Source organism: Bactrocera oleae, chromosome 2 (assembly GCF_042242935.1).
Source record: "Bactrocera oleae isolate idBacOlea1 chromosome 2, idBacOlea1, whole genome shotgun sequence".
Classification (NCBI taxonomy): Eukaryota; Metazoa; Arthropoda; class Insecta; order Diptera; family Tephritidae; genus Bactrocera; species Bactrocera oleae.
In genome coordinates, this window is record NC_091536.1 from 14,524,157 (window position 1) to 14,638,115 (window position 113,959).

The 113,959-nt window shown below is 33.2% G+C and overlaps 13 protein-coding genes, 1 long non-coding RNA gene, 6 other non-coding genes and 1 pseudogene across 28 annotated transcripts; 9 read left to right on the forward strand and 12 right to left on the reverse strand.

Moving 5' to 3' along the window:
* Nucleotides 1-13,982: 13,982 nt before the first annotated feature.
* LOC106619754 (enolase-phosphatase E1) lies at nucleotides 13,983-60,821 on the forward strand. Of its 2 annotated transcripts, none has more exons than XM_036378082.2 (7): nucleotides 13,983-14,275; nucleotides 46,413-46,473; nucleotides 46,570-50,979; nucleotides 52,698-52,817; nucleotides 58,972-59,229; nucleotides 59,305-59,496; nucleotides 59,561-60,821. In XM_036378082.2, exons 1-7 carry the CDS (start codon nucleotides 14,079-14,081, stop codon nucleotides 59,633-59,635), a joined length of 5,313 nt encoding a protein of 1,770 aa, XP_036233975.2. In that variant the 5' UTR covers nucleotides 13,983-14,078; the 3' UTR covers nucleotides 59,636-60,821. The 2 variants fall into 2 exon arrangements, with proteins under 2 accessions (XP_036233975.2, XP_036233976.2); XM_036378083.2 differs by lacking the exon at nucleotides 13,983-14,275 and adding an exon at nucleotides 25,713-26,630.
* On the reverse strand, nucleotides 30,301-30,372 carry TRNAP-UGG (transfer RNA proline (anticodon UGG)). The gene has a single exon. It is a non-coding gene; the product is annotated as a tRNA-Pro (tRNA).
* TRNAP-UGG (transfer RNA proline (anticodon UGG)) lies at nucleotides 34,485-34,556 on the reverse strand. The gene has a single exon. It is a non-coding gene; the product is annotated as a tRNA-Pro (tRNA).
* On the forward strand, nucleotides 36,024-36,096 carry TRNAA-AGC (transfer RNA alanine (anticodon AGC)). The gene has a single exon. It is a non-coding gene; the product is annotated as a tRNA-Ala (tRNA).
* Nucleotides 36,845-36,917, reverse strand: TRNAA-AGC (transfer RNA alanine (anticodon AGC)). The gene has a single exon. It is a non-coding gene; the product is annotated as a tRNA-Ala (tRNA).
* TRNAA-AGC (transfer RNA alanine (anticodon AGC)) lies at nucleotides 41,141-41,213 on the reverse strand. The gene has a single exon. It is a non-coding gene; the product is annotated as a tRNA-Ala (tRNA).
* Nucleotides 42,080-42,152, reverse strand: TRNAA-AGC (transfer RNA alanine (anticodon AGC)). Its single transcript has one exon. It is a non-coding gene; the product is annotated as a tRNA-Ala (tRNA).
* LOC118683773 (uncharacterized) lies at nucleotides 51,693-52,387 on the reverse strand (annotated as a pseudogene).
* Nucleotides 60,822-60,947: 126 nt separating the features above from the next.
* LOC106620135 (transmembrane protein 192) lies at nucleotides 60,948-63,008 on the reverse strand. The gene is made up of 6 exons (XM_014238534.3): nucleotides 62,733-63,008; nucleotides 62,523-62,662; nucleotides 62,124-62,256; nucleotides 61,742-62,018; nucleotides 61,538-61,662; nucleotides 60,948-61,473 (listed from the first exon to the last, which is right to left on the reverse strand). The coding sequence occupies exons 1-6, from the start codon at nucleotides 62,766-62,768 to the stop codon at nucleotides 61,375-61,377; spliced, it is 810 nt and encodes a 269-aa protein (XP_014094009.2). The 5' UTR covers nucleotides 62,769-63,008; the 3' UTR covers nucleotides 60,948-61,374.
* Nucleotides 63,009-63,336: 328 nt separating this feature from the next.
* Nucleotides 63,337-75,365, forward strand: Mps1 (Monopolar spindle 1). Of its 2 annotated transcripts, none has more exons than XM_036378089.2 (8): nucleotides 63,337-63,517; nucleotides 63,577-63,681; nucleotides 63,733-64,825; nucleotides 64,881-64,987; nucleotides 65,069-65,229; nucleotides 65,292-65,506; nucleotides 65,580-65,756; nucleotides 75,193-75,365. In XM_036378089.2, the coding sequence occupies exons 1-8, from the start codon at nucleotides 63,438-63,440 to the stop codon at nucleotides 75,214-75,216; spliced, it is 1,962 nt and encodes a 653-aa protein (XP_036233982.2). In that variant the 5' UTR covers nucleotides 63,337-63,437; the 3' UTR covers nucleotides 75,217-75,365. The 2 variants fall into 2 exon arrangements, with proteins under 2 accessions (XP_036233982.2, XP_014094022.3); XM_014238547.3 differs by lacking the exon at nucleotides 75,193-75,365 and adding an exon at nucleotides 66,408-66,792 and having other exon boundaries at nucleotides 63,339-63,517.
* Nucleotides 72,075-86,083, reverse strand: alt (aluminum tubes). Of its 3 annotated transcripts, none has more exons than XM_014238543.3 (6): nucleotides 85,935-86,083; nucleotides 77,096-79,163; nucleotides 76,018-76,119; nucleotides 75,415-75,891; nucleotides 74,129-74,245; nucleotides 72,075-74,052 (listed from the first exon to the last, which is right to left on the reverse strand). In XM_014238543.3, exons 2-6 carry the CDS (start codon nucleotides 79,139-79,141, stop codon nucleotides 74,044-74,046), a joined length of 2,751 nt encoding a protein of 916 aa, XP_014094018.2. In that variant the 5' UTR covers nucleotides 79,142-79,163; nucleotides 85,935-86,083; the 3' UTR covers nucleotides 72,075-74,043. The 3 variants fall into 3 exon arrangements, with proteins under 3 accessions (XP_014094018.2, XP_036233977.2, XP_014094021.2); XM_036378084.2 differs by lacking the exon at nucleotides 85,935-86,083 and adding an exon at nucleotides 85,640-85,657; XM_014238546.3 differs by lacking the exon at nucleotides 76,018-76,119.
* Nucleotides 86,084-86,376: 293 nt separating this feature from the next.
* LOC106620130 (RAB6A-GEF complex partner protein 2) lies at nucleotides 86,377-88,036 on the forward strand. Its single transcript, XM_014238529.3, has 4 exons — nucleotides 86,377-86,584; nucleotides 86,643-86,857; nucleotides 86,931-87,202; nucleotides 87,262-88,036. Exons 1-4 carry the CDS (start codon nucleotides 86,478-86,480, stop codon nucleotides 87,925-87,927), a joined length of 1,260 nt encoding a protein of 419 aa, XP_014094004.3. The 5' UTR covers nucleotides 86,377-86,477; the 3' UTR covers nucleotides 87,928-88,036.
* On the reverse strand, nucleotides 87,914-89,105 carry LOC106620131 (RNA transcription, translation and transport factor protein). Its single transcript, XM_014238530.3, has 3 exons — nucleotides 88,942-89,105; nucleotides 88,557-88,883; nucleotides 87,914-88,492 (listed from the first exon to the last, which is right to left on the reverse strand). The coding sequence occupies exons 1-3, from the start codon at nucleotides 89,000-89,002 to the stop codon at nucleotides 88,140-88,142; spliced, it is 741 nt and encodes a 246-aa protein (XP_014094005.1). The 5' UTR covers nucleotides 89,003-89,105; the 3' UTR covers nucleotides 87,914-88,139.
* Nucleotides 89,106-89,806: 701 nt separating this feature from the next.
* LOC106620138 (RRP15-like protein) lies at nucleotides 89,807-91,010 on the forward strand. Its single transcript, XM_014238539.3, has 2 exons — nucleotides 89,807-89,941; nucleotides 90,005-91,010. Exons 1-2 carry the CDS (start codon nucleotides 89,902-89,904, stop codon nucleotides 90,769-90,771), a joined length of 807 nt encoding a protein of 268 aa, XP_014094014.2. The 5' UTR covers nucleotides 89,807-89,901; the 3' UTR covers nucleotides 90,772-91,010.
* A 450-nt stretch (nucleotides 91,011-91,460) lies between these two features.
* LOC106620129 (zinc finger protein 892) lies at nucleotides 91,461-95,532 on the forward strand. The gene is made up of 3 exons (XM_014238528.3): nucleotides 91,461-91,751; nucleotides 91,804-92,346; nucleotides 92,395-95,532. Exons 1-3 carry the CDS (start codon nucleotides 91,590-91,592, stop codon nucleotides 93,385-93,387), a joined length of 1,698 nt encoding a protein of 565 aa, XP_014094003.3. The 5' UTR covers nucleotides 91,461-91,589; the 3' UTR covers nucleotides 93,388-95,532.
* On the reverse strand, nucleotides 93,853-95,759 carry VhaPPA1-1 (Vacuolar H[+] ATPase PPA1 subunit 1). Its single transcript, XM_014238540.3, has 2 exons — nucleotides 95,627-95,759; nucleotides 93,853-95,532 (listed from the first exon to the last, which is right to left on the reverse strand). Exon 2 carries the CDS (start codon nucleotides 95,507-95,509, stop codon nucleotides 94,871-94,873), a length of 639 nt encoding a protein of 212 aa, XP_014094015.1. The 5' UTR covers nucleotides 95,510-95,532; nucleotides 95,627-95,759; the 3' UTR covers nucleotides 93,853-94,870.
* A 274-nt stretch (nucleotides 95,760-96,033) lies between these two features.
* LOC118683772 (uncharacterized) lies at nucleotides 96,034-97,069 on the forward strand. The gene is made up of 3 exons (XR_004979650.2): nucleotides 96,034-96,236; nucleotides 96,304-96,354; nucleotides 96,446-97,069. It is a non-coding gene; the product is annotated as an uncharacterized lncRNA (long non-coding RNA).
* Nucleotides 96,722-97,662, reverse strand: RpS25 (ribosomal protein S25). 2 transcript variants are annotated; one of them, XM_036378100.2, is made up of 3 exons: nucleotides 97,507-97,662; nucleotides 96,945-97,221; nucleotides 96,722-96,883 (listed from the first exon to the last, which is right to left on the reverse strand). In XM_036378100.2, exons 1-3 carry the CDS (start codon nucleotides 97,507-97,509, stop codon nucleotides 96,810-96,812), a joined length of 354 nt encoding a protein of 117 aa, XP_036233993.1. In that variant the 5' UTR covers nucleotides 97,510-97,662; the 3' UTR covers nucleotides 96,722-96,809. The 2 variants fall into 2 exon arrangements, with proteins under 2 accessions (XP_036233993.1, XP_014094016.1); XM_014238541.3 differs by lacking the exon at nucleotides 97,507-97,662 and adding an exon at nucleotides 97,411-97,440.
* A 569-nt stretch (nucleotides 97,663-98,231) lies between these two features.
* ZnT86D (zinc transporter 86D) lies at nucleotides 98,232-103,288 on the forward strand. 4 transcript variants are annotated; one of them, XR_011396400.1, is made up of 6 exons: nucleotides 98,233-98,522; nucleotides 98,601-98,823; nucleotides 99,310-99,741; nucleotides 99,804-101,648; nucleotides 101,726-101,933; nucleotides 101,989-103,288. XR_011396400.1 is itself a non-coding variant. In XM_014238531.3 (4 exons), exons 2-4 carry the CDS (start codon nucleotides 98,643-98,645, stop codon nucleotides 100,307-100,309), a joined length of 1,119 nt encoding a protein of 372 aa, XP_014094006.2. In that variant the 5' UTR covers nucleotides 98,233-98,522; nucleotides 98,601-98,642; the 3' UTR covers nucleotides 100,310-103,288. The 4 variants fall into 4 exon arrangements, 1 of the variants encoding a protein (XP_014094006.2); XR_011396401.1 differs by having other exon boundaries at nucleotides 98,232-98,522; nucleotides 98,584-98,823; nucleotides 101,726-103,288; XR_011396399.1 differs by having other exon boundaries at nucleotides 101,726-103,288.
* On the reverse strand, nucleotides 102,148-103,300 carry Tctp (translationally controlled tumor protein). The gene has a single exon (XM_014238548.3). It carries the CDS (start codon nucleotides 103,170-103,172, stop codon nucleotides 102,654-102,656), a length of 519 nt encoding a protein of 172 aa, XP_014094023.1. The 5' UTR covers nucleotides 103,173-103,300; the 3' UTR covers nucleotides 102,148-102,653.
* A 1,987-nt stretch (nucleotides 103,301-105,287) lies between these two features.
* On the forward strand, nucleotides 105,288-106,210 carry SdhC (Succinate dehydrogenase, subunit C). Its single transcript, XM_014238533.3, has 2 exons — nucleotides 105,288-105,443; nucleotides 105,502-106,210. Coding segments are annotated over exons 1-2 (525 nt in total). The 5' UTR covers nucleotides 105,288-105,441; the 3' UTR covers nucleotides 106,025-106,210.
* The last annotated feature ends 7,749 nt before the right edge of the window (nucleotides 106,211-113,959 follow it).

The window sequence follows — 113,959 nt, forward strand, 5'->3', positions numbered from 1 at the left end:
CTACTCGAAACTACATACGTTAATGTGGCATACAACGGTCGTGCAACATAAAGGTGTACCCTCGCTTTGAGCAATCGTCATAAGCTTGAGTTTTTCTCTTGTTTTTTATTTTTATTTTTTTATTTGGTTTTTTGTTTTTTTGCTTCAATATTTCATTGTCCAGCTTTCGTCATATGTCGTCAGTTTTTTCCTCAATTTGGTTGTGGGCGTAGAAATGTAAAATTGTTGGCAAATATTGAATTTGCAACATACTCGTTAAAAGGACAATAAAAAAGGATCACTTTATCAACATTTACTTCGGTAATCAGTGACATACCAACTGCATGTGCACTTATACATACACATATGTATATATCTGCACATAGCTATGTATATTCAGAAATGCTTCTTTGTACTTTTAGATAATCAAATATTATGAGAAATTAAATGGCGTTGTTATTACTTTTTTAAATATTTTTATGCAAAATTGAGTACGTTCAGGATAATAGATAGTTCGTACTCACATGTCACGAAACTTATTTATAATACTTCTAAAGCTTTGACTAAAAGCAATATTCGTATATACTAGAGTGGGTCAAAAGAAATCTCTTATTTTTCACTTTAAAATCTGAAAAATTGGTTCGTAGAAACTTCAAACAACTTTTTACAAGCATCAGCTCTAAATATTAATACAAAAATCCTCCGCTTGTAACACCCAGAAGAAAGCGCCGAGGACCGTATAAAATGTATACAGATATAAATAATCGAGCTGAGTCAATTTTGCCATGTCCGTCTGTCTGTATATACGCGAAGTAGTCCTTCAGTTTTCAGATATCGATCTAAAACTTTGCTCACGCTCGTTTCTCCTCAAGAAGCTACTCGTAACCACCGATAACGGACCACTATAGCATACATTTTCCATACAAACTGAGCAATCGGAATCAAGTTCTTGTGTGGGCAACTTTTTTATTTGAAGAGATATTTTCACGGAATTAGGCATGGACTATTTTCAAAAGTAACGGTACAATCTAAGTAGAAATTAGATCGGACCACTATATCATAAAGCTTCTATACAAACTGATCGATCAAAATCTGATCCGGGTATGGAAAATTTTTTTGTTTGACAATAGATCTTTCACTAGGTTATTATCCAAAATAACGGTACAATTACCGTAGACATGGTTCGGACCGAACTATTAAAACATATAGGTGCAAAACAAATTGACCGATCAAAATATTTGTATTGTGAAGGGTATTAAAGCTTCGGTGCAACTTAAATTCAAATCTCAGAAATTATTATTTACAAAGAAAAGTATCTCATCTTATATATTTGAACCAAATTGAATGCTTTACTAAAATTCTCATACACATTTTTCGTAAACCTCACCGTGCATAATTTATGACGTCACCTAAAATCTCAGTTATTAATACCTTCGAAATGTTTCCCAATCGATTTTTGTGACATCAACTTTGATTATGAGCGAAAATTGGTGGTGAGATAATGAATCTCTTGCATAAGCGTGTATCTTAAGTTATAATAATATTATTTTTGATCTCAACTTAGTATATTAAGTGTGTTATTAACTACACCATAACTCATGAGTTTAAATCTAATACAACGCAAATTTGAACTTAGAGCAAAATATGCTTAAAGAGAGTACCTCTTAAAATTCTAGTTCAAAACTGCGAAAATCTATCTAAAATAACGAAGATAATCACAGACTTTCACCATTTAGGCAGAAAAAATCAGTCAAACGACTATATTAATTTGTAATAAATTACATAAAAAACTTTCTTAAAAAATAAAAAAAATGGTTTTGGTCAAAAGAGAACTTCAGAAACCAAACTGACTATAAACACCATAAACCCTGTCTAAAATAATGACAGTCTAATTTTATTAAACCCATATATCATTTTCCACACACATCGTGTAGAACGAAATTTGTTGTATGCATGTGTGTGTGTGTGTAAGTCGTTAAAAACAATTTCTTGCTCGTAAACAATGAACAATCAGGAAAATAGAATAGCTAGAGAGCTTGAAGAGCACGAGAGCTAAGGATTGTGCCTATTTAAGGCGTAAAAATGCCTTGCCCTTAAGCCCCTACCTAAAAAATACGAACTTTCCTCCATCACCTAAATTTATATGCCTTTTTATGGCTGACGTAATACCGTTATACATATCTCAACTTAATAGTTAAGTTGCTCATATTTCTATTTTTATGACAACGTTTAGAATTTGCTATTTGTTTTGTTAGAGCACAGCTGCCACCGCTGTACCCGCTCCAGCCGACACTCAGCTCTATTGGACAATCGAACTTCTGTTTCAGTTGTTTGCTATTTTGTTTTTGTAGTAGCCATTCCATTTTCCATACAATCGATGTAGGTTTTGGTATTGCCTGCAACGTAATTTTGCTTACCGTATTGACATTTGATCTTTATGTTCTCATAAGTTGACAGCAAGGCTTGTGTTACTCTCTGCTTTTACGTTTCTCTTGTCACTCTTGTTACTATTGTGTATGTTTTCAATGGTTTCTTCGCTTCGTTTGGCTTTGTTTGCCTTGCGGCATCTTTTTATGACTGGAGTGTGTTTGTCTTTTGGCTTTTTATGCTTTCAACAATAAAAAATCAAACTTTTCCTTCAATGTCACAGACACACTGTGTGTTATGTAGGTATGTGTTTTGTTGGTATATCCTTTATGGACACAAAAAATATGAGGTCATCTATTACTGACTTTCAAGCGACACTCATAAGACGCCAAATGTTTCTTAAGTCCTTTTGGTAAACACAACGAAATATACGCAGCAATCGTTTAGCAGACATAATTTTTTGGTGTCTCTACGAATTTGTTGTTGCTTTTTATTGTAATACTCTTATGTACATATGTCAATATAATTATGAATGGTTTGTTTGCTGAAATGGGGAATTTAAGATTATAGAAAAGCTTTCGCAAATTTCTTAAAACCTCTTTTAGAAGTATGTAAATATGCGGAAAAGTTCAATGAAATATTGTGTAATAAAAAATTTGGAGGTAAACAAAGGTAGCGTTAAGTTTCATATTAATAGAACATCAAAAGTCAACCATCAATATCAACAAAATATCTCACATATTGAAAGTGAACCAGAAGGGCGGAAAACACTGCATTGAGTATATTGCGGCTAGGAGAGGATCTAGACTCTCCTCACCAACTTAGGACATTACAAAATATGATCGAGAAAATGTTTCCTCGCAATTTTTTGACTCACATATATGGTATTAATTTACAGTTATCTAGTATAACGAAAATCATTGTAGATAAAATATTTAGTATATATAGGTTGGGGTTATTCATGTATCGATTTCACTGGTTTTCGGCACAAGACAATACAACGAAGATCATTGGCTCACTTAATTTTGTAAAATTATCCTATATACGGACTGATATATATGTTATAATGCCAATAAGAGCGACCTATTTTTAGAAACAGACAATATTTTTATCAGAAATATATGAAGAAAATGATCGAACAGAACAGAATATGAACGGGTAGACAGTAGATTGCCAGGCATCGACCAGTCCAGCCATTGTTATAATTTCTAGTTTTACATATTGTACATTTCATTTGTATTTGTATTTCATCACAAATTAGAATAAAATTCAAGACCTTATTCACGTCTACAAATCGATATTTGGAAGCTCGAAATCTACATACATTAGTGAATGCTAAGCTTTATTCCGATATCTTCATTTAAATTCGCTTTATCTAATGTGGCCTGATTTCCCCTCCCTTGACCCACAGCTTGATCCTCTTGTAGAAGAAACATTAGCGAGATAAAGCTAGCAGTCGAAAAAAATTCTAACTAAGAAACAAACGCAGCCGGTCGTGATTGTAGTCTGAATTCGCTAATTTTTAAATTGTAACATATTCTTACTGTAATCAAATTTGCATTTCTTTCTCACTATTTCGAATTGTAAAGAAAGGGGCAAAACTTAGAGCAAAATATTTAACGCATTTACACATTTCTACCATAAGTACAAAAGGTGCCGGAAATACATACATAACAATCAAAGTAAAGCCTTTGAAAATTATGAATATGAAGTGAAATGACCAAAAACGACAGCGAAGACTAGAGAAAGGACAAGAAAATGAACTTGTCGCTTAATTAAAGTTAAGCCGCCGACGAGCTACGAAAAAGCTTGGTCACCTTTTTGCCAACAATAATAAGTACAATTTTAACAAGAAGTTATAATAACTAGATGAAAAAGAAAGAGCGTAAAATCACGTAGAAAATTAGATGGCATAATATGCTCCGAAAGTGAAGAGGACTGAGAGATAGCCTGCTGGATTTTATTCGTACTCATATTGTACGCATAGATGACCAAGTTTAATTACAATTTTATTGTTAACAAAATTATGCAAATGTTTCATTGTATACCGCAGTAATGTGGCTAACGAAATTAACATTAAATTTTGCTAGTTAGAAAAACAAAACAGCAAGAACAAGCAGAAAAAGCACAGCGTGTAGAAAGTACATTTACCATCATCTCTCCTACCGCGTGTAGAACGACCGCTTGAAACCTGTGAACCAAGAGGGAAAGTTGTTTTTGCGGCTGTCTATTTAGGTCCTCTGGCATGAGAAAATCTTAATTTAACAATTTATTTTCAAATTATACCAACATCTTAACGACATTATTAACTTTGGTTGGCTCATACCAAATGAGAGGCTGAAAGTTACCTTGAGAGCTTGTAAGCTGTGGGCGTACGAACGTGTTGTGGTTAAACAAAAACAAGTTTTGAGGTTGTTGTTTATGTGATTTGTACGAAGAAATGCCAACAATTAAGAATTTATAGTACATATGATGCAAGAGGGCAGTTAGATAAATCAGCAACATAAAATACAACTCTGCTTAAAAACAAAATCTATGAATTAATGATTGGAAAATGAAATTTAGATATTGCTTGAAAGAAAGCGTAGTGAAATTTATTTAAAACTTCCGTTGCGACTGTTCCTCTTTTATAAGAATAAACTAAAAGCATTTTGATTATCATTCGCTTAGCCATCCAGCAAACCCGTTTCATATCGATGTTTATCGTCTTATCTTGATCTAGCTTCAGAACTTATAACGTTTCGAAGTATAATTTTCAACATGACTTTAGTTTTCCAAGTAATCTGCCGATCGTCAATATTTCACGAGACTTATACCAACCTAACCTGGTACAGAAAAACTGCCAGCTGTATTTTTCTTTATATTTAAAAACTAAGAAGTTACTTCATCTCCATTGCGAAGCTACACAGAACTAATTACTTACAGTATGTTATATATATATATATTTGGAATTTTAAAACCTTCAAGATCACTGATCTATCAAACTACACTCTTTTTTGAAAAGCTGAGCATAGTACTATCACACGAAAGAAAGAAAAGTGTCACTGATTTCGGACAACTGGCAAGTCCCTACGCCGCGATAACAAGCAACAAAACGCAGCACGTACAACCAACTAAATTATTCATAATGCAAAATGTTAGTTTGTTTGCATGTTTATTTGTTTAGTTGCCGCTACAAAAGACAAATGTCCCTCATAACTTGAAAATGGCAGCATGTTTTTGGGTCTGACTTGTCAGTCTGCAGGCGTAGCCACTATACGACTGCCTTTGCTATGTAAAAACTAATTACTAAATTGTCCCTTTACGGTCAACTATCGAAAAGATTATATATGTACATATGTACATGTATGTATGTGTGTATTTATACGCTAACATATGTACAAATGTGTGGAAATTTGTCTATATATCTTTGCATGTCTGCAGTTGTCTCAAGGCATTATCAACTCGCAAATATACACCTAAGCAATGCTATTAATACATGCCCTCACACATTTACAAACAAATATATTAATAAACGTATGCTTGCGACCCGCATATGTTATGCTTAATAGTTTCATAAGCTCCATTTAAGATTCGCTGACACATGTTTCAAGGAGTCAAGTGGTAATTGCCACAAGCGGCCCTTCACATGTCCCCTTTTCTGCTTTATCCTCCAGCGCCATGCAGCAGTTGTAGTTAAGCTAATTTAGTGGAATGTGTGACATGGCTGGAATAAATTAAATCAATGCTATCATGAGCGCTTAAACTATTATTAAGTACTGTCCTTACCCTTGACGCTTTAGTAGAGCGGCTACCTTTTGACAACTTTGCGTAGTTTAGCTTAGATCTCATTTTCTGTGTGGGTACATTTCTGTCTTGCTTTTGATGAGGCGCTATATAAACATACATATATGTATATACATATGTATGTATGTGTAAAAAATTAAATATTTACGTTGACATAAATTGATATCAGCAGGTTAATGTCTTCATTAAGGACAAAAGTAGCAATTTTCTTGAGTTAAAATTATTATAACAACAAAAACAACACGTTCATATGGGCTTGAGAAATTAGTTTTAAAAATATGTATGTAGGCACATACAAAGACAATTAATGAAACAGGTTTGAAAATGAGCATTAGCAGTATGGGCTTGTTTAGATCAAAGAACCAAAATGAACCGGAACCGCAAAAATTATTATATTCGATATGTGGAAACAGGAGAAGATATATAGATCGATTCGCTAATTTTAAGAAGTTATAAAAGGTCACATCTCTAATATAGAATATAATAAGCTATGTACCCATATTTTTCTTAAAACATGAGTAATTTATTAGAAAATAAGGTTCTATGTGAACTTTAAGCATTTGTAAAGATTACCGTTATATCGAAAGAGGTGTGACGATTGCTGAATTTCGCTCAATTTCTTACAGAAATATAAGCTGAGTATACGCAATGTATGAGTTTGGCTGAAATCTCTCAAATATTCCTTTTCGTATAGTATATAGTATATACAAGTATTTATATTTTAGGGTTTTAAATTTAGAAAGAATTACAAATATATTCCAAATCCAAAACCTATAGAAATTCTGAAGGCTGTGAAAAAAATGTGCTAAATCGTGCTAAAAAAAATTTACCTAGTTCGAAATTAGAAAGCTTCGACAAATCTTTCTCAAAATGAGCTCCTGTTATTTTTATAAAAAACAATTTGCTTTGTTCCTTTGCGTATTTTACCAAACATTTATTTTATCAGTAACATTAAAAAAACAAATGATCGTATACGAGTACTTCGACGAGCAGATATGAATTTAGGGACTTTTGTATTTTTAATCATATCCTTACACCAATCACACTAGTTTCTTTTTGTGTGTTCTTTAAATGTATGGAACACATTATAGCCCACAAGATGGCCTTACAATATCTTATTGAGGCTCGCCATGGCAATGTCTTTTCTCGCGGTTTATGATTTACCATCTTTTTGATACAAATCCCGTCTACCAACAACATTTTTTTACACAACCTTTAACCCTGAAGTTTAATATAAACTTCATTTCCAATTTTTCTCTTCTAAATATTCTAAATCCTGAGCTGTCTATGTTTAATGCTGCACTAGAAAGGTTACTCAATCTACCACCAATCGACATGCAGTGCGGCAAAATCAACTGCAAGATTGGCGGTGTTAGATGAGTTCTCCATAAGGACCAAAGCAAAGCTCAGTAAGCACAGGGTTGATGGATAAAATAGAGCAGGTGGAAGTCTTTGCGGTCAGGAAAGTGGCTGATATAACTAACAACGCAAACTGCAAATAAGGTAATAATCTCACAGCACATTACATAAGAGAATGTCCTTAGAAGCAGTAAGGCAGTAGTTGTAGTGGCTGCCGGAATGCGGCTGCATATATACTGGGTTCCAGGCCCTAAAGGAATTCGGGTAAACGAAAAGCTGTTGAGATTGCCAAAAGTGCCATCCATTTGGTTACCGAACCCGTACAGGGTATACAGAAGTCACGATATATAATGAAATTTCCGAAAAGGCTGACAGACAGATCATTGGAAGATGGAATGCCTTAAGGACATGCAGGATCGCCAAGATTATGTACAAAGGGCCCGAAGGAAAACATGCATGCTTTTTTACTCACATGGTCTCCATAGGACTGCAGGATGATTGTTGACCAAACGGAAGGTCACAATCTACTCACATCACATGCGAGCAGGATGGGCATAAGTAAGTGCAGGGAAATAGGCATGAGATAGACGTTTTTGTCTTAGATATATATGAGCTTCACAATTCAAGGTACTAGATGAAGTATCAAAATTAGATATCCATTTGATCTTAAAGTTCGCAAAAATCGTTGACGTCCTGTATGACGAATACTTCAGTTCAAATTTAACTGAATCGCCATCTGACATTACTGAGGTCCAGAAGGTATATGTATGGGGGGATAGCCGGACAGTATAACCTATTCTAACCTAACATATGTTCAATGATGTAGACTAATAATATAGGCCACCAAGTGCAGACAAGAATAATGATATCTAGAAGTACTTAAATTTTTGTAAGTCTATTAAATTTTCCACACAGTTTCTCATGTAGAACGCTGAAGTTATGAGCAAACCTAGTGTTACTTAGTCAAGTCAGACATCATAATCTTATTAAGTGCGGATAATCTTAGCATTAATCCGCCGATAGACGACTCAATTCAATTTTTTCCTTACTTGAAGTTTTTGAACAGTATTTTGGTAATTTTAGTACATACTTTTTAATAATTGTTAAAACTTTTAAAGACCCAACACAATGAATCATTCATTTTTCATTCTTACGACTTTTCGTTAGTGCGAGTATATGTCTTATTTACGTTCATATTCAGTTGGCAATTTCAATTAATAACAAATCAGGCATTAAAATTGAATTAGCTGTAAATTCGAGTGGCAAATAACTTTACCACAAACTTGCAGAATAAGCAAATGCCAAAACTCAAATCGTACAATGTCTTAGAAATTACAACTCCAACTACAACAGAGAAGAAATGAACAAGTTAAAAGTGCAAACGACGGCAGCCACATTGTTTAGCAATTTTGACGCTAATTTCCGAATTATGGCCAAAGGCATTTAGTGCGTTCCACGCAACACACATACCTATATACACACAAATGCACACAAGCGCATATCCACCCAACAAGATGCATAAACAAACAGAAACGGTTGTGATATTTTGCCAAAAAGGATATACAAAAGGCTTAATTATAAGAAAACACAGGCAATCGGGAGTAAGTCGAAGCTGGTAGGAGACAAACTACTGAGTGGGCGCCAAGAAAACAGCCAAATGAGTGAATGTTGAGATGATGAGGATGGCGCCCACGCCGACAGCCAACATTTAACGAAGGAAACTTAAAGTTTCTATATAAGAAGCCAATGAGAATCCGAGTGGAAGTTTGTTATTTTGGATTGGAGTGGAAAATTATAATGCACGTGACTAGTTTGCTATTATTTTTTAGATATTTTGTATATGACAATTGAAAGAATAATGTCTAAAAATAGAAATAAGTCTGGATATCGAAAGTATGCAAGGGTATTTTTTGTTATTTTCTTAATATCTTGTGTAATTACAACCCAGGTCCAGGTCGCTACTATCTCTTGAAAGCGTATAGCCGAATTTCGACCCAGCTTTGAGAGTTAGATAGTTTTTGAAATACATGCAAAACTAATAAAACGGTAAATTTGGTCACTTGCATCGCATCATATCTAAAGATAAAGGAGGACTTCATACATATAGCACTGCTGTTATAAGAGCTCTTCTTCATCAATTTGTTTAATATTGTGGAAAAGAAATCCACCACCAATTCTACAAATATCCAAAATAAATTAACAAACGCTTTTATCAAATCGATAAAAATATATATTTAGGACGTTCATGACAAAACAATGCGTGTGTCTATAGATATGGCAGTTACAAAAGTACCATGAATCCAGAACTATTCTAACTCAACCATCGATTATAACATATTTTGAAAATGAAATACCACTATAAATGAATTTTAAATGTTTTTTTTACTAGAATTAAATATAAATCGATTAGTTTTTTTAATGTTACGAAAATTACCAAAATCCTGCGTTTAGCCATTTTTAAGGCCTCATAAGTCGAAATTGATTCTGCAAAATTAAAATGAGGACAAAGAAAAGAAAGCACTGGCCTTATTTGCGTGAAATACCACAAAAAAGTGAAAATGTTTTTGAAGTCATTAGCTTTTAGGTTAGGTTAGGTTAAACTAGACTGGTAGGCAAATGAGCCACGAAATTTTCCTTGATGGTCAAGTTATTATTTCCAGAAAGAAAAGCTCCTCCTGCAGTCCCGATATATTTTGCTCTGATCACATAAAGGAAAATAAGGTAAATCAATAGGATAGAACAAACTTAGCGGAGGTTCCAAAAGAGGAAATTTGCAGTTTAGTCTTGGTTTTTAATTGATTAAAGTCATTTTTATTAACAGTTAAGTTTATTCATAAAGTAGAAAAAAATTCTCGGAAGGATCACAGCCAAAGTATATCATAAATAATATTTTTACCAGCTCTCTGAAGACACTATGCGTTACTCCATCCTGGAAACCGAATTACGCGAATTCTCTGTGCATATTTTGGCAAGCCACGCGCTCATCAGTCGTGCCATGATATGTCAATCTTTGCTTGGGGTAAAAGTGGCTAGGAAACAAAAGGATTGTGTGTAGTTTATGCGCTGGAATTGAGACATTTAACCTACGCCACTATAATTCAAACCGTCGTTTATGGCATTTAGGCGTTGAATCGCGCGGATGACGTGTTGCGAGGTTAAAAACGTGGGGTTACGATAAGAAAACATGATTTTACGACAGGAACAATGGCAAGCGACAACAAGCATTTAAGTGAGAATGTGTGTATGTAGATTGGCTGTTCAGGTTTCCATGCGAGGACGTACAAACGCGTCGATGTTATATACTATGTATTTTATGCTCATAACAGAGCGCTATTATTCCGGCGGCATAAATGGGTAGCCAAATTGGTTCATTGCAACGCAAAGCAGATGAGGAAGAGCAAAACTTGCGCATAAACGACAGAACAAGTTGGTGTTATGAATAATTAAATATTTTACTGAAATGCAGCCGTGATTTTAACGATATGATTACGCGCAAGGCTGTGGGAAAGAAGGAGATTGAGCGTTTGTTGTTTGTAGTTGAAACCAAAATTTGCCAATATTGAAAATAAAATGTAGTAAAATAGAATTGAATATTTCCAGCAACAAGCAACTTATATCTAAGTGTTAACTTTTCTACTTTAAACTTAATATTACTATTTGTTTAACACACACTGCAACTTCAATTGCTTTTTGTTTCAATAATTTCAATTTTCCTGCGATTAACAAGGACTGATAAAGCGCTTTACTACTTAGGCAATGCAAGCACTATCTGATACGATGGTCGTTCAATTGTTGTTAGTTCAACGAAACAATGATAATCACAAGGTATTAAAACGCCTACAAAACGCTAATCCTACTCAACAGCACGCACGGGTGTGCTTACTAACTCTTTTTACCTTAATCCCCAGTGACTAGCTAAAAACAAAGTGATTAACTAAGTTTGTATGCACTGACTAATGTATTACCATTACGTTAAGACCATTCCCCAACTCCAAAGTGCAACGTTTAAAATTTTCCGTAAATTAACGTTTTATGGCGGGAGGCATTTAAACTAAAAAATTTCACTTTTTTGAAGTTTAAATGAACTTTTCTTTTGTTTGCACCGCCAAAGGCTGATAATGTTAATGAAAATAATTACGTTTGGGTCGCAATTGTGGCCACAGCAGTTAACCAGCCAAGTGGAAATTTCAGACGATTGGATTTGGTTAGCCATTACCTTCATTACAAAAACATTACATGCTTAGACAAAACATAAACGACGTTTTCTCCAGGGTAAACTCCAAAACTACTGAACGGATTTTAGTAAAATTTAGCACACTGTATCTAGTTTGATCCAACATAAAAGATAGAAAAGATAGGATAGTTTTTATTTCAATTATGCTAGAAGTAAAACAATTCATCATTAAAAAATATATGTACTTGTATATACATATGTATCGACATTTTAGCATGTGTTCAAAATTCAAATTATTATTACAATATAATTTTCAGTAAAATGGCAAATAAAAAATCCATTATTTTCTCCATTCACAAATATTTGTATGTATCATATTCAAAATTAAACCTCAAGTACAATAACTTGAATTTTTACACCGTCAATAACATTTTAACCTTTACTCGTATATTATATTTGAAATATTTATTATACATAATAGCATTTAACCATGAAAACAAAAAACATAGCATATTAAATACTATTCCTAAAGTACATTTCTGGTTACAGAACTTTTACTCAGTCATTACTCTTCGGCCCGGTGTAAGAATTTATTATGCAAAATCCTAACAATTAAACCCAGCGTGCGTGTTTATTGCACAATGCAACCGTCCCAAATGCTCGTTTTAAGATTATACATATTTGCATATACATATATGTATGTCTATATACATAGTATGTATGTATGTACATATCTACTATCCTATAGTACAGCATCTCTTTTGTTGTGTCTCTGCTTTTTATGCACGCAATTAATTTACGCAATTGTCTTATTCGTTTTTTTTTTATTTATTCCTTCTTATAATAATTTAAAAATGTCAATATTTGCACTCTGTCTTCGGGTTTACTCTACTAAAAAAATACAATATTCTTTCATTCACTCATGCACAAACAATTTTTTATTGTTTTCTTTTAGTTATCTCGGCGCCTGCTGTACATTTTTCGCTTTTTCGCGTTTCATTACGGCTTTGTTTCAGCAACATTTTCTGCACCTTTACCACACAAATAGCATCACAAACTCACATACCTAGATATGTGCAAGCGCATAGCGTCAAAACTTTTGATGAAAGTCATTGCGCCATTTGTTTAGTCTGTTATTGTGCTTTTGTACCAACCTGCTGATGCATATAATTATGGAAATTTAAAATGTACGCAGCAGCAGTTGGTGCCGCGCAAACACACTGTTGCTGCATTTGCTTTGCGACGGCAGCGTTGTTGTTCAGACAACCACCGGTTGTGATTTTCCATCACATTTGTAATGGAATGCGCCAGATATGTGTTCTTATTGCTGTAGTTGTAACATCAATACAAAGTTACATTTCTTTTCAGAGGATATCAGCAACAACTTGTCTTTGGAAATGTTTATGTACTTGTATATTGGTATGCGTGGGTTAAGAAAAAATATACAGCTTTAGTTGCAAGTACATAATTACATTCACTGGTAGATTTTGGGTAATATAAGCATATTCATATCTCAAACCATATTTGCAGTTTATTATGATAGTTTCGATCCTCACTTACCTTACAATACTTCTTCCGATTTCCGGTTCAATTCATTTCCTTAAAATTATGCCCGCATATTTCTGCACACCCAGCCAAAAACATTCAATAGAATTTACAAATAAATCAATACACTTTCACACTTTTTTCTACACTCGCGTTTAGCTTAACACTTAATCGAGACCTTTACGTTATACTATTCTTATAAAACCACATATTAGTGCGCAAAAAAGCAATTTATAGTTGTAATAAAATTCGCCTAAAAACTGAAATTTTTACCGCGTCTTTGCCGTTTCCAATACAATTTTTATTATCCATCGCCATTCAAACTGTTCCAGTTTTCTTCCGCAGTAACACTTGTGTTGCCACTATAGTTCGTTCGCTCAATTATAATATCATTTTTTTATATAGTAAGCGCTGCATCCACTACTATATAACATAATTTTAATATTTTAGGGCTAATATATAATTTAAGTTACCTCTATTTTTTTCCTTATTGAATTTATATGTATACGCTGTCTAAGGATACAAAAACTACGTTTCATTGAAATATGTTTGAGTGTGGCATCACTTGTGTACCAACAGCTGTGGACTAACATCACATAGCTGAAGTGAAATGTTCGTAATCTTTGTATTTGCAAAATAACACAGTTTATTAACTTTAAATAAATAATATCTTGAATTTAAACAAATGACACATATAAAATATAAGTATTCCATGAAAAGTTTATCAAAGTGCTTGTGTTGTGCAAACTGTAAATAATGCCAATTGAGCGCTGAGTCAAATTAACAAGTTGGCCTATAAGAGAAAACAATTACAAATAAGTTTAATGATAAAGTGTTTTGGTTAATTAAATAGCTTATAGTTGTTAAAATGGATACGCCGAAATTGCAACCCATAACAAATAAAGCAAAACATAATTCCGGCAATGCAAATAATAGTGCACAGAGTAATGAAGGCTCTACCGGCAACAATTATGGAGGTAGCGCGCGCTTTAATAACAACAGCGGTGGGAATGGCGCTAACGTCAGTGGGAATGATGTATCTAATCATTCATATGCTTCCAGCGAGTAAGTAGTTAAATTTATTGTTATTCTGACTACATATTTCGAATTAAATGATTATTGTTTTAAAGACCTTTAGCAGCTGTTTGCATTTGACTAATTAGATATTTGGCGATATGCATTATACCAGAGAATGTAAATGAATTTTTTTATATTTACATTCTCTGATTATACTCATTTGATGTTTGTAGTCACAATAGACACTTCATATGAAATATACGTTGTTGAGAGTAAATGAATTGTTGATAGTCATAATAACTTATTGCATATTAGAATAACAGAAATTGGTCGAAACTAAGCATAAGGTTTATATTCCTTTCTTATATTTTAAGAATTTGTGTTTATTTTTAATATTTTTTATTGATTTGTTAATCTGGCGAAATTTTTATACCCCGAACAGCGTATATTAAGATAGTCATAAAGTTTGTAGCACCCAGAAGAAAACCGTATAAAAAATATATATTAATGATCAGCATCGTCTGTATATACGCGAACTAGCCTGTCCCTCAGATTTTGAGATATCGATCTAAAGTCTTGTACACGTCCTCTTTTCCACAAAAAGCTGCTCATTTGTTGGTACAACCGATATCGGAACACTATAGCATATAGCTGGCATACAAACTGAACGATCAAAATCAAGTTCTTGTAGAGAAAACTTTTTTATTTAACAAGATATATATTAATGAAATTTTTCTTGTATGGTAACTTTTTTATTTGTGAAGGGTATTATAGCTTAACTTTTGTTTTGTTCAACATTTTATTAATTTGTTGAACTGGCGAACATTTTTTTTCCCCTATAATATAGAAACAAACGAATTAAAATGTATATAAAGCACCCGATATGTTTGTATGGGGTGGTCATAGGCTTAAAGAAGCGTAGGATTTCTTTCACAGGATTGAGAATCTCTCTAGTGAAGTGAGGATTTTCCCGAAATTTATCTACATAAGTACTAAACTATACATGTAAACTAAAAGATCTGGTAAAAATTTAATTTTTATAACAAAATTATATCACTCTATACAGTTTTTTTCTAATTAAAATAAATTGGTTTTAAAACAAATATATATAAATAAAAAATGTATGTGTCGCTTATTTAGCAGCTTTCCAGCTTCCTTCATTAAACGACGAAAACATGCAAAGTATTAATATAATCGGAAACCATCAACGCTAGAGGGAGGCAACGAGGCCCATATCACTTAAACAAAGCCAAAGGACTTGCGATGCGACCCAAACAAATTATACAAGTATTTTATTTTTAGACTTTTTCACAAGCTGCGATGTCTGGTGGCAGCCGAATTCCTATTTATCACAACTCCATAATACTGCTTGGTGTCACCATAATAACATAACTGATATTAAAAGCATGCGAGGATATTTTTACTTTTTTTCGTATTCACCAGCTTCTCTGCTTTCGCATATATCCTTGTTGTTGCGCCAAAAATGCTACCTCAACAATTTTTTTAAGTGGCTGTTGAGATTTCCTCAGCCCATGCACAACACTTGCGTACTAGTGCCTTTCCATCTCCATTTCATATTTTTTTACGGAAAATTTTAACAGCACATAAAATATAGCTTGAATATTTGCTTTTATGCGCTCATAAGTAGGCGAATTGTTGTTGTTTTTGTGTGTGTGTTTTATTATAATTTTTTTTTGTATCCACATGTGTTGCCCATCATATGTAACGCCAGTCATAACGATGAATTTTTCGTTTGGAACCACCATGTTATAGCTTTTCAATGTAGCAGCTGTTGTAAAAGAAATATTGTATATTGAAAATGGCTAAAACGTGTCGATTTGTTTCCAAACCAAATGATTTGTAATAGTCACAGCAGTATATGTGTAAGGATATTAACTGTTGGCCGCCTTCGAATGTAATATGTATGAGTGTGTACATGTTTACATGCATTGTATGTATGTACGCAAATTTTACAGAATTTGAAAAATTGTAACTCAACCTCCTCACATTCCTTCGTGAACTGAATCATAGAAGACATTTAGCTTTAGGCAACTTAATTCATCTTGCTAACACAACAAGCTTCAAATTTCCCGCAATACTGGCGATTAAGACAAAACCACAATTAACTACGGCTGTAAAAAATGTTAAGAGCACAAGCAAAAAAATACAAAATATCAATGTGTAACAGGAAAACATGCCAACGTTGTTTGTCTGTGTCTAAAATGCCAATTTTTTTTAAAATTTTTTTTTTTTGTTTTTTGAAAACTAACAGATTGCAAGCATCTTGACCGCAGGATAAATGTCTGAAGCCTCACTACTACTTCAAATCGTAGATTTTGCATGAGTTGCTCAACTCAATTTTCCAGCAAATGAGCGCCATATGCTGTAGACTGAGTTCAAATGGAGATGGGCTAATGTAAAGTAAGTTGTCCACTCTGCAGTAACTCTTTTTTTTACATCAACATATCTATTATTAGTCCTCAATTTTTCCATTTTGCGATTTCTTACATATACACAGTGTGTGGACAATTGATTGTAATACGAAACTCAAGCAAATTCAAAAAAAAAACTCTCAAACTCCAAGTTATGCAAATCTCAAAGTTGTGGTTCATCAGCTAACACATAGTACGGATGAGTGCGAGTGCTATGCTCATCATTTCATACATTCTTTCTACGCCACTCTTATACTCTTATGGAAAACTTGCACACACATGCACATGCTAGCCTATTGGCCTTCGACTCAAGTGTCCTTTACGACTTTCAGCTATGGTATGACGTTGGCTACTACATTTTTTCACACATACCAACATTACAATGTTTACTTAGCCAGTCAATGTGAAAGGCACGATTTTTCACGGCGGTAGAAATACCTTCACATGCGGCTTGTGGGAATTCAATTTACACGCCTGTTTTTTTTTTTAACAAATCCTCATCGCCTTACCACTTTATGAGTTCAACGAAACCAGACTTTTATCGATAATTGCTAAAACAATTTCAATATGCATGTCCGCTGTTTTTTTTTCAATGCCACTGTACAAGGAAAACAAAGTCGGCAAAAATTTTTCCAACGGTAACAAAAGGTAATTTATTAAAATTCCTGAGTGCTTCACATATACATAGTATTCATGAAAAAAAAGTGTAGTAAATAGAAAAAACACATTCCTGAAATTAACGCAATTAATTTTGCATGTTAAAAAATTAGAACGCTCACCGTTGTTGAAAAAAGGCCAACCCACATCAAACCAGAAAAACTCCAAAGAAATTAATAATAAACAAATGACGTTGAAAATCTAAAGAATAATGCTTACATATATAAAGAAGAACAAAAACGTAACAAATAATTTGAAACGGCTGTTTTAGACATATAGCATATACATATATCCACACATACATACATGTCTTATGGCATTCATCGTTGGCCCGCATACCTGTTAAAAGTTTGCAATATTTTTAAGTTATTTGCACAGCAGTGGTCACTCAAAAGGTCATTTTGTTTATTATTACCTCATTTATTATCGCGCTCAGTTTTTTTTTAATTTTATACCCTCCTTGTGTTTCACTGACGTCTGTATTTAAACAACTTCATCTGCCTCTTAGCTTTCATTTGCACCTTTTGCGCATATTTCAAGAAAACTTCCTTACCATCATCCCCCTTACACAAAATTTGGTAGGAAAACTCTAAAGTAACAATACCAATTTAAGAGCTGCATAAGTGGGTCGCTGCAAATTTTTTCGGTTTGAAGAAATTTGGTAAATAATATTTTTTTTATCTTAATTTTTCTTTGTTTAAATATTCTATAAAACAAAAATAGATGAACATGAGCTCATGCCAAATTGTATTCATTCTATAATCTTAAAGGACACCGCCTCAAAATGCAATAACAAAATCTATCTGTGCAGAAATTCTCGCGCCATTCTAAAGTTTCTATAATAAAATACAAATTTTTGTTATATCAGCAAAAGAGTATTTCTCAAAAATTTTATTGAGGTGATAACCAGTTATAACTTCAGGCTGGGTTTTGTTACGTATACGCCGCCATTGAAATTCAAAAAGAATCGAAAACTAATCTTAAATCTGACTAAAAACTGCAGTAAAATGTTGATAAAAATATTATGTGCAATCGTTTTAGCTTAAGGTAACTTGCACTTTTTTAATTCTTTTTTGGGAATATTTTATTTGGTAAAAATAAATTTCAATCAGTCTCATTTTGTAATATATTATTACTAGTATTTCAGAGTATACAAAAGAAAACTCTTTGTCATTTTTTTTATTTGGAATTTGTTGTTTGCTGAAGTGAGCGTCTAAAAAAAATGAGGTGATTTGGTCGCTTGAGAACATCTGAAATAGAAAAATCAAAAAGAATATTGTTCTGCGAGCTTTTAATTCTGGATTCATTAACTCATTCATTGGATGAATGGTTTAAACAATTTCGTTGAAAAATAAAATAATGGTTGACTTCGAAAAAAGTGATATTTTTTTAAGTAGATATCGGGCTGTAAAATGGAAAGTTAGCGATAAAAAAATCGTAGTTCCTACAAGAGCTATTGATAGGTAGAATAACTTATTAAAATTTCAGCCCAATCGGTTAGAAAGAAAGTTTTTTGTTATCCGGGCTGTACGTAAGAACGTTGTTTCGAGATAAACGCGTTAAAAGTTTCAACAACAAATTAAATATGTTATATTTATTATTATAGACAAAGCATACTACATACCAATCGTCTATCCCTGGAGTCCAAACTAAGTTACGAGTTTACTACCTTACATATAAACCACATACCTCCCTTACATATAAAAAAGCCACTTCGACATTCGAAACCCCAATGAACATGTTGAAATGTCTTAACACTAATGTAGAACCTCTATTTATCACCTTATAGCCGTCTATTTTCAAGACGTTTAATGATTGAACATATTCTACGCAAACATACTGCGATAAAAAACAATATTTTAGTAACTGCTTAACCCACCTTCGTATATGCGTACATAGCTCCCCAACAGCAATATTTTATAAATGGCCACTAAAGTATTAAGGTGTGAATGAAAATTAACACATAAATTTTCAGCCTCCTCAGTATAATAGCCTCAAACGTTGCCCCCTACTACCTCCTTACACCCTTGTATCCCAACTGCTTGCTATAGCATATAGCCCAGGGCTGTTTAGATGCTATGGACCATTTTCTTATTTTACCTTTGCATTTTTCGTGTGCATTTTGTGTATTCTAATGCCTGTCTTTTTTCATTTTTGGACTTTAGAGGTTTTGTCGTTTCCGTGCGACTAGCTGCTGTCAAAGTTTTTCAATAGCCTTTGTGTGCATGTTACGTTTGTTTGCGCATTTTTTTTTTTTTTTTTGTTAGCCGGACTACGAATTGAAGCCAATTGACGCCTTTGCTACGTGATGTCCTTCCACTTGCGGCTACTACTGTTACTGATACTGACATTTTTATTATGTTTCATCGAATTGTATCGTTGATTATGTTACAAACGGCTATTCTACGCGCTGGCTTCTTCGCTTCATATTGCACCCCTCTAATCGCCTACACACTCGTGTATTAGACTGACAACAACATCTTGTGTGGATGTGAGTATTCTATATGCCAGCCAGAGTGTTTGTGCGGCGGTTGGTAAAATCATGTTTAATTTATTTTCTCAAACGTACTCGCTGCAAATTAAAAATAAACAAAACTTGTTTGCATTATTCCACAACGCCAACATACAAACATACATACATACTATTTACTGGCCACAAATGCGCTTGTGTGTGTTTTAGCCATTTACCAATGCTTGCCGCTGGCACGGGAACGCTCTGCGTCAGCACGGCGCTGCAAGTTAATGAAAAATCGCGGATATCCTTTTTCTTTAATTATGATTTTAAATTAAAATATTCAAAACCAAATGCTGCGCTGAAATTCAAATTTGTATTTATATTCTACGCCAATGGCCAGACGACATTTATTTATACTACTTTCTTAAGGCCGGCGTTAAGCAAATGCAGAAATGAAATCAACTTCCTTTCGAGTATGACAATAAGATGCGCGCCGCTTCCGCTTCTACTAAGTAAAAGAAAAGAATACGGAAATAAATAAACGTCACGACTTTTCCACCAAAAAAAATATATATATTAAAAAAAATCAAATATCCAATTGCTAGCCGCCTGCAATTTACTGTCAGCGCATAACTCATCCTCGCTCACAGTATATCCAAAAGTAATCCTCAACCAACGCCAAGCCTTCAGCAGCAACAGTCGGTGAAGGAAAATTCAAGACGACAGCAGGAAGACACCATTTTGAATAACAAAATTATCAGCTGTGCAAACTTTCACCTTAAGTTGCAGAGCAAAGAAATAAAAAGTGAGGTAAAAAATGTACACCCCTCCAAAAGGAGCAGGCGCAAAAAAAGAGTCGAAAGAAAACTTATCCACACGCCGGTGTGTGCGGCGCATGAAAAAATAAGGCCAAACCATACATACATATGCACGTAGCTACATTCTTCAGTTTTAGCCCGCGTCAGTTGAGGCTTCTAAATTCATTTGGGATGGCATTATTAACACTCGACTAAATATGCATTTCTTATGTCAACTCGCCGAAGTTGAAGGAAAACAACAAAAGAAGCACCGAGTATTGCACAATTTATTGGTTTTGGTAGCAAAGAAAGCGTGTGACGGCGGTGGTAAATTTGCGGCCTAAAGGTATTGTGCTGCAAAATATTTTAGCGAAGCATTATATTTCCTTGTAAAAAAAAAAGAATTTAGCTAAAATTTTGTAATTTTCAAGCCGACCAGACCAGTTTCCGGAAATTGTAAATAAAACGAAAATTTTATAATCTTCATCAATATTTATTTTGTCGCCTTCAAAATATGCTCCCTCTGAAGCGATACACATATGCCACCTCTTTTTCCAATCATCGAAACATGCATTGTAGGCACAGGATAGCCTTCAGTTCCCTCTGCGAATTTTCTTTTACGGCCTCAATCGAGTCGAAACGGGTTCCACGGAGTGATAAGTTGAGTTTTAGAAACAAAAAAAAAATCGCATGGGGCCAAATCCGGATGATCGAAGTTATTGAACGAGTTTTTGGTCATAAAATCGTTGTTGTTGTTGTAGCGGCAGAATGCTGCCGAGTTGACAGTCCTTGGCCGGAATAAATCCGGGTCCGTTCCGGTTACGTAGACCCGACTGTCGTGGGAACGAGTCATAAAATCGTTGCACACGATGGTCTTTTTGCAAAAAATTCAGCTTTTTTGGAACAAGCCGAGCGTCTCATGCCCAAATTATCAGTCAAAACCAAACGAGCTGCTTCACGGCCGATGTTTAGCTTACGTGGTATCTCTCTAACACTCGCATAGCGATGTTTGAGCACGATTTCCTTCACTTTTTTGATGTTATCGTCGGTGGTGGACGTCGAAGGAACGAGGCATGTCTTCGACGGTTTCTCGACCATTCTTAAAGGCTTTGTACCAATCATAGACTTTGGTTTTCGATAGAATAAATTCACCATAAGCCTTTTCTAACATTCGCAACGATTCCGCACAAGAAATTTGGTTCGAAAGACCAAATTTAATGCGAATTCTTTGTTCAATATTTTTTTTCTATTATAAAAATTGCCAAACACTACTGAGATCGACTGATTTCAACAGCTGCTGCAAACAAACTGGTTGACAGATCACGCTCATTTTTGACATAGTAATTAAGGACAGTGCTACCAACTTAACAAAAGAAAGTGCTGAAGAATATTTAAAGTGGGCAGTTTAAATGACAATTTCCGGAAACTGTCTGGTTACAATGTATCTTAATAACATGGCTGGAATTGCTAAATTCGCACACATCCGAAGTAAGTAGCAACTCCGCTTACTATACTATCTCTTAGTTGATAATACCAGTATATTTTATTATACCAGTTGTTTGTTCGATACGTAAATTTCAGAAATTTGCAGATTTGAGATCTTTATGCGCGAATTATTACTTGTTGAGTAAACTAAATAAATAAGTTGTTTAAAATAAGGATAGATTTCTAAATTTGCTTTCTACTGGTGAAATTATCAAACATTAGCAGTGATTAAAAGTTATATATATTCAGTCCTGCCATAAATTCTGTTACAAAAATGAAACGAAATGGCCACCTTTTTGCTTTTACACAATTCCTAAAACGATTCGACCATTGATCAATATCAAGCAGCACACACAGTTTCTATTGGTATTGAAGACGCTGTTCGAACCAAAGATTTCTTGAGACTCTCGAAATTTTTGTGGGGTATTCGACACGTCATATTCTCCAACTCTGACCACAAACTGTAGTCCAATGAATTCAAAACTGGACTTCCAGCCGGCGACTTCATCTCCAGCTATAAAACCAGGAATATTGCTTTTAAGCTACTGCTTATAGACTTGTGTGCTACAGCGGAATCTTGCTGGAAAATCAAATGCTCTCCATCGAATAGAGTATTGCTTAACTGCTTTACCACGCCTTTAAAACATCCTGCTGGTACACTTTTGCCCCACTTTTAATCTCTTTTTTTACTGAAGTAAGGAAATGTAACCCCTTTACAGGGGACTCCCCACCAAACCATTACAGCAGGTGGATGATTGGTGGGCGTTGAACACTTTGAAAAAAAAATTTTTGTTTTCGATTTTGTCGTTTTGCTTATTAAACTTTTTCGGTTGACACTTGTGTGTGACCCCTTGTAGTGATTTACGTTTTGACTTGAGTAAGAGTGCATCGAAAAAATAATTTCAAGGAAAATTTTGTACTTTCAAGTGTGGCTAGTGCGAAAGTAATAGTATTTAATTAGTGCTGAAAATTTGGAATCTTCATCGTTATTACAATTTATTTTGATGGAAATGTTGATACAAATTTTACAAATTTCAATTTTATGAAATAAAACTTAAATGGTCCCTTGAGGAACCATCGGATGCTCATCAATACCCACGTACGTAAATTTATTGCATAAAATGTGGCATATCTCTTCGTTTATCATCACAGCAAAATATTTTCTAGGTTTTCATACTCACTAATGTATCTTTTATCAGTTACTAATCGTTTTAATCCAATTTCAATAAAATATGGATTTTTGTGAAAATATATACTTAAAATGTATTTCTGATGAGCAGCTAGTGGCTTCTCAAAGGACCAACCAATAAACAACCTGTAAAATTTAAAAGAATAATTTTTAATAAAAGTCATAGAACAAATGTTATAATAAAATATTTTAAATAAATCAGTCAAAGTTATCAGACTTTTAAGGGTTAAGAAAGGAGCATAAAATAAGATAAGTAAGAAGAGTTTCGCTTTTATAACAAATTGCCCATATAACATAAGTTTTTATCGTTTCTTTTAGAGCCACAATTTACCGATCCGCATTTTCACAAGAATATTTTCTTCAGCGATGCAGCTCACTTTTGCTTGAATGGGTACGTTCATAAAAAAAATTATCGCATTTGTAGGGATGATAATATCCAAGCTATTGAGGGAATCATTGGTCCATACTTCTTTAAAAGTGAAGCCGACCATAATGTTTCTGTCGATGAGGACCGCTATAAAGCCATAATTAATGATTTCTTTGTGTCAGAATTGGAGGATGTTGATGTGGACGACCTTTGGTTCCAACAAGACGGCCCTACATACCATACAGCCAACGAAACAATCAATTTATTGAAGGAAACTTTTGGTGAGCGCTTTATCTCGCATCCTGGACCTGTGGCATAGCCGCCAAGATCATGCGATTTAACACCGCTGAACTATTTGTCGTGAAGTTATGTGAAGTCGCTTGTCTACGCAGATAACATAATGACAAATCCTTATCTTTATACTTCTTGAAAGCCATATCTCTAAAACACAGTCCTTAAAATTTTTTTTCTTTAGCTTAAGCTTTTTTTCATCTTGCTAACATCAAACTACTTTCTACAAGGCTTGCTCTCTTATACACTAAAAGAGATACTGATATATAGTTTCTATATCTTAAGAGTTCGTCATTTTTATACACATTTTTACAAATACAAATAGTTTTCGCAAATATAGAGGCCATAATTATATAGAGTCTCCTTAAATAGTATGCTCATTACAACAAGTTGAAAAGAACAAAATGAGCCAAAATGGCCTCTTAATTTGAAATAATCGAAAAACATGCAAATCATCAAAGCTTTAAATTTATTTCTATCTTGAATAAAATTCGAAACTTGAGACGATCTTTGTGTAGTAAGAAGGTAGTGAGAAGGACTCCTACCTACTTAGCTTTTACGAAAAACAACAAATGAAATTTAATTAAAATAAAGGGAAAATGTACCACTTTCACAAAATAGTAATAATAATTAAATAAAAATTAAGAGGATGCCCTATTTTATTGCTTCATCAAAAAAACGCTGTTTAAATACTTAAGAAGTTCCTATCTGCAGGTTTAGCCGTTGATTGCTGTTGTAAAACTTTTGTAAAAACTATATCAAATATTAGTAATGTACATTACACCTTCTAATATGGCAATCCAGTTACTATGCCAATTCGCAGTAATATTCTATAGCATACAGTAAAATTGAAATGTCAAAACAAAAAAAAAATATAAGTAATTTGAATTTTACTATCATTTACGAATTTATGCCACACAAGAACGAAAGATTGCGAATTTTTAATCTGCGTGTCCGCTTCTCCACAATATTCAACTCCAACTGAAACGAAATTTGCTTCGCGACAATTTCCTTCGGTAGAATTCGTCAATTGCAGTGCTCAAGGACATGCGCAGTAAATCATTTCCAACAACTTTCATTCATAACGTTTTTGGCGCGTTCTATAACTTTGCGACTTTTGCACGTTGCGCTCTTCTAGGGTTAGGGCTTCGGCTCTCTCGAAACGTGTTTAGCACGTGCTGTTGCCGCACAATTCGATTACAATAACAAAGTTACACTTGCTTTAGGTTTTAATTGGATCAACACCACGTGATACTGATGCTGGCGCGATTTTTCACCCAAAAATATCGCCCTGCTATCTAAACACTCTGCATACTCACGGGGGAAGAATATTGCGCTCAGCATTGTTTTACTTTTGCCCCAACCACTGTTGCTTTGCGTTGAGTTGTTGTTGCTGTGAGTTTATAGCTATATTGTTTTTTTTTTTGTTGTTATGCTTGGTTATTTTGTTTTGATTTTTGCATTTATTTATTCAGTTTTGGATTTCGTTTTTCGCATGAGAATCGTTTTTCGGAGGGTTGTTCGTAAGTTCCCCGTATTAAACTTATATATTTTGATTTTTGTTGCTCTGTTTATCTTTTTGTTGTTTCATACTATTGTATTTTAACGGTGTACCCCTATGTCTATGCCACGAACTACTTACGTACAATACATTTGTAGCTTTGTTTGTGCGTACATTGTGCTGCTCCTGCTGGTGCTTCTGCCGCAGTTCGTAAGTGGCTGTGTCCTCATGCCCACAAATCCAGCTGCCAGTCAGTCAGTGTTGTCTGCTGGTTTTTCGTGGGTCCGTCCAATGTGTGGCATTCGTTGAATTGGCATTTCATCGCACGACAGCTCCCAAATCGGTCGTTATTAACACCGTCCGTTTCGTTGCTGTGTGAACGCGTGTCGCATGCGGTTCGCGGATACTTGCACAACCTCCGAGTAGGCACGATAGTATTTAATTTTTTCTCCCCAACGGCCTAAAGCATGACTGGTGTCATTTGCTCTGCTGGCCAGCAGTTGGGCTGCTTACGCCGTCAACAACATCAACCTTATCACCGTATGTGTCCGTTTCCGGGTTTGATATCAACGCGACGCAACAAATTCGCACGCACCGCTTCTTCCACACCTATTACGTTGAGGTTGATGTGTATTTTGCCCATCTGTGCTGCGAAACGTGAACTGGTTAATGGATATTTAAGTGGGTGTTAATTTTTTGCGATATGTGCTATGCGTGGTGTATTTTTATTTGGCCGTTTTGTTGCCGGAAGTTAATGTGAGTCATAAATAATTAAGTGTTTTTCGTGTAGTGGCCTTGTTCGTGGTGTATAAAATTTATGACTGATTGTGTTTTTGTTTTTCCTGATATCCTTATATCGTGTGTGTAAGACTATCTATCTTTGATCTCAACTGTGATGAGTTTTTGAGTTTAATAAAATGCAATTTAATTGCAACTAATTGGCATAAATGACTGATTTTTCAAATTGAAGACTGTAATTTACAAAATTAAAAAACGGAAACAGAAGAAGAAGCAACTTAGTTGCGATTGTGTTACATTTTCGGAGAATATCTGCGCAAAAATAAATAAAAATACGAAATAAAATCAAAAAACAAAAAATCTGGTATTGTATAGAAAACGTTAACGAACTAACAAAAAACAAACTAATTACGGTGAACATATATAAAAAAGTTCATGTGTGAGCGAAAGTTATACGACTTCAATGCAGAAAGACTTTATAAAAACGAAAGGTGAGATTTATAATATAATAATAAGTATAAAATTTGTAGAGCGGTAAATTTTGTACAAAACTATGAGCTTTCCGATTTATAATAATGTAATTGTATTAATAATAATTTTTTATCATTGAGTAATAAAATTAAATGAAAAAATAAACAATTTTGCCTTAAGATAATCAAACTTCAGTCGTTAATGTTTTTTAAAGGGTTAGGTTTACAACAAAATTGTTAAGATACCGTTTTGTAGAGCATTCAATTTCCTATAAAACCTATTAAACGAAATTTTTTAAGCAGTTGGAACAAGATTTGAATTTTTCTATCTGGTAATAGGAAAAAAATAAAAAAACTTTATAGGAGAACCTTTCCGTTACAATTAAGAAATCATACTTAAAGAGCTTTTCTTAGAGGTGTCTAAGAATATTCCTTTTTTTCACCACTCTAATGCTCGTGCGTTTTTTCGTCAAAATTTGTCCAATTTATCAAAGAAAAACATTTACAGTAGTATTATTTAAAGTGTTGGCCATCTGAAGCATTAACAGTTTCTTTCTGGCAATTTGGGGATTTCACCCCAAAAGAGCTAAGCCGGCTTGATGGCCAAGAATGAATCGAGCCAATTTTTAATACCCTGTTCGGATATGAATGGTATTTTAGTGAGGCCCTTCTGAATCGACTGGAACAAATGGTAGTCAAATTATTATCTCTTGTCTTGTCGCGAATTCGGACGTTTTTCGGCAATCCGTAGCTTCAATTTGATAAGTTGTTATCTCTAGCGTTTCCCATTAATGTTTTACCCGGTTTTAAAAGCACTTAATACAGCACAACCTTCTGATCCCACGAAACCTACAAAGACCTTAGATCCAGTTTTCCTCACCAGAGATAATGCGTTGCAAAAACGACTTTTTTTGTAGCATTCAAAAAACATTTTTTACATGCCAAATCATTTTACAGCGGCTCTTGGCTTCAATCCATATGGCACCCAATTTTTCGAATAGTCAAACAAGAAGTTAGGTGTAGACAGAGACGTGAAAAAGTGACAATAATTTTTTTTTTTTTTTGCCAGTAACTTAACTTATTTTATAAAAGTAAATGCATTGCATTATTAAAGAAGGTGTCGATTTATCTTACCAGAAATTAAAAAAAATTAATAATTTTTAAAGTAAGTTAATTGTCTAAAAAAAATCCTTTTATCAGGCACTAGTTTTCAAAAAGCTGTATAAATTTCATTGAAATCTACCGATCGGCTTTCGAGCTACAGCGGTTACTAGTTCAAAACACATAGTTCTGAGAAAAACGCATTTGAAATTTTACACAAAATTGTCAAAGAATATTTCTAAGATATTTTACTTAAAAAGTGCATAATTCGATTTTTCGAAAATTCTGACTACCTCCAACCCCATAAAAGGAATTTTCGATACTTGGCTCTTATCTTAATAACTCTGGAAAAATACCTTTAAAATCATTCAGTTTTTCTGGAACATTTGTTTATGCGGTAGGCGTTTAAGCTAGCCACAAAATTTCATTAAAATTGGAGTTTTTTAAAGTTTACTGACCGTTATGGTAGTGGCGGTAGAAGTGGTTCAAATCTCTTCTTTTTAAATTTTTTTTTTTTGCTCAAGTTGGTCGTGAGAACACATGCAAATTAATTAAAATTAATTAATTCTTTGTTTACAAGCCGTTTGAAGTTGATGTGTCAGAATATTTTTTTAATATGGAAAAAATTTAATATCGCGCAGCACAATGGTTAGTAGTGTATAAGGAGTCCTCATCTTCAAAACGCACCGTTGAATTCTGGGCTCGTGAATTTACACGATCCACGCGAAGGACGACCAAAAATCGCAACCATACCAGAAATTATTGAGCAAGTTCATAATATTGTTAATGAAGATCCAAGTTTGGCGTGGGCGTGAAATTGCTAATGTCATAGGCATCTCAGACGAACGAGTACTTTATATTTTACATGGAGAATTACATGTGAAAAAGCTGTTTGGAATGTTAGTACCGCACACGTTAACAATTCAACAAAAACTGGATCGCAAACAAATTTCTCAGCATAATTTTGAGCGTTTTTAGTACAATAAAACTGTTTTCTTGCGTCGTTTTATAACTATGGATGAGATTTGGATCTAGCTCAAAGAAGATTATGGCATCCGTTTTTTGGAATGCAAAAAGAATTTTGATGATTTATTATTTGCAGAAAAGTAAAACAATCAACTCTACTACTATTGGAGCCTTCAAGATCATCTGGAATTCGTGAGAAAGGACCTGGTTTGCAGCACAAATAAAAAAACTTTCATCAAGACAATGCACCTACTCACAAAGGTGTTTTAACAATGACAAAATTCATCGAATTAAAGTACGAATTGCTTGAGCATCCACCGTATTCACCAGATTTGGCTCCCAAACACTACTACTTCTTAAGCCAGAAACATTTCCTTTGTGGAAATCGTTTTTTGTCGAATGAAGAAGCTAAAAGTATTACAGCCGTAGACGGGTATTGTGCAGCGCTTCCGGAAAGTCATTATAGGGATGGCATGAAATTATTTGGAGAAGTATTAAAGTTTAGAGAGATTATATTTAATAAAAATATATATTTCGTACCAAAAATATTTTCATTTCGAGCGCCGAAACTTTTAAACAAACCTGTATATGAATATACTATGAAATCAATGCTCGCTAACAATTTTTAGTGCGGCTGCATCGGCGTCGCTAAGCGTTGCTCTGGTAGGTTATCCTAACGGTATAGTTTTCGTGTTAACAACACCTTTTTATTATGTGTGATTCAAGTAAAGTTTGCTTTCATTTTATATTTCAAAAAAATGTGTTAAAAATAAGACAGAAATTACGATCGTTATGTCCTACCAATTTTGTAATATAGTCGATTTAAAAAAGAAACTGATCACCAATTTTTCCAAATCTATTAGTATTATAGCATTTCTTTTACTAGTTAAAAGGTTGAGGTTTCTAAAATAACATTTAGACAATTTAGGTTTCAAAATTAACAATATAGATGTACATATGAAGAAAGATTTATAAACTTTTCTTGGAAAATTAACTAAAATAATTTATTATTATTAGGAGGATTTTCTTACAACCGATTTTTTCTACGAATCGATTGATCCAGTAAAAAAGTTTCAATGCAATGTTTAAAAGTACCTCTATATACCTCTATATATTTTTTTAACCACAAATCAAATTGCCTAATATTCTTTGCTAAGACATTTTTGTGGCATCATTAAACATATTTTACCAATTTAATATCAACCTTTCAAGAAAACAGGTACCAAATTTAGATATTATTAAATTAATTGGTTTCGTCAGCCTAATCAATATGATACATAAGTATGAGTTTCTATAACACTATATCTACCTCGATTAGTTTTGAGTGTTACAAACAATTGTTTGGTAATCAGAATAATTAAAATTATTATAATATGTGGAACATCTTTCATTCTGCATTTAAATTTTATCTGGCAGGGAAAAAATCTACGGGGCGGTAAAATTCATCCGACTAAAATTTTACTGTTTTATTTTTTAGTGGTGTTCCGTATGTGCATACGTATGTCTAAATTAATACTGTAGTATATCTCTTGACTATTTCTAAGTTAACTTCGTTGAATGATAGATTGCTGATCGGTTCCAACCAAATCAGTTTTGTCCAAATTTTACCATTAAAAAAGTTTTTGGGCTCAACCGGGATTTGAACCCGGGACCTCTCGCACCCAAAGCGAGAATCATACCCCTAGACCATTGAGCCGCTTATCGAGTAAATTTGTAAATTATATAAAGTTTTATTAACAAACAATGTGTGGTACTATCTCTTAGCTGAAGTGTTTAAACTAACTTTTCAAATTGTTGTTTTTGAGGTGCTTTAGCTGTTTAAATTATAACAACAAAATGTTTATGTTAATTATCTTACTTTTGGCCACATTTCTTAAAATAACCACATAAAATACGACTGAGGAGCTTACTTAATTAACTCAATAACGAAAGTAGTTGTAAATATTTATGCTTTAACAGTGCTCTTACTTTTCTTAATAAAATTAAAAACTGACTTAATCATGAGCAGGCGTCAAAGCACACGCCAAATCCTCTTATTTGTTCATAAGCATCTGGCAATTGAAAGTTCCATTTTTAATTAAATTTGAAACACTTGCATAAACTTTTATTATTGTCTATTGCGGCGGTTAGCTGCGAGCGACACCATCAATAGCAACATAAGCAATATATAGTACATACAGTGGCGTTCAACATAAAAGCAGTAAGTCTGTGATAAAAACGACATTTGATTTATTTCTAAGAAAACTTAATATTCTGTAATTACAAATCCAAACCCACACATGCAGATAATAAAATCCGCATAATCCTGAACCCTATTTCAATGATCCTCAAATAATTTTATGCCATCCCTATAATGACTTTCCGGAAGCTCTGCAAAATACCCGTCTACGGCTGTAATAGCTTCTTCATTCGACAAAAAACGATTTCCACAAAGGAAATGTTTATGGCTTAAGAAGTAGTAGTGTCTGGGAGCCAAATCTGGTGAATACGGTGGATGCTCAAGCAATTCGTACTTTAATTCGATGAATTTTGTCATTGTCACTTTTGTGAGCTAGTGCATTGTCTTGATGGAAAATGATTTTTTTGTGTTGCAAACCAGGTCTTTTCTCACGAATTTTTCATCCAGCTAATTCAAAAGACTGCAATAGTATTCAGAGTTGATTGTTTTACTTTTCTGCAAATAATGAATCAATAAAATTCTTTTACATCCCAAAGAACTGATGCCTTGACTTTCTTTGCTGATCGTTGTGACTTCACCTGCTTTGAAGCTGAACAACCAGCTTCAGTCCACTATAAACGCTCTTATTTAAATTTAGGATCGTGAAGTTAGATCCACATCCTATCCATGGTTATAAAACGAGGCAAGAAATCGGTTTTATTTTGCTTAAAACGCTCCAAATATACAGAGATATTTGTTTACAATCCCGTTTTTTTGAATTGTTACTGTGTGCGTCACTAACATTCCAAACAGCTTTTTCACATGTAATTCTCCATGTAAAATATAAAGTACTTGTTCGTCTGAGATGCCTATGACATTAGCAATTCACGCTTAGTCAAACTTGGAACTTTACTAATAATATTACGAACTTTTTTGTGTGGTTGCGGTTTTTGGTGGTCTTTCGCGTGGATCGTCTTCAAGCCTAGTAAAACCACGTTTAAATTTACCAGCCCGAAATTCAACGATGCGTTTTGAAGGTGAGGACTGCTTATACATTTCTAACACTTGTGCATAAATTTTCTTTGCTCTTAAACCTTTCAAAACAAATAATCTAATCACTGCGCGATATTAAATTTTTTCATATTAAAAAAGTACTCTGACACGTCAACTTCAAATAGCTTGTAAACAAAGGATTAATTGACAGAATGACTTGTAACTTTGGATGTGTTCTCAAGACAGATATACCAACTTGAGTGAAAAAAATTTTTGGAGCTAGTAGTGCTATTTCTTGGTGAACACTACTCACTTTTCAACCAACCTGTACATACTTACTATCTACACCTGATTAAACCATCCAGTACGATTTTATCCTCATCACTTCCCAATATTTCGGTTCTTTTCCTAGGCGGAATTTAATGTGCTTTGCTCTCCGACATGTTTTTAGAAAATATGACTCTTCATTAACTTCTGACTTTAAAATTTAACTTAAGCAACCATGCAAAATAGCTTTCTAACCTTAATTGTATAATTGAAACATAATTGATGTCCTGTGAAGTTATAGTTTTTCCTTTCAAACAATTTTTCAAAAATTAATTCGCAATAAGTTTTCATAAAAACCTTTCACTTCCTATATGTGATTGCATATAAGAACTTGCTTTTGTATGACAACTGTATGCTATAGCAGTCAAATCTGAACAATTTCTGACTGCACCGCTGCTTAGAACAATAATCAATGCCAAATTTCGTGTAGATATCTCGTCAACTAAAAAAGTTTTCCATACAAGGACATGATTTTGATCGTTCAATTACTATGGCAGTTAGATGCTATAGTGGTCCGATATCGGCGATTCCAAGAAATAAGCAACTTCTTTGGGATAAAAGGCAGTAGCCGAAATTTCAGATCGATATTTCAAAAACTGAGGGACTAGTTTGTGTATATACAGACAGGCGGACGGACATGGCTAAATCGACTCAGCTCGTCATGCTGATCATTTATATACATATATAAACCATTTCCTGGTGTTATACCTTTTGGGTGTTCCAAACAGCGTGGACCTTCTTACTTTATTTACTTAAAATCATATAATGTTTTTAATTTTTAAAATACGGCGAAGAATTCTTATTTGAATTGGTTAATTTTTTGGTGATCTATGAGGATAGATTATTCCAACCTCCATGAAATAAGAATAACTTTAACGAACTATAACTATATAGCGCGGACTCATCGATTTTTATTTAAAGTTTTAACTTAATTTACGATATATTAAAACGCAAACCGACCAAAAATTCAAGTTCAGAGACAAAAAGCCAAAAACAATCTCAAAGTACAAATACCGCCGAAACTGGTAAGCCGAACCGACTATATTTATTAATGGTTTTACAACCGGTTCATATTTTTTACTATCCCTAAATTAAGTTCTCGAACTTTCATAGTTTGGCACTAAAGAGGCCCCAGTTTTTTTTTTTCACCACAACTGTTGCAAAATATTGTATATATGAGAGGGAGACAGCCGTCACAAATTTTTACCAGCATACAAATTATACTAGACAAATTCGATGAGTTCCGCAAACTTGCACTCACACACACCACAGCGAACACGCTTAAATAAGTATTTGTCAATTTATGATAAAATTTTCATTTTTCATTATTGAGCATTATGACAGCTTTGGTGGCGTACTGAGAGAGCGTGCTATAAATAAGTATTCCGTGCACACACTGCTTCGGAAGGAAATTGCTGTCCCACGAAGGTGACACTGCCAGGCAGCTATCGAGATATTGTTTGCCGATAAATGAGCAACAAATTATGTTGATTGAGCTCAATGCAAAGTAAATGCTGTGAATGGTACGGTGATGGTGTGATATCTTGCCACCTACCACTAGCAGTCTGCAAATGAAGAACTTAAACCCTCAGCCGAATTAATGATTGTTGAGTGGAAAAATCGTAAATTAAGACATGCCTAAATGCCAGCTCATATTTACAGATTACTTTTTTATTTATTTTTTATTCTTTTTTGAAAAAGAAAATGACAACTTCATCAAGTATTGAGAGCATAAAATACTTGGCCAGACAAATTTTTGGGCACCAAGGACGAACAATTACAATAATAACGCTCACCAGCCTCCAAATTCGCGCCCTGCAACTTACGATTATTTGGAGCGCAGGCAAGCAAAGCGGATTAATGCCCGGAAAAATGTGTATGAAAATTTCTTTGCATTATTTTAAAACTTTTTGCCCTCCCAACAACAACAAAAACAACCACGTTCGGTAGTGCAAAGTGGCAAGTAAGACAAGCTACAAACGCATGCAAGGAAGGTGGCCGCCACCTTAGTGTTGTAGTGTTTTTGTTTTCATTGCATGCATAAGGAAAAGGACTTAAAAGTAATTTTACGTCTGACTAAACATTAATGTGCCAATATTTTATTGTTTGTTTAAAAAACAAACGGCAAACAATGTGAAATCGGCAAATTGCGTACTCTGATTAGATGGTGGTAGCGACAGCAATGGCAACAGCAGCAACCATTGTGGCAGCATCAACGCATTCCGTTTGCCAAAATCAGTATATAAACTTTTTCAATGCGCTTTATATATTATATTACATATTTATTCTTGCTTATACACTCGCAACTTCACTTGTGAAAAAAATTGGTTGGGCTCAACCGGGATTTGAACCCGGGACCTCTCGCACCCAAAGCGAGAATCATACCCCTAGACCATTGAGCCGCTTATAGATATGCGTACAAAATTGTTAGCGGATTTTTTACAATTTATAATATTTGTTTTTGCTTTTTTTTATATTATATTCATTTCAAAACATGCTTAAAGCAAGATTTAACTTTTATGAATAGTTATCGCATTTGTTTGTGTGTGTGTATGATAACTAAAGGTGATAAAAATAAAAGAAACAGGCTTAATTGGTTAATTATTGAATACGCGGCCTTGTTGGCCTTTCACTTTCTGCTACTTTATTGTGCTTTGCTTTTTGTTATACCCAATGCATAAATACATAGCTATGTATGTGTTTCGTTTTTGGGCTTCATATTAAAATGATATAGAATTGAGCGTATTTTTTTACGAACTTTTAACATTTCTAATTCGGTACCATACTTATCATTAAAAGGAGACATAATAGTATAAAATGCAGTATGTTTGACACAAAGTTTAAATTCATATACAATTTATTATAAATAAGGCTAATTCGTGCAAAAACTCCCATTTTTTTGTTAATTTTTTGGTACGACATGGTTAAAATCACTTTATTAAAACCAATCGTAGATTAAAGTATGATATTTGAAGAATGTTGTATGCTATTTTCACTAAGAAATATTTAACAAAAAAAAAAAACGTTAACTTCGGAAACAATAATGCCCTTCGCGAATACAAAATATTTTTTACACGAACTTGTTTGCAAACGTTTAGTTTGTATGACAGCTGTATTCGATATAAACAATTTCTTCGTAGATTGTCTTATTGCCTGAGATAATAATCCATGACAAATATCTTCAAAATATCACGTTTTATGAAAAAGCTTTCCCTGCAAGTACTTGATTCCGATCGCTCAATTTGTATGGCTATATTCTATGGTGGTCCGATATCGAGGAGAAAAGAACGTGTGCGAAATTTCAGATCGATATCTCAAAAATTGAAGGACTAGTTTACGTATATACAGACGGGAAAACTAAATAAAAAAATTTCGAAATCTTAACCTTAGTTGAACAATATTTCGTTTCTACTTTGTGACCATAATTTAACTTTAATGCCATTAGAAAACAGCTATAAAATGAATATGCAAATAAAGAACTTTTTGTAGATTTCTAACCAGTTAAAATATTAGGACATGCTACGTTATAGTATTTTGTTTGGACTCACTTCTACACATAAACTTTTCCAATATTTTTGGCCTTTTGACGCTCCTTTATAAAGCAGTGGTAACTAGGTAATGTTAATACACAATTTCTGTATTGAAATTTTGAAACATATCATATGTATTAGCTCAAAAATATGCGCTAGGTATAAAAATGTAGCTCAATTTAAATATAAACTATTTCATTGTCTATTTCGTTATTTTATATTAATTATATCCCCAAGATACAATGGCTATTTTTTCTTACCATGGCTGCGATAGCTGACGACAACAAATGTCATATATTTCCAAATAAATACCGTTACGGCTAGTTTAAATGCAACAATGGGGATGTAGCTCAGATGGTAGAGCGCTCGCTTAGCATGTGAGAGGTACGGGGATCGATGCCCCGCATCTCCAGAATTGTGTTATTATTTTAACGCAATACTTATTTTGAACTAAAATAGAATGATTACTCGCATTTACTATCTCTTATTTTTATATACATATATTTACAGTTAATATTTTATATGTAAATTCTTATGTAATTACGTATGAAATACTGTAAATTACCTTCAGTCCTTTTGCCACATATGAGAAATTCCGCAGACGACAGCAACTTTTACCACTCCTTGCACTTGCCGATAAGCTTTCTCCTTCGTTGAAGTTTATCCGTTAAAAGTAATGAATATTCAAACAACGGCAAATGTCTTGAAAATAGCTGACTTGTAGAAAAGTAAAGAAGCAATTTTATGTAGATAGGGTTGCCATTTTACATTGTGGTAATAAAAATGCTTTCATTTTAAATATATATAATAATAAAATTGGTTAAATCGTTTTAATTTTTTTACTGAAAAGTAAACCTTTGGATGTTTTTACATGTAAAATTTTATTCAAGATATTTAGCATTTATTTATAGACACTACTCGATTAGAAATTACTTACTTACTTCGACTAACTATATACATATGTAAAAGTATGTTCGTATATAAAATATTTATTTTATCATTTCTTTGTCAAATTTGTACATACATAATTCATAAAAGTATTATCAAACACAGTAATAAATATTTTTAATACCTTTTATATGTAATTTGTTTTTACCATGATGTATTCAAATACATTTATAAAAATCGGTGCTCAGGAATGCCAAAAAATAACCGAATCCTGGAGATGCGGGGCATCGATCCCCGTACCTCTCACATGCTAAGCGAGCGCTCTACCATCTGAGCTACATCCCCATTATAATTCCGAAAATATATTTTTAAAACCAAAATACCGCTATTCAAATATATACAACGAAATGTATTTTTAAATATAAAATATCGCTGCTCATGCGCACATTGTTTCGTACCATATAATTAAAATTCAAGTCACATCTATGATGTGCAGACATTCAGGTTTTACAATATGGTATGTACATACATATGATCAATACCCAAGCCCAAATGAACGGCTAATTCACAATTTATGCACCCAACACGTTTAAAGTACAGTTATTTAACCACCATCGCAAGTTCTGTTATTGAGGTAAACATATATGAATTAATTTTGTTTCTTTTCAAAGCATGTAATTCTGACTTGTTTCTGGAGTGTCTCTTAAGGGACCGTCATAGATTTGTATGCATACATCGGAAAAGTTTATACCTTCTGGCCGATATTGATCAACCAAATCGGAAGAGACACATCTTGGAAAATTCTTACTTATCTACTGTCAAATTTGTTAACATTGACCTCAAATTTACTTCGCTTCAATACCAAACTACAACAAAGTGGATTTTAAAAGTTTAATAAGTCTGCGGTGGATAAATAAGTTTTAGTTTGACTAAATAGATCACTTGGTTGAATTTGGTTTATCTCGATTTCCGATAAAACTAACGAGTCCTACAGAAAAAAGACTTTTTTCAAATAACCTGAATATTTATGTGAAAATTCAAATAACCAATTTTTTGGATTTTTTATTTATACCTTATACACAATTTTTTGTTCTTTCGCCATATTTGGTGACCTACATATGTACCAAATACACTTTATTTTTTTAATTTAAAATATTAAAGAAGAAACCTTATTTTGACTTAAAATCGACAAAAAACCTTAATTTTTAATCAAAAAATCTCTCGTCAAACTTCGTTGGATTTATAGTTTTGGTGGAAATCAAGACAAACCGTTTTTAATTTAAAATTCAACCACGCTCCCCTTCCTTTTGTCGCTAAAATCGATGGGCTTCAACGGGGTATATTAAGTTTGTAATACCCAGAAAGAAACATCGTAGACCCTATAAATAATATATATAAATAATCAGCGAGATGAGCTGAGTTGATTTCGCCATATCCGTCTGTCTGTCCGTCTGTCTTCGATTGAAATTTTGAACCTGTCTTTTCTTCACTAAGAAGCTGTTCATTTGTCGGAACGGCCGATATCGGACTACTATAGCGTATAGCTGACATACAAACTGAACAATCGGAATCAAGTGCTTGTATGTAAAACTCTTTCATTTGATGAGGCATATTCAAGAAATTTGGCATGGATTATTGTCTAATAATGGATAATTGTCAATAATGCAATATCCGAAGAAAGTTTATAGATTGGATGCCTATAGCATATTGCTGCCATATTAACTGAACGATCGGAATAAAACGATTGCATGGAATACTGTGTTATTTGACGAGGTATCTTCACGAAATTAGATCGTAATCAAGTTCTTGTAAGGAACCTCTATATTTGTGAAGGGTATTAGAGCTTCGGTACAACCGAAATTAACGTTTATCCTTTTTTATCATTTTCATAGGCTTCTACACTAGTCTATAAGATGATGATCTATACGATTATTTGTTTATTTCTCTGAAAAACTTGTATGAAATCATTTGATTTTTTTTTTCAACTAATTGGCAACTCGGGCTCTGCACCTATGAACATACTCCAATATCTTATATGTTCACATCCTGTATCACTGTTTAGCTCATCCCAATGAACTTACCGCGCATAAATCCATTTACCTCACAACAACCCCTGCGATCGTTCATTCGCCCACTCAATTGCATTGTTGAAGTTATAAATCAGACAATATGCCAATGTTTGCTCACTTGCTTTTTCATTTTCATCTTGACTGTTAAGCAATTAAACAGCAAAAAATATCAATGTGCTAGATTCTGGATGGAGAGACATTGTTATATGCACATATTTACATAAATATATAAAAAACTTCATGTGTGTGTTCATATGTGGCTGGCGTCACACACTCAATTGCGGTGGTCGAGTGGAGGATATGCCAATGATACATGATGTGCTATTTATGACGACAGCTTTTGTTTTAATTTTTAAACGAAAACATTAGTGAGTCGTGGCGGCGCAAGGCATAGCGCACATAGAAGGCAAGCAAACTGGTAGACAGTATAGTTGTGGAATGAATTTTTCGCCCTAGCAGCGTTTATTTGTTGTTTACAAAAGCAACTTTTGAACTTCGTCCTCTACAGTGTTTTGACGACAATGACATGGAGTTACGCCTGGCCACCCAGCTGACTGATGGTAGAAGCAAATGCCTCAAGAAGCCAACACGGGTATACCGACCCGTGGAGTTGTTGCTAAGCTTACGATAACAGTTTGATAAGTCGTTAAAAATTTTAATAAAAGCAAACTGTATTGTATTAGAAAGCCAATGCTTTTTTAATTGTGCACTCTCTTAAGAGTGTCAAGTCGGTCCTCAAAATAATATTTACCGAAATTCATGGCAATTTTTTCAGTAGCGTTTCTTGTTCGATATGAGTTTAAATTTAACCCTTATGTTAGTAACCGGGTACTCCGAATGTGTGAATAGCTTAAAAAGAATTCAATATTTCATTTTAAGCTCTCAAATCGTCGTTTTTTAACTTAAAAAAAATCTATTTGTGAGTTCTTGTTATTTTTTTTTCTTTAAATTGTCACTGACTTAATATTTGAAGAAAAAAATTTTTCTAAAAAAGTTTTGTTTAATAAAATAAACAAAATAATAATAATACTCAGATCGTGGTACCCGCTTGCTAAAAGACCTCGGTAAAGTTGGTTACTAACATAAGGGTTAAAGAAGTAAGCATTACTACCTTTTCCTGTGTCTTCGCCATGGCACATCTTTTAGGTTTAGATTTTTCTTAAATGTATATGCTTTTGATACGTTGTTCGTTTAGCATCGGTATTTTACAGGACTTAGAGGTCTTTGGCAAAACTCTCAAACGACTGATAATTGATATATGGAGTTGTTGACCTCGACGGTGAGTCAATGTTTCATCTCTAAGTCACCGGCTTCCCTCTTCACAAAATCATTCTTGGCAAGAGTATAATTATTTTTGTTATCTTTACCAGCGAGAAAAAGCTGACACCCTTTTTACGGACTTATCAAACTAGCCTCGTACCACTGCATATATTCTTTAGCATCAGAAGATTTTAGTAATTGCAGTTTGGGTGTGTTCCTAACATTCGTGGTTGTTGTTGCTACTTTATTACCAAACAAACAAGGCCGTCACTCTTGTTGCTTGCGCCACAGCAGCAGCTATTTTGTAACATAACAAGTTACTTCAAACTCCGAACAAGTTACTTGCAACTCCCTTCGGAATCCTGGGTATACAAAAGTACGCATACTTATGTATATGCATACCTAAACATTTGTTTGCATACACATATTTACTAAATTACCATATATACATATGTATGTATATATACATATGTAGATCATTGTTGGCGCCTACCTTGCACGCGACGCTTTTGACGGCTGGTTCCCACATAAAATTTGTTTTCGGTTTGTTAAGAAAAACAACAAATGCTGCCACATTAGGCAGATACATTTCATTGTGGTTGAATGTACATATGCATATGGATCTTAACTAAGTTCACGCATAGGCTTTTTCATACCATGAACAGTGTATATTAATTTTGCCACGAAGTTAGTAACACCCAGAAGGAAACATCGGAGTCCCTATTAAGTATATACTATATAAATGATCAGCATGATGAGCCTAGTCGATTTAGCCATGTCCATCTGTCGCTCTGTAAATACGTAAGGAATAATAAAGGAAAGTTAACGTTTTTTGTTGTTTTATTAAAGCACAAAAAATTTATATTTATATAATAATTTAGAATATTTTTTAGTCTTAATGCACAAATAGAAATATATTAATTGAAAAGTGAATATTTAATTTGGTTTGCTAACAAATGTAAATACATTGTTTGTCGAATCTAAATGTTGTTCATCTTAATTCCACGGGCTCAGTATTATAAAATCTTTTATAAACTGAATACTGATGTTTTTATTCAGAGTGGATATAGTCAAATACCTTTGAAGGATGCTGCAAAAGCAAACTTGGAGCACTTGGATCAAAATGGCGCTGAGACCAAGTTCAGATGCAAATTTTAGCCTGAAAAACTCCCAGTTCGGGTCCAACACGATAAAACTTTGCTGTGCATAATGATAACCGTAATTGCAAAAAATATATGCTGGAGATGCGGGGCATCGATCCCCGTACCTCTCACATGCTAAGCGAGCGCTCTACCATCTGAGCTACATCCCCGTTGCAATTACCCAAATACTTTTTATCAAATTATTTAAAGAAACTGCATTAAATAAAATAGCCGCAAAATAGCAATAGCAAAATACACCAACGATCGGTTCGTTAAAAATGCAAACAACGTACGAGCTGTAAGTTACTTTTTGACAACAGACCTCGAAATAACGCAGCGGACAATAGCAATTAGTTGGTCAAAAAAAAAAACAAATTAATGCTAAATAATCAAGTAATTGGATAGCATTTACTAAAAACAATATTACATGAATGCCAAAGGCGTGAAATTCTCAGCTATCGAACCGGCTGTCAAAGTAAACACATTAGTTTGACATTTATTTGCAATATACCTTGATACATTAACTTGGAAAGATTTCGCCGAAAAAATTTTTAGCAATCGTAGAAATTATTCTTGATCATTTTAAGTAGGTTCATTTTTTGAACTGATGATGTGAATTGACTTCATTAAACAACTTTTTTTTGGAGATATGCTGAATATTTTTAATTTAACAACAAAAGCCAAAAATTCTAATTTATCAATGAAACTTGCACTGTAGAGGATGTATTAGTAACCTAAATATAAGCGATTTGATTAATTTATCAGTATTTTATTTGAAATAAAACTGTTATAATTCTAAAATAGCACTCTGGTCAAGTCAATTTCCAATTAGATTTCTCGACAACTTAAGTAAGGCTCACCGCACAATAATGTCCTGTAACAAAAAATCGTCCTTGTAATTCTGCTTTTAATTAAGTGTTTAAAGAATTTTTTGTGGATTTAACAAGGTCAAAATAGGGGGTCTTAATACGTGACTTTTCGATAAAAAAAACTTCGTTCCAAAATGTGATGTATAAAAGAATATAAAAGAAACTCCTGGAGATGCGGGGCATCGATCCCCGTACCTCTCACATGCTAAGCGAGCGCTCTACCATCTGAGCTACATCCCCGTTATAATTTCTCAAATATTTTTTTACCAAAATTTTTAAAGCAACTGCATTAAATAAAATAGCCGCAAATAACAAAAGCAAAATACGCGAATGCATAACTCGTTAAAAATGCAAGTAACGCACGAATTAGCGTTTGCGTTTTGTCAACAGTGCTCGATATAACACTGCAGACAACCGCACTAAATTGGATAAAAAAGTAGCACTTTAATAAGGCATGAGCAAGCAATTTAGTAGCACTTATCACAAGCTTTGTATACAATGTTTGTATAATAAATTTCGTTGGTTTTGTCGCTTTCACCATTTTTTCCGCGTCATATCAGTTTAAAAAGCAATTTTTGCGTAAAACAATTAAACGGTAATTTAAGTGTCTTAGCAAATGTTTAATTACTACGCTGCTTTAAGCTTGTACACTTGCAATACTACTGCCAATCTAAATTCAACCCACCTGTTCTTGTACTCCTTCGAACCAAAGCATCTTCACTCACCTAAAAACACAAAAGAAAGTTGCTGCGCTCATTAAAACCAACGAAATGAGAAAACACTTGTCTCACAAAGTTGAAAATTACCGCAAGCTGTTGCACTTCAACCCTTCCAAACTCCTATATGTTTTTGTTACTGTTGATATTACAACAATTATATTATTTTATCAAGGAAAACATTACTTTACGCACAAGCAACAATTAGTTTCTCACGACAAGCTAAATTCGTTGCAGCCACCCCCTCATTTGCTTACAATCTCAATATGAGTACATTTGTATGTATGTCACCCTTACCTTTACCTCTAGTTTGTACTTCGTAATCCAAGAAAGCAGCTATGTATGGTAAAAGAGTTGCGTGCTCGTCTCATATTTATGAGTCTCATAAAACTCAATGTTACACGCAAAATTAATGTCAACTGTGGCGTTTGTTGCACGCTCTTTACACACGCTTTGTGGCAAGTTAGCTGTTACAATTTTTTACGAAATCAGGCAGCTAAGCAAAATCATCCTCACTTTAAATACCTTAACGCTCTTGGCATGACTTAAGCTGTTTCTCGTTTTCACTTATACGATTTCAGTGTGATATGTCAATGGTTTCTACTGTATGACCATGAAAAATAGGCATGCTTGAAAACAGAGTATATTTTCTGCTTCCTTATCGTCGAAGAAAATTGGACCAAAGCCTCGACCATTTTCAGCACCGTCACTACATACGATCACAAATACAAATAAAATCGTTTAAATTATTATATTTTGCTCTTTATGTCTGCGAATAAGCTTTAATTTGGGATAAAATACAAAGTCACCTATAGCCAGTAAAAAACTGATGGATGCTAATTATATGTTCGAGGATTTTTCAATGAAATCACAAAAAATATTGTTTTGATTTGAATCTAAAGTGGTCTGCCAATAAAATTTGGAATGATACTCGTATATGACGATTGTGAACGACGTCAAACAAAACTTAATTGCATTGGAAATCGACAGACACGGAGTTTAAGGAATAACGGCTTATTTACATAAAACTTTCCTTGCGAAATAATTCCAAAAAACAAAAACGGGATGGTTGACACAGTTGTCCGACGGTAAGGCTTTGCCATTTACAATTTACAACTATCAAATTACCATTTATTTTATCTATTGTAACATTCCTCATATTCTGAAATTATCATTTTGTTGCAAGAAAAAAATCTTACAAGTAAAAAATTCACGGACTTATTAAGTTTCTCTCGTGCAATACAACTCAAGCAGTCAGTAATATTTTTACTTATCTTCGTTCATTGTTGCCAAAATATTTGTGAAACACTTCTTAATGTCTGCGAAGGGCACTTTTAATCCGAAATCAAGTGGTTGAGCGCCAATACTTAGTGTAAAGCACATCTTCGACACCCATACCAACTGTTTTACTTTTCTCGGTAATTTTCCGAAATAATTCATCTGTTTGTTGTATAAACACATTTCCCCCCTTGACAAATATTTTTAGTCACGTATTTGACAGAGACTTTTTAATTGACTTCGCTGTGTGACAGTATTTCCACGTCTAATCAGTTTTGTTATACTCGTTGCTTACTTTCAAATATTCTACAAATGAGAAGGAAACCTGCTCACGCACGCCTACAAGTTCATTAAACACTGTCCCTTTTGTTAGAGTTTTTTTATTTGAATGTTCAGTTGAAAAATTAAATTCTTTCTTGGATCGTTTCGACGGTGACTTTTTGCTGTTCACTTGACTGGCACACATTTCAAGTCATTATGTACTCATTGTAGTTTTCTAGTGAAAACGTAAAACTTCTTACCATAAATTCAGAAAAAATATGCGTGTGAATTAGGCGGCCAAAAGAATCCTTTTACAATCAGCACCAAATAAATTTTTTGAGTTTTGTTCACACGTTCCCTGCATATTAATTTTTGGTTGAGAAAAACGGAAAAACTTATAAATGTGCGAAAAATTTTGAAATTTACAGTGTTACATAAAAATACAAGCAGCACTTTACTTAAGTATTGCAAATAAAATTGGACTTAAAATTTTTCATAGCGGTTTTTGCAGAAATATTTTCATAATTTTATATATATAAATATGGTGTCAATGTAGAAATTTTTTATGTAACTGTCTTGGCGGAGTGTACTCATACTTTGTTATATAAATAAATTAAATCTTACATAAAACTCTCTCGCTCCTTGTTTGGCTATCACTTTATCAAAATTTAAAAATATAGGGTTCCAACTCATCAAATATCATCCCAGTGATGATTATCTTTCGAACCCATTTGTTTGTCTCTTAGTTTTAGCACCTTCAAATGACTTTTTCTAGTATGCTGTAATATCTACGAAGAGGTACGACAATGTAGCTCATTTCACTCTCGTTTAAAATTTTGATTTTTTGAATATCCCATGGTTCTTCGTACGGACCAACTCTATTCGATGAAGTCAATATAATTTTTTACTAATAACAAAACCAAAACAATTAGACTTTTTGAGATATTTCTTTTACCAAAATGTCCGAGATATTAGAAGTTGTTACAAAATAGTCAAAACGAAACTTTAAATTAGCTTATGATACCTAAAGCTATACTTAGCATGGCTCTATTACAAATGCTCGACTGAGAGTCAGAAAGCATTCATTCATATTTATCTGCATATATTAAAATATATTTTTGTTAACCTATTATGTATTCCACAACTCATGCACAAACCTATATTTATACGCATTTAACTAATCCTTTCCATGTTCCATAAGTCAAAGCCTTCTCGTAGTCAAATTATGTATTCACAGCAAAATTTTTAATTAGTTAAGAAAGGTGCAAATGAACGAGATTTGTGGTTGTGTACGTGAAAATCTTTGCTTTAGCGAAGGGACACTTCGTTTGCCTCTTCGAACTTTGGAATGTCAAACTTTTTTTGCTGGCATATTGCACAGACTTGTTGAGGTTATAAATTTTAAATCTACTAAGTTTATCGCTGTTTCTTCTATTTTTTTCTTATGACTTGCTTTGCATTGTGTTTCATGTTCATACCTATGTATGTATGTACTTGTATGCATATACCATTGTATAAGTAGGTGCTATCGAAGGAGCCTTCTTTGTTCACGTGCCACGAGCGGTAACGGTCGAAATTTGTAGAATTTGTGGCACATTGGAAAATTACATTAATTATTCCTTTGTTGTTTTCATACAAGATATCAGCGATGTGGTTTTATTAGAGAAAAAATTACTCAAACGAAATTTCATTTACCTAATTGTAAATTAACAGCTCGAGGTGATAAAATTAAAATCTTTAATGGATTAATTATCAAAAGAAAAACTTAAAGATGTATAAAGTAAGATGTCTACATAATTGGTATTAATGTGAAATAAAAAATGTTCAACAAAGTTGTTGTCTAATCATATCAAAAACTATTTTCTATATACATATGTAACTGAGTTATTAATATCACTCTGTTTTAACAGTGAAGACTTTTGTATTCTCAGTGATTTATCTTTACAAAATCATCGTAAAATGTGATTAGACCTTCGAATAGGAAAATATTAAAATTTTCGAGATTATGTATTAGATGTATGTATGCGACAATCCTTCCGAACTTCTCTTTTCTTAACAGAGTATTATGATTTTTGCTACACTTAGCACTCTATAATCAGACAAGTTTAAACCGGGAGGGAGCGTTCTTTTGATACACGGCTAAATAAAAATATAGCTAATATAGTTTTTAAGCATTTTATAACATTCAGCAGTAACTTTGTTGTTGCTTACGAACAACAAATTAAAGATTTATTTTTATTTACAGCCGAAGATACAACTATGGTGCACCTACGCGTAGGGATTTTGTAGCGGGACCACGAAACAAGGTAAGGATTCAAACTAATGCCATGAATTTATTAGTAAGTTTTAAAACACAATATTTCTTTAATATTTTTTGTTATATTTTTAACAAAAAATTCCAGTATCAAAATCACTCAGATACATATCACCGCTCAAACTACGATTTTTCGCTGCGTTCGGATCAATCTCCATATTATTCAGCACAATGGAACCAAAATAGATTTAATAACGGACCAAATAGTCGAAATAACAACCATTGGACGAATGATTACAATTATAATAATTACAATCCTAATTCGAATTATTGGCCAAATGAATCAGGAAGAAGAAGAGATAATACATCTTCGCCATATTGTAATGAAGTAGATAGGAGAACTTTTAAAACCCAAAGAATAGATAATAACACACCGGCAACAGCAAGAACTGAGAAAAGAGCTGAACTTACGTCGACTATAAATAATAAAAATAGCGAAGAATCATTAAATGATACTGTTGAAACACATACAAACACAACACACACTTTTAATGAAACTGACAGTAAGAAAATTGAAAATCCAAAAACAACAGAAAATAATAAGACTACTGAGAAACCCAGAAGAAATGCAGTGAGATCATCACCGAGGAAAAAAGTGTCGAAAACAAAACCAATTAACGTCAAGGATATAACTGAAGGTAAAAACAAAACATCATCAAATAGTGTCAAGAAAAAAACTACCGATGGTAGTGATGAGAATCCTCCAGAACAGCCTATAACGAACGATAAACTCGAAACAGAGCGAGTTGAGAATTTGACAGTTAGTGGTTTTAATCCAATTGAAAAATGTAAAGAACAAAATACAACAAAAACTGAAGAAGAAAATAAAGCATTAGAAAGCTTAGATAATAAAAAAGAAAAAAATAAGACAATAGAAGATATTGCAGACCAAAACAGTAGAGGAACGGAAACAAACAGCTCTATAAATAAAGGTTCTAAAACTTGTCACGATATAAGCGACAAAACCACAGCAGAGGATTATATAGATTTAAATGAGGACGCCGCTATAGTTCAAAACTCAGTAAAAGTTTCTAAAAAAGAAATCACCAAATTAAAATTTAAACAAACAATAAATACTAATATTGACAGGACGAAACAAAAATCAAAAGTAAATGATAAAGAATCCGAGATTATTTCAAAAACGAATTTAACGTTAGAGCAGCCTTTACAACAAACCACGCCGCAAGCACCCATTCCAGGTGAAATTTCAAGATCTATTGAGCAAGAAAACAAGACTGATATTTCAGATGAAAAACGAGATTCTGAAGAAAGTATAACTTTTGGTACGGAATCACATTTCGAGCATAATGACACACAAATAAATGATAATCTTGAAAATATAAAATCCATAGTAGTTGGCAGTGGTGACGTAAACATAACGGAAACTACGACAACAGATATTCCTTGTATTGACATCGATCTCAATGCATCAGATATATCTGAAAGTCGTGAAATTAATGATGAAGAAATATCCGAACTCGTATGTAGAGTTTCTCCCATTAAAGACACTAACCCAAGAAAACCCAAAATCTCTATAATACCACTTTCTAGACTTATACGAAATGAGTTAATTGAATTAACGGACGATTCAAGTGTGACGGAAATCGAGGATGTGCCTCCTGTTACGTTGGCCACATTTACACCGAATAAACGGATTTGCCGACCGAATCTTGTAAAGAGACGTCGAAAAATTTCAACTTGTAGTAATTCAAGTGGTACCACAGAAAATCTGATTGAAAAAGTTGCCGGTATGGATAAGTTTGGGATCAAGCAGGTGATCAATAGTTGTGGTACGCGTTTTGATGAGGCCTTAAAGGCACAGGCACGCAAACGGTTACGTGAAGAAATTCGAAAACAGCTGAAGTCAATGAATTTGGAAACAGCTAAGGATGACGAAAGTGGGAACTTCGTGCCGGATGATATTGTAGATGCGATATGTATACCAGATATAGTTTTAGAAGAGATACGCAAAGCTTTTGGTATAGAGATTTTCTGTAATAACAATACAGATGCGCTACAAGATGCAGCTTTAGATATTATAGTATCTAATACACAAGAAGAAGCTAATACGAGCAATAAAACGACAAGCGAAGAAAATACACCGATACCAATTAATGCGGCACCGCTACAGGAAAGCCTTGTTGAAACATCAACTACAACGGTACAACCCACACCAGACAGTATTGATGCAACAGAAAATGTTGCGAAAAATGACATAACGGAACAAAATGAAAATGTTTCAGTTGAAGGTGTGAAAGTGTCAGAAATAAACGCTGAACAAACAAGTCCTAAGTTGTCGCAAACAGCAAATCCGACTACCACAGAAACTGAGAACAAATCAAAGGAAAAGAAGGCAAGAAGACGTAGAATTCCAACGGGGCGTAAAAGTAGTCGGAAAAAAGTTAACAAAGAAGTAATACATGTTGATTCGTCATCCTCTTCGAGTAGTTCGTCTTCGTCCAGTTCGAGCAGCAGCTCTGATACTGAGTCTTCGACTAAAAGCACTTCGTCTTCAGTGAAAAGACGTCGGCTAAAGCTACGAGTAGATGCACAAAATATTGTCGAAAGCTTTGAAAAACTGCTATTACCCAATTTAAGTGAGAATTTAAAAAGTCGTTACCACCATAAATTTTCAAACTCAACATACACGCGCCTACATTTCATATCTTGCATCTGCACTAGTGAATACAATACCAAAAAGTTTACCAAACCTGAAATAGCAAAAATACAATCTAATCTGAAGTCAGAGGATCGTACTGTCGCTTTGGAGTTTCTGATGCGCGAAATTGTCAATGTGTTCAACAAGCAAAAAGAAGCTGCCAAAAAGGAACGTGGCAGCAATCGAATAAGAAGAAACACTGAAACTGCTGCTAAACCACATGCAAACGAAACATCGACAGTAGAAACTACAAGAACACACGAAACGAATGAGGGGGGTATGGTAGCCGACAAAGCTAATGGGATTTCCACAGTGGCCGTAAAAAGTACAAGCAGTAACAGCAATCGGAAAAGTGCCAATGCAGCAGAAAAAGTTGATGCTGCAAAGAATTGTATGCAATCAAAGCCAACGTCGACGACTCCTTCAACGACACCAACGAAACATCAACATCAAAGTGTGAATGGCCAAACATTAATGAGCAAAAGAGCGGAGGATGGTGGTAGAGCAAAAAGTGCTGGCAATGCAGAAACCACCGATAATGCGGTTGGTGAAAGGCATAAAGTAGGCGTAAATGCACACTTCGAAGCGTGTAGTAATTCATTTGAAATCAACAACACCACTAATCAAGAAGATTCTTTAGCAAGTGTGGCGACACGTCAGCTTCCAACTGCTACCACCACTTGTGAAAGTGTGGCTTCAAATGAGCAAAGCTCGCGTAATATATCTTTTGAAAGCATCAACTCGCGTACGCATTTGAGTGAGTCAAGCAGTTGTAGTGAATTACAATCTCCCACCAATTTACGTTCGCTGCAAAGAGACCATTTATTCGATAACAAATTCAGTAGTATTGGTGCTGCGAATCCTTTAATTGGATACGAAAATGGCATTACGGGGCTTTGTGGAATCTCAAGGATACCATCTTTGATGTCAAGCTCTCTATTTCCGAATGTCGATTTGGAAGCATTGCGACAAAGAAACATTTTAGGTGAATTCGTTGTGAATAATCTACGCGAATTCGATATGAAGTTGATGGAATTGCATAAACGTAAAATGTTCATCGAAGAGATGATACTGAAATTGCAAAAGGACAAAATGGAAGTGGATATGCAAACGATGCAATTGCAAAATGAGAAATTTTTATTACTTAACACGGCTATGACGGCAGCTGCCAGTGAATTGCCAACACGTGAAACAGCAGCTAAAGCTAGACCATCATCACGAAACGCGTTAGCACAAAACACAGAAGCAGCACCTAGCACACCTGGTACCTCAATAAGAACAACAGCTCGTGGTATACAAACCAATCTTCCAAATCAACGCAAACGGAAGGTTAATGATACCAATGCGCCGGCTGTAAAGCGAAAACGTGGTCCACGCAAACGTGGTGGCGTTCGCAAATTAGGTGGTACACGTAACGTTAATAAACAGCCCAAATCTCAAACTAATATAGCTAACGCAACAACGATCGCTGAAACGTCAGCATTTTCTTTTAAGTCGCCCAAAAGGGGTGACACTCGTGAGGGTGAACGTTCTCCGTGTACTGTGATTTCTGATATGGAACAATATTTTAGTGATATAGAAACGCCGTTTGATGGCGTAGATATACCCGTCTCTACGATTACTGTTAGAAGCTCGCTGACACAAGTACATCTCTATGAACGTTGGTTGGTCGCTACTGGTGAAGATGGTCGTCTATATCAATTCAATGCCAAAACTCTTAAATTGGAAAAAGAATTCTCCAAACATAACGAAGCTATTACACATTCCTATTTGTGCCGTGAAAAGAAAATGCTTTATACCACTTCACTGGATGGATACATGAAAAAGACGTCTTTAGAGGTAAGTTAAAATCTATGACTTGCAATTATTAGCGTTATTAAAGCAGTGTGGTATGATGGTTTGAGATGTAAAAGTAATAGAGCCGATTTCAGAATATTTATATATAATAAAATATCGATCGCTATTAATAAAGGTTCAAATATTCATATGATAAAAACAATTTTTTTTTGAACTAAATCAATGTTTTTCAAAAGATTGAGTCATAAGGCGAAATTAACATCCAAAATTGAAATATTTGCCTTCGAAGTTAGAAATTAAGCTTATTTCAAATATTAATTAGAGTGTGTAAATGACTAAAAAAGTAAAAATATAAACATATTCTATTTCAAAGTTGTTTCTTCGAAAAAAAATAAAAACTTTATATTTCGAAAAGTACTTAAGAAATTACTTTTTTACTTATAACTCATTTTCTCGAAAAAAAATTGGTTTGATAAATACCCAGCCGAGCGTTATACAGTGTTATGAATACTTCAATTCTACAACTGAAATCAATGAACGCAATCATCAAACATCAGTTATAATTTAGAGGCATATCTATATATACAATACATAGAGGTGTAAAATTTCCTAGATGAACGACTGTCAAACCAGCAGTCACAGTAAACACAATTACAGTCGAACTTTCCTATAGTGAAGTCGCTCGGGACCTGAAAATCACTTCACTATATAGAAATTTCATTAATTAGAAACTAAATTTTTTTTTAGTATTTTTATTAAAAATAATCAGTACGTTTAGTTTGGATTACACTCTTCCATTTTTCATTTTTAACAAAACCTTCCAAATCATTTAAAGAGTTGAGAATATTAATCGTTACGTAACACCTCATCTCCACAAAGGTTCTAATTAAGTTAATAAATGAAGAAACTTGTGATAATGTAGGTAATGCCTCATCAGTATCAGCCAATTCTTCTTCAACAACCAAATCGTTTTCATCGTTAGCTGAATATGTAAAAGTAAAATAATGTTTATTACATGTTTGTTTGATTATGCAAAGATAAATATTTACCAAGTACAGATGGAACTCGACGACTTTCTAGAACGTCGCTGAAGATATCTTCTTCGGACGCTCTGTCGCAGATCTGCGCACTAATATCAACATTGACGTAGTCCTCAAATGATGCTTCGATATTTGCTACTTTTTTAACTGAAGGCTCCAATGCAGCCAAATCCGATAATGAAAGAAGGTCGTCTTCATAACAATGCTCTTTCTAAAACAGTTGGCAATTTTTTCTGGTTTAAGATAGGCATTCCATACAGTGCTTAAATTTCGAATAGCTTACAGGAAGTTTTCAAGTACGAAAAAGCTGTGTCCTCGAAATTAATTCATTATAAGGAGAGCTTCATTGGCAATAATGGGAATTTAAACTCCAATACTCGCGATATCTGCATCAAACTTACCTTCCACATTTTACAGTTATAGTATTTTCAGAGTTTGAGAAAATTTCTGGCTTCATAGAAAAATAAGTAACATAATGGAATACTTTCCGTTATCTCACAAAAAATAATTCTGATTAAACGACATTCATAAGATTATAAAAATAGGGTGTTCTGACGAAGTATACGCAGAATATTGACACTTAGGTAGGTAATAGGTAGGTAGGTGTTATACCATTTTATATAAAAGTAAAAAAAGGATAAAAGTATTAGAAATGTAGTTCTATAAAAATTAATTATGATATAATTAAACCATATTGTATTTAATTTCTCTTTACTACAGAACTTTGCTTTGGACATACAATCCGTATACCTACAAGAGCCCTTGCAATGTATTGAGGGTCAATGGGGTTCAGCTTTCATCGGCAGCAGATGGGGCAACATCTTCACTTATGACATTACAGTAAGTTTACAGAGTAGAAATGATAAAATATCTTTTTCCCAACACATATTTTTATACTCTGAAGAGGGTATATTAAGTTTGCCAAAGTATTTAACATCCAGTATGAAACGTTGGGGACTTATCAAATATATTATATATATAAATGATCAGCATGTCGAGCTGAGTCAATTTAGTTCCTCAGTTTTTGAGATATCTATCTGAAATTTCGCACACATCCTTTTCTTCCAAGGAAGCTGCTCATTTGTCGGTACCGCCGATATCGAACCACTACAGCTTATAGCTGCCACACAAACTTATCGATCAAGGTCAAGTTCTTGTGTTAAAATTTTCTTATTTGACTAGAAATGGGGTATTCACGAAATTTAGCTCGAAACGGTACAATCTCTGAAGAATCGTTCAGATCGGACTACTACAGCTTAGAGCTGCCATACAAATTGACCGGTCAAATTCAAGTCCTTATATGAAATATTTTATATTTGTAAATGGTTTTATAGTTTCGATGCAGCCAAAGTTGTTCTTGTTTATTATTAACTTATGGTATACGCAGATATGTGTGTTGCAAATAAATTTCACCATTCTTTATTATTATACGTTTATTTTTATAATGGTAAACTACTTTCCAATTTAAGACATTTTTCCAAACAATGTACCAATTCGCAATTTTAATTGCACTCAAACCAAACAAAACTTTCTCAGCTGCTTCTTAAACATAATTGCCATTATTTCTTGTTTACTTCCACTATATACCAATTTTCGTACTAGTCACTTTATATACATCACAATCGATTTAAATTAGTTGGTATGCCAGACTCATAAGATTCGATTTGTAATTTATTACCGTGACGTGCTTATAACTGCCATTCTGAGCTGCCGTCATTTCGCTTCGATTATATCGCGTTTTTAAAAGAGGATGAAGTAGCTTGCAATTCTAGATTTAAATAACATATAGAAATATATACATTCATATGTAAGTACATATAGAATGCTTCCACCCTAATATTGGTGTGATTAGAGGCACTGAAAACTACAAAAAAATAGTTTAGCACACCCATTTTGCAACGAAGAAATTGCAACAAAACGTGTGCTATTATGGGAGTGTACCAACTTCATTGGGACCAACCCATATTGCAGGGCGTTGCTATGCTGAATGTGCTTGCGTATATAATTTAGTTTTACTTTTTTTTTTGTAAGCTTGCCCTACAACTAAAATGGCGCATATACATTTACGTTTGCAACAACTAACTATTGCACCACTTTTACGAGACCGACAACAATGAATTTGGACAATGCATTTGAATGCAACGGAACCATCCCTACGGTAATGTATGTTTTCTTTGTTAAAAACAGTTCCGACTCATAAGAGAGCACCTTGGCCGATGATGATGCGCTCTAGCCTGATTCTTTCTATCTCTCTCCAAATTGCATTTCTAGTGGAAACGCAACGTTGTTGTGCGCATGCCAAGATTTAACCGTCGTGAACTTGCAGCTGTGGCGGCGACTGCAAGACTTATGTATCGAATATAAATTAATTTTTATTTTTTGGAAATAATAGAACACAAGAAACTTTTTTGTTATACACTACAGTTCAATATCATATACAACCATGATACCTAGAGCCACCAGAACAAATGCCTGTCTGTTGCTATTCTTTTCTTCACCTATTGCATACAATATATATGTAGCAGTTATTGCAGTGGGAAATCCGAATTCCACTCTTTACTTAGTTTATTTTCATTGTGTGGTACTTCCCCTTCGTCTGGAAAATTCCGTCGTGGGAGTTTTCTCTCATTTTCATTGGCTACTACGAGCGAATCAGATTTCTTGCAATATGCAGTGCAGCGCTCACTGGCACCTACATATTCACACATATTTGACGGCATTGTTATTTTAAGAATTTCTATTGCATCCACTAAATAAACACAAAACTTGCATGCGCTTATAACAACCACCAGCTGTAATTGCTTATCTTTATTTCTACAGCTTATTTGTAGTTCTAAAATGGCTGCACTGTTTTATATACACGTATATGGTATTTATATAATGATTTATAAAATACTATGTACAAATGTATGTGCTTATTGAAATAAATATATTTATGATATTGAACCACCATTCGGTAGGTAATCAAAATTCGAAACTTCCATGCAGTTAAATCTAAGATATAGTATATACCATACATAAGTATAGACAACCAAGGAAACAGAAATCCAGAAGATATCTAACATATTGACCGATACTGCACATACAAAGTTAATCGAAAGGACGAAATCTTGTTAAACCGTATAGGTTAAGTTAGTCTAGTAGGCTAATAAGCCATGCATAGAACAGTTTTAGTCATTTACGATACCCAAAGAAGTTAATTGATATATGATGCCTATTAAAATAATTACATATCCACAGATCCCGCGTGTCAGGGTCTTTGCCTTTTTACTTAAAGTACGAAAGAAATTGGTCGCACCAATAACGTTATTTTCATTCATTTATTGACAAATATTAAGTATACAAAAGTAGTGTCGACTAATAAATTATAATAATTAAAATAGGAATTTAAACATAATTGTCTTATCTACTTAATTATAACAATGATTATTATGATATAAGCTTAATTGTGACAATATATAATTAGAGGGCAAAATTAAAGACAAAAACTCATTTGAAGAAAACAAAAATAAATATTAATACAATAAAAGCTTACAATATGGTTTAGAAACAAGTTCAATTATGTGTTGATAAACTGAATTACATTATTTAGAGTAATAATTTTGCGTTAGTTTATGAAGTCTGTCCGACACTAGCTCTATATTTAGCCAGAATGTGCAGAGTCATAGTGAAATGGTGTCAGGGTAGGTTCAGTATCATTTTTAAAATATTGCTTTGCATCACTTGTAATTTTCTTAAATGACAATGTGCAATATTGGCCCAGACCGTGTGGGTTGAAAAATTTATTTAAAAATGAGCAGCAATTGTAAGAGATTTAGACCGGATTTACGATTAATGAAAGCGTACAGGGTCTTAAACAGATGGAAATCAATACCAAACTGCAAGATAACAATACAGATATGGCCCTAGTATGACAAAAATAGAACCAAGGACACAAGATAAGGAAATAGTATACATATATAGACTTACAGCCACTATAACGGGACACTGGCCCTTTGGAGAGCATGAGCTCAAAATCGGCCTGCCATATAACAGTGTTTGCCGCAGCTGAAGGGTAGAAGGAAATAAGGAAACGGTCTTCCACTTTCTCTGTGAATGCCCGACTCTATCACATGCTTGATACAAAATACTTGGAATCCATCAGGCACCAAAGCTTGAATGGTTGTTCACAAAAATCATAACGGACATAAGTAGTTTCATTAAGGGCACCAAATGTTTTGAGCGCAACGATGAAACAAGATAGCTAATGTATAAGATCCTACGATGGTGCACCAAAATGGCGCGTTCAGTGCTAATTGAGTCCTTGTGGACAGCACTCCTACCTACCTATCTACAGTGTCTTAATTAAAATATTTATTTCGTTAGTAATATACGAACGTGTTGTTTATAAATTAGTTTTGTATCAAGAATAACGCCGAGATATTTTCCTTTTTAATTCTAAGGAACATTAACATTGCTTGGTGCAACACAGCTCTGAGGCAAGTGACATACTTTGCGTTTTTTACTAAAAAAATGGCTTGTATTTTCTGCAGGTTTTCAAGAATCTTCTATTGGGAGAAATAATTATGCAAAACGTTAAGAGTTGATTGTAATTTAGTGATTATATCTACAAAAAGTTCCCCAGAACTTAAAATAGCAGTGTCATCAGCAAATATTGCATTCATGTAAATGGCGAAAATCTGCAGTACATATGTTGTACGTTATAAAACTTATTTTTATTATTCAATTTCAAAAATATAATATGCACAAGTAATAATTGGTAGTTACGAATTTAAAAGAACATACTCACTTTTTTTCTTATAGGCGAATAATCGCAATTTTGGCTTAACCCTTTCGCTTCGTCTTTTTTGTTTTCGGAAGGAGCATCAACATTTTGCTCATCATCACTTGTCTCAACAGCTAAAATATTATGTACCTCAAGATTTCCGACAATAATTTCATAAGGGTCTTCGCAAGATAACTCTTCATCTACAAAGCTTTTATTCCCTTCAAAAGCATCATACAAATCTAATAATAAATCAGATTTCTCTGAGTCTTGTAAATCAGAGATGTCTGACTCATCAAAGTCATATAAAATTGTTTTAAATTTCAGAATCAGTAATTGCTATCGCTTCTGTTCAACTCACTAACAACGCTACATATTTTTTTGTTCCTTTAAGTAAAATTGATGCCATGTGGCATCAAGTTGATGTTAAACATAGAAAGTTTCTGAAAAAATAAAAATTATGTCATTAAATTGATACAGCTTTTATTTATATTTTTGAGTTTAAGACCATCGGAGTAATGGAATTTATTATAAGGATGTTTCCATTAGTGCCAATGGTTTCATGCTTGGTATGCCTTCTTTGGCTTCTATATTTTTTACGGGCGCCAACGAATATGAAGAGTCACTGCAGCCCCAATATGGTCGCCTGGATGCAGTGCCACGCAGACGAGAAAGCTTCAGACCTGTCACAACACTGCACTCCGGACTGTCCCGGGATGCCTCTAGATGTCTTCAAACGAACAGCTACACAGTGAGGCCCGTATGCTTCTGGTTTAGGAACATAACGAGCTCCTCTCCAAGCAGTTTCTGCTGGGATGTTTTCGTAGAAACCACCCCTGTAGTCGCCTGCTTGTAGTGGAGCCGCCTCTTAGGAACATCAAGAGGTCTTTCCTTGATTACGTCGACGACATTGGACAGTACGCCGACCGGACTTCGGACGCAACGAACTTCAGACAGGCACTGACCGCTATTCACAGTGGAGCCATCAACACCTTCACCGACTCCCTCTCAGTGAATGGCGTATTACAAGTCAAACCACCACCCATAGCAGATGTAGAGCTCGAGCTGCCTCGCGAAACCAGAGTGACCCTCACGCAACTTCGTTCTGGATACTGTAGCAGGTTAAACTCCCACTTATCCAGAATAGATCCCGACATACCAAACGCATGTCCTGCGTGCAATGAGTCTCCGCATGACACTAACCACTTCTCTGCATGCCCAACAAACCCCACTCATCTAACACCCTTCTCCCTATGGTCTGACCCCGTCGAAAAAGCTCTTTTCCTGGGCCTCCCGTTAGATGACCTCGACGACTACGAATCTGGAATTTATCACCCAAACGGGGACTAGGTAATCGTTACAACAACAATATGAAGAGTCACCGTATATAGCATTTCATCGCTCTTTGATTATACAGTGTCATTTTTCTGCCAAAAATAGGAAGCGAATCACCGACCACGATTACTCTTTTTCCATTCTTCTGAAATCCGTGGACACACGGGGTCTAAAAAAACCTAATCCGTGTCTGCAGAAATTTTTACAGTTGAGAACCTACCAAAATATATCCACGAGATTATATATTGCGATATTGGCGGCAACGAGTTGTGATATACTAAAATACTTATTGGACCATTGACTTAAGAAAGAGAGAGTTATAATTTCGGCATTATATAATAATTAGCATATTTAGTACTGTTTACATATACTTATTTGTAAAGTGTGAGAAAATTTAGTATTTAGTTCCGTCTGTACATCGTTCTATTTTACTTGTTTTTGCAACAAAATTTGAATTAAATCAAAAAGTTAACGCATATATGATGCAGCGTTATTTCCAAAAGAAAGTTTATGTATCAAAAGCATATGAACTTTGACAAAGAGAGCAGAAAAAAGTAAAAGACTGACTGTTGGAAGCATATAGCACATCATTCAGGTGTGATTTTTTTAAGACCCCTAGTGTTGGTGTTCGGAGTGAAGATCATTCCAGAAACCGAAAGGTATTTTTTCGACACTACTAGTATTAACATTGTATTATTTACCTGGCCCACAGTTCTCGAGTGCTACTGAAACAGTTCCCTAAGAAGGTGTGGTAGAACCCCAGAAGTGGTAGTTGTAAGGAAATCATCTAAAAATTTCCAATTTTCCAGGACCATGAGAACTTATCTGATATATATATATATATGATCATCAACATTCACTTTTAATATATGCATATGATTTTTTTCTCTTCAGTCCAACAACTTGAACAATTCCACAATTTCATCATCAGAAGTTTCAATAACCGCCATCAAAGCGACTAAGGAGGGCCCACGTCGAATTCTCATTGTAGCCTCTAAATCGAAAGAAATACAAATCCGTGACGCATCTTCAGGACTATTGTTGCGCACATTGAACCTGCCCGACGCAATGAAGGCGTATAGTTTATTATTGGATGATGGTTGTATTTTCTGTGGCACGCAGCGTCGCGATATACTGAAGATTGATTTTACGGTAAGTAAACTCAAAAGAAGACTTTCGCTATAAACCTAGTGAAAACAATAATAAAATGTGTTCATTTTTCTACAGACTGGTCAACATTTATCCGCAATAAATTGCGGCAGTGGAGCAGTGTCGATGCGGCTTTATCAAAATAAGTTTCTACTCGTCGGTTCATATGATGGTTTTGTCTATGTAATTGATAAGACGAAGGAACGACATTGTGGCCGTTATGCTGGTTGTGCCGGCAACATATTAACCCTAACGGTGATCAGCAATAAGGTCGTTGTTTTTATTGTATATTGTATGCAAAGTTGCTAAACTAGTTTTTTTTCAATTTTTTCAGATAATAGTAACGGCTAAGGATAAAACTTTGAGAGTTATTGAACTACCGCAAAATCTCGGAACGAAACGGAAATAAATATTTTGTAGCTATTTTTATTGTATATTGAAATTTTGCATTTGTGGCTTATTTAATACATTCATAGGGGAGCGTATCCTTTTACTTTTTAGGTGATGATATAGTTTAAAATTATTTTTAATGAAATTATTCTTTCAATTCTGGATATTAAATATCTTTTATTTAATTAAGATTGTATTAATCAGCATTTGATGTGAAATTATATTTCTTATTGTTAATAAAATTTAACAATAAATTTGTTTTACGGTGAAATATAATATAATGCCAAATGTAATCATAACATATTGGTCGTTCACTAAGTAATTTCGTTTGATGACAACAGCTGATCTTATTGAATTTTTGCGCAGCCAACTTCACATTTAACCGCTTTACAGTTATATATTTGAACAGCTGATATAAAAGGCTTGTTTGTAAAATATTTTATTTTTTTGGGAATAATTTTTGTTTGGTGCTCTATCGAAGATGGAAGATCAAAAACAGCATTTTCGACATATTTTATTGTTTTACTATCAAAGCATAAAAATGGAGTTCAAGCAAGGCAGAAGTTATGTGATGTTTACGGAGAAAATGTGTTGACCGAACGCCAATGCCAAAATTCATTTGCAAAATTTCGTTCCGGCTATTTCCGTCTTGAAGATGCACCATGTTCTGGAAGACCTGTTGAAGCCGATGTGGTTAAAATAAAGTATTTGGTCGATGCGAATCGTCGAATAATAACTCGAAAGATTGCTGAAAAGTTAAATTTGTTTAATTTCATAAAATGTTTTAAACAATAAAAAAAACGTGTTAAATTGCACTAAAAAAAAAACCAAATTACTTAGTGAACGACCCAATATTTAAATTTACTCTCTTGGAAAGGCTGTGTTGTCAATCAGCACCCGATTGCGACTTTTTCATTCCCTATCCGACGTATTCCGACGCTTGGTGAGGCGTAAATTCGACAACTGGTTAATTACTATGAGTATTTAAAATGGATGATAAAATCAAGATTTACAACTCGTCTATAATGAGAAAGCTGTAATCCACACTTTAGTCCCTAAAAACTCACCGAACACCAATTTGACCAAAAAAGCATATGTGACCCGAATATAACCGGAGATATATTCTGCCAAAGACTGCAAACTCACTCTTCATCGTCATGTTCATCGTTCGCTTTCACCAGAGAATTGTTATGGAGAAGATAAAATATTCCATATTGACGCTATAACTTCTGGGTATACTGGAAGAGATGATAGTAACTTCTTTAGACTAATACACCTCCTTTTCTCTCGGTCTCTTGACCACTAATAATTGGATAGCCAAGCATAAAAAATTTGTGTTGCGTATATAAAACTTTTTTGTTATAGCTTTATTTAAACAGTTTAAAACTTCAGTCCAAGTTTGCCGAATATATAGAATATTTCATATACAGTATACTAAATTACATTAGTAATAGAAATTAAAACAAATAGCATATACTCATTTTGAATGCAAACAAAATTTAGAAAATATCAAATTTGAGATAAATTCTTCTTTGTGAAAATATTCAAGCATTAAAAACTAGTAACCGATAATACGGGGATAGTAGTTAGTAAGTAGGTAGTAAGTAACATGTAATAATACAGATCGCAATAATTTCAAGATTAAACTGGTTTATAATTCTAATATTAATAAAAAATAGAAATACTACTTAATTTAATTTACTCTTTCGTTTCGTGTTTAGATTAGTATATTTTAGTGATTCCGAACCTGTTTCAGCTTCAAGCTGCTAGGTTAACGGTGCGCGCATTCAACTGCATTTGGTGCAACTTTTGATTTAGTTTCTGATTATGGTCCTTTAAGTAGGCAATGAGATCGGCCTGTATTAAAATGTTATAAGCAAAATAAATATTTCTATTAAAGATTTATTAAAAATATAACTACCTGTTTCTCTAATAACTCAGTAGTATTACCACCAGGTTGCATTAGACCCAACGAACCGGATGCACTGTTAACGCCTCGGAGCGCATCGGGTGGTGGTGCGGATTTGTTAAATTTCCGCACTTTTGCTATTTGGTTCAAAAGAAAACAATTCGAATATGTTGGAACAAGTATAGATATAATTTTAAAATAATTCAGCATGCTTACATATATAGCAACCATGAGTTGCGCTCAGTACCAGTGTCTCTAAAGTGTTGAAACCTGCAATATAAGAGACCGGCGAGAGAAAACCTTCCGCACAATGTTGCCAGAAATTTACGCCATAATAGTGATGAATACCCGCTTGTACAGCCAATAGCATTGAGTTCCAAAGCGATACCACATTCAGTGGTATACTCTTTTGCATGGCCGTAGCACGGTGAAATTCATGATAGCCATTCATGCGTAAATCGTCATGATGTTTTTTAATCAAGTGATCGAACAGCTGCCAGTAACAAAATGTTGCATATATTATACACATTTATACACATATAAATTTATAAAGAGTTTGGGAAACCTTATGTGGGCAACTACATTTATTTGTACTTACAAAGGTTATCACCCAAAAAGTTGCACGTAAGTATAGCATAATAAAATACGCTTCACAGCGTTTGTCCTCTGGCCATGCATAAGCGAGCACAATGCCAATGAAAGAGATTACAGTTGAAATCAGCAAATGAATGCTGTGAAAACAGAAAACGTGTGCTATATTACGAATTTTATATATATTTTATTTATATAATTTCAGAAGGGCAGGTCAGGGTCATGATTTTCAAATATATTATATAAAAAAAATTATATATGTATGTATATACTAAATAAAAATTATAGGGGATTGCACAATTAAATTTATATTTTATAATTACTAAACCAGACGATGTCCCGAATGACATCAACTCCATAAAACATACGTGCGCACATATAAATTTTTATCAATATTAAAACTCACCTAAATGCCGGTATTGTTCTAAGAGATTTAAAGCTTCCATCTGCATTTGAAGTCAATACTGGATCAAGCAGCTCTTGTGTGTCAGCGTTGCTTGATGCAATAGATGCACGATTATCACCCATGTTCATGTATTGAGCACTCTATTCAAGTTTTTACAAAAAGTGTAATAGCGCACATATATATTTTCCACTAAAGTCTTAATTTTTTTACCCTATTTGCGTTGAAATTGTGTCCCAAACTGACCATATGAATGAGCAACGGCTGTGATTCAGCAACACCGTTCAATGGGCTTAAGTGCGCATCAGCTTATCGCTCCGAAAAACAATTAAATTGATTACAATTATTTATTTTTAGTTGTTTTTCTTTTATGCACCTTTTCGCTTTACGTTGATTGGCTAAACGTTCACAAAGAAAGTGATTCTACTATTATTTGTTTTCTAGTTTTTATTTTTTCCTGTTTACCGATTTGTAGTTTTACGAATCTGTTTTCGAAAGTCATTCGCACTTGGCGGCAGAAGAAACATATGTTCGATAACATCAGATCAATGTTGTTAAACAAATATGTTTAGTACTTATTATAATTCTTACAATTATCTTGTAGGTAATCTTCAATGGTATGAATATAATATTAATATAACATAAAGCAATCCATAAATACTCAAATAAGTATTTTGATTCCAAGTACCCAATTTTACATGTTCTCTGCTGCAAATATAATACATTTTCTCAAAACATTTAAAGAGGCCGTCAAACTGTACAATTTTTCCCACTAGACGGCGCAATTTCCCTTTCTGTGCTCTGTCTAGTAAGCATTATCAACTGTCATTCCTTTAATTTTGATTTTGATTCTTTAAATTGTGTTATTTTAGTTGGATTGTTTTTTATTTCCGATTTTAATATTTTTGCGACAGTTTAATGTCTTTTCACTATCCACGTAGAGTAAAAGATTTACCTGCTTTAGAACCGGACTCTGACGATGAAGATGTTAATCAGGAGTATTGAGATTATTTGCATAATATAAAAATAAAAATTATTAAAAATCGTTTCTTAATAGGCATAAAAATGCAGATGAACTTCAAAAAAACTCATCGAAGAATTATTTAGCTGTAAAAGAAGCTCCCCAAAAAGTATTGGGAGCTTTTAGCAATATGCGAATGTTGTGAGTAAGAAGAAACAATTATTATGTTAAATATTAATATATTATATTTAGCCCCAAGCGTTGCTCAGAATTACCCACCCTCGATTCAGATGAGTCCGAAGAAGAAGAAAATCCCAATACTGATAATCTTAATTGTGCTATATTAAATGATTCCTTTATCATGAGTCCTGCGGATAACTCTGTACTGAAAACACCCGGCCCGCCATCAGACGTTAAGAAAAAGCGTTCTGCTGGTAATCTCTCATTTCTTACAGATTTTAATAAATTGGCCTTAGACACTGAAGGCAAGGAAAATATAAATAAGAGTGAAGATTTGTTAACGGCAGTGGTTGAAAATATACAACCAAATGCCGCTAGTACCGCAAGAAAGCCACTTTTAAGCCGACCAGTCACTTTGTGCGCTCTACAAAGTATACAGGAAGATAAAGTGGCAAACGATAACACTGCCGAAAATATAGACCGTAAAAGTAATGAAAACTGTGCTGGAGGTGTTTTGCAACGTTTTAATTCTAATCCTACACCACCGAAAAATTCAAAGTATTCAGATTTAGAAACACCACTTCGGCCAAACAGCACAGCATTTATTCCTGCAGCAGCTTCTACAAATGACCATATTGTTGACTCGCAATTTGCTACACCCCAAATTCGATCATTTTCAGTACAGCGGAGGCCACGAGGCTTGTGTTCGACGCAGTCTCAAAAAGAGCGTACGGCAATTGCAAATGAGTTCCGCTCACAGAAGGTACTGTTTCAAACGCCGATGGCTATAACGCGTCCACACGTTGTATGTTTACCCAATGATAGTATTACATTATCACTTTGTGATTCCATAAATGGTGTTGAAACCACGCCGAAAACTACCGAAAATATACAAGAGAATACTCAGAAAAGTAATGTAATTAAGCAACAGATAAATGTTAAATCGAAGAAATCACTGGAGAATGCTTTTTCAAACCCAGATAAACAGGAGGAGCCTGATGGAAAGAAACCACCTAACACAAAGAGTTCAGTATCGAATGAAAATAATGGTATTTTGCACATTAATAATTCTGATTATACAATCATAAAAAAAATCGGTTGTGGAGGCTCCAGTTCCGTTTATTTGGCAAAAAGAAATTCAGATGGTAATGAATGTGCACTAAAGGTAATTTACCAATTCGAAAATACTAAACAGTTATACATATTGGTATTGTATTTAGGTTGTTGATTTGCGTGGTGATCCAGTTGTTGTTGAAGGTTATTTAAATGAAACAAAACTATTGGCAAAACTTCAAGGAAACATCTGTGTGGTGACACTTTTTGAATAGTGAGTATAAATAAAAGCAGCAAACTTGCTAATTCATATACTACTACTCTTCTACTTTTTTTTTTTTTTTTGTTTTCACAGTCAACTTTTGCGTAATGAGTCACGACTCTTTCTTGTTATGGAAAAGGGAGATTCGGATTTACATAAAATTTTACAGACATACACCACGAATTTGCCGCTATATGTACTTATGAATTTTTGGTATCAAATGTTGCAAGCGGTTAATTACATACACCAAAATGGTAATTTGCAAAACTTTATAAAAATTAAATATATATATTATTCTATATTTATCATCGTACAGGCGTTATACATTCTGACTTGAAGCCAGCAAATTTTCTGATGATAAATGGTCGTTTGAAGTTAATAGATTTTGGTATTGCCAGTAACATTGCACTGGACTCAACAAGTATAATAAAATTTTCTCAAGCCGGAACATTTAATTATATTAGTCCGGAAGCACTAACCGATACATCAACGGGATCTAGCCCGATGCGCAGCAATCAACCAAAAATAAAGGTTGTTGGCAATTAAAAATGTAGATTAATATGAAAGCGACATAAATTTATTTAGTTATCTTTCATGTTTTTAGATATCAACGAAATCTGATGTTTGGTCTCTTGGATGCATACTATACTTGCTGCTTTATAAGCGCACTCCATTCTCGCATATCAAAAATACATATGCCAAAATCAATGCTATTACAAGTCCTACCACAAACATCGAATATCCTACAATTCCTTTATATTATCCAGCAATGCTTGTGCACGTAAATATTTTTGACTAAATTTAATTAATTTTACCAATTGTCTGCATGACAAAAAGCAATATGTATCCATGAAACGTTAATACTCATTAGGGTATAGTTCTTGAATCGAATTTAACCGAATAACTGTTTTTTTTTTTGACAAAAGAACAGTAAAGTAGCACATCGTCGATGGTTATTATTTATTTTTGATTAAATTTTAGTTTTATTTTGTAATTCCGAAAAATTTAATTTAAAATAATTTTGTTTTTAATCCCAAATACCGATTGAAAAAAAATGTTTTTGATTCGAAAACCCGGTTAAGAATTAAAAATAAATTTTATAACTATACACCGGATTGAAAGAAAATTAGTCCCAAATATATAATGAGAAATAAAAAAATAAATTGTTCGCGCTTGCGTACTTCATGTGCAAGAGCTCGCATAGCGGCATCATCTACAATGCTCTAGAGCGCTTACACATTCAAACGATTTATATTTTATCAATTTTTAATACTGACTTTGGGATTAAAAATTGATAATTTAATTTTTAATTCCAAACAATAAGTAAAAATCTTAAAATCGGATATTTAATACAAAATTTTTCAATTAAAAAAATCGCAACTGTACACATGTATATACACAAAATTTTAATTATTGCTTTTATCGCTTTCAGATGGCAAAAAATTGCTTACAACATAATCCAAAAAAGCGTCCATCATGCGCTGAACTACTACAGTATCCATTTAATATGATTATACCGATACAAAATTTAGCGGTACCATCTACGATTAAAGAAAAAAATTAAAACTCAATATACATATACATAGCGTAGTGATTAAAATCTTGATTTAGTTTATATTTCATCCTCGATTTATGTAGGTCACACATCTATAAACTACAAATGCTTTTACATTTACATATACACTATTTATAAATATAAGTACAGAGGAATAATAAATATTTTTTAAAATATACATTTCTTGTTCATTAGTAAAAAATGATTGCAATTGCAATCTGGCACCTCATATAGCAAATAAAAGATATATTACAGCAACATAGCGCTTGATCTTTGATTCATGAAAACTTGGTGATTGGCTTATCGAAGAAACAACTGGTATAAATCACATAAACTAGCATTAGCAATTAGATGCCCATATAATATCTTGCAACTAGACAACTTCATTGTTGTTTTCACAAACTATTTTTCCGAGCAGTATCGCGTCAATATTTGAAACTGCATTAAACTTCCAATGTAAGACTTAATTTGTCTTTGAAACAATTTCAGGCATAATTCTACTCACGACGAATTTCTGCCATATTTACGAAAATGAAAATTTGGTGGCACTTTATTTAGTTCCTGAATTTAAATCGAATTTAAATTTTCGTACAATCAATTTCGATAGAACAAACGAGGAAGCAGATGAAAATAACAGTAGCAAAACCTAAATTGCTACGGCCAATACCAGTGTTCCCGTTCATTTCAAATAAACCGCAATAAAATAAAAGTCAATTTGTTCGTTATAATTTAAATATGTTTATTTTTGTTTATCATAATATATCATTCCTTCATAAATTGCTCAAACTGTTTTCCTACCATTTTCACTTCGACCTGCCATCAAGAAAAATTCAACCATTACTATATGTTTAATTATGATCCAACACTGAATCATTCATTCGTGTGTAAAAACATGCTTAATTATTAACGCTGGTAATACTGCCTAATTAACTTGTATTTCCCATTTATTTATTTCACTAAACCCATTCAAAGGAAGCAGCAATATAATACTCAAACCGCTTCACTTTTCTGATCAAAATTATATCCGCAGATTTATTTTCAGTTTTAAGATCTGCTGTTTACCTACATTGCATACATATTTCTCCGCTATTCAGTATCGATATTTTTTACTTTTTTTTTAGTGGCGAACGCTTTTTAATTGCATTTCATATAATGATTTTGGTTATAATTGCCAGTTATTTTGCAATACAAGATTGGATTTTAATCAAATTGGTATGTAGTGCATATTGAAAAAAAAATATTGTTTGTAGAGTAGTAGTTTGTTTTCTTTATTTTGTCGGCTTTATGTTTGTTTTTGTAGAAATTAAAAAAGGAATGCTGAAGCTGCTTGAAACAGGTATGTCGGTAAAATTAGTGTACATATACTGTTTTTGTTTTTTAACATCATTTTTACATTGTACATGGAAATATGAAAATATCAGTTTTTTTTTTTTAACATTTACGTGAAAAGAAAATAATAGTTTACTAATTTTAGGCGACAACCACTTTTGGCTTTTATAAATGCTATCATAAATATAACTGAGCCAATCGACTTTAAATTAAAATTTTATGCCTTCAGTCAATCGAATTATGAAACTTAAAATATCAATTAATGAAATAATAGCGTAAAATGGTAATTAATTTTTAGCAGTTACTCATTTGAAGCTCATGTCAGCATAAGTCTTTGCAAATTTGTGACCACAGTAACAAGCATTTCGCAGTACAATTTCCATTTACACATACGAGTAAATAAATTGCAAAAAGTGAGTTTGTTCATATTATTATTACTGAGATTAGTGTAAATACCCCACACACAGTTTCTTTTAGTTTTATTTTTATTTATTTTTAATTTTTTTTGTAATACTCGTACGCTCAGTTTAAATTTATCTACTTTCTTTAAGTATTTTATATAAAAATAGATTAATTTTTTATGTGTATGTATGTTTAAGTAAATGTTGCTGTTGCTAAGGATACGCGTTTCTTGTTCAATTGTTCATATATCGGTCAGTCGTTGAAGTCTGTAATGTCTTAGCAAAACTAGTCTCTTGCTTGTTTTCATATTTACGCATCTATGCAAATAATTTCTTTAGTTCGGCAAGATAAAATAGTCAGTTAAAATAAAGTATACATATAAAATATTTTAAAACCTTTTATAATTTGGCAAATAGAAATATAGAAATTTTTCAATATTTAAGAATTATCTAAACAACACATTCGCTTATTCTTAGTATATCCGGAAAAGGGTTGCAAATAATGCATTAAAAAATGTATTGTTTATATATATATATATATTTTTTTTTTATGTAATTACAAAAATGTTTATTAAAAATAATTTTTAATCTCAAATAGCGGATTGCAAATAAAAACAAAATTTTTATTCCTAACACGGGAATAAAATTTTGAGTCCCAAAAACCTAATTAAAATGTAAATAAAATTATAAAAAAAAAAATTTAATCCCAGGCATATAATTAAAAATTAAAAAAGAAATTGTTTTAGGATTAAAACATGTACGCGTTTGCATACTTCGTGTTCTATCATTTTGTGCAAGACCTCGCACAGAGCTATCAGTACACTAGAGCACTGGTCGGCAAACTTCCACATTCAAACGATTTTTATTTTATTAATTTTTATTTCTGATTTTGGGATTAAAAATTGAAAATTTAATTCGAAATCAAGTATATTGTAATTTTAAAAGAGAACACATTGTTTACATCTTTATGTTAGCTATAACGAAGCAGAATATTACTTTATTTGATTCATTACTTTAGTGACTTTATTGGTTTTAACTCTTGAATAGAAACTATGATTAAGCCAACAACAGTTTTATTTTCTCGTTCTTCGCATTGTTTTTTCAAGCCTAGATTTTAAAAACAAAAGAGAGACAAAGAAACATTCTATTCGTTAGATATTATATATTTCACTATATTCGATACTTCAATATCCATTGAATTATGATACAATTAAATGATTTGGCGCTTTGATATCGATTTAGAATTTAATAGTGTCACACGTGGAAAAAAAATCAATATTAAAAATTATTTGTACGGATTCATATGTTTATTAAGAGGTTAGGGGTAGACAGAGTTATCAAAAAATCAATTTTCTTTTGCATAAAATATAATATCATATAAATATTCTCTGAAAATTTGATGTAAGTCCGACAAGCATTTTTCGAGTTATTCGGTAATTAGCAAAGGCTTCTCGGGTGTACATAAAATTTCAAATGCGCTATAATTCGAAAACGCTCAGTAGATTTAAATCTGATTTATACAGATTCATATGAAAACATGAAAAATTAGTGTCTGGTCCAAGGATATACAAATGTATGTATATATAATATATTTTTTTTATTTCGATTTTTAATACACACTTAACTGTTAGTTTTTTCATGAAAATCTGGAAAACACTTTGCTGATCCCGGAGGTGGAAAAGTTATTTAAAATAGTTATTTTTCATGTATCTGACTACACCTAACCCCTTAACTCGTTCTCATGTTTCTATACTTTTTATTAAAATTTATAGCATTAAAACTGCTACTTAGGATACATAAGAGAAAAATCGATTTATTTAACGAAAAGTATGATTTCTTAACATTCCACATTGCCACATGAGCATTATCAATGTTTGGACAACTTAAATGATTTCAACTATTTTCTAACGTTTTCGAAGCAAACTCAAGACTATAGTTAAAATTTATGTTTATTATATTTTAACTAAGCACTGTGTGTCCTTAAGCAATTTCTACGTTGTGCAGTGTTGTTGCTGCTTATAAACTCAATGTGTGAAAAGTTACAATGCATTTTTCGAACACAATCACCAATGAGATTGCTTGCAATAAGCAACTTTCAAATACTATTATAACGTCTACAGTTCATACTTTTGTGGTGTATAAAATAACATTAATTGGTTATGTGTATGTATTTATGTATTTTCATGTATTTGTATGTATAAATGCAAAGACGTTTCATGGAACACAAACAGCATAATTCTATTCAGCTTTGCAGCGCATTACATATTCTTCGTTTTTCTATCCTACATCCATCTCATAATCGGTACTGCTAGCTTGTTATTGGTTATATAATTCTTGCATTTCATAATTACACTGCAGTGTAATTTGCTGTATCAATTTACTTTTAATCATTATCATTTTCTACCTTTGTTGCTTTCGTTTTGCATATCAATCATCAAACATTGCACAGTTTTAGGCTTATACTAAAATCTATATTTTTTGCTATTTTTTTGTTTCACATTTATTCACGCATAATTGGTTTGTTTTTTTAAATTTAACTTTATGGTTTTTAATATCTTTAAGTTTTTATCTCCTACTATACTGTATCATAATTTTAGAATGATTCATGTTGCTGCTGTTTGTTTTTTGCTACTTTTTCATCGCTTATTGTGCAAATTAATGCTTACGAACATTCTGGTTTGCTGATAGGTCTGCAAGTATTTTCTTATAATTTTACTTTTGTAAGCTCCTGTGAGAAATATGCTTGCAATTGGCATATTTTGTTATGCCAGTCATTATATTCCACTCTAAGTCTTTGCAAATTTGTGACCACAGTAACAAGCATTTCGCACTACAATTTCCATTTACACATACGAGTAAATAAATTGCAAAAAGTGAGTTTGTTCATATTATTATTACTGAGATTAGTGTAAATACCCCACACACAGTTTCTTTTAGTTTTATTTTTATTTATTTTTAATTTTTTTTGTAATACTCGTACGCTCAGTTTAAATTTATCTACTTTCTTTAAGTATTTTATATAAAAATAGATTAATTTTTTATGTGTATGTATGTTTAAGTAAATGTTGCTGTTGCTAAGGATACGCGTTTCTTGTTCAATTGTTCATATATCGGTCAGTCGTTGAAGTCTGTAATGTCTTAGCAAAACTAGTCTCTTGCTTGTTTTCATATTTACGCATCTATGCAAATAATTTCTTTAGTTCGGCAAGATAAAATAGTCAGTTAAAATAAAGTATACATATAAAATATTTTAAAACCTTTTATAATTTGGCAAATAGAAATACAGAAATTTTTCAATATTTAAGAATTATCTAAACAACACATTCGCTTATTCTTAGTATATCCGGAAAAGGGTTGCAAATAATGCATTAAAAAATGTATTGTTTATATATATATATATATTTTTTTTTTATGTAATTACAAAAATGTTTATTAAAAATAATTTTTAATCTCAAATAGCGGATTGCAAATAAAAACAAAATTTTTATTCCTAACACGGGAATAAAATTTTGAGTCCCAAAAACCTAATTAAAATGTAAATAAAATTATAAAAAAAAAAATTTAATCCCAGGCATATAATTAAAAATTAAAAAAGAAATTGTTTTAGGATTAAAACATGTACGCGTTTGCATACTTCGTGTTCTATCATTTTGTGCAAGACCTCGCACAGAGCTATCAGTACACTAGAGCACTGGTCGGCAAACTTCCACATTCAAACGATTTTTATTTTATTAATTTTTATTTCTGATTTTGGGATTAAAAATTGAAAATTTAATTCGAAATCAAGTATATTGTAATTTTAAAAGAGAACACATTGTTTACATCTTTATGTTAGCTATAACGAAGCAGAATATTACTTTATTTGATTCATTACTTTAGTGACTTTATTGGTTTTAACTCTTGAATAGAAACTATGATTAAGCCAACAACAGTTTTATTTTCTCGTTCTTCGCATTGTTTTTTCAAGCCTAGATTTTAAAAACAAAAGAGAGACAAAGAAACATTCTATTCGTTAGATATTATATATTTCACTATATTCGATACTTCAATATCCATTGAATTATGATACAATTAAATGATTTGGCGCTTTGATATCGATTTAGAATTTAATAGTGTCACACGTGGAAAAAAAATCAATATTAAAAATTATTTGTACGGATTCATATGTTTATTAAGAGGTTAGGGGTAGACAGAGTTATCAAAAAATCAATTTTCTTTTGCATAAAATATAATATCATATAAATATTCTCTGAAAATTTGATGTAAGTCCGACAAGCATTTTTCGAGTTATTCGGTAATTAGCAAAGGCTTCTCGGGTGTACATAAAATTTCAAATGCGCTATAATTCGAAAACGCTCAGTAGATTTAAATCTGATTTATACAGATTCATATGAAAACATGAAAAATTAGTGTCTGGTCCAAGGATATACAAATGTATGTATATATAATATATTTTTTTTATTTCGATTTTTAATACACACTTAACTGTTAGTTTTTTCATGAAAATCTGGAAAACACTTTGCTGATCCCGGAGGTGGAAAAGTTATTTAAAATAGTTATTTTTCATGTATCTGACTACACCTAACCCCTTAACTCGTTCTCATGTTTCTATACTTTTTATTAAAATTTATAGCATTAAAACTGCTACTTAGGATACATAAGAGAAAAATCGATTTATTTAACGAAAAGTATGATTTCTTAACATTCCACATTGCCACATGAGCATTATCAATGTTTGGACAACTTAAATGATTTCAACTATTTTCTAACGTTTTCGAAGCAAACTCAAGACTATAGTTAAAATTTATGTTTATTATATTTTAACTAAGCACTGTGTGTCCTTAAGCAATTTCTACGTTGTGCAGTGTTGTTGCTGCTTATAAACTCAATGTGTGAAAAGTTACAATGCATTTTTCGAACACAATCACCAATGAGATTGCTTGCAATAAGCAACTTTCAAATACTATTATAACGTCTACAGTTCATACTTTTGTGGTGTATAAAATAACATTAATTGGTTATGTGTATGTATTTATGTATTTTCATGTATTTGTATGTATAAATGCAAAGACGTTTCATGGAACACAAACAGCATAATTCTATTCAGCTTTGCAGCGCATTACATATTCTTCGTTTTTCTATCCTACATCCATCTCATAATCGGTACTGCTAGCTTGTTATTGGTTATATAATTCTTGCATTTCATAATTACACTGCAGTGTAATTTGCTGTATCAATTTACTTTTAATCATTATCATTTTCTACCTTTGTTGCTTTCGTTTTGCATATCAATCATCAAACATTGCACAGTTTTAGGCTTATACTAAAATCTATATTTTTTGCTATTTTTTTGTTTCACATTTATTCACGCATAATTGGTTTGTTTTTTTAAATTTAACTTTATGGTTTTTAATATCTTTAAGTTTTTATCTCCTACTATACTGTATCATAATTTTAGAATGATTCATGTTGCTGCTGTTTGTTTTTTGCTACTTTTTCATCGCTTATTGTGCAAATTAATGCTTACGAACATTCTGGTTTGCTGATAGGTCTGCAAGTATTTTCTTATAATTTTACTTTTGTAAGCTCCTGTGAGAAATATGCTTGCAATTGGCATATTTTGTTATGCCAGTCATTATATTCCACTTTTATGGTTACTGTCTGCTTCTCTATGTAAGTAGTTGGCTGTTGTATCATATATTGTTCACGCTTTGTTGTATTTTGGAAGGCATTACATTTTAATTGCATTTTTCTAACGCTAAACACACTCCAATGATGCGACATTAAATGCCCTGTAATTAATTAAAATAAATATATTAATTTTTTTAATCAATAATTATACATATTATAACTAATTAGTTAGCTCACCTCCGCTCCATTTGAGTGCTGCAATCTAGAAATTTCCTCATCCTTTGCTAATAAAATGCTTTGCCATTTCTCGTGCTCTTGCAGCGCATGCCCTTCAAGAGCTGACAATGTGTTACTCTGTAGATCAATTAAAAAAAAAAAGTTATTACTTTCACAAAGATAATAAATTGTATATAACAGATTTCTATACCGAAAACTGTTTGAATTTAGTAAACTATTTTTAAATTTCTCCTTATAACATATGTATATTAATTAGGGCGTCCGTTATTTCCTTAGTTGATTTTTTTTTGCAAAGTAGATTTTTAGCTTTTGACCTAAGAAAAGATGCAATGTAAACAACCGCGTTATTTTCAATTTAAATCGTGCTGAAATCATATTTCCTTCCCCATGTACATAACATAATAAAGATTTTTTGATATTTTACGTTAAGGCAGTAAATCTACAATTTTGAAAAAGTGATATTTTAATAAAAAGTTTTCCGCTTCAGAATAAGGTCTTATTGATTTTTATTACAATACAATACAATACAATAAAAATATTCCTTTAAAAGTTATACGTAGTCAAACTTAAAGATCTAATGAAACTGAACATTCATACAAGTGATTTATATGTACAATACATTCTATGTTGCTCATACGACATGGTGTATCGTATAAATACAATACATTTGATGCATAACTTTAACTGTGTATAACTTTCGGAAAATTTTGTATTATAATATCATTATTTAAAAATAGTAGGTTTATTTTTTTTTTTATAGATACAAAATTTATTGCAAAAAACAAAAAATCCCAAGTAAAATGTATGGAAAAAGTAAAAAGATTTAGGCACGGTTAAAATTGAAAACTTTAAGAGCTTGTTTATACTGAATCCATTTTTAAGACAAAACTGAAACATAAGCGGGCGTTTGCAAAAAACAAAAACAACTTGAGAAACAACGGACACTAATGTATCATGTATGTATGTATATATATTGTATATGCTTTTTGTTTTTGCAATAACATCTGAATACATAAACTACAAAAATTATGATCTTTTCTAATGAATTTAAAAATTTATTTTAGAACATTTCTGTCCGGATTGTATAACAACACTATCTATACATATATGTATTTACATCTGGTAAACCACAATTTGGTGCAAAAATATTTTCATAGCGACTTTTTGTAAAACATACTTCCAATATTACGTGATATGTAATCCCATTAACTTGACTTTATAATAAATAATTGAAGCCTCAATAAAAATCTCGAAACAAAACTTCAAACCAAACTTTTTTTACTTACAGTCTTCTTAACAAGCTTAGTTAACTCATCCACCTTCGCGCGCAGTTGACTATTTTGCAGACGCAGTTCAACTGCATCCACATCATTGTCATTACCACTACTTCCACCATCACCACTACTGTTGCTACTAATACGATTATTGCTATTGATTAAGTTATCATTATGTGAATTGTTATTTGTGTGGCTTGAAGAGGTGTGATTACTGCTGCTACTGTTGCTATTAGATTGTGTTGATTTGTTACTACTGCTGCTAGTTACTTTATTGACTGCAGCTAATTTCAACTGTGTGGCCAAAACCTGTTCCACCCACTGCTCAAAAGATACACTAAGCGCGGTGCTGGCACAAGCTTTAACTGCCTCTGGATACAGACGCTGGAATATTTCACGCACATGTTTCTCGTCATTAGCGGAAACTGTTGTGGTATTGGCTGGGGCGGAAGTTTGTTTTTGCGAAGCTGTGAAAATTTGCTGCTGTTGCTGAAAGACAAAATTAAACAATTAAAGATTTATGCAGGAATTGTTATAATTAGCTTTTAAAGTGAAAGAAAATTCTGTTTAAACGTTTTTTGTTTATAAAAGTTATGGATTGAAACATGCACTTACAACTAAGCTTGCATTTACGCTCGTAGGCGCTTTACTTTGTCTAGCTGTTGTTTCACAACTTTGTATAGCTTCAACCAACTTCCAGTTTTTCTTACGCAAATCCTAAAGCGAAATATGAAAACATATTAGTACAAGAATAAAAGAACAAAAGTGGAAAACCGAAATTATTTATGAAACTGTGTGTGGTAAGAAATTGGAAATACATGAATAATTAAATGAAAACTGGAAGTTATAATCAAGTTTTTTGGAAAGTCGCAACAATGACTTGGATACACCGTTCCCATAACAGTCGGATTTACGTAACCGGAACGGACCCGGATTTTTTCCGGCCAAGGACTGTCAACTCGACAAAATTCTGCCGCTACAGCAACAACAACAACATGTCCGTCTATCCGTCCGCCTACATATAGGCTGAAGGACTTCCTCAGTTACCCTAGTTTCTGAGATATCGATCTGAATTTTTGCACACGTGCTTTTCTCACCAAGAAATTGCTCATTTTTCGGAACCGCTGATATTGGACCACTATAGCATATAGCTGCCATACAAACTGATCGATCAAAATCCAATATTTGTATGGAAAACTTTTTTATTTGACAAGATATCTTCACTAAATTTAGCATAGCTTATTTTCCAGGCAACGTCACAACCTTTAGCAAATAAATTGAACAGATCGGACCACTATAGCATATAGTTGACATACAAACTTACCAATCATAATCAAGATAAAGATATTATAAGAAATGCACCTGTGATTTTATAAATTAAAATTTATTAATTAAAAAAAGGAACTAAAGGTCTATTCAATACCTGTTTTTAAATTTTTACTAATTGACGGTATCAAGCTGTAATAATTGAATGCTTGTAGTGTAATCGGATTTTATGCGAATCCTCTTAACGATATGTGAAAGTAATGATGTTTTATTAGTAATTAGTTATTTGCTGAGCACAAAATAAATGGGAGAAATAAAAATTATGTAAGCTAATTTCTTTGAGCGGTATAAGCTTTGCGAATTTTGTGGGCGTGCACTTGTGCACTTTTATAAGTATTATATGGGTGTAACATATGTTCTAACTTACATCGTTCTTTTCCTTTTGCTCCTGGAGTTGTTGCAGTAACTCCTTTTCGCGTAGGTTTAATTTGTCCACAGTCTGTTCGACTTGTTGCAGTTGCTGGTGCTTCCTACCGATATCTTGCTGCAGTGACTGAACCAACTTTTGCAAATCATTATTAGTTTGTGCATTAAGTTGCGTTTGCGCTTCTAAACAGCTCAACTGTTTTAACAATGAAGCATGCTTAGTATTAAATTCCGAGAATTGCTCCTCTTTCTCAGCCAATTGTAGCTTGAGTACATCGTATGTGGCCTGCAAACCAGATTGTTCCTTAGTTTGTTCCGCTGCATGATTATTTACGCCGGCCAATTGTTGTAGCAACTCGTTATTTTTAGCTTGCAAAGCGGCTATCTGATTCTGCTTCTCAACCAAATCGGTGTTTCGTGCCTCAAGATCTTGCCGTACTTGAGTCAAATCGGCTTTTATTGATTCTTGCGCATTTTGTAAGTTATGTAATTCCAATTGCCGTTCAGCGTTTTCGATTTCAAGTGTTTTCGATTTTTCGATTTCTACAATTCGATTATTCGAGATTTGTTCGAGCTCTTCACGTTGCTGTTCGAGGATACTTATTTGTTGTTTTAGCTCTTCATTCGCCTGATTACAGGCGTTAACCAAGCAGGTTAGATCGTTAATACACTTATCCTTGTGCGTCGATTCGCATTGTAAGCGTTGCAATTGTGCGAACAAATCTTGGGAACCGTTTTGTTTTTCAAGTAAAAGTTTGGCCTGGAATTGCTTACGCTCCTGCGCGAACTTATCGTTGAGCGCTTGTATGTCCTGATTGAGTGAAGCAATCTGTTGTTCTTTTGAATTAATCGTTTCAACATAATTTTTGACAGTGGCATTCAATTGGGCGCGTTCTGCATTGATCTCTGTACGTAAATCACGCAATTTAGCTTGAATACCTATGGAAGCTTCTTGTTCCTCGGCCAAAGCCTTCTCCTTCTCTTCCAATTGGCGTTTTAATTTCTGGCATATATCGTCAGACCATTCCGAATGAGTTGCAGGTGTATCCTGTTGCTTATTCAACAGATAATCGATAAGTATTTGTATCTCGGAACGATTAAGTTCAGCGCGGCGGAAGAGATTCATGAGTAATGAAACGCCAATAGTATCTGAATCTGAAAGTTTATCAAGTGCAAGTACAAGCTCTTTGGTGGCAGCAGTCTCTTTGTTTTGCTTCTTATTTTGTTGTTTTGTTTTATTGTTTCCGCTGGCATTATTAGCAACATGTGCCTTTGGAGAGCCGTGACGTACTTTCTCATCCTGCTGTTTAAGCTCCTTTGCAACTTGCGGTTGAACAACTGGTTCGGCTACTGGCGGCAGCTGTTGTTCAGTAGTTAACGTAATTGGCTTTTCGACTGTCACATCTTTTTTGTCTTTTTTACCATTCTTTTCTTTTTTATTATTATCCTTCTTATCGTGTTTTTTTAACTCAACTGTATCCTTCGGTTGCTTCGTTTCGAAAGTATTTGCTGGTTCTTCAATAACCAAATTCTCTCGCACCACAACTGGTTCATTCTTGTTTACTAAAATACCCGAAGTCTTGCTCTTCCTCTCTTTCTTCGATTTCTGTTTTGAACTGCCGCCTGTTAAATTCTCTTTTTCACGCTCAACGATACTGGCGCGTCGCACGGCTTCTGGAGTGGCGCCAACAATTACTTCTGGATCTGGTTCGAATTCAACATGAGATTTAGACAAACCCTGCGGCTCATCATCCACTGATGTTGGTTCGGACTGTGCGTCGGAGTCCTCCTGCTCGGTATTGTCTTTTTGTTGTTCACGTTGTAATTTTTTCTTCTCACGCTTCAGATCCTTCTTCGTGGTTTGTTGTTTTTTCGGTTTCTTTGCAGCCACTTTGCTCTGGGCGTAGATTTTGTCAGTAAACGCTTTCTTTTCGGCAACGACATCTTCGAATGTTTTACGTCGGAAAATGCTATTAATGAAGAGAAGCGAGCAGAGAGAAGCGAGAAAGATGCAGGTAATTACAACCAATAAGTGAAAGTCCATCATTGCATAATTTTATCGAACGAACCTGCGTAAAAATAGTAGAGGAAAACAGAAATTACCAAAATGTTTGTTTAAATAATTATTTTTAAATAATAAATATTTCAATTAAACCAAAAATAACATGTTAATTTCGGTTTCAGACAGACAGACAGACAGACGGAAAAGACTAAATCGACTCAGCTCGTCACGTTGATCTTTTACATATGTATATACTTTATATGGTCTCCGGCGTTTTCTTTTGGGTGTTACAAACATGTGACTTAATATTATTGTTCAGGGTATAAAAAAAAAGAGGTAAAATTCAATAATAAAATTTATATAATATTATAAATAAGGAAAACTCTTTGCGATTGCGGATAAGGGTAAAAAAAAAAGTCGAGTAAGCAAAAAACATAAAATAGTATATTTAGTTTCACAATATTGAATGCTGCTCCGCAGTGTATTCTGGCAACACTAAACTGTGCTAATATGTTGCTTTCAAAATAACCATGTCAGCCTTATTAAGGCATTTATATTTTTAACTTCACTTATTCTTATCTAGCGATATACATATGTATATATTTTAAAATGCATATACATCTGTATGTACATATAAAAGTATATATGTAGATGAAATTTAATTCTATTCTGAAAAATAATTTAATTGAAGACGCGATGTAAATATATTCGATTAATATACAACTGCAATTCGCAGAAATGCTTATCACTTATTGTAAATGTAGAAATAAACGGAAATCTTATCAATGAAATGCCATTTTTACGCTCAATAAAGCATTAACACAACCGTTCGTTGCGTCTGCTATAATGAAATATTCGCATTTTAGGTTTAAATAGTATATTTCATAAAATATTTAGCTATGTCTGACAAACATATGTACATCTGTATGTATAAACAAATAATTCATTGCCAAAAATCTGTGATAAGTAGTTGCGGACATGGACGTTTGAATATAATGACGTGTACTTTTGAAATTAAAAGTAAAAATACAATTATTTGCAATGCCGAGAGTAGGCGACTAAAAGCAAAAAATGTTTTTAATTTTGGATTGATGCGTACAGAGTGTATATAGGTAATTTCCAAGTGCTAAATAAGACATATATATTGTTATAAGACGTGTACAAAGTACACCTGCATATATATGTATATGGGCAACAACCTTCTTTACGGATCGATGTTCAAGGTTCCCTTTGGGTATACTTCTGTCCTTATCTTAACATTTGCTCTGTTTAGTCAAGCTTCTCGTATGGAAGTACAAATGTATGTTTACACAGTGCCTACAAAAATTGTATATTTAATTTATTATACCAATTGGTAATCTTGATAAATTATTTATACTTTTTTTTTGAGTACACATACACATACTTTTATAAAAAGACGTCGGCTTTGCATTTTGTGGTACTTGGTTGATAAATATGTCAAAATATAGTGTTGGCGATCTAACGATTTCAAAGTGATACGGCAGTCATAAACATTAGTACGCAATACATCAATTTTTCCTCTGAAAAGTTTAACCTAAACAAGGTGTATTAAAAAAGTTTGTAACAGCCAGAAGGAAACGACGGAGACCTATAAAGTATATATAAATGATCAGCGAGACGAGCCGAGTCGATTTAACCATGTCCGCCTGTCTGTATATGCCATACATACATGAACTAGTCCCCCAGTTTCAGAAATTTGACTCGGTTTATTATCCAAGGCAACAATAAAATCTCCGAAGAAATTATTCTGATCGGACTACTGTTGCATATATGTAGCTGCCATACAAACTGACCGATCAAAATTTCTTTTTATACTCTTTTATGTTATAAGAAATGCACCTGTGAAGGGTATTACCGTTTCGGTGCAATTGAACGTTTATTCTTGTTTTTTTTTGCTTTTTTTGTATTCACATTAATTGCTTGGCCGCATGAATTTGTATTTGACTTAATTTTTCAATTTTAAGCATTTGATTTTATTCTACATATAATATATGTACATATAAATCTATAATAAATTTATTGAATGTTCAGTTTTAATACGAACTGTTTAATTGTTATTAATTAACAAAATTAAGTTTCACAATTTATTTATTAGAAACTATTATACACGTTACCGTAAGTTTTAAAACGATTAAAACGATGTATTTTATTTCGAATTGATATAAATTATTTCATATATTCGGCACGGGTGCAATAATGTAAAAAATAATTAAATACCTACTTAATATCTTTAATAAAATTCTTTTATTATCAAGCTTTATCGTAAAAACGTTTATTGTAAAACTTCCAAATGAACAACGGAAACCGAACATACATGAATCTTAACTTATATTCCACAATCTCCATCCTCTAGTTTTGTATAATATATGTACGCGTATACATATGTATGTATGTATTTATCCCAATTCACAAATTTTACCAAGTCACATTTGTATGCATTCAAATGCAAGAGACATCTATGGAGATTGTTGACGCAAAACCCGTTCAATAACGGTAAACTCATTGAAAACACAAATCAAATTCAGTACCATCCGTATAGATTTACATACCAAATATAAGTTTATTTGCGATGGATACATCTATGAAAATATGCCATACCACAACAAAACTTACATATTTATGTATTTTGGTGATTGCGTTCATTGGTGCGCTGTTTCATCAATAAATTGAATACACTTACTTTCAGTGGGTTCTTCTAAATTCTTACAGCCGGTTTAATCAGAAATTTAATTCAAAATTGATATCTTTTGGTGAGTCAGTTCCCATAGATTTGAAATTAATTTTCAATACTTTCGTGAAACCGGCTGTTAACATTTTGTTTTTATTTTGCTTTCTGTGAAATTTTTTTGAGTCATGATAAATTACGCGAGACTCATTTCTGAAATGTTTAACTGTTTGAGTGACGCCTTTGCATTTTTATAACTTTTAAGACTTGCGTGTGAAGCACACGTACACGAACAGAAATAGTTAAAGTCATGATTGAACTCATCCTATTCATAATTTTTGTCATTGCATAGGTATTTATTTTGCATACGTAAAACCCGTTACATTTGTTTTCCAAAAATAGCAAAGTTATGTATGTATGTATATATTTAACAAACCTTATAGATATACATATAATACCTATATATGTATGCAGAGATAACAAAAGCATGTATTATTAATAAAAATATGTAATTAAGAAGTCTTAAACAAAGTAAGTATACAAATGAAATGAATGAAAAAACAAAAAAAAAACGTTAACTTCGGTTCCACCGAAGCTAAAATACTCTTCACAAATACCAAAAACTCCATACAATAACTTGATTTCCAACGAACTGACTTGTGACAGCTACATATGTATGTGTGTATGTAAATGTTGCAGGCAATAACCATATGTAGCTTTAGTTAAGATATATTGTCAAATACAAAAGTTTTTCAAACAAGGCTAGATTTCTGATCGAGATCTAAAAAATTGAGGGACTACATAGTTCGCGTATATACAGACAGGCGAACATAGGTAAATCAACTCAGCTCGTCATGCTGATCATTTATATATACATATATATATTTTAAAGGGTCTCCGACGTTTTCTTCTGGGTGTTACAAACTTTGGGTAGTCAGGGTATAATAAATAATGATAAACAAAAACAAAACTATTTATTTCCTTGCCAATCTACAAATTCATTGAAGTTGTTCAACTGGATCAACTTTACGTTAGCAATTTCAAAAAATTTTTGGCTACAATTTTATTTTTGATCATGTGATATACAAGATATATTTAAAATTCGAAGCATGAGCAGCGTTCAAAAAGTACGGAGATTTAATTTTTATCAAGTATATTTTATTTCTCCCTCAGATAAATATAATATAATTATGCTTTGTTGTCGTGGTGGGACACCCTTTGGCAACTTCTTCGACTTTGTATCTGATACTAATAATGTTTAATTAATTTATTATTTCTTTTGTTAAAGTTTATGCCACCTATAAAAAATAATGTTTTTGATGAATTAAAGAACACATACGTAAGTAATTTGTAAACATCAAAGTATAAAAACGTTTAATCTAAAAAAAACGCTTATTTTACAATATGGCAATAATAATCATACATATATGGTATTTCACCTATACATATGTACAAATTCTCCCATATAGTATGATATCGTAAATCGTAAATGTTTACAAATATAAAAATTTTTGAAGATCCGGCATTATAAATATCACCGATTAATGCCTACGTCTCAAACGACATTTATACATACATATGTACATATGTATGTACATGAATACCTACATACATATATCTGCTAAGTATGTACGATTTAACAGTAATCATGCTTGTATTAATGGGCCGGATGGGCGACTCGGTCTAATGAATTGGATTTGGGTTAGACAGAAAAGCGGGCGATGAAGGGGGAAAGTGATCGTTTATTCGACCGTTTGCCGGCCGGTAGATTGAACAAAATACGTGTGTGTATTAATGTACATTTATTTGTTACTTTTGTTGTGGCATATCAAGTAATATAAACAACGATAAAGCGAAATGAAAAAACAAATAAGTATACGACCACGTACCTATTATATAGCTTTGTGTAACAGCCGATAGAGGTCATTAACCGGAAGAGTTTGATTGTGAAATGCCGACTTGAACACGACTTGATACTTATTACTGTTAATGTCCCAAAAATAATACAATATAGGTATATGGATCAAAAATTGATTAATTCCCATGGATTTAACAAATACTACGGATATATTAGCAGTTTAAGATTGATTTTTAAGTATAAAATCTTGCAAAGTTTGCTAGAAAATTTGAAGACGGATTAGCAAAACAAAAATGCAAATAAAACACATTGTGAGCATGCAGGTAAAGCATTATCAAGATTGTGCACAGTTTAAATTTAAAGCTCAACTAAATGATGGCAATAAAGTATGCGAAAAACAAATAAACTCAAATTTCAAAAGCTGATTTTAGATATCCAGAATATATGTATGTATATATGTAAATTCTTCACTTTCTACTTGCTGTATTTTGAACACTTTATTGACACATTTCATGACGCAGTCCGCAAGTTCACTCAACACAAATATGACAGATAGTAACACACACACATACAAAAACAACAATGTAGTAAATTAGACGGAGGGATAAAAGAAAATCTATTAGTAGGATATTATTTTAAAACGTCATCTTAAGTAAAAAAGTTATCTTTACAAGATTATTCGTTTCATTTAGAAATAAACATTTTTTTGATAAACAAACGTTTCTTGAAAATACCTCCTATGTGCATTTTAAAACAATTCAATTATGTCACATATCGTATGTGTGGATTTGTTTTCATTCATAACAAAAAATATCACTATGTATACAAATATATTCTGGTATTACTTTCATACGAAATCAAATAGTTCTCATTATGACCATAAACAGACTGTAATACAATATTCGGCAAGTGCAGGATATGCACACTAAAATGATCTTACAGTATTTATTTAGTTATTAATATGACGAATATCCTTATAATTAAATCTCAGAAGGCTCAATTAGAATTTGCAAACAATTCTTATTGGAAAATACTAGACCAGTTTTTATAAAGCCATATAAATTCATATATAAATGAGAATGTGAATATTTAGGCAAGTAAAATATAGAATGCAATTTTTAGTACCCGTATGTAATCGGTATATAAAAAAAAAAAGTAAATACGTAGATGGATGGGCACACAATTTTGGCAGAGAAATACATAGCATAATGTTTTGCTTTTATTTTGGCAAACAAGGCAATTATGTTAATAATCTACTAATTAATGAACCCGAGACATTACTAATACCAAAATTAAAGTATTAAAAAAAAATCTATGAAATTTGCGTTCTACTACAGTATTACTCTACAATTTTGAAGTTGAAAGTTGATTTTATCTACTTTTTCTCTCACTGTTTCGTTCCATTTTTAATGATGAACGAATAACTAAGAATGAGAAGATTTTCAGTACCACATACTGACCAGCTCATAAAATATACATAAATGCAGTTAATCATAGATCGCCTATACTATACAAATGTATTTGCATATTTGTTGAATCACTTAAAATAAAAGTTCCATATCATTGTAGGTTTTTAAGACAACTTGTACCTGCCAGTGGACCACGCCCTTCTAATTTCAACTGATTTTATTAAATTTTCTGGTCACTTACCCATATAACAAATGTAGCCTGTTTTGTATATGACACTTCACACTTCCTAATTAAACAAATCATTATTTTCCTAACAGCAAGGTAATGACTAAAAATATAATTTATATTTGTTCACCTTTCGCTACAAACATCCAATGAAACTATAATAATGAAATATTAAATATTTTTTGCACATATAATTATGTCAAATGTTATTTGTGATTTTTTATTACACATAATTCACCAATTAGTATTGCAACATTTCACAATAACTCCCGACAAAATCAAAAATGTGCAAATATAATGTATGGGACATCAAGAGTATTTTTATCGCAATTTAATTACAGTACCAGTAATGTATAATGCCTACCTAACCCTCACCAAATTTTTAATAATTTCACATTTAGAACCTAAAACATTTAATTTTATTGTTGCCTGACACCAAAAATGCAACGTAGGCAGCAAATTTCTTTTTCTTGTTTCTTTCTTTTTCCTTTTGGCACTTTCTGCGCCAGCACCGCCATTGCTGGTCACAGAAAAAGTCGGGACAATGTGAACGAAAAAAAATGAAATTTGCCGACTTGAGAAAAACCCAATTGGTTTTGCATAGTTCTCTTAACCATATGCTATTAAATGAAATGTGTTATATTTATAATAAAACTTACACTTTATATTATGCTTTCAAAATTCTGCAATTAATTAATTAAACACTTAACTTTAAATTTAAAGAGCACAAGTATTCAAATTCCGAAATCCTCTACTCCACTTGTTCGTCGTCTTCGCTTCAATCAAAAAATGCAAAATTTCTACTGTCACATCGACAACGTTGCCAGAGTTGAAATATGTTCAAAATTAAACGAATATAGGTTATATGAGGTGCTGATATTAACAACCATTTGTAATAAATATAAATTAATCATAATTGTAAATTTTGTATGTTATGCCTGAAACAAATTCAAATATGGCTTCTACCGTTCCCTTACCACAATATCAGCGAACGGCAATGAATATTCATTAACATTCTCTAATTATTACTTTCATTCCTCATTTTTTAATTGGGGTTTAAGCTTAAATTATGAAATCTGCAAATAGAGTGATCTTAGCTGCAATTATATTAGACAGTCAGCTGTTAAGTTACTTCTGCTTATTTGCTCTATGAAAGTAAAAAAAAATCTTAAACTAATGAATAATTCGGAAAACTAAAAAATATGATAGAGATAAAAGCAAAATTTGTACGAGCAGATTCTGCAATATATGCCACAGGGGAACGAGTGGAGTGTCTGATCGAGTTTGCCCATCGCGGCAATGACAACAGGTATTTACAACAGCTTAGGTGAAAATTTTCGAATTTATATCAGGAACAACATTTATAGAGAGGAGTACTTGGCTTGGGCCTCCGCGCAGCTCCATTGCTACCGAAAAACGAACTATAACCTCAGTTCAGGGGACAAAGTAAATGAGTTAACAGAGTTAGTTGGTAAAACAGCATTAGATGCAGGAGCACAAGCTGGTGGTGACATATTAATAGCTACTAAACCAAAGATATTATTTTGCGATTTAAAATTACTGCCAAGTGAAACGAAAGTCTGTAAGTATGAATATTTTTACTTTTTTTATATATATAATAAAGATAATCAAATTAAATTAATTTTTGTATATAGATTTTTTCAATGAAACTTTACCTCGAAATGGTCCACCTACATATCGGGGACATGACATTAAGTACTTCTACAGAATTACAATAGCCACACAGAGAGTTAAATCTAAAGTGCAAATGCTAAGTGTGCCTATACGGGTATTACCCATACCCCTTATTGTACGGCCCGATGATATGCATTGCACCGAAGAAACAAATGATGAGCTTGCACCTACTAATCCCTTTTTAGAGAAAAGGGAAATCTCAGAGTTGGAAATATCATGGCATCATCTTAAGGTATTGTAAAAACTTTAATATTTTCTTTATATTTCTATATATGTTTGTTATTTGTGTAGAATGTAACTGCCCGTCGGGCGCCTAAATATTATCGCATATCCAACAAGCGTGGATTCGTTGGTCGCTTTTGCTTGTTTAAACCATCTTATAAAATTGGTGAAGACATTGTGGGTAGCCTTGACTTTAGCAATTGCAAAGTACGTTGTGTCCAGTTTTCTGTGAAACTGCAGTCACAAGAAATATCACTGCAAAGTAATGCCGATCAGTCAAATAATGAATTCAATGACGCATCCTCGGTGAATTCCCTGGACTTGGCAAGTATTGCTAGTGGAACTGCAATAGATAATTTACATAAATCAAAGACATCTGGGAGCGCACGGAATATTGACGACGAGGAACCTGTAGGAAAGGTTAGCACACTGGCAACCATTCATCAAATGTGCTATGCTATGTTGAAGACTTCTGTGATTATTCCTATACCATTACACGTAACACCTTCATTCCGCAGTGATTTGGTTGAGCTAAGGTGGCGTTTACATTTTGAATTTGTCACAAGCACAATGATGGATTTCGGTAAACCCAATCCAACAGAAGGTGAGCTCAAAGCTCCGGCTGAAATACCCGTAGAAACAATGGTGTGGAATCTTCCAATTGCTGCAATATACGCTGCTAATCCCCTTCAAATATATTCACCCAACCAAACGCATAGTCTTTTGATTAAGTAAACAGTATACATTTATTTTTAAGACCAGATCATATGTTACATACGCACATATGGTAAGATATGTAACGCATAATAAATATATATTAATTTAGAAAGTATTTTAAACACAAGTTTAGAATATCAATTAAAAATAATTAACTCAATTTTGAGATTTTTTAAGTTAATAAATATTTTATAGCTCCAATTTCATTTCCATAGAAATATATACAATTTTTATCGTCCTACTTTTCCGAGCTTAGTATCTGTTTTTGGATTCGCAGTCAAATCTTGAACAGCAACAATTGTTTCATTGATTTTTGTTTGCAACTGACGTAAACTTTGTATTTGTAATAGACGCAAAATGCGTACGGGATAATCTAGTGCAGGATCATCGGACACTACATCATTGCCTTTTTCAAAGGGAAAAGGTGTCCCAGTTATGGCCTGTCGTTGTTTAGCGGAAGGAGAAAGTCTTTCATGTACTACACGTGCGATTGCTTCTAACTGAATAAGATGGTTTGGGTGTTGCGGTATTTTTAGTTTACTTGCCAATGCGCGCACACCAGCAATGAAATCTTTATGATTAACTACAAAATTAATAAAGTCAGCCATTTTATCAGAGAGATACGATAGATGTTCGTAAAAACTTACAGTCCATATTGTCAAAGAAATTCTCAGCTTCTATGCTAGGAGCTATTGATTTGTTCTGCTGCTTACTAACTTCAACGGAATTGATATCTTTGTAACTCTCAGGAGAATCCAGGAATTCCAAACGGATGGCGTAACCCAAGAGCCAAGTAATTTCTTCTAGCGGCATAACAAATTGTGGCATACTAAGATCATATTTGTAATTTTCGTATGCTTGTTCCCATATATCAAGCTCGTCGACTTTGCGAAGGTCCTCCCGATCTTCAATTTTATATTGACGTATTTTTTGATCTTCTAACCAGAGTATAGTACTAGCAAACACCTTTCGATCTATAAATCAAATAAAAAACGTATATGTACGTACGTTCTTAAGTTAAACTAGACCTACCATTAACATCCACACTATCAGGTGCTGGATGTTCCAGAGCTTCTAATTTCAGCTTTAGCATATTTTAACAGAGTTTTATTAATTTATAACAGCTTTGTATAAAAATGATGCAGAAATGGTTTAGAAATGTTATTTTGCTCAAATGAAAATTGTCAAAATGTCGATAGCTTTTAAGTTGTCGTAAATAACGATTATTTTATATTTAAGCTGTGTGCCAAAGGGTAGAACAATGAAAATTCTGACAGATGAAAGTGAAATTTTCAAATTTTTTGTAGTGAATCTTACCTGTGCTTATTGCCTAAAATATTCGAACTTTAGGCCGTTATCCTTTCGTTTGGCCATACGTGCTAGTGCAAGTTTCAAAAATTATTTCACGGGAGAAGTTACTTTCATAAACATATAAAACCTGATGCGACTATGTATGTAATATATGTGAACTATTTACTGGCGGCATGTGTCAAAAGTTTACTGTAGTTGAAATTAGTAGTAAACTAGTAGTATTTCCAGTTAGAAAATTATGATTGTGCTGCTAAAAAAATGTGTATTGAGTTCTACGAACTGTTTTTGGCCAATGTGGCCATCGCATTATGAATAAACAAATTTAAAAGAACTGCTGCAAACATAAATTATGTAATTAATTCGTTATTCATTTGTTTATGTTATTATTTAAGTAAATGTATAATTTAGGTCCCCCAACGAGACTGCGAAAATTATTATTTACTTTAAATCCTATAAATTTGACACAAAGATGTGAATTTTGCGAGCGAGAAGTCAATTTCTACAAATTTTGTTACCAACAAAAATGTTGCCAATTAGCACACAGCCTAAGGTTAAAATATCGATGCTACTAAAAATATCGACATTCTGTCAATTGTTAGTATTGTTGTTAATTTGACAGTTGCAAACAAACTAAACAACGTGCAGAGTTTATTAGAGTGGATAATACACCTACATATCGTTATGGCTTTATCTAATATTAAGAAGCGAAATATTTCGAAATGTAAGATCAAACTTTCTTTAAATACATCACAAATATTTTCAAATAATATTTCCCTTAACTTAGCTCTACCAAAAGAACAAGTGCCAGATGATTCCGAAGTTGAAAATTCTAGCGAATGCGATCCTGAGGATGATACAGAAGGAAACGCCGGATGGGCTGATTGTATAGCCAAAGTACTTAATACATCCAAGCCGAAAACAAAGAAAACATTGGTGTTATCCCGTGCAAGAAAACTCAAACCGATCGATAAGTTGAAATCAAAAACTTTGGATTATGGTTTCGAAGTTGAAGGTGAAGAGAAAACTGATGTAAAACCGTTAAAAGAAGATATTGATGAGCAAATAAAACATCGTAAGAATGTGCCGCTGGAATTGCGTGTAAAGCCTTCCTGGAAAGATATTGAACGTGAACGAGTACTGCGAAAAGTTGCAACTAGAGGTGTTGTCCAGTTGTTTAATGCAGTTCGCATACAACAAAAAGACATCCAAACACAATTGGATGCCGCCGGTCCATTGGATAGTCGAAAAGATGCAGTTTTAAACAATATAAATAAAAGAAAATTCTTAGATGTTCTTATGAGTGGCAATCGAGCGAAGTCGGAAGCTGTTGACAATCCTGTAAAAAGTGAGAATATGAAGAAAGTAGATATCAGTGACGACGAAGATCACACGTCGTCCATTACACAAAAGAAAAGAAAATCGGAGTGGAGTGTACTTCGTGAAGATTTTATGACAAATAAAAAGATTAAGCATTGGGATGAAGATGACGACGAAGAAACTGGTGAAGCACCAGATAATTCTGATATTGAGGAAGATAGTGGAGATGAATAATATAATTGTATTTTAACAAAAGTTGTTTTTATTTTACTTGTTATAAAGAGTGGAAATATCAGGCACAATTATTTAGTGCTTATTTGTACAGATTCAGTATTTGTATACATACATACATAAAATTGTGTTATGCGAATGTAAACATAGATACATTAGGATTATCTTATATAAAGATTACTATCTAATGAAAAAGTAAGAAATTCTCAATAAAACTGAAACTCTTCGTTGTCACAACTAGACGTCGGAATTACTTGATTTCAAAAAGCTTGCGTTAGTTAGTCGTGCGAAACCTAAGAACACCACACCTAAAACATTAAGAGTATATATTTCGCTGTTAGGGTTAAATTTACATAGAGACAATGTGTGTGTGTTAACTTACTTCCCGAAATCAAACGCATAGTGTTCATTTCAATTTTTTTACGATTTTTAGATTGTGAAAAAATATATGCTCCCATTGCGATTAGTCCAAACCCACTAATTAAACGACAAGCCAAACAATCTTTTCGACTATCCCTCGACGCCATTGAATAATGTGAGACACTCTATATACTCCAAACGTTATTTATTAATATTATTATTCTAATTCTACGTCCTTCAATTATTTATTTTGTTTTAGTATTGTACACCTAAGCAGAGAATGTTGATGATTATTTAACATTCTCTGCTAACACATATCAGCTGTTTTCATTACGGCGCCATTCTTTACTAAAAATACCGCCGTTATTCAAAACAGAAGAAAATTTTCTTTACTTTGTGCACTATACGTAAATATAACAGAGCAGCCCAAAATAGCAACGAATCATCTAAAACGCCTTGGAATGAATTCTGAAGAGTATATGACATTAGGAAATAGTACTGAGGTATGTTGTAGAGTTTGTCTGCAACTTGAGGAGTTAATGATTCATATTTACGACGGTGGTGTTATTGAAGACTTTCAAACGGACCTAATCACTTTACTGGAACGCTGTGGAGGAATCAAGGTATAGCGAATTCTCCGGTGAAACAAGTTGCGTTATTTATATTTATATTTAGGTAGAAAAATCGGACAATCTTCCAAAATTTCTATGCAAGGAATGTACGACTGAATTACTGGTGGCTGCGAAATTTCGCGAGAAATGTGAACGGGCGCAACAATTACTAAAAGTTGTTTCATGGAAGAACACGAACGGAGATGTTCGGGAATGTTTACCAATAAAATCAGTAGATGTAAAAAATGAAGAACTTTTCACTGAAACTGAGGCTACATGTGATTCACAGTTTTTAAACGATCGTAATAATATAATTGAAATTCATCCAGATAGTTTTGTGGAAACAAATTTAAATGAACAAAATATTGAAAATCAAACCTCGACAAATACAGTGTTAGATAGTGCACTTATACCTGAAAGTGGGGAACTCATTGATATTAATTTAAATTGCATTGATGTAATAGAAGAAACCAATGAAGAGTGGCAAGTAATGGAATATTTTGAAAGCAATAGCTGTGAAGGAGAACAAAAACAAGAAATATATTCACCCAATAACTATCTTACAAATGATGTCAAGTGCACAGAAAATGCTGCTTCACAAATAAATGTAAGCTTAATACAATTATGGAATACTTTTAAAATTTTTCTTTTTTAGTCCGAAAAAAAATACACATGCGATTCCTGCGGTGCAGTTTTCCTACAGGCAGCTAATCTTCAACGGCATTTGGAAAAAGTGCACTTCCTATTACAACCATATCACTGTGTCAATTGTAGTCACACTTTTTCATCGGAGCAAACTTATATAAATCATAGTATTAGTTGTATAAAATCCAATGATCATACTACTCTAGGGAATAACAATTCAAACAATAATACACTAAGTAAAACATTGCCAACGTCGTCTCAACGAGAATGTGTATACTGTGGCAAACAAATGCAGTCCAACTTCGCTCTCAACATGCACCTACGTACACATACCGGAGAACGTCCATACAAATGTGACCACTGTCCGAAAGCTTTCAAAACCCAATCAGCTTATACAATGCACTTGAAACGTCACGCTCGAAAGCCAGACTATTCATGTTCATTATGCCATAAGACTTTCTATGAGACCAGCAATTTGACGGTGCACATGCGCACGCACACCGGAGAAAAGCCACATTCTTGCACCTTTTGTCAAAAGCGGTTTGCACGTGTCTTCCTCTTACAATTGCATATGCGGACTCACACCGGTGAAAAACCATATCAATGCACAACTTGTAACCGTAGCTTCGCGCAATTATGTGATCTAAAGAATCACGAGCGCATACATACTGGCGAAAGGAATTATAAATGTACTATATGTGGAAAGACATTTATAAAAAAGTATTCACTCAGGACGCATATGGATCGGCATGCCATTCTACAACCTGAAGAGGGAACTGTGTCCGATGAAAAAATTTACGAAAGAGTAAATGCCAAAAATACACAAGTGGAAGATGAGTCCGTCAAGTACATGCTTGACAATAGCATGTTGGAAGGTGATAGTTACTTTCTATCCAAAGCTCCTGAAGACAATTTTTGTAACCTATCTTATGAAGAGGTGCCCCAACTGAATGAATCCAATCCAGACCTTGTCTGGAGTGATTTTATAGTTGAGCATATATGAAATAAGTAGTAATGTATGTTTATATCTATGTAAATTAATATTATTTAGAGAAATATACGAAATACAAACATTCTTATATCATGGGCCTCTATATACTTAGATATTGCATTTTATTTAACCAACGATAATGGCAAAGGTCGCTGTCGCCCACGACAGTCGGGTCTACGTGCCCGGAACAGACCCGGATTTATTCCGGTCAAGGACTGTCAATTCGGCAGAATTCTGCAGCTATAACAACAACAAAGGTCGCTGTGTGCAATGACTCTAACCACCACTTTACATGCAGAGATTAGATAACCACTGCAACAACAAAGGTCGCAGTCTATCTCCACTACACTGGAACGGTTTCAGTTTTGTATCCGGCAAAAAACTATCGGCAGCATTACTTAAAATTGTGCTAAAAAATTTTTGCCTCTAGAGTATAGAACTAGAAGTTTTGCAAATAAAAATAAATTATTCATATAATTTCTGTAAAGAGAACCAGCAACATAAATTTATTGTTGAATACTTTCGTTAAATTTGTTTATACATTAACATATGCCGTTTTATACACTGGATAATTTAGTACATACAATAAATCTTAATATGCAGTTAAATGTATAAAATAAGTATGGTTAATCCTTTATACATTAACAATAAATAATCTACAAAAAGGGAACACACACTCGTTTTAATGTTTTTTGTTTATAATATCTAATGGTTCGTGCCTCATGTGGATTCAAATCGAATTTCAAAGTAATAGTAAGTAAATTGATATACATACATATGTCTTAATATGTATGTATAGATGTTATTTGATGCTGATATTTATGTACAAGTCGCCAACATAAAACTATTGAAATTCGTTTTGAATCGGACTTAAACAGCCGAACTTACCTTAGCTTAATTAAATTAGCAAATATTAAACTTAATACAACACACTATACAGCACTGTAACTATGTCCAAGACGCTGTTCGATTTGATGATACCAGAGTCGATCGTTTTTGTAGCAGAATTTTCGGTTTGTCCCCAATGAGAGAATCAAGTTGTTAGTCGTAATTTCATTATTTTTTGTTTTTCGTATATTGTTGAATTTTTTTTTTGCTGTTGAGCAGTATCATCAATTCTTTTTCTAGGCCTATTGGCACACATTTAAATTATGATATTCAAATACTCTGCTCATCAAATATTTGTATTATGTGGAATGAGTTGGGTAATTTGTGGCTTATTTCGAATTGCGGTGAACCATTGTGCTCTTTTAGGTAGATAAATTTTAATTTGACTAATCAAAATATGTACTTCTAATACGAATTGATAATAAGTATAATCCAAAAACGAAGAATGAGTGAAAGACTTCATCATTGTTTTTGAGTGGAATTTTTAATTGCTTTCAAGAGCATGTTGACTAATTTAGACATGTATATATGTTATGTATGGTACTTTTCTTTGAGCTGTGCTGTGTTTTTAATTGCTCGTACCAACCTCCTGCATTGCATTTTTAGCTTAGTCTCTCTTGTCACCCATTTTAACTTTGGACGTCATGTAAATGCCTACAATCAGACCGAAAAGTCCAATGGCTGAACCGAAAATTTCCACAATCAAAATTTTCACAAAAAGCGCTGAATTAGCTGCATCAGCAAGCGCAGCGCCGGAGCCAACAACGCCAACAGCAATACCACAGAATAGATTCACCAAACCAACTGCCAACCCTGCACCAAACATCACGTATCCTCCAAACCAATTATTATTCATTACAGTTTGATTCTCTAGTGCTGAGGACATTGTAAACGATTCCAACAATCCGGATAAAACGATAGCAGTGATGAGTCCATAAATGGCGACAGCCTCACAAAAGATGACTGAAATTAAATTCTTTGTCTTTATTCGTGGAGCTTTTACACCACCGCCCACAATGCTGGTGCCTGTTGTATGAATGCCCAGAGCTGCTCCTACCACAGATAATGCCACCGACAAGCCAATTCCAAGACATGCCCACATATATGGTGATGTGGATGCTAGGAACCAACCAACACTTACACGTTCACCTTTGCCAGTAAGAACGAATTGGAAGATAAGCACTATGCTAGTGGCCAAGAAAAGCCACCAGAATGTGTGGAGAACAACGCTGCGTATCTGGGCCATTCTGCAAGTTTTTCACGGTTTATCTGTAATAAGATATTTTAAAATAAATATGTTTCCTTAACTACGCAAAAAGCTAACGAAAATTTGTAAAAAAAAATACTGGCAGAAAAAACTCACAAAATACCAAGACTATTTTAGTGACAGGTGACCGAGAAAAACTTTACTCATCACATGACAGACGTACAATGCCGCCCTCTACTGGTGAAAATTGTACTTCTTCGATTAATGCGGCCTTGCAACTCTATGTAGGGCTGCATTATGTTATGATAAATTTTATAAAAATTAAATATTTTACTTTTCAATTTATACCTCCGTAACTAGCGATATTTAGTTTATATTTAATCACTAAAATAACTGATATAGGATAATACGTAGAATAATATCATAATGTGGCAAAGTAAATATATATAAAAAACTAAAATATTACAGAAAATAAATTGCAACACAAAAATTGGTTGTGCGTTCCATGATAATATAAACAGTGATGCCAAATTTTTTCAGAAGTTTGAAAGTCAGTGTAGCACGTTTAATAATTTCCATGCCAATTTTTAAACAAAAATAATTGGAACAAACCTTAAATATACTTATTTTTTAAATTTATTTAATTTTTATTTATGTACTATCTTAAAATACCGGAGATTAATTGATGATTTTTATTTAATTTTTCAAATCTGAAACCATGAAACAAACGGTTTGAAAAGAGAGCTCTGATGATAAAATGATTGAGGTTGTATTATAAAAATTTGCTATTTTAATGCTTAAGTTTGCAAAATAATACATTTTTATTTTGTCAGCAATCAAACTCTTTTTTTCGAAAGTAATATCTTGGATAAGTATTCAATTAGGTATTTTAATGTCAGACTACTTTTCAGTATTTTGCGTAAACTTCCGTCAATTAATTATTTGTTTTACAATTTCACACTTTTTTCCTTTCAGAAATTATTTGTCTGCTTCTACCTCAAAGTATGGCAATTAAAAACTCGATGCACTGCGAGTTCCAAATCGAATATTGAACCCTTACTCCGTCAACTCTACATTTTGTACTACATTTGGTTGGAATTATAGATTTCTCAAGAAAAACAAAGGATGTTTACAAATTTACATTTACATCGATTAATTCAACCCCGTGCTACCTGCATCAGCTAAAAGCTTTTGTCTTATGTTTGTCGAACCTTTCATCAATGATTCCATGATTTTCAAATAACCACATAATTTTACTTATAAAAGGAAATGAATTACTTTATTCTACCATCAAAGCCATTAAATACATTTCGTACTGTTGCGTAGAAAGGTAAAATGTTTACGCATCATCACCCTTGGTTGCACGTGTATAGATCACTTGGGAATGGTGCTGCACGACCTGTTTGATCAGACCTACAAAAAATACAAATACATTAAAGCAAGTTTGATTAAAAACATATAACAATCAGCTTACCTTTGTCACGCAATTCCACCAGCGCTCTTTTGGCAAGTGAACCACGAATTTTCAAACGTTCAGATACCACAGAAGGAGTGATAAGTTTGTATTGTGGCACTTCCTTGTACAGCTTTTCATAAGTAGCTTTGTCGAAAAGAATTTGGTTGTTCAACTTGTCCCTGACTTTGCCTTTGGACCACTTCTTCTTCTTGGCTTTACCGCCACCACTTCCCTCCTTCTTCTTTTGTGTCTTTTGAGGCTGTTTAGCCGACGATTTCGCGTCCTTCTTTGGTGGCTATAAATTATAAACCCATGTTAATGATTATTTAATTTGAGGTTATTTCACATCCAATAAGTTTTGTTTCCTTTACAACCAAGCTCTATTATGCTTAACATGACCATGTGCCGAACTAAACTTGCATATTTTATTGAAAACAATATAAACCCGTTATATTTAACCCATCACAAAATTAGCAAGATGTACTTTTGGCTTAGGCATTATTCAATTTTCACATTGTTGAATATTTTGGCACAGAAACAAAACTTTTTTTTAGGCAGAAAACGGCATCCAGCGACTCACCATCGTGAGAAACCCAAAGCAAAAAGATGGAGACCGGAAATTGTCAGTGCTACCACAACACCATTTTCATTGAAAACTACTCAATCACAATAGAACAATTGATGAATTAACACAGAGTTGTTAAAATTACAAATGTCAAAGTCGAGAAATTTTATTTATGTTAAATCGGTTTGAAAGTTCTTCGATTATATAAGTGAATACAGAGAACGTAAATTTTAGAGACGTTAGAATTTACGTTCTCTTGTGAATAATTACAATGTTGGGGTAAAATAAAGCGTATAGCATGTGGATGTTTTTGCATTCGCTCTTATTATTATATGCTTATTCGTTCACTTTACATTTTGTTTTACATAATATTCAGATAAGCGACAAGTGATAAATTGCTTACAATATTTGAATAGACTGAATATATTTATTTGCTAAGACTATAATGATTAGCCTATAATAATTATATATTGTTTTACTCTGATAATATTGCGATATAACAATTATATTTGCTAGCTAACCTCTAACTTGCTAACTATTAAATGTCATACATGACACACATTTTCGCTACATTGTAGCACTCTATGGGAATGGAATTATTACTTTAATTTACATATTATATATATTAATTTGAACCTTTATTATGCTTTCATTTTGCCGCTAAAGCTTTTTTGTGAACTTCTTATAAAGAAGAATATGAACGATTTATCAAATATAAACGTCATCACATAAAACAAAACGTCACTTCAAAACGAAAGCTCCGATAAATTAATTTTGATAATACGACTAAGTAAAATAAATTAAGACCTTAATTTCGTCTGTGTTAGTCAATTTTAGAATAAAAATAGTATTAGTGAATAAATGTTAATCCAGAATTAAATAGAAACGGTTGTAAAATTATTATTTTCTCTTGAGACGCTTTGGAGAGTCAAAAAGAGAAATATCAACAGAGCCGCTGAAAGCAACAAATATACAAAAGTTTAAACAAGCCCAAAGCCGTTCTACCCGTTCGCAACTATCAATAAAAACACGTATGCAAGTCCAAGCTTATTATTTAGATAGTAGAATGAGTTTTATGATATATTTTTATAGTTGCAATTGCATTACAGCTTAAACATTATACAAACACATATATCAGCTGAGAGATTACAATGATACCGTTAACGCACAAGGATCGTAGCAATTTCAGCTATCGCATTAAGGAAAAGTTGAACAGTTTGAAGCGTCTTATATTTTCGGATCGCAATTCAAGAAATCTTTTTCTCTTTCTGTTACTTAATTTAAGCTTTGCGTTCGTGGAACTATTTTATGGCATATGGACGAATAGTTTAGGTAAGCTGTATACTATTATAATATCTCTATTTATCCGCTATAAACCATGTTGCTTTATTTATTACAAGAGTTTAATAAATCAGTTTAAAAAATATATATATAATGAGGAGTAATCTTATCAGTGCTCACTTGCTTCAATATTCTTATATTAATAGAATCGTATTTAGTACTTTGCATTCACGTGCTAATATTTTCATATACCTAGATATACAGAGATTATACAGATGTAAATATGTGTATGTGTTTTTGATAAGCGTTAATATCAGTTGACATTCATCTTTCTTAAAAATATTTCATAAACTAAGTTTAAATAATAATACAAAATCTAAATTATTTTTATACTTATTATTCTAAATATGTATTATGCATCTGAGCGCACATAACAATTTAAAATATCCTCTAATATAATTAATATCTTGTATTATATTCAATAGAACTAAATACTTTGTATGTCTGTCTATTTTATGTATAATTTCATAACTGCAGGGCTTATATCGGACTCATTTCATATGTTTTTTGACTGCACCGGTCTATTGGCTGGATTAGTTGCTTCGGTGATTACTAAGTGGAAAGCAAATGATAAATTCTCTTACGGTTATGTGCGCGCTGAAGTATTAGCAGGCTTCGTTAACAGTCTATTTTTACTGTTTATCGCTTTCTTCATTCTATCAGAGGGTGTGGAACGGTTAATTGAGCCCCCAGAGGTAAAACATGAACGACTGTTTGTGGTATCGGTGCTAGGACTGCTAGTGAATCTCGTGGGTATATATGCGTTTCAACACGGTCATGGCCATTCCCATGGAGGAGGCGGTGGACATGGTCACTCACATGGCGGTAGTGGTCATGGCCATTCTCATGGTATAAACAACCACATTGATTTAAATAATCACAATCAACAGACGATAACTATGGATGTTGGTAAGGACATACATACTCCAATTATATTCTGGCACGATTTTGCATTCAATTTTTGTTCATAGGGCATGGCCATAGTCATGACGGAGGACATGGACATTCGCACGCTATTGCCGATGACATCTCTGGGAACAATTCACAAATTATGCGTGGTGTTTTTCTACATATTTTAGCCGATACTCTTGGCTCTGTAGGTGTTATTGTTTCTGCAGTGCTAATGCAAATGTTCGGTTGGATGATTGCCGATCCCATTTGCTCTATATTCATAGCATTACTCATCGCTATGAGTGTGCTAGGTCTTATAAAAGAATCGATACTTATATTAATGCAACGACAACCGTCAGCTCTGGATCGTGCGCTGCCGCAGTGCTATCAAAAGGTGACTGGGTTAGCAGGTGTTTACGCTGTGCAAGATCCTCACTTCTGGACATTATGTTCGGACGTCTATGTGGGTGCAATTAAATTAGAGGTTTCTAAAAACCTGGATCCCAAATATGTTGTGACGCATACACGCATGATATTTGAGTCTGTTGGTGTTAAACAGATATTTATACAGTTAGATTACGTATGATAATGACCAACTATAAAGGAATGCGTCTAACCGAATAATTTATATCCTGCATCAATTAAATTGGGATCAAGCATATGAGAACAAAACTTGTTTATATTTAAATATTTAAAGTAAGCTCTATGCATTTCTTTTTATAAACGAAATTATTAGTTTTACTACTAATTTCTCGCATGTACGATATAAATAGATTATGTAGATAATTTTCGAAAAAAAGATTTGTCTCTAAAATCATATTTTCTACTAATTAATTTTTTTTATATGCGTTCGTAAAATATTTGTTATTATGTAGCGATATTTATTTTATTAGCGTTGTATGAATGTAGGAATAACAAAATTGAGTTATTACGAAAATATTGAAAATTCCTTTATTAAGGATCTTATTTAATGATTATTTTAGTGAAATCATTCCAATTCAAGAATTAGTCAAAAGTCGATCAACATTTTAACTACAACGAGTGATCAAATCCTTGAATAACCCTTAAACACAGTTAATGTTAAGCGCGTGTTTGTACTCGTACTTAACTGTCTTGAAACAATAACGAAGTCATCATTTAATTTTGATGAAGCTTAGCAAATAGATAATAACAAGTGTGTATATTAAACGATATAATGTACGTATTATAAATATATACAAGAGAAAAATAAAATTTGTACTAAAAAATCATCAAGATACAATAAACTGTAAAGCTAACATACGAAGTTGAGTGAACGTTGGAATAGGTGATAGAATAATAGAAACGTGTGAACTGATACCGATTAAGTGGGGTTATACGTCCACATATATTCTAATTATAAAACAATAAAAAACGTTAACTTTGGTTGCACTGAAGCTTTAATACCCTTCACAAATAATAAAAGCTTCCATACAAGATTTTCATTTGTTCTTTCACTTTGTATAGCAGCTATATGCTATAGTGGTCCGACTTTTTTCGTAGATTGTATCGCTACCTTAAAAAATAACCCATGTCGAATTTCGTGAAGTTATCAAAGTCAAATCAATATCAAAAGTTTTACATATAAGACCTAGTTTTTGATCATTCAGTTTGTATGGCAGCTATATGCTATAGTGGTTTGATATCGGCGATTTCGACAAATGAGCAGTTTTTTGGGGAAAAAAGAACTGTGAAAAATTTCACAACGGTATCTTAAAAACCGAGGGATTATTTCGCGTATATACAGACGAACATGGCTAAATCGACTTAGTTCAACACACTGATAATTTATATACAAATGTATGTATATATTTGATTGGGTCTCCAACGTTTCCTTGTGGGTGTTACAAACTTGGTGGCAAACTTAATATACCTGACCAGGATCAAATGCGACCTATTTCGATCTGGTAAGATGTTCCTTATCCGATAATGTACATATGTATGTACACATTTATAAAAATTTCCTACTTGGTAATAATTACAGAATGAATATTTTGGGATATACATATGTATGCAACAGATGGGTGTATCGCTTTTGTGGATATTTTTATTCAACACAGCCGTGTTTTCAGCGACGAATACGAACACGAGTAAATAACAATTACAATTACACACAATGAAATTGTTGTTGCGCCGTTGCTTTCTTCTGCGCCAATGACCTTCTTGATTGTTGTACTGAAAAATTAGCACAGGTAGTTCCTCAAAATTAAAATTTGCTGCTTATCACTTAAATAGTTCGTCTATCAGGGAAGCGAAGATATTTTGTGCTAGCACCAACGCCATTTTGTTTGCATTGATATTGGCTGCAACGGTGACGCGAATTGCCGACGCCAGAAATTTTTTGCCAACGACCTAATTACCTTGTTGAGGTTATGTGCACACAGATTAGACAAAAATGAAACGCCGTTTTTGATTGTTTATGGTTTTCTTTAATTTGTCCGTAACGTTATTTTGCGTATTCTTAAAATATATGTTTTAAAAATAGCAGTTTCGTTTTTCACAAGCAGTTTTTTCATTTGTTTTGCATCTTCTTACTTAAACAAATTAATAAAGAACAAAAATTTGTATAAAAATTACTCGAGTATACGCTGCAAAATTTTTAATCATTTATTAACCTACCACCGCCGGACTTAGCAGATCGTGCAGTAAAGCAGCATTGATGGAGAAGTGTTAATGTTTCGTAAAAAAAAATTAAAATACATAATTGATTTTTGTTACACTGAAGAGCATTACGATTTTACAGTTTATAATATTCAAAATTTGACCAAAAATATAAGTGATACATCTTAAATTCGTGTTTGATCTGCACCATATGTCAAGGAAATCTTTACAATTTCAACTAAACGGTATTTACTAAACAAAAAATAATTATTTTATATATAAGTGGTGTGATTTTGTTAGGTGTTTGCCTTTTAGCACTTCTCCTCATCGAGTCCATGCTTGAAGAACATGAGAACGGGTGTGCTCACACCGTCGAGTTCCCGGTATTCACACATGGCTACCATACCATCGCAGTCCATTGATTCGCCAGTGTAGAACTGCAAGTCTTTGAATCGGCCAAGAATTTCCTTCATTACCTTGTTCATGTTGGTTTTGAAAACATCAACCTGGTCTGGAGAGTTTTGTTCTAATTTGGCCAAAACCTTCTTCATATAGTCTTTGAGGTAGAGTGTGAACGACTTTTTGTCTCCGAATGCAAAGCATTCTTGTAAACGGTGATTCAAGACAACGTCGACGCCGGATTCGACAGCGGAATCGGTGCCCTCATCAGCTTCTTCAGCCGATGGGTTGAAGCCGTCGATATTAATTTCGCCTTGGGAACGGCTTACTAATTTACCGTAAACTTCGTAAATAACTTCATCTACTAGCTTCATTTTATAGGTATCAGCAAACATTTCGTCGCCGGTGATGATATCCTTGTAGATTTTCATTTTTACGATAGGTTTTTTATGTCTGAAAACTAAGAAAATTCGAGACTCCCGACTTTTATACGAAATTAGTCACACCGAGCCACGCGCTCACGTCTACAGCAAACAACAAAAAGAAAGATTGAAAATTGACATGGAGTGCTGCCACGCGAAATCCGTCTAGGTAATAGAATGGAATGCGAGTAAAGCGGAATTTCAGAAACGCCATCAGGGTGGTATTTTCGAATCTTACCAAAAGTGCAACACATTTAATTCACAATAGTTGAGGATCTTATTGAATCTGCATAATTTTCTATAACAAAATAATAATGGTAAATACCTATTGGGTAAATACCCTTTAACCATTTACAATGCGATATTTTACGCTCCTTCATAAATTATTCACAATAACGCTTTACTTATCAACAATTGATTGAGTTGAAGAAAATTTTGAATATCATTGACTGTTATAGAAAATTTATCATTTAATTTAAAGCCGTTTTTCATTCGAACAAACCAATTTCTTATTGTATGGTAAGTATGTATCTATGTTATTATCTATTTATTAAAGTTTATAAAAATAAATATTATTAATATTTCATTCTTAGAAATATGTTACCTCGCAGTTGTACACATTTTAATTTGTGCAAGTCATATGTTCGAACTGTAAGGACAGTACCATGTCAGCAAATAAAACTAAAAATTATTCAACCTAGAGAAAAAGAAACTCATGGTGCAAAAAATCGTCGCCTTGGGAGATTTTTCTCACCAAATTTAATGATTTATAAACCGCAATTGACCTCCATTATGTCTATATCAAATCGCGCAAGCTCATTTTTGCTCAGTCTTTATACATGGGGTCTAGGCATAGGCGCTTTAATATCTTCGCACGACAATGCGCATTTTGTTACGATGCTTGATGGATTACAATTGGGTGCAACTCCTTTATTTATTCTTAAATTCCTACTCGCTTTTCCGTTTTCTTACCATTTATGCGCCAGTACCCGAGTGTTGATATGGGAAGCCACCGGAAGCTTCCTGTCATTGCAAGGAATTTACGGTACCGGTTATGTTGCACTAGTGACTACTATATTAACAAGCATTGGTTTGGCATCATTGTAAACAATTTTGGAGATTTTAATATTGTATCATATATATGTAACTATATTCATTATATATGAATCGTATACAATTGTTAATGTTCCAAGCATATAATAATTATTTGGATGCATGTGTGTTATTAGAGTTTTATTTACTGTATGTGTGTATTAAATATGGACGTAGCTTCTTTTAGTTATTTAGTTTAGAACCCCGAAGTCGAAAACTATTGAACCTGCGGTTTCTAATGCTTCTTTTAAAGTTTTTTATTTTATTTTATTTCAAATGAAGAAACTTTAATGTTAATACAAATATAAAATGGTCAGAAATTACTTACAAATTTTCTTGCATATGTGTCGAAACGAAAGAAGAAATGACGTAATAACCTATGGTCAGATGAGACTAAATGTCATATGATTTTATTCTGACTGTGGTACAAAACATGTTCGAAGATTGAACACCGCTTTCAAACCACCAAATACAGTTTAAACCACTAAACATGGAGAAGAATCCTATATGGTTGGGGGATGCTTTTTCTACCATGGTCAGGCTCAATATAACGAATTTTGGTGACAATGACAGCATTATTGCAATTATGCTGAAAACAAAACCCAAAGGGCATATGAGAACTTGTGAAGAGAGTTGAAAGTAGCTTTGATGGGTAAAAAATCAGTCAATCAAAATGCCATATAGTCACTGGTATATGAAGCATGGACGGCTATTCCTCAGGTCAAATGCCAAAAATTGGTGGAATTTACATAGACTTAACAATCAAACACTAAATAATCAAAATACCTTAACAATCAAATAATGTTAAAAAATCTATAAGTAAACTTTTTCTAAATATAAATCGAACCAATTCTTTTATTATTAGATAGTATGTACATTAGTTATATTTAAAACCAAAAACTTACTAAGAAATATTTTTTTTTTTGGATTTGTATGACATATCGCCATATGGCCCTATTATTTTTCACATGATTGCATATTAACTTCTTCATGTTCTTGAGATGACTGATTCACAATTTAAATAAATTTAAATACCAAAGCGGTCTGTCATTTGAATGGAATGATCTCTATCACCATTGCGAATAGTGTTATATTTTCCGTAAGAACAAGCACAAAACAATTTGACAGCAAAAGCAAAGTGAACATACAAATACACACTAGGAAAAGTTGAAGCAAAGTAGCCAAAATGTAAGTGTTACGGCTAAAAGTTGATATTAATAATATATGGATTTAATTAACTACATAGGTATGCCATAACTCGTTCACTTATTCGATCATCTGCCCTACGTCAGGGTATTCAAAGGATTCAGGTCGCTGCACCGGTTCGTCAAGTGACATTAAAAGTCGTACCAGCAGCAGAGGCAATTCAGACAGAAACATTTGATGAAAAAAATCAACGTCTTGGCCGTGAATTGTCCCCACATTTGACTATCTATAAGCCACAGTTAACATCGATGTTATCAATTACTCATAGAGGCACAGGTTTTGCTTTGACCGGGTACGCCTGGGCTTTAGGTTTAGGTGCATTGATGTCTTCGCAAGACATTTCACACTACGTTACCATTATTGAAGGCTTGCACTTGGGTTCTGCAACATTGGTTGCACTTAAGTTTGCCTTAGCATTTCCACTAGCGTTTCATTCTTGCTGCGGTGTCCGTCATTTGTTATGGGATACAGGCCGTTTTCTGAAAATTACTGAAGTCTATTTGACTGGTTACGTAACGCTTGGCATTAGCTTCGTGCTATCAGCTATTTTAGCTTGTTTATAAACATATAATTGGAAAAAAATTATGCAATTGGAATGTTTGTTGGATTTTATTACGGTGCTGCTGCGAGTTTGCTTAAATGAACTAAAATTGTATAAAAAACATTTAAGTGCTAATTTCCACGAAATAAATGTAAATACATAATATACAAATATAGAAAAAATATAAAAAATTGTTATGTATTAGTTACGCAATGTAGATTTTGATTATTCAGTCACCTTATTCACACAGAACACAAGTATCTTAAGTTGGTAATGTAGTTCCAAATACTTCTCAGATTTTCATTACATTTACTCAAATATCATTTGTATAGTGCTTTTTAGAAAATATATGTGCATTTTCTTTATCAGAGTTCTATAAAGGGCTTCATGTAAATTTTAACATCGTCATTTCATCCTCTTAGGTAAAGTTTGAAAGTGACCAGTTATTGTATAAATGAAGTATAATTATAAGTACTTTATGAATTCATGGAGAAAAAAGTCCTCCTGAGTGTAAAACTTGAACCAAAAGTTGTTTTTCAAAAATACTAATTATCAGATATCAAATATTCAAGAATACACAAAAATAAATTGGGTTGTGAAAGTAAACATTTGACGACAAGGTTTTTATTCTAAAATAGCTATTGTAAAAAGAAATTGCGAAATATGTTTCGTTACCAAAAAAAGAATAAAATGAGTTCATACATAGTACTAGACACATATATATGTATGTAGAATAAACTGATTTGTCTTAAACCGACTGACTTGAAAGAATATACAAATAGATCTCAATTAAAGTATGAGTTTTATCGATTCAATATTTGCCTCATTACGATTATTAATTTCAAGTGTAACATTTATGAAATTTTTTAAATACGATATCTAAATTTAAGAGGTTACATAAAAAAATTGAAAGAATACTGTGAAGCTACTGTTAAAATTCAGTATACGCCCTGTTGAACTGGGATTCACACCACTAGTAGTTAATTGTAGTTAATGTTTCTTATAAAACTAATTCCTGATACTACAGTAACACTCAAAGGCTATTTTTTAGAACATCTAACCCTGTTTAGATCGGTAAGTAAAAAATGAACTCTATCATCATTAGAGCAACACCTAGCAGCAGGGTTATTTCATATCTTTCTGAATAGTCCGGTCTGGGGGGAGCGGCAAAAGGCTTCATCCAAATTCCACATCGGTCAGATAGAATACATGTAATGGATAGAGCCATCTTAAGGAGTGTTCAGATTTTAAGACACAGGGAATGGACAACCAGTTTTGCCGTATGCTGCCCGCGCACAACTGCACCTGCGTCGAACGACATTCTAACTTTATTTCCGTGAATCTCTGTACCTTCGTTAACTTATAGAATTCATATATCGTCGGCGAACGTTGATTCCGCATGATGATCGTTGTTTACGCAGAAATTAGAACGAATTCCTCAGCTGCAGCAGTAGTTTTAGCAAACGAGCGCGACATTTTACGAAATACATTGAATAATCTACGCTTCCTCTAGTGCTGAAGAGATGGACAATGATAGCACGATATCATCGTCGCAATCGATGACGTATTTTTGAAAGTGAACGCCTATCCTGACAATCTTTCTCGCTTAAGCTGTCTTAAGCTCTCCCCTTCTATTTTCATATCAATAATATTTATTAATTAGACGAGACACCCCGATCATTACCACAGTACATACTGCAGCAAGAATCTCAAAGCGTTAGGCAATAGCATTCGGGGAAAGGAATCGTTGCTGACAACTTAAAAGTCAAGCGGCAGATCGGTTATAAACAAGTAACACCAATATGATCAACTGGATGCAGCATAATGTAGTTGAAGAAGATATTGACTTGTTAGAGCATCGCAATTAGAGGGTGCCTCTTGATGTGCCATATTGAACAACTGCACTGTAAGGCTCGTATGCTCCTGGTTAATGGAGATAATGCGCTTCTCTCCAAGCTTTTGTAGAAATTATCTTTGCAGTCGTCTGCTTAGAGTGGAATCGCTTCTTGCAAAAATTAAGAGAATTTTCTTATAATACGTCGTTGAAATACAGCACTATACCGAAGTAATTTCAGTGCGCTATTCACAATGGAGTTATAAACACCTAAATTGACACCCTCTCTGGGAATAGCTTCCTTGGAGTCCAAACATAACCCATCGGAGCTCGTGAGTTCGAATTGCGGCCTATCCAGAATAACCTGAGATACCATCTGATAAAATTTTACTCGGACTGGTCCATAAACTACGCAAACCGAATGGGTAAAATTTTATTTTGGCAGCTGTTTGTTTATGACACGAAAAATTTTAATGTAACAAGTTTGGTTGCAATTTTTTGTTCGCAATGAAATTACAATCGACGAGACTCTACAAACTTTATCATGAACACAAGAGTTTGAGTCGCAAAAGCACTCAGTGAAGGTCGTGAAGTGATCGAAAACTTGCCTCATGCGAATCGCCTATCCACCTCTATTAATGACGATAACAACGAATAAGTTAAAACAATAGTGCTTAAAAACTGTCGTGTTGACATTAGAGAGATAGCAGAGGATCTCAATATGTCTTATTGATCGACTCAACCATTTTGACCGATGTTTTGGGCGACTTCGTACCAAAATACCTAAATGCATCATCCCATTATATAGCATGAGTGCGACTGAATTTTTGGTCAAACACAAAAAGACAGTCATCGCTCATCCCCTATATTCGTCAGATTTTTCTCCCTGTTACTTTTTTCTGTTTTCGAAACTGAAACATCCGCTTCCGGGACGGCACTATGACTTTATTGATCCAATATATAAAAATCACCTGACAAACTTTTGGCGTTGTAAACAAGCAAATACCAAATTCCAAATACACGCCAATCAATATATGGAAATCAAACTACATAAGAACATAAAAAAGGTTGTACCAATCCAACTAAATTTTTGTAAACAACTAAACAGCTTATATTAGGTTTGCCACGATGTTTGTTACACGCAGACGAAAACGTCGGGGACCCTATAAAATATATATCTAAATGATATATACCGTGTCGAGCTGAGTCGATTTAGCCATGTCCGTCCATCCATTTGTTTGTATATATGCGAACAAGTCTTCCAGTTTCTGAGGAACCGAACTGAAATTTGCACACGTTCCCCAAGAGGCTGCTCATTTGTCGGAGCCGCCGTTATCGGATCACTGTAGCATAGAGCTTCGGTACAAACTGAACGACCGGAATCAAGTGCTTGTATGGAAAACTCTTTTATTTGACGAGATATCTCCACGAAATTTGGTAAGGTCATAGTCTAAGGCAATAATCCATCTCCAAAAGAATTGTTCAGATCTCATAACTACAGCATATAGCTGCCATACTGAACAATAGGGAACCAAGTTCTTGCAAAGAATTTTTTGTATTTTTGAAGGGTATAACAGCTTCGCTTGATTCTAAATATTTCGTTAATATTTCATGCAAATTTTCAAACAATGAAGAAATATCCATAGTTATATACCATATACATATATATACATACAAGTATAACGAGAAAAAAGGTAGAACAATTTCGAATGACAGCGCCGACTTGCTCTATACGATATATGAAGGTAAGTAATGGAGTATGATGAATGGTAATGACGGTAAAAAAGGAGTTAGAAGGGCTTGAACAATTTAGGCGTAGTTTGTTAACTGCGACATTAGATGTCAACGAAAAATGGTTGCTGAAGCTGCAAATACACGTTAATACACAACTAAATACATACATACCTATATATGTATGCCTATAAGTGTGATCTTCGTACGTCCCTACAAACATATGTAGGTGTGTATGTGACATATGATTTACAAGATGTAACACTATTACGCGCATATTTTATATCCGAGTGGAGCGGTGAGCAAAGCGATGTGGGGACGTGGTCGACAAAAATTGCGAAGTAACATTTATGAAAACATATATATGTATACAAGTATACATAAGTACATTGTATGTATGGGTGTATAGAAATATATAATAAAATTCTAAAAACATGTGTTTGCAGCCGGTACTTACTTTGCCGCTTCCATCGTTTCTGACGGTGCGGTTGGTGTTGTTGCTAGTTCGCATGGTTGTTAGTTAGTTCGCGTTGAGTGGCTGGCGGTTAGTTGTTGAGTTTATGTATTCATGTATGTGTATATATACAATACATACATATGTAGATATTTGGGTAACTTGTTTTCATTGATGGCATCGTCACTTTTGGCAGTAGTGATGGGTCGATGGTGTCTGGACATGACCTCAATTGAAGTTGTCCATGTCGTTCAACGTGTTTGCTGTTTTTTTTTTTTACAATTTTGTACGAAAATATCTCACTATGTAGGTTTTCGCAGCTGGGCCTGTCTAAGCACGTGTCCCTGTGTGTGTGTTTGCACCCATCATATTTAAGCACCATATATACCTACTAAATGTTAGCGCTAATTCTAAAAGTATGTGTGGGTGCACATTTGCTTGCTAAGACCCCTACAAGAACAGTGATAGTCACAGCTGAAAAAATTTTGTCAGCGCGCAGAACAAAGTTTCTATCATTTTCTTAAGAGCCTTGTACAAAAACTGATGTAAGCAAAAACAGGTGTGTGATTTTGCTTCTCTCTTTAACTCATGGATATACGGAATTGATTCACCATATATTTATACTGCTCACTCTCATGCCTTTTCCTAAGTCATTGCTGCTCATAAATTCATCAAAGCTAAAATTTGTCAGTTATAACTGAAAAGCAATCACAAATGAAACTTTTTTTTGTGCAGTATATAATAAAATTTGCATGTCTTTAATAAATTAAAAACTTTTAATTAAAATTATTTATAATAATATACATAAATATAAAAAAGGACTGCAACAAAAACATAATTAAATAATAAATTATGAAAAGAAACTTTCACTTGATTCCATGCATACTCCTCTCTAAAGCTCTGCTGTACGTGTTTCTTCAGTTCATGGATATTTCGGAATTTAAAAATTCCTAAATAAAAATGAAAATTAACTAAAAATATAATTGTTTTTGAAACTTAATAATAACTTACGCATATTATATTTGAAAACTCCTTCGTTATTTATTTATTGTTTTTTAAAACAAAAAGAGTTATTGCACAGGATCACGCAACACTTTTGGTTTATCGCACGGAATAACAGCTATGTATTTTACAACTTCTCGAAACTTCTATGGAAATGTATGCTGTCTCTTTTCGACGTATACAGAATTTGTTTTTGGAAAAATCGTAAACATTGACAATCATTTTACTGTTGATTTGACTGTCAGTGGTAACACAAATGAATGCAGCGATTTCATTCATACATATGTAGTGCTATAGTAAGCAATATAATTCGTAAGGGTCTCATTTTAACAATAACAGTGACGATGAAATAAATAAAAAAATAAACTGACCGTCAGTACTAACATATCAAATGTGAGTGTATTGGTGAACCCATCAGCAGTTTCTTGTAGGGCGTGGTTAGTATGGATGCATGTATGCATTCACCAACACATTTGTGCTGAATCTCATACATTTTTAAGTTTGAGCATCCAGCTCGTGTCACTATTATCGACATTCTACTAACATAAATTGTAAAATCAAATGTAGGAAAAGAGTTTTTCATAATACTCGGACAGCCTTCTATGTTATGAAAGCGTAAAAAATAAACTTTTAAAAATTATCAAATATTGAAACACGTTTTGCTTGCTAAGCCCGTTCCGTTACAGTTTTCAAAACAACAACGACAGTTAGTATGACAATGGGAAATATTCAAAAAAATACTGGAAATAAATTCCAGCAAATGAAAGTGGCGATTTTCAAATACAAACAGAGTAAAAGGCTTGTGATAACGCATACAATGTATGTATTATATATGACAAACATAAGATAGAATTACAGTGCACACAATCGATTATTCCTGTAACAACTTCTTCATTTGTCAAGAGTAGTGGAATAATGAGCTAATAAAAGAAATTTATTGCTGTGCAGTCAATCTTTTGCAGCTAGAGCATTTCTGGAGGAAACCGAGAAGAAGATGAATTAGATGTTTCATTACCCGACTGTGAGAAAGTTTGGACAACACTAGCACCGAAGCTATCATCTATTTTACAGAATATTTCGATATCTTAAAAACTGAGGGCAAATTCCAAACCTCGGGGCGAGTGCTCATTAACATTTGAACAGTGTTGATCTATCGCCTGAAACTTAATTCCAAGAACTGTGATCCCACAGTTTACATAAAATTCCGTGGAATCGCTTCAGATGTTACGACGTTAAAAAAATTGTTTGAAAATATATAATATATATACTCTTAATGATTGAAGCCCAAAAAAAATATGCTTTTACATCTCTATATGTCAAATTGTCTATATGTCAATTTTTGTTGTTAACCTTATATGACTCTGACATTTGGTAACGCTTGGAAAAAACTTTTCTGATTCATACTTGTATGTTACTAAAGCAGAATGATATGTCTATAGCAGAACAAAGTTAGGTAGACTTTGGAAAACATTAACTCAGATGCCATCTGCTGATGCTTTGGATTTTGGGGATTTTTTGTAATTTGGCAAAGCCAAGAGATGTGGCGCCTATAAGTTACATTTATGGGAAACGTTTAAATTACTTTTAGTTTTAGCTTAGATTAAGTCGCAATGGGCAGCTTGTGGGTTTTAAGTTATACATAGGTATATACATAAATTTATATACATACGGAATTTGAAAGGTTCCAGCTAATAGCAACTTCGCTTCATATGTTTCTGAGCAAATATATAAACTTTTTTGGATTTATACATAGCTGTCATATACTGCAGCTGCTTGACTCTCTCTAGAGTAGCAAAAAAAAATGTCAATTTCTTGTTCTTGGTAAAATATATGTACGCGCAGACATATGGCATTTATGTAATATAACGATGATATCTTGTCTTCTTTGCTGTATTTCTTCATATTCGGAGTAAAATTTTTGAATATTGTCAATTTCGACAAGAACCATGTGATAAACGTGTTAAACGTTGTAATGATGTCCCTTGTTACATTTATATAACGGCACATTGTAGTTATCAATAGATCAATAGCTTAATACAGAAACAATGGAATCAGAAAATTCGCTCAAGGCAAATATTTTTGGTCCCATATCTTCGGAGGTAATATTATCCGGATATACAATACCTACATTACAGTGTGAAAATAGACGAAATTAAACAACTTCCCATATCACACAACTTTTAAATTCCGTCTGATGCTTTGACTTTTCAGTATACAAATCAAAGACCAAATAATACATCGGGATAAAACTTTGCACGAATAGTGTCTTTGAGCTGCGCCACCTTATGACCAAAAATTGTCCATGTCGGACAAAAATTATTCAAGCCGCCAGATACCGAATATGTGGACGACATTTCCTATTGCGAACTTTTTACCTTATTATATATACTTGCACTTATTTGAAATTCGTACAACAGTTGACAGTTTAGCTGCTTGAGAGAGCAAGTTGAAATTATAGTTTCTACTCCTAGTTGGTTAATTTTTTTTTTTTTCATAGAGGAGGAAATACATTTATGTATGCCAGGCTTAGGTGTTTCGCTCTGGGTATGTCGGACTTGAACATTAGCCTAGTGACTTGCTAATGCTAATACCGACTAAAACCTCCACTTTCTTCCGGCCTTATATCCCCCCCGGAACCGCCGCTAGGCATTACTTCGTGGGGAGAGGATTTAGCTACTGCTCTTATTTCCGATAGCTAACATGTTATTTCATCTTTCTTCTAGTTGTTGTCTTTTGCTCTTCTTCTTTCGATGGACCGCAAGTCTTTGAGGACTTCTGTTGCAAATATTCTTATGGAGTTCGAGGCAGTTCCTGATGGCAACATTGTTTCTACTATTGTCTCTGGTTGGATTATTCCGCATTTTCAATAGCTGCTGGACAGGACGGGCCCTGCGGAGAGTTATTGTTGCTTGAAGCGGTGTAGATAAGACGGGAAG

Excerpts from the sequence above, each read along its gene's own strand:
- LOC106619754 (XM_036378082.2), top strand. The coding sequence starts at position 14,079 with ATGGATACGCCGAAATTGCAACCCATAACAAATAAAGCAAAACATAAT. Across the intron at positions 14,276-46,412 it reads CATTCATATGCTTCCAGCGA|CCGAAGATACAACTATGGTG; the intron begins GTAAGTAGTTAA and ends TTTTATTTACAG. Across the intron at positions 50,980-52,697 it reads TGAAAAAGACGTCTTTAGAG|AACTTTGCTTTGGACATACA; the intron begins GTAAGTTAAAAT and ends TCTTTACTACAG.
- LOC106620135 (XM_014238534.3), bottom strand. The coding sequence starts at position 62,768 with ATGGTCAGTTTGGGACACAATTTCAACGCAAATAGG. Across the intron at positions 62,663-62,732 it reads ACAATTTCAACGCAAATAGG|AGTGCTCAATACATGAACAT; the intron begins GTAAAAAAATTA and ends AAACTTGAATAG. Across the intron at positions 62,257-62,522 it reads AGAACAATACCGGCATTTAG|CATTCATTTGCTGATTTCAA; the intron begins GTGAGTTTTAAT and ends CTGTTTTCACAG.
- Mps1 (XM_014238547.3), top strand. The coding sequence starts at position 63,438 with ATGTCTTTTCACTATCCACGTAGAGTAAAAGATTTACCTGCTTTAGAA. Across the intron at positions 63,518-63,576 it reads GATGAAGATGTTAATCAGGA|GCATAAAAATGCAGATGAAC; the intron begins GTATTGAGATTA and ends GTTTCTTAATAG. Across the intron at positions 64,826-64,880 it reads GTAATGAATGTGCACTAAAG|GTTGTTGATTTGCGTGGTGA; the intron begins GTAATTTACCAA and ends TATTGTATTTAG.
- alt (XM_014238543.3), bottom strand. The coding sequence starts at position 79,141 with ATGATGGACTTTCACTTATTGGTTGTAATTACCTGCATCTTTCTCGCT. Across the intron at positions 76,120-77,095 it reads AGCAAAAGGAAAAGAACGAT|GATTTGCGTAAGAAAAACTG; the intron begins GTAAGTTAGAAC and ends ATTTCGCTTTAG. Across the intron at positions 74,246-75,414 it reads CTAAGCTTGTTAAGAAGACT|AGTAACACATTGTCAGCTCT; the intron begins GTAAGTAAAAAA and ends ATTGATCTACAG.
- LOC106620130 (XM_014238529.3), top strand. The coding sequence starts at position 86,478 with ATGATAGAGATAAAAGCAAAATTTGTACGAGCAGATTCTGCAATATAT. Across the intron at positions 86,858-86,930 it reads GCCAAGTGAAACGAAAGTCT|ATTTTTTCAATGAAACTTTA; the intron begins GTAAGTATGAAT and ends TTTTGTATATAG. Across the intron at positions 87,203-87,261 it reads TATCATGGCATCATCTTAAG|AATGTAACTGCCCGTCGGGC; the intron begins GTATTGTAAAAA and ends TTATTTGTGTAG.
- LOC106620131 (XM_014238530.3), bottom strand. The coding sequence starts at position 89,002 with ATGCTAAAGCTGAAATTAGAAGCTCTGGAACATCCAGCACCTGATAGT. Across the intron at positions 88,884-88,941 it reads TGATAGTGTGGATGTTAATG|ATCGAAAGGTGTTTGCTAGT; the intron begins GTAGGTCTAGTT and ends TTTGATTTATAG. Across the intron at positions 88,493-88,556 it reads TTTCTTTGACAATATGGACT|TTAATCATAAAGATTTCATT; the intron begins GTAAGTTTTTAC and ends TTAATTTTGTAG.
- LOC106620138 (XM_014238539.3), top strand. The coding sequence starts at position 89,902 with ATGGCTTTATCTAATATTAAGAAGCGAAATATTTCGAAAT. Across the intron at positions 89,942-90,004 it reads GAAGCGAAATATTTCGAAAT|CTCTACCAAAAGAACAAGTG; the intron begins GTAAGATCAAAC and ends CCCTTAACTTAG.
- LOC106620129 (XM_014238528.3), top strand. The coding sequence starts at position 91,590 with ATGAATTCTGAAGAGTATATGACATTAGGAAATAGTACTGAGGTATGT. Across the intron at positions 91,752-91,803 it reads AACGCTGTGGAGGAATCAAG|GTAGAAAAATCGGACAATCT; the intron begins GTATAGCGAATT and ends ATTTATATTTAG. Across the intron at positions 92,347-92,394 it reads ATGCTGCTTCACAAATAAAT|TCCGAAAAAAAATACACATG; the intron begins GTAAGCTTAATA and ends TTTCTTTTTTAG.
- VhaPPA1-1 (XM_014238540.3), bottom strand. The coding sequence starts at position 95,509 with ATGGCCCAGATACGCAGCGTTGTTCTCCACACATTCTGGTGGCTTTTC.
- RpS25 (XM_014238541.3), bottom strand. Across the intron at positions 96,884-96,944 it reads GGTGGAATTGCGTGACAAAG|GTCTGATCAAACAGGTCGTG; the intron begins GTAAGCTGATTG and ends TATTTTTTGTAG.
- ZnT86D (XM_014238531.3), top strand. The coding sequence starts at position 98,643 with ATGATACCGTTAACGCACAAGGATCGTAGCAATTTCAGCTATCGCATT. Across the intron at positions 98,824-99,309 it reads CATATGGACGAATAGTTTAG|GGCTTATATCGGACTCATTT; the intron begins GTAAGCTGTATA and ends TCATAACTGCAG. Across the intron at positions 99,742-99,803 it reads GACGATAACTATGGATGTTG|GGCATGGCCATAGTCATGAC; the intron begins GTAAGGACATAC and ends TTTTGTTCATAG.
- Tctp (XM_014238548.3), bottom strand. The coding sequence starts at position 103,172 with ATGAAAATCTACAAGGATATCATCACCGGCGACGAAATGTTTGCTGAT.